Source organism: Paramisgurnus dabryanus, chromosome 11 (genome assembly GCF_030506205.2).
Source record: "Paramisgurnus dabryanus chromosome 11, PD_genome_1.1, whole genome shotgun sequence".
NCBI lineage: Eukaryota > Metazoa > Chordata > Actinopteri > Cypriniformes > Cobitidae > Paramisgurnus > Paramisgurnus dabryanus.
In genome coordinates, this window is record NC_133347.1 from 35,769,758 (window position 1) to 35,888,360 (window position 118,603).

The 118,603-nt window shown below is 39.4% G+C and overlaps 1 protein-coding gene and 1 long non-coding RNA gene across 2 annotated transcripts; both read left to right on the forward strand.

Annotated features, from left to right (window-relative positions):
• The first annotated feature begins 4,185 nt into the window (after window positions 1–4,185).
• Window positions 4,186–102,828, forward strand: LOC135718130 (NACHT, LRR and PYD domains-containing protein 3-like). Its single transcript, XM_073816290.1, has 13 exons — window positions 4,186–4,288; window positions 4,384–4,441; window positions 37,631–37,835; window positions 37,935–39,684; window positions 60,068–60,241; window positions 61,000–61,173; window positions 61,341–61,514; window positions 61,676–61,849; window positions 62,203–62,376; window positions 74,144–74,317; window positions 83,007–83,180; window positions 90,203–90,376; window positions 102,587–102,828. The coding sequence occupies exons 1-13, from the start codon at window positions 4,221–4,223 to the stop codon at window positions 102,603–102,605; spliced, it is 3,492 nt and encodes a 1,163-aa protein (XP_073672391.1). The 5' UTR covers window positions 4,186–4,220; the 3' UTR covers window positions 102,606–102,828.
• Window positions 102,829–111,848: 9,020 nt separating this feature from the next.
• LOC135718137 (uncharacterized) lies at window positions 111,849–113,030 on the forward strand. Its single transcript, XR_010520574.2, has 4 exons — window positions 111,849–111,976; window positions 112,605–112,621; window positions 112,732–112,749; window positions 112,892–113,030. It is a non-coding gene; the product is annotated as an uncharacterized lncRNA (long non-coding RNA).
• The last annotated feature ends 5,573 nt before the right edge of the window (window positions 113,031–118,603 follow it).

The window sequence follows — 118,603 nt, forward strand, 5'->3', positions numbered from 1 at the left end:
AGCTACAACTTTTCATAGATTTTACAAATTGAAACTGTAGATTAATTTAAACAATAAACTCAGTATAAAATATGTAGATATTGTCAGGACTCTGCCTTGAAGTCTTGTTATATTTGTATTTTGTCATGGTGGCAGAGTTCTGGCAGTCCCTGGCCTTGTGTGGAGGTTCATGCCTTGTTTTTGTGTTTGGCATGTGCCTCCGGTGTCTTGTCCTGTGACCCCGCCCCCTCGTTATCCTGCTTATTAGTAATCATTGGTTTTCTCCCATCACCTGTTCCCGCTCGTTATCTTGTTTGCTTTCTTCTATTTAATGTCAGTGTATCTTTAGTTCTGTACCGTGTTACATGTTCCAGTGAAGTCTGGCAATCTAGTAAAGTTAAGTGTTTCATGTCGTGTACCCCCTCGTGGGTCTTTGTTTTGTTAGTGTTCAAAATAAAGTGTTTTCTGTTTTTCCCTGACATCGTTGCGTTTGGGTTCATCTGTCCAGCATACCCTCACAGATATATTATTTTCACAGGTGCACAGTCATGACCTCCACAAATAATCTCAGTGATGTTTCAGCCAAAGGATTGGTCAAGAGGTGAGAGAATTTCAATAAATTTGAATTTGTGTTAAGGTGCCCCTTGAGATGTAACATTTCATTTTCAAGGGGGTTCCCAAAAACATAAACAAATAATACAACACAACCACATTACAAAACAAACACAACATGCTCAACATTTCCCCCACACCCTCAGACCATAGTTGAAATACAAAATCTCAGCATCATAAATCAGTAACATCAACAAAAGACAAAATTTAAAGCAAAACAAAAAGAAACAATAATAGTTATAATAAACCAATCAAAAACATGAACAAGTTATTTTAAGATAAGAAAATAGTAAAATCCTAAAACGATTAAGAGAGGTAGTAGATCTCAAAGAAACAGGAAGATTATTCCAGTCAAAAGGAGCTTTATACTGAAATGACCTGCGTCCGACCTCAGTAAAGATTTTAGGAACAAGAAAGTAAGGATATTGCATGTGTCTAAATGAATAAGAAGACCCATATAGAATCAGGAATTGTTTCAAGGAAGATGGACAAACAGAATAAACACATTTAAAAATGAACAAAAGCCAATGAAATTGTCTTCTTAATTTAGGATGTAACCAATTAAGCAACTCATACATGTAACAGTGATGAGTACGATACGGACACCTTAACACAAATCTACACAAAGAATTATAGACAACATTAAGATTTTAGGTAAATATCATAGGTATTTTGATAAACAATATCAGCATAATCAATAAGGGGTAATATTAACTGAGAAACAATTCTTTTCCTTACTTGAAATGTAAAACAATTGATTGAACGATAAAGTAAACAAAGACAATAATATATTCTACTAATAATATAATCAATATGTGGCTTAAAAGTAAGTTCAGAATCAACCCAAAGGCCAAGGTATTTAAATGAATCAACTTTATCAAGAGTTAAGCCATCTTCAAAAATAATGTTCAAATCCAAAGAAGAAAAATGACAACGACGTGTCCCAAACATCATACAACCGGATTCTTCTTATTAAGTATAAGACCATTATTATGAAACCATTTTTGAACCAAATTTAAATCAGATTGTAAAGAATTCTGAATTTGTGTCATATCCGAATTAGAAGTATAAATTACAGTGTCATCGGCATAAAGATGTACCAAACAATTTGAGCATATCTGAGGTAAATCATTAATAAAAATGGAGAAGAGCAATGGTCCAGGCGAAGAACCTTGTGGAACACCTTTTTCAACAATTACATAATCTGACTGAAAACCTTGAAAGGCAACACATTGATTTCTGTTATGAAGATAAGCACTAAACCAAAGGAGAGCATTTCTAGTTAGACCAATAGAAGACAATTTATCAAGAAGAAGATAATGATTCACCAGATCAAAAGCCTTAGAGAGGTCAATAAAAATGGCACCTGTAGCTTGGCCTTTGTCTAAGGATGAAAATACATCGGCTGAATCCGAAATCGCATACTTACTGTGTAGGTACTGAATTTCACTGGGTACCTACTTAACGTGCGCTAAGGCAGTATGTACGTTCGCGTTAAGTATGGACAGCATTCGCCATGTTGACGTTATCATGTGACATATGACGTAGTAGACTTGTTCGAGTTCATGTGGAACCACAAGAACCGACAGGAGATTGACATCACAATACCGCGAGAGCAACTCAAAATCAGACTTCTCCGTGTGATTTCTGGAATCGCTCTCACGGTACTTTGATGTCATCCAGCTGTTGGTTCTTACAGCGGTGCATAAACTCGAACAAACCTAATAACAGACATGAAAACGTATGCGTGTGTATGAGGGACAGGTGCACTAACACCTGATTGCATCAGTAACTTGATCTGTAACAGTGTTACAGATATATTACACATTATTTTGTAGTGGACTGAGGTTTCAGACATACTATTCGTTCGCCTACTGCTTTTTGCCTACTATATAGTATGGCAGTATGCGGTTTCGGATTCAGCCATCGTTTGTGAATTTTAAAAGAGCAGTTGTGGTAGAAAAATTAGGTCTGAAACCAGACTGTAACGGAGATAAAATATCTGACGAATTAATAAAAAAAAATAATTGATTGAAAATAAGTTTCTCAAAAATGTTTGCAATAGTACAAATCATAGAAATTGGACGATAATTATTCACATCCGATGAGTCTCCAGCCTTGAACAAGGGAGTAACTCTTGCACATTTCCATACATGTGGAACAGAACAAGTAGACAATGATAAATTAAATAAATCTGCAAGAGGATACATTAATACATGAGCTGCCAATTTAATAAATTTGGCTTCCAGACCATCAGGACCAGTGCTAATATTTGTTTTTAAATCACATATAACATGATAAACATCAACAGGCATGATCTTCTTAAAGGAAAAATAATTATTTGAAGCAATAGAATTTAAATACCCAGTAGTATAAAGATCGGGGCACTGAGAACCACAAACAGAAGAGAAATGTTGATTAAAAGCTTGAGATAAGTAATGGATCAGATATAATTTCATTAATAAATGTAATATTTTGAATCAAGTTTTTAGAGGGTTTATTCAAAAGATTATTCAACTTATTCCAAAACTGCTTGGGGTTATGAAAGTCCTGAGAAAAACGATCTTTATAATAATTGGCCTTAGAGTTCCGTGTTTCTACCTTGCATAAATTCCTCAAATATCTATAATTTTCCCAGTCAATAGAATCCCTTGATAACCGGTATTTGGCCCATGCTTTATCCCTTTGCTTAAAAAGTTTAACAAGATTAGAGCTGATCCAAGGTAAATTTCTGCCTTTGACTCTAACAGTTCTCATCGGAGCATGTTTATTAATTATATTTATAACTTCAGAATTAAAAAAACTCAATGCATCCTCAACCAAAGGGATTAACTGAAACCTATCCCAATTTATATCAATTAGATCTTGAATAAAACCCTCTACATTCATTTTTTATCATAAATGTTTCTGAAGAAAATAAGAATAAAAGTAGTTAACATTGAATTAAAAACTTGAACTGTTAATTCTCTGTTTCAGGATAATTCAGCAGTTTGAATCAAAGTCTTCTGATCTTAGGTTTGTTTCCACAAAGACTTTTCCCTCAATAGGGCTTTTCACACCTGAAATAGTTAACGGAATCCTGTGCTATTATTTCCATGTTTCACACTGTTCAAACTTAACCATGGGTTAAGAGATAACCCTGGGTATTCATAATTTGATGTTTCACACTGTGCATTCCTAAACCCTGGGTCAGTCTCCAACCCAGCTCCAACACACCTGTCTGTAATTATCAAGCAACCCTGAACACCTTAGCTACTTCAGCTGTGTTTAATTAGGGTCATAACATTCTAACCCTGCTTCGTTTCACACTGCATGCGTTTGGCACCACAATGCGGGTTAACCCCCCAAAAGCGGTGCTAAACCTGCTTTCAAGCTGGTTGACTAAATTACAAGTGTAAAACGATCCTTAACTTAAGTGCAGTGTGAAAAGCCCTAATGAGTCACTTCAGTGAAAATAAATCTGTAGCAGAACTGAGGTGAACACAGATCCTTATTCATTTAAGCTATTTTATTTTTAATCTCTTATTTCTAAAGAGAGTTAATTACTCTTCTTGTTTTTGAAAGTGTTTATTGCTGCTGTATTTTACAGTTTGATTGATGGAGAATTTGCTGAACCCAGCTGTGTGTCTATGAAGAGTGATCGATCAATGGGAAATCCACTTAAGTTCAGTTTAGGAGATTCTGGTACAGATGTGAGGTGATGACAAATACACAACACATTCATCTATGTGTTTACTGTTGTGTATTACACATGAATGTCTCATAAATACATAACATATTGTTAAATTACAGAAACACAACAGATGAATCAAAGTTCATCAAAGGGAAGAAGATGGATTCTGTTTTTCAGGTAGGATTGTTTGTGTTAGTTTATGTCTTGTAGGAGGTGTAAATGAATTCATATAAATTCTTGCACTAACATAAACATCATAAAACTTTATCAAATCATAACATAATCTCAATTAAAAAAATTCAAAATAATAAGGATATAAAATGATTATGGCTCAGTGGGTTGTATTGTTGCAAGTTCGAGCCTCAGCTGGATGTTATCTTTTTTATGATCTTGTTGCCACATTATGTGTTGCTGTGGTTATGCTTCTGACTAGCTATCTCTGCGTCCGAAGTTAACTTCTGGTCTGTTCTTGTTTATCGGTCTGGCTAGTGACTAAACTGACCTCTAACAAATACCTTTTCTAAAAAAAATTTGGTTTCAGAAAGACAAATAGAGACAAGGAGAATGTATCACAACTGTGCAGACTTGGCAGCCAAGCAAGAATTTAAGGATCTGTTAACATTGTATAGATTAATATGTAATTTACTGGATATTTATTTAGCTTGTTATCAGAAATTATCTACTCTAGAAGTTTGGGCCACAAAAGCAGTTTGTTATGACAATAAAACAGTTGAGTTCCCTTTTAATACGGTTCACTTCGCATTGCGTCAGTTGCTGACACTATGGGGGAAACTCCTGTTTACTCTGTGACTGAAGCCTATTGGTTAATGTCTGTAAGAGTTACAGACCAATGGTGTTTGAACTCGCGAAAGGGCAGGGCTTACGCTCTATATAAGTGGGTAGAATCGCCATCTCGCTTACCTTTATCTCCTTCAGCGCGATCCTCTCGCTGCTCCAAGACAAAGAAGCCTTTCCTGCTCGCTGTCAATATAAGCCCTACAGCAGAACCCAGGCCTAGCATCTTCCCCTGCCGCTTTCCAGCTGAGAACTGAAGATAGCCTTCGCTTGCTGTGGCGCAAGCCCTGTGCAGCGGACACATGCCTGAAGAGGTCTCCCCTGCGGCCGTCCGGTTAGATCAATATTTTTTATATAAAGCTATAAGAGCAAGGCGCTGTTGTAATAGCGTCCGGATAACGGCTCAAGTAAGCAACTTTCCCCCTATGAATTTACCTCCGAGTGTGTCGCCGGTCTGGGACCTCCCACGCCGGAACTACTCCCATGATGCACGGCTGTTCTATCTATGTTATGTGCTCCCCTGCTGTTCCTCTCGCGCTGACGCCGGATTTCCACCGACTGCGGAGCGGCTGCAGATCAGCTCCGCTGCGTAACGGCTCCGCACTCCGCCAATACCCACCAGTTCCGTATTGGTTGCAGAGCGGCTGCGTGCTGAAGTGACGAGGACATATGAGGTCTCGCAAATTCACGTGATGATCGCGCGATACCTAGTTCTCTCTCCGCCAATTATGACTTGAATTATGACGTTTTTACCAACCAGCCCAGATCACAACACGAGATCTCGCGTAGAAAGAGCAGTACATCAAATCCATCCAAAATTCAAAAAATAAGAAAGCTGCTAAAAGCATTTATTTATGCTCTATCTTTAATGTATTTATTATACCATATACTTTACCATTTAACTCCCCCTGTCTCTGTTATTGTCTATTATTTGTTGTTTCTATATTAATGACTTTGTAATGTTTGTATTGCAAAGATTTAATAAAGGAAAAAACACGAGATCTCGCAAATTCAGGTATGATCACGCGATAAAGTCATGGCTCCGCCCTGCGGAGCTGTCCGGCATCCGTCAAAAATAGAAGCTCTGCGTATTTGTGCCGGAGGGCTGCGGATGGCCGGAGCTGTGACGGATTCGGAGCGCAGTCAGTGGAAATACACACTTTGACTTGAATGGAAACCGATTGACTCTGCCGCCGTTCCGCAGCGGTTTCGCAGCCTTTCCGCAGTCGGTGGAAATTGGGGGTGATATGAGCAAACGGCAAGCCGTAACAATAAGATAGATGCATAAGACAAGCACACACGGCTGGTCCTGCACCTGTGTTCTGTCACAACGCAGCCGTTCATGCTTTACACTCATTGAGTCCCTCACTTCTCCCACATTCAGTGGCAAGGTCTCTTTCAGTGGCTCGGTGAGCTAGCACGATCCTATGAATTTCCCTCCAAGTGCGTCGCTGGTTGGAACCCGCTCATACGATGCATGGCTGTTCTATCTGTGTTATGTGCTCCCCTTGCTGTTTCTCTCTCGCTGAGATGAACAAGCAGCGAAGCTGTGAGACTAAGATAGATGCATAAGACAAGCACACACGGGCTGGTCCTGCCCCTGTTTTCTGTTACAACGCAGCTATTCATGCTCTACGCTCGTGGAGTCCCTCGCTCCTTTGTAATGTACTAGCTTTTGTTTCATGTGTAAAATCCCTGTAATTTCAGTGATTTTGGACATTTAAGGGGAATAGTTATAGTTACATATTTACAACCATAGACATCATATACCCACCACCTCAGTTTTAAACGAATGGCTCTTTGGAATGACATTAAATGGGACTTAGGCTGTTATAGTATGTTTAATTGCAGTTTTTTCCACATGTGCAGTTTGTTGTTCATGTTAAGCTGCAAATCATTTCACATTTACTTTTTCAAATGAAATAAAATTCATATAACTATTTCTGAACATAGCATTGCATTAGTTTTTGACTTGAAACAGTTGCATATTAAACTTAAATTTAGCTTATCCTTTAGGGCTGCAACAACGAATCGATTAAATCAATAAAAATCGATTACTAAAAGAGTTGGCAACGAATTTCATAATCTATTTGTTGTGTCGCGTGACGCAGAGACGTTTAATTAAAAAAAGAAAGAAAAACTTCAGTTAAGCACGGAGCGGAGTGAACACACTCGCACTGCGTCCTAAACCGCCTAATTCCATACTATATAGTAGGCAAAGAGTACAAGAAGTAGTGCTTTTCGCCTACTATATATTATAGAAGTATGCGGTTTGGGACGGAGCATCGGTCTCTCTCGTGCACTGTTGCTTGCAGAGTTCAGCCCCTCATATGCAGGGCGGAGAAATAACAGGGCGGTGGAGAAAATATAAAAAACAGCAAAGGTAGAGGAAAACCACGTCAGTGTTTTACTCCTCCCAAACGTAAGCCGGCAAAGAGGTAAACAAACAAAGACGACACGCTTATGCTTTATGGAGTGACGACAGCGAGTAAAAAAAGTTTCTAGAACGTATAAAAAACTCCAATGACAAACTCCAATGATATTAAACAAAGAAATAAAACGTTGTGAGAGAGAGTTGTATGAACGCTTTTCCCCGTCATGGACCTGTACGTTAAATCATCGCGCCGTCACTCTCCTGCTGTTCTGTACTGCGCGCTCCAGCTCATGCAGAGCAAGGAGACGCGTGCCCGGCCCAACATACAGTACAACATACAGTAAGTGCATTTTTTCAAAGCGAAGTAATGAATGGTGTATTTGCATTTTGCGCGGGAGTAGAAGACGCATTTTCACAAGACGCATGGCCAAATGTAAATGGAACAGTTTTAACAAATGAGATAGCTATCCAATCAGAGAAAACACATAAAGTCAAATATAAGGTACAAAGCTGTCACTGGGGCAGTACCCTTTATAAAAGGTCCTAATATGTACCATTTAGGTACAAATATGTATCTTTGAACTGCCAATATGTATTTTTGAAGTACTAATATGCACTATTTGGGTACAAAGGTGTACCTTTTTGGAAGGGTACTGTCCAGTGACAACTTTTGTACTTTTATTTCTGAGAGTGTACTCAAATACAATCTTTTTGATCCCATCAAGAGAGGCTTCTTGAAGGCAAAATGCATCATAAAAAAGTCTATATATTTGGCAGATGTAAAGCATACATGTGTATTTTTTGTGTTAGTCCATTTTAATTTTATTATTATTGAAACAGCTCAGGTATGTTCAAGGAGCAACATGTTTGTGCATTTTCTAAAGATTTTAGTTCTGTTTTGAATAAGGGGTTGGAAATGAATGCTTTTCTTGTTTTTTGTTTTTTATCCAATTCATCGATTAATCGAAGAAATAATTGACAGATTAATCTATTATTAAAATAATCGTTAGTTGCAGCCCTATTATCCTTCCTATTTTGTTGTTTTTTGGGGCGTTAGAGTGGGATTCTGTTAGGTGGTCCTCAGAAAAAAATTGGAAGATAAAGTTGTCCTTGTGCTGAAAAAGTTTGAGAAACACTGCTCTAGTGCCCCTCCCCCTCCTGGAGCAGCGCGATCTCATTCGGCGGCTCGATAGGGCGAGCACGCCATTATGGGAGCACTAAGAACACTTTATTATAGAGCCTTGCCTGGGTCTCTCTCACTCCGGTAGAGCTCATAATGCTTGTTCTGCCCTGACATTTCTCACTAGCTTAGACGAAATCAGAGGCAGAGCGAATTTGTTTGACAATATACTGAGCCCCGAACACCTCCCTTTATTCAGTCCTGTCCTATATCAGTGCGTTGAATATTGGTACATCAATTATATACCCCGGTTTTTCTGCCGTATTAATCAACCGCAGTACTGCAGGCCTCATGCCAGACTCCTTCTCTGCATAGACAAGTTAGAGTCTGACATCAAACCACCAAGACAGACTGCTCTGCTCTGTGAGCCCCTCAGATCACCGCCTGAAATGCCAGCTGTGTGGGTATAAGTGATGCCTCTGGCCTCATTCGCAGCATGGCCGCAGCGGCAGCAGAGAACAGAATGTCTTTCAATTCCTAGAGAGACGGCAGCCTCAGACCTTGTCATAGCTCCAAGCGTTTTGAATTCGCCCCCTCTCCGGACGTCCATTCAAAAGGCTTACAGCCAATCGGTTTATGACGTTTTTTTGGCCAGATGGCTGGTTTCTATCAGTGGATCTGAAAGACGCTCACACCTCCGCTCTGCTCCAACATTCGGAGAAATTAAGGGAAAATATCAACCTCCAAGTGAGTTTGCTACCTGCCACAATGAGTTTCGTTTTATGACGCTCGGGAAGCGAGCTTAACACCAGAGCGCGCTCACAGTCAGACGCGCGGCATCTCGTTTAAGGCAGGCTCACGTACCCCCCTAACGAGTCCTAAGAACTCTGAATCTGGTGGCATTCTGTTCATAAGTCCACTTCTAAGCAAAGGGCTGCATGAAGTGCTATCAATATGAGCTCGCCCGGCATCTGCTGTGAGTTGGACACACCTTGCAACAGCAACCAGCCTTCGGCGCATGGAATGCTCGTTTGTTTCATATCAATCACCTCCTACTGTACATGCAGTCCATTTAATGAGGTGATTTTAGCACTGCAGCATTCTCGACCGTGTTATCCGTGATTAATGAGGTCAGGCAAACTACGTTGGTTTCATTTGTAATCACTGAGACAGGCTGAGATCTCGCCTCCTGTACAAGCTGACGAGTCATCTCCTTTTATGAGCTCATTGCATCGCCTTTAAGCTATGTTTAATCAGAGTGATACGCATCTCGTGCTTAAACCACCACGATGCAAACATAATCTCCCATTACGGCGGGAGTGTGGAGACTGCATCCGAGAGGCACGACCTATGTAACGATGATACGATGACACTTTACAGCAGCTAGGACCCCTTTCATGAGGCATCCTTATGCAAAGTCTGATCTGTCCCTGTCTAGTGTATGGCGAAAAGTCTTGACCCCACAAATTGTGGTGTAGAACACTTTTCTCCTCACTACAGGAGCTTGTTGCATGGCAGCTCTCACCCCCTACACTAATATCTATGTGGCGGCGATAACAGCGAACCACGCTTTTATGGCCGGCCATTCTATTTAAATCACAAACCTGTTATTTCTCAGATGTGGAAGAACGAACCGTTCTGCCGCATATCATGGTTAGATCAGCTGTTCGTGAGCTTCGCAGATCACTCGCTAAGTATGCCGGTAACTAACAGCAGCTATTAAGATGTATTGGGCTATAGGGATTTCCATCTTGAAATTTGCAATGTGGCCGCTGGTCATCACAAGATATTCCTGTCCTGTCAGCTTAAACTCATACACGCGCATCACGGTGCACTCGCTGATTTCACCTGTATGCCGCCTGTATTGTTGTATTACACGTTTTCTATTTACATGTACATACTTCAGGCGCGCTCTGGGAACTCGCCGGCTTGTATACTACGAATGTTGCATCGCTGTGTGTCAATGGCTTCACCCGTATGCGTATCTTTATGGTGCTTTTACTCAGGCTTCAGCAGGAAGCTGTGTATAGACTGGTAAGCAGGCCACGTTCGGCGTCTCTCCAGTAAGGCACTTCAACCATTGTATATGCACGGCGTGATGGGATAAGGTTCCCACATACCGTCAGCAACTGACGCAATGCGAAGTGAACCGTATTGAAAGGGAACGATTAGGTTACTCACGTAACACTGGTTCCCTGAAATAACAGGAACGAGCATTGGGTAGCTGGCCGTGCTATAAACGTCGTCACCCAAGCTTTATTCGGCTCTGCACTTCAAGATGACGTTTCTACTCACTTATATAGAGTGTAAGCCCGACGACGGGTTCAAACAACTTACAGACGTTAAACAATAGGCTTCAGTCACGGAGTAAACTGGAGTTTCCCCCATAGCATCAGGAACTGACGCAATGCTTGTTCCTGTTATTTCAGTGAACCAGGGTTACGTGAGTAACCTAATCGTTTCTTTGGCCTGTGTCAGTTGTTGCTTGCTTTTGTTCATACATTTATGTGTCTCTGTCATGGTAAAGTTCATTGCTGACTTCTGGATTACTTTAATAAATGATTACTGCATTTGAATCTGTTTTCAGTCTGTTTTTCAGTCTGCCTATCTGCCCAACATTACACAAACATAATAAAGATACATTTATTTCATTTATAAAGATTAGTTTGACACACATAATGAAACTGAGGAGCTGATGAACTTTACCATGACAGAGACACATGCATGTACACAACAACAAACAAAAGCAAACCACAACTGACAAGATCAATTCCCTATCCCCTATCTCTGTTTCAGGTAAAAAAAAATCCAGACAAAGATAGCACAAAGACAGTGATCAAGCTAAATAGGATATATATGCTTTTATGAAACAATAATAACAAATAAGAGACTTGAAGCCAGATTTACTTAACAGGACAAATTAGCGCAAGAGCGCAATTCCAAAAAATCCAAATGGGATTGGTAATATCTGTGAGTTATTTACTAAAAAGCGCAAATTAAATAACACAGGCGCAACAGCTGATTTTCATAATGATCAATGCAATCTACTAAGAGCAGCACAAATGAGGTCAGGGTTGCAAATAAGCAGATGAGGTGCGGGTGATCTACTAATGCCTGATGCGCTTGAGTTCAACACCACCGACATCACAGCATCCCCCAAAAAATGAAGTTTAGAATAAGTCTGGTATTGTGTGACTTCTAGTGACTCCTCTTTTATTTACCTCAGCAAATAAAAAATAACATGGCTTGGCAAACTTTTTTTGTTCCTCTGGCATTTCAAATAAACTGACGTTAAAACAATCCTCTGCATTGTATCGCGCATTCTCTGCTCTTTGTGATGCCTCTTTTTTTAATAATAATTGCAGTAATTTCAAGGGCAAAGTAATTTATCTCTTTCACCGCCAGCGTTTTTAAAAAAAGTTGCCAGCCAGCGCCAGCGTTTTTCATGATTTTCACCAAAGTTTAATGCCTTCCAGAAAATTTTCTTCTTTAAATATATAAACATACAATATACCAAATGAAAGAACAGACCCTCTGCTTTCAAACAAAAAAAAACGTTTCATCCTACCTTTAGTGGTTCTTTTGCAATCAGCTTTTGAATATGGGTAGGTTTCTGCAAAAACACCACATTTTGAGCAAAAAGCAGAGATAATTCCATTTTTGTGACAGACTTTTCATAGAGATCCCATTCAGAGCGATCTTTAAAACAGACATGGACATGGAACCGCTTGCCATAGGCCAATATTTCCGGGTTTAAAAAGTTGCGGAAGGGGCCACCTGGTGGATAATAGCGGTATTGCGGAAAGACGGAAAATCTCGTCATTGGCGGGGAAGCGTTTTCTCTTAATTGACGAGATATCTCGTCAATGGCGGGGAAAGAGTTAAGAAGTTAACAATATAATCAAAATAGAAATGAAGGTCAGTGGGACATTTTCAGTTTATTTGGAAACAAACCCTATACAAAAAATTCATGTGGCTCATGTTACCTTATAACTATATGTCCAAAAAGTGTGAATGTTTTTCCACTTCATAGTTTTGAACTGATGAGAGGGATGCAGACCTGTAAGAGAGTTATAAACAGCTGTTAGCATAAATTGTAAACTACTTACTTCAGGAATATATCCTCCTTCAGTGCGTCTTCCATTGTTCTTCTTCTTAGGTAACGTTAAAGATAAACACTTCTTTTCCTCAATGTCCAGACATAAATCTTCCTCACGTGTGTGTATAAAGTTTATCATCCAAACATGCGGTAAAGTCTTTAAATCTAATAAAACTTTACGCTTTGATTGTCAATGTTTGAACTGTTCGTCTGTTCATTACCATGTGAACAGCACCACCTGTGGGCGTGACCGCATTAGAGATAATGAAGTCAGCCTGGAAAAACTGTACTCTCTTTACTTCAATGCAGATTATATAAACAGGCATTATTTGTTTTCGGTTATAATTAGCTTGTTAAAAAGTAGACATTTCAGGCTTTCTTTAGATATATATATATCATGTTTGTATGACGAGTACTCGCGGAGTTTCAATTAATTTTTTTAACGTGTTTTGAGAGACAGCTGGCGGAGACAGAGAGCACCCTGTTTATTTTCTTTATTTGACAAAAACACAAAGATTTGTTGTTATTGTGAATGTACACAAATTAAAGAAGACCCTTCACAGTTTCAAATGATGTCAAACATGTTAACTGTATGATTATTAACTCTTTCCCCGCCATTGACGAGATATCTTGTCAATTAAGAGAAAACGCTTCCCCGCCAATGACGAGATTTTCCGTCTTTCCGCAATACCGCTATTATCCACCAGGTGGCGCCCTTCCGCAACTTTTTAAAACTGGAAGTATTGCCCTATGGCAAACTGCTGCATGTCCGTGTCTGTTTTAAAGATCGCTCTGAATGGGATCTCTATGAAAAGTCCGTCACAAAAATGGAATTATTTTTGCTTTTTGCTCAAAATATGGTGTTTTTGCAAAAACCTACCCATATTCAAAAGCTGATTGCAAAAGAATCACTAAAGGTAGGATGAAACGGTTTTTTTTGTTTGAAAGCAGAGGGTCTGTTCTTTCATTTGGTATATTGTATGTTTATATATTTTAAGAAGAACATTTTCTGGAAGGCATTAAACTTTGGTGAAAATCATGAAAAACACTGGCGCTGGCTGGCAACCTTTTTTTTAAAAAGGCTGGCGGTGAAAGAGTTAATGATGAAGTATGTAGATAGGCAGACTATAACAGAGAATGCCCGATCCCCTTTCGCCTTCTTTTTGGATTTTGGAACAGCCAGCAACAGATGATTTGTAGATCTTAAAGGTATTGTCGGTGTTTAGAACTCTTGGATGTTTGAAATATAGTTTGTGGACATATTATGTAGTGCTTTAAAAACTATTGTTAAAATTTTAAACTCTATTCAAAACTTGACTGGTAGCAAATGGAGCGAAGATAGCATTGGGGTTGATGTGCTCTCTTTTTTTAGTCCCTGTCAGTTGCCTAGTGGCAGCATTTTGCACTAACTGTAGACATTGTAATTGCCGCTAACAGATCCCCACATAAAGCGTATTACAATAGTCCAGTCTAGAGGTGATAAAAGCATGAACCACCACCTCTAGGTCTTTAAAACTCAGAAGAGGTTTTAGTTTTGAAATCATTCTCAGTTGATAAAAACCACTTTGTACCACCATGTTTATTTGTTTCTCAAAGCTAAAGGAGTGATCAAAAATGACATCAATATTTCTTAGTGCCTTCACTCTCATGTCTAAAGGGACTAGGGCCCTTGTTATTTTCTCTTTTGCTTTCTGTGGGCCAAAAATTGAGATTTCAGACTTTTTATCGTTTAACTGCAGAAAATTGTTTGCCAACCAAATTTGAACCTCCTCTAAACATGTCAGGAGGGATTGCAGAGATGTTTTCTCCTCATTTTTTGAGCTTTAATATAATTCGTAGTATCATCAGCATGTGGTTTGAAATATCATGATGTTGACATATGAAGCCCAGAGGGCGCATGTATAAGGCAAACAATGTGGAGCTCAAAATAGAGCCCTGGGGGAGGCCATATTTTAAAGTTGCCACAAGAGAAGAGACGTTTTCAACATTCCCATAAAAAGATCTGTCCTCAAAATATGAATGGACGCTCTGGCTCCCGGTATACATTCGACTATGGTGGCTGGTGCCTCTAATTCCACGTTCCTGAGAATAGAATCACCTATAACCAGGGCACTTGTAACAGATGTCTCAGCTGGTGTGCTGCTAAGGGAGGAATAATCTGTTAGATATAATCACAGGAGCATGTGGTGGGTGCCGAATACGACCATGCCGCCTGACAGTCACCCAGTTAGTCTGCCGCCTTGACTCTGTGTCAGAACAGAGCCATGTGCATTACCCTTAACACAAGGTGCATCTGAAACAGTGTCTGTAACTGTGACATTAACAGTCTTACCCTACAGTCACATTAGCTACAAAAGTGAACGACACCGAGCGACACACACTCGCTTGATGGGCGTTCCTTGGCTAGTTTCCAAAAGCGGTATCAAAAGTCACTTTAGAGGTATTGTTAAGTTACAAGAACGGTGTTTTTGGATTTAAAAGTATTTACTTCTCGATAAAAGTAACAAAATATATGAGATAAAATGCCAAACTTATCAGATATATACATAAATACGCATTTTCCGCCATCTTGAATTATTTTCTCAGACTCGACCACAGACCTACGTCACGCTGCTCCTTCACTCCGATTGGCAGTCGCTTTGTCGCGTCGCTCAGCATTTGCATAAAATAGCCTGCTTGTCTATTTTGGCCCCGCCTTGCTCGCGCAGTGGCGAGCTCGTCGCTTGTCGCTGGCAAACGGCCACTTCCATTGAAAATGAATGGTAGCCTGCCGCTCTGTCTCTGTCGCTTGTAGCTAATGTGACTGGGGGGTTACTGTCCTCAACTACCATTCAGATGCCCGCTTCCAGTTCTGCAACCTTCTTCGTCAGCCTTACTACTAAAGCCCTCTTTGCTGATGGAAGAAGCCAAACTATACATGTGGCATAAAATGCAATTTACATTTACATTTATTCATTTAGCTGACGCCTTTATCCAAAGCGACTTACAATTGCTACTCCTCAGCTTCACACTCTGGTGAGCTTAGGTCTGAAAAACATACATGGGATGAATACGCCATTTGATCGTCAGGAAAAGCAGATTCACACGTAACAGACGGAATGCAAATTCTAATGTTATCCAGCACTGTTTGGTGATGCTAGCAGGCTAAATGCTAAGGCTGGGTGTTACTTGAAATAAATCGTTGCACTTAGTAATACTAAACAATAAAATCAAGGTAGAGTATTCCTGAGATAAGCTAATAAGTTATAATAAATAGATCAAGATAGTAAAAAGAGAGGATTTAGATGAAAAACCCAACAGAGCTCCAAGCTTAGATCATGCAGCAGCGTTCAGCAGATCATGCAACACTGCCCAATGTGAATGTGGCGGAAAAATGAAAAATAAAATTCAGATTGGCACAAAATGTGTTTCCCAATCCTGGTCCTCGGGCACCCCCTCCCAGAAAGTTTTAGATGTCTCCTTATTTAACACACCTGATTTAACTCTTCCAGGACGGCCAAAAACCTGGGAGTGGTCATTGATGATCGGCTTAGCTTCACGGAGCATGTTCCCAGCACCGCTCGCTCTTGTAGATTCTCTACAATATTAGGAAAATTAGATCTTTCCTAAATGAGCACGCTACACAGGTCCTGGTCCAAGCTCTTGTCCTGTCCTGCACGACCAAACCCCTATAGATGATTCAGAAAACAGCAACAAGAGTGGTCTTCAATGAGCCAAAGAGGGCGCACGTCACTGCTCTCTTTGTCAAGTTACACTGGCTTCCTATAGCAGCTCGCATCAAATTTAAGGCTCTGCTCCTGGCTTTTAAAACCACCACTGGGTCAGCACCCCCTTACCTTCGCTTACTTATAGAGCCTTATGTGCCCTCTCGATCACTGCGCTCTGCCACCGAGCGACGACTTGTGGTGCCATCTCAAAAAGGGAAGAAAACACTAGCGCATACCTTCTCAGGGACTGTTCCACAACTGTGGATTGATCTGCCGGTCGTGACACGATCTGCTGACACTGTAGCTGTCTTTAAGACTTGGCTAAAAACCCATCTCTTCCGCCATTACCTCACTTCCTAATTACAGACTACTATCTTTCTTTACTTACCTTTCTCTTGTAGCGAATGGAGGGGTCACGGAATAGTGTTGTTTAAAACAACCAATCATCATTCTGATAATGATAAGTTATTCATTAATAATTACAATTATTTATGTTGATATTTTCCTCCACAACCCTGTTAAGGAAAATTATTGTGTATCACAATTCCAATTCGGGGAATTGTTCATTTAGCTCAAATGCAAATACATGCAATTAATCGTCATTAACTATATATATTTTGTAGGTTTTAGCAGAACGAATCGTAACAATTAATTGATTAATTCGCCAGTGAATATATATCTAAAATTGTACATAAATTCTGGGGAACCTTGAGCGTGAGGTAGCATTGATCGAAAGTTTAAGTGACTTTGAATTTAATCAGAACTCAGAAGGCATCCATGGATAAACAATCACATTTAATTGACTACTCTACTGGGATTATATGCGACATAGACAATGGACAAACAGGAACATTTAACATGAAATAAAGAGAGAGAGAGAGAGAGAGAGAGAGAGAGAGAGTTGCATAAATTACATTCATCTTTCTTAACCGACTTAAACGCAGCTATATTCTAAGATATAGGATACTTGCATGTCTGTGGAAGAACAGACCAGGTTGTCGGTGTGCGAACCCAAGCGTTCAGTCCATTTAAAGAGTTGTTCCGAAAGGTTAAGATGTGAATTGGGGGTTTTCTGATCGTTAAAAATCCATTCTTGGTCAAAAACTCGGCTGAGTTTGGCCTAAAACTCACTTGTAGAAGAGCTCACTTGTAGAAGAGATGATGAAAGGACTCAACTGAACTTAACTGATGAGATAAAGTTTTTGCCAGTATTTATCCTTTGAGGAGGCCAGGCCATCCAAGTTTGAATCGACCAATCAGGGCTGAGCAGGGGAGAGTTGTTTGTCCCCTTAACTGATAATTTTGCATATTTATGCCTCTAGGTTCCCTTTGCAAAATATCAGTCCAGATCATTGAATAAATAGAATAAATTGTTCTATCGTCATACCATATTTATCAATAAAGAGGAAATTGAAAGGTGAACAGTTTGATACCCAATATGAATGGTTTTAAACAAGTATTACGTTGTGATTCATCCCAATGTATTAATAACAAACAAAGAATCTCTATTTGTCAGAGGTAATCTAGACTTAGTCATAGAAACACAAATGTACATGAGAATACAAGTTATTTAAAAAGCAGTTTAGAAAAGAGGGAACCAACATACATCAAACATGCATAAATGTGTTTACAGACAAGATCTCTTAAGAGTTGGTCATATGGTCTCAACGACATTCTTTGCAGAAGGTCTCTGCAGGGCGGTACTTTAGGGCAATTCACACCTCCTTATCAGCTCTCTGTTGAGCTTCAAAAGGTGCCATAAAATGTCCCACTGAGACAGTTGGGGTCTCTTTGATGTAGGAATCCAGAAACTAATCAGGCATGGGGGGCATAACACATATTATCATATTTACTCAGCTTTTCTGCAATCCAAGTATCAGATTTGATCCGGTTCTGGCAATACAGCCAGATGCTACGTATTCCCCCCTTTTGCTAATGAAATTCGGATGTAATATTCGTTGGCAATGGTCAGTTTGATCATGATGATGGGATTGCCGATGTTTCGTTATGTTAGCTTGGTTACCTTGCTTTCCTTCCATCCTGCATGACAGCCAACGGAGAGCAGCTGTACACCTGTTCGCTGTATGTTGCATCACATCAGCTAGGGTGTGTCCTATCTCTGTATGGATGCATAGCACAGTGTCAGCAAGATTCTTACTTGGGACAGCAGGTGCAAAGAGCTTAAAGGGTACCTGAGCAGGTGCCTGTGGGTTGGTGTAACGAAAGACCCCCCTTTCGCGATCTCAGTCAGATGTGGCTCTAGTTTTCGGGTGGCAGGCAAGACATTGTTAGTAATATCTGGGCATAAGTATAATACCAAAGCTTGTCCCTCACGTCATGTTACTCTCGTAGATATGCTGGGCGTACTCTGCCTGTGGTCCTTCAGGACTCACTGGGAGCTGTTGCTGGGTGAAGCAAATGTTGTGGTCCAGCACCTGTTTAATCCATTGAGGTACTGGTGAGTGGTGTGGAGGTGACAAGGTTGGAGTCTCTTGGTTGGTGTGGCAGGTGTCATATCAGTTTCAAATGTCACTTAGTCTTCACAGACATGTTTCTAGCCACATCTAGGCCACATCCGTCCGAGAACAATGATTTTAGACCTGTAGCATTGACACCAATAATAATGAAATGCTTTGAAAAGTATATGGTGTCCTTATTAAAAAGTGAAGTAATGTCAAATTTAGATCCATGGCAGTTTGCGTACAGACAGGGCAGGAGCACGGATGATGCTATAGGAAGTATCACACATTTAGTATCTAAACATTTGGATGATTCAAAGGCATATGCACGCCTACTTTTTATTGATTTTAGCTCAGCTTTTAATACTTTGCAACCGTATTTATTATTGGAGAAATTAAAACAGATGGATGTAAATCCCTTTATTATTAAATGGTATTTTTCTTTTTTAACAAATAGAACTCAACAGGTTAAGGTTAATAAGAAGATCTCTGATTCTCATGATATTAGTACAGGAGCCCCACAAGGGTGTGTGAGTTCCCCATTTCTCTTTACATTGTACACAAACAGTTGTGTGAGGAATAACAGTAACAACTATATTGTGAAATTTAGCGATGATACTGCAATTCTGAGTTTATTATATAAAGATCAAGACATTTCGTCTTACTGCTCTGAGATTAGCCAGTTTATAGAGTGGTGTGATGACAATCATCTGATTGTAAATGTGAAGAAAACTGAGGAGATGATATTTGACCCAAAGTCAATCGGAAACCATAGCCCTATACGTATTCATGAAGTTCCTGTTGCACAAGTGTCCTCATATAAATATCTTGGCATTTATATTGATTGTTCTCTTACATGGCAGATCCATATAGACACCCTGTGCAGTCGGTTACAACAAAGAATGTACTTTTTGAGAAGGCTTAGACTTTATGGTGTCAGCAGTAAGATCATGATGCTGTTTTATCAGGCTGTATTGGAGAATGTGATCAGTTATGGAATACATATTTGGTATGGGAATTTAACGGTACATCTGAAATCTAGGCTTGGGCGTCTTGTTCATACGACTATGAAGATCATGGGCAGAACAGAACCTGCTTATCTCCAGACTCTTTATGAAAAATCTATGTTGAGAGAAGCAAATAAGATTCTGTACGATACAACGCATATCTTGCACTCTGAGTTTGTGATGCTGCCATCAGGGAGAAGATTGAGAATGCCCAGCTGTAGATTAAATCGGTATAAGAATTCATTTATCCCTTCAGCTGTTAAGTTATTAAATAATATAAAGTAGGAATCATGATTTGCACTCGGTTTTTTTTAATTTATTTATTTATTTATTTATTTTTTGTACATGTGTATTTTTCTTTATGGTTGTTATGTAATGTGTTTGTTTGTGTTATGTTTGGTAGTGCAGTGGTTGCATTTGTGTGCCCAAGATAAATTTCCCATTGGGACAATAAAGTATACCTTACCTTACCTTACCTTAGCTGACCACTGTTTGGTTGGTTTGTTTCACTTGGCCGGATAAGATTGGTTGGAGCATGGAGTCAAATTTGTGAGCCTGGGTTTCCAAATCTTCTGCCCAACCTCCGCCATGAATTGGGTGCACCTGTTGCGTGCACCTGTTCTGTGCACTTGTTTACTGCTGGCGGTCTGGACCTGGAGAACAGTGGGTAGTATGTGGTGATGCTGTGTCTGTGTTGTTGAGTGCTAGATGGAACTCTACCCGCTTGGTGAATTTTCAAATGAGAATAAAAGTCTTTACTGCTCCTTGTTGACCTTCGCACAGGTCATACACAGTCTATCTTGAGGTCCGACCATGAGAGAGTGGTTGCTCTGCATTGTGATGGAGCTGTGTGGTTTGGAATTTGGAGATGTACCAAACCAATTCTGATGCATTCTGTCACTGTTGCTGCTTGCCGGCTGGGACGCCACTTGTACTGTGTCTTGTTAGTGGCTCTGCTGCCATGTCGACTGGCGCATGGCGCGCTGTGGGCTTACATCTCCTGACCCCCCCTTGTTGGCAATGGGGAGCCACAAGCTGTGGCGCTGTGGGCTCATCAGGGACAATGTAGAGAGTGTTATGTTTCAGGTGCAACATGTATGTGACATCACTAAGTTGTTGTGGGCTCAGTGTGGAAGCAAGGTCGGACGTCATGACAGGGCAGGTGGTGGGGTTTAGAGGAGGTTTTCAGCATTGCTTGGTGTGTGGTGTAGGAGACCTAATGAGCGATGTGTGTGGAGACAGTGTGAGAGTTCGTGATGCAGGTGTTGCGGTGGTGAAAGTTTTTAGCTGTTGTTAGCTAAGCAATGCTGGGGTTGGGTGGGTGGTTTCGCTGATGACCACTGGATAGAACAGGTGTTGATGCTCGGCTGGCTCATTGTTCATAGTCCTAGACTCCTTCTGTTTCTAGCAAGGGCACTGGCGTCATGATTTCATGTGTGTGCGGGTGAAAAGTTCTTTGGTGTAATTCTTGTGAGCCGATTCAATTTGAAGAATGAAAAGAAGATCTGTCTTGTGCTGTGATGTCTTTGGGGCCCGGCAGTGAGTTTTGCAGTGGGCCAGGTTTGCTTAGCCACGTGTCATCCGCTCTGGGCGCACAGTGTCTCAGCGTTGCATCCTTGGAGAGCCGTCGAACACATGGCTTTGTGTGGGTTGGCTTGCTGTGTGGATGTTGGCTGTTGGGAAACATCACAGGTTTCTGACATGTTTCTGTGATCTCATTCCGTGCTCCATTGTGAGTGGAGACTTGCTGGATGGCTCGTGTAGTGTAGAGCGGGGCTCTCTTTTCACCCAAATGTCTCAGTTCTGGTGGGGGCAGTGTTTAGCTAGTTTGAGCACCCCCCTTTGTTCTGCACTGGCTGTGGTGGCTGATTGGTGTGGCCTGAATGCAATTGGATTGAGGTAATGTGGTGTTATGTGGTGTTTGTGAACATAAGTTACATTACCTCTGCATCATTGTCTTTGTAATGAGCAAGGCACTAGTGGTTGTTATCCGGTGCAGAGTGTGGTCCATCTTTTAAGAGTGATCATCCACTGTCATGCTCTTTAAAAAGGCCATTGTTCAAAGTCTTTGGCAAGTGTTCATGCCTTTGCGCAAGATGAATCTTGCATGTGGTGACAGTCCAGTGAGGGGGCGTGGCCTTCAGTGGTGAGGCTAAGCATCACACATTTCCATGAAGGTGTGTGGTTGAGTCTGTCTGGGCCGTAGGCCTCTGGTGTGACCTGGTTTGACAAGGATTCTTGACAGGACCCCTGTGGTGTGGTCTGTGATAACCAGGAAGTAGCAGGTTCAACAACAAATCATCTTGCTTCATGTTCAGAGCACAAAAATGTCCTTTACAGTTACCACGGTTGACAGGCAATAGTCCAACAGCACTTGACAGCAAAGGAAGAAAATGTCTGGTGTGTTGCTCGTGAGAGTGTGTGAGCAGTGTGAGCTGGGCTTTAGCCATGGTCTTGGCAGTGCATTTCAAACAACTGGTTGACTGGAAATTAAAAGCTCTCATGCTTAGGCCCGAATTCTTGAATGTTTAAAGTTATAGGGCTCAGAATGTGTCAGCAGGTTCCTGCTGATGGGTGAGAGTGTGTTGTGCACAGGATGTGCAATATTCATGGAGCTGTTAGTCAATTTGTTCCAGTCTTACCTCAGTTTGGCCTGTTCTGGTGGCTCAGTGAAATGCAGTCTGGATGCCATGGTCGCTTGATGTCGAGCTGAGTGCCTCACATGTAGCTTCACTGTTCTGCTTTCAGGATAGGTTTCCTTCAGAGTGTTGAAGTAGATTTCTCCGATTACTTTTTGGGCTTGTTGCTTTGGCCGATGTTTGGCTGTTTCTGGCTGACGATGACACTCTTTGACTCTCTTCTGAAGGGCTTGGCGCTGTGGTGCGGTGTACACCCTCCAGAGTCAATTCTGGGTGATGGTCAGAAACAAAAGCATTAACATTCTTTTTTGGAAGCAGCCCTTCCTGTCAGTATGCTCTGCTTCTGTCTGGTTGTTATTGTGCAGACAGGCAGAGTACTGACTCTTGTAGTGACTCATGTTGAAATGCAGCAGATCTTAGAAGGAAGAAAGTTCTGAAGTGTTTCTGCGTTCTCACTCTTAGTTCGCACGGTGATGCAGGTCTGCTCATCAGAGTTGTAAGTGTGGATTCACTACAGTGGTTCAGTCTGTAGGAACGCCAAAATGACTGAGAAATGTTAACAGCAAGATATTATAAAACTGTATTACTGGTCAATTATTACTCTTCTGCAACTTATACCAATGACGAAATAAGTGCAGTTATAATACCAAAATATGTGGGAGACCATTGCTAGAATATAAATATATTGAATTGCAATATGTAGCTTTTTAGTATTAACACTACATCAAAACTAACTAACAGATTTGTAAATGAAAAGGAAACAGTTTCGACTTAAAGGAGCATTTCACCCGTAGTAACATTAATCTTTATTGAAAGTGTGTTATATTTGTAGGTGAAATGTAACATACATTTAGAATTTGGTGTCTATTTGACAGAGAAAAAGGGTGTTTGTAGTCTCACTCCCTCAACAAAGATATTGGACTTCCTTCTTTCAATGATGCAAAATGATGATTTTTACATCATTGAAAGAAGGAAGTGCAACACTGAAATCTGTATTTCTCCTGTCTCAGCGGCAACTGAGGAAATGATGCATGGCCATTAAAAAACATGACTGGGGTTCTAACTATACAAAGTTTAATGCAAATGGGTGAAGTGTTCCTTTAAAGTTACAATTGAAATGGTTACACTATAAATGCATGAAATGTTACTTAATACAAACAATTAACTGTTTCCAGTGTATGTGAGATATTATCTAATTAGATAGAGAACAGAGAAAGAAAGAAAGTTTAGAAGAAAGAGAATCACCATTGAGAACTGGAATCTTGGCCTAATGGCCTGAACCCAAGAACTCAGGTGAAGAAGAAAAGCAAAGGGGAGAAGGCAAAAGCCTAGAGCTCACGAAAACCAAGACCTTTATTCTCTATCCCCACTGTACTGGATAAACAGCTGTTACAATAGTCTTTGATCACTATCAGTAAGCACAGGAATGCAGATGGTACAGGATGGAAAAGGGGGTTGTGAAAAAGTAATAAATTGTTATATTTTTAATCTTTCATTTGCTTAAACAATGATGGAAACTGAGCTAGTGTCTGATTGTTTATCATTAATAATAAAATTCAACCTATAAGAGAGAGATGAGATGATGAAGCCTTTATTGTCATTGTACTTTACAATACAACAAAATTACATCCATCAACCTGCAGGGGTGCAAACTTGTCACCTTTCAGCGAAATTCGCCATTTTTGATCCACAATAGGTCATTCTTGTGATTCGTCTAGATCCGATGAGTTACAGGGTAGCAGTAAATGAAATTATGAAAATCATGTCCAGCTATTGTAGTAACAATGTCAAATTACTAGCCAGTTTGGCGGGTTATGTTTTACAATTTACAGTCACCTCATTTGCTGCCGAAGTTTAAGCAGTCTGCAGATTGAGGGCACAGACTTAACTCGTAATATTTTCTCATTCGAGGTTACGTGCCCACATTACGTTGCTGTACGCGTGGTCATGAAAGCATAACATTTGTACACGCACCGCAGTGTGATGACTGGATTTGGAAATCAGGAAGCAAATGCAGTACTGAATGAAACACAGTTTATTTAAGACAGATGACACAGATGATATGGATGATATGATAGACAGACAAAGGCTGCGGTGACAAATCCTGGTGCTCGTGGGTGAAGTCAGGTGAACGGATGAAACCGGATACACAAACAGGCAGACCTTCACGCGAAGACGAGACCACAGGAACACACGAACACGATAACACAGGCAAGACATGTAGCGTAATCATCTGGCAGTGAGAAGAGAGAATGGGTGAGTATATATGCCGTCTCAATAACTACCACCAGCTGGAGCAAAGCAATCACGCGCACCTGCACTCACTCAGATCATTAGTGATCAGACACACACACGCATACTCCAGTCATACGACAACACAACACAGAAAGTCACGATGGACTTATCCTACCGTGACACGCAGTTTTAAATTAAGTGATTTTAAGCCGTTGAAAAACACAAACAACAGTGCTATATGCGCTATATACCTGTTTCTGTTTGAGAGCATTGTGCAAGCAGCGCATCCGCTTCTCATTGTGCTTGTAAGTATTTTTGCCGCTGCATTAAACTCTATGATTAGCCTTAAATACACACATGCGTAAGAATTCCCGGCTTTTGCAAGTGTCCTCATAAACACGACAATTTAGGGCTTAAGAGAAAGTAAACAGCAAAAAGAGAAAACGCCTGTGTAACAGTTTTTAGATTTGGACTTCGGTCTTAAAGGGGAAGTCGTGTTAATCAAACTCGTGTTAATCAAACAGCATTGAGAGAAAATATCTTTCTGCTCTTAACTAAATCACTTTTCTATTTTAAATAAGGTTTGTACGTCAAATTGTACACGAGTTTGATTCGAGTTGCTCGTTCAGGGTTCATATTCTGTATTAGAGCTATGACTGTGAACAGAAAATCAGAAAAAAAACTTACTATTTTAAACTTTAACTATTTGTTTATGTGTACTACTAAATAATAATAAAAATACAAATTTCTGTAACACTTTACAAAAAGGTTGTATTAGTTCACATTAGTAAATGCATTATGAACAAAAAATGAACATTATATTGTATATAAGCATTTATTAATTCTTGTTTATGTCATTACAGTAATTGATGTTAGTAATTGATGTTGCATTAACTAATGCTAACAATTTCAAATTTTATTTAAATTAAAATACTATATATATTTTGCACCCCTGAACCTGTCCATACATACAATACATAAAAAACAAGGTGGTAGACAGAACAGGTTGACAGGGCATTGAGAAGAAGTAAAGCATTACATGAGGGAGGATAGGTTAAAAAAACAAACCCCCAGACTATGCTTCAAAGGGAGTACAGTTTGGGAACAGGAAAAAAACACCTCAGCAACAAAAGCACATAGTACACCTTACAACATGAACAACATACAACTTGCACACATTAAGGGGGACTGGGGGTTGGAGATAGCCCAGCACAGGCAAGCAGCCATCCAGTCATGCAGCCATATTCGGCGTTAGTCACAGACCCGCCTGTCAGGCTGGGGGGTACAAAGCAGCGAAGGCGAGGGATGTGGGTACTGGGTGGTGATTGCATATATATATATGTGTGTGTGTGTGTAAGAGTTTGTGTGTGGGTAGGCCTGGAGAGAGTCGCTTCGCCTGACATCCAAATCTCGGTGCCTCAGTCTGCATGATGTCAAAGCGTTAAACATGGAGACAACCTTGCGTCTCGCTGCAGTGCTCTTCCGGGGGAGTTGTTGTTCCAACAGCGGCCTTGGCCGAGGCCAGTGCTGGATAAGGGGGGCCGAAAGCAGATAAGATTGGAATTATTTGGTCTTTGGGTGAGTAGCCGCATTCCTTTACACGACTACTCTCTTAGTCCATTCTAAGCTTCTCCCACGCTTCCATCTTGTAGCCAGCTGCGAACGTTCCGGCAGGGCAGACAGGTTCCCCCGAACCCAAGCTTCTCGTCGAGAAGATGGTGTCAATTGCGTTGAGAGACCAGTTGATCAAATCTATGATTTTTTTAGTTTCAAGAGCAGTGCGGAGAGAGTCTCTCAAAGTTAGATGCTGTTTTACAACGTTAAGTCTATTTTAGATTAATTTAATTTTAAACTCTGTGTATGTTTTGATAATCATTCTTAATCTGACCTAATAATAATAAAATTCATTTAAAAAAATGTTTTTGCTCAAAATTTAGTACTTTTAAAGAAACCTAGCCATATTTGAGATGTGATAAAAAGAGAACAAATGAAGATAAGATTAGTCGTCCCCCCCCCGCTTTTTTTGCTTGTTTGTTTAAAAGCAGAGAGTCTGTTCCTTCATGTGATATATCTGTATTTTTATATATTTATACATTTTCCTGAAAGGGACTTTGTGAAACTTTTGTGAAAATCCCCACAAATGCTGGCAGGCAACTTTAAAAAAAGGCTGGTGGGAAATGAGTTATATAATATTGACATATATTTGTGTCCGTCATTATGACTATAGACACGTGTGAATAAAATAGGATCTTGATTTCTGTTGTTTGTTCATTCAGACACTGTAAAAGCGGTAACTATAAACTGCTTTGTGAGCAGAACATTTACCGATGTAAGCTGTAAATAAATGTGATTGTCAATCTTAAACATTAACAATTGCATACACCTTACTAAATAGTAGATTTAGGGGCGTTTTCTTGGACAGGACTTTTCCCTAGTCCCATACTAAAATGCATGTATGACCTGTTTTAATTTAAAAACATCTTGCACTCACATATCCTAACATATATAAGTGCCATTGTTTTGTGTCAAAATGCACATCAGTAATGTTTTTTCAAAGGTATGTTTGTAAGTACTACTTACATGTCCTAAAATACTTAATGCTTTGTCCTCGTTTAGAACGTCCTGAAAAAAACGTCACAAAAGTTTCACAAAATGCCTTTCAGGAAAATTTTCTTCAAAAAATATATAAACATACAAATATATAAAATGAAAGAAAAGAACCTCTGCATTCAAACAAACAAAATGGGAAAAAACTTTCATCCTATTTATATTTTTTCTCTGCTTATACTCTCTTAAATATGGGTATTTTTCTTAAAAAAAAAAAAAAAGCTTAAATCATTTCATTTTTTGTGAAGGAATTTTGTTAAGAGATTAGATTCAGAATGATTATCAAAACAAACACATTTATATTTACATTTTGTGATTTAGCAGACACTTTTGTCCGAAGCAACTTACAAGTGAGATAAACAATAGAAGCAATTATAGCAACACAAGAACAGCAATACATAAGTGCACTGGAAATAGTCTCATCAAGTCCAACACAAAATACATAGCCAAGGTTTTGTTAGTGGTTTTTTTTAGGGTTGTTTTTTTATTTTTTTTAGGATAAGTAGAGATGAACAGAAATATAAATAGAGAAAGAGATAAAGAGAAAGGTAACTAAAGTAAGATAGTAAGTCCGTTATTAGGAAGTGAGGTAATGGCGGAAGAGATGGGTTTTTAGCCGAGTCTTAAAGACAGCTATACTGTCAGCAGATCGTGTCACGACCGGCAGATCATTGTGAAACAGCTCCTGAGAAAGTATGCGCTAGTGTTTTTGTCCCTTTTTGAGATGGCACCAGAGTGAGATGTCCCTCAGGCATGCCGAAATGCGGGCAGAAACCGTGGGATCATCAGGGTGGAACGACAAGTGGAGTTGAGTGTCGTCTGCATAGCAGTGGTAGGAAAAGCCATGTTTTCGAATGACAGAGCCCAGGGATGTCATGTATATAGAAAAGAGCAGCGGTCCAAGCACAGAGCCTTGAGGCACCCCGATTTCAAGACGTTGGGGTTCGGTGACGTAACCTTTCCATGATACCCGAAATGACCTATCTGAGAGGTATGACTTGACCCATAGAAGTGCTGTGTCAGAGACACCCATAGACATGAGGGTAGACAGGAGCATGCGGTGATTGACCATGTCAAAAGCTGCAGATAGATCCAGTAAGATCAGCACAGATGATTTGGAGGCTGCCCTTGTCTGCCTTAGGGATTCAATGACTGAGAGCAGCGCAAAAAGAGGAGAGCTGGTTGAACACAACGCGTTCAAGAGTCTTGGCAATGAAGGGAAGAAGAGAAACAGGTCTGTAGTTCTCTAGCATAGCAGGATTGAGTGTGGGTTTCTTCAGCAGCTGGGTTATCCGAGCCTCTTTAACCCTGTAAGACCCAAATATAGAAAAAAATGAGCAAAATTTTTTTTGACCTCCCAGATATTGTTTTAGGAGGCCTCTGATGTAGAAATGAAAGAGTTTTCTGATTTTTTACGTTTTAGTAAGTTTTTAGGAAAATGTTGTAAATTTGCAACATTGGGCATTGCTGGGAGCAGAACTTCTGTGTTTGTACTCACTTTGTCTGAACAGATATACAGAACATTTAAGCATTCATTTGCAGGGTTGATTGCTTACTTAGCCCCATAACAGTATATATCATGAGTAATGACCACACAACAATCATAGTTTTATGAATAAGCATTTATTAATAAAAAATATTGGAAAAAAAATATTTACAAAACTTTTCGTAAAAAAAAAACCTGTGGTTTGAAGGCAGTCTGTGTTCACTTACAGTGATAGTCCCTAAAACAGTTATTTTCATCTGTTAAGCACAGGCGAACATTGCACTTGATACACAGTGTGTTTGTGTATCCATTATTGCAGTGTCTGCAACATCCTCTCTTTGACTTTTCTGGGAAATGTGCAATCATGTCTTTGCGTACATCCAGTGGGGGGTGGTCCGATGACCTCTTGGCTGGGGGACTCACATCTGTTGAGGATGGTCTCTTCTGAGGAACCAAAGGGCTCCCTGATGTCACCGTCTTTGTGAATGTGTTTGTCTTACTTGAAGATGGTCGCCCTCTCTTGGGTGTTGTGTTGTGTGTGTTCACCAGAATGAGAGAGGATGCAAGTTGTGCCTGAAACTGTCTCCTGTTCAGTATCTCTTTCTTGGTCCTCTTCAGAGCTTTACAGTCCCGCTTGTAGAGGAGCCAGGCGTTAATCACAGCAAGGATGATGGTGTGCCAGAAGATGTACAAGTACCAGCGACGGGATTTCATGGGGAACTTGTACTTGGCAGCAAATGAGTCCAACAATATGCCGCGCATATATTGCTTGATGTTACTGAATCTCCCCTTGAAAGGAATCATCATTTCATCCACAGAGTTGTGCTCTTCGGGTACCACCTGCAGGCATCTCTCCCTGAATGAATTCAGCCATGGTCTGAGTTTCCAGAGTTTGTCCTTCTTTTCCATCTCTGACACAGTCAAGTTGTTTACAAAGTGTAATGAAGTCAACAGAGATTGGAATCTGTTGCGGGACATCACATCAGAAACAGGAGTGTACCGTGTGTCTGTCTCCCAATACATGCGGACTCCAGGCATTTGCATTAGGCCCATCTTCAGGTACATGCCAAGCATCTTCTCAATTTCCTTACTATTGGTGTTGACAGATGTTCCACTTTTTTGCAAGCTGTACTCATTTATGTTTCTTGTCAAAGCCTCAATCATGTCTTCTGTCACAAACTTTTGGAAATATGCCAGTGGGGTAAGGAGGGAGGTGGCATCATTGGTAATTTCTGAACCAGAGAAATCGGTATTGGGACTGATAAAATCCTTTTTCAGCCAGCGAAATCTGTCCCGGGGCACAGTGTGTTTAATTGGTTGGGGCTTGATTTCCACATCATCATTGGCTGGGCAGTCAATGGGTTGGTGGTTTTCTTTGTCCATTTCACCTGCATCTTCATTCTCTGAGTCACTTCAATCCGTGTCGATTTCAAAATCGCTCTCTCCATTTTGGACAAAAGCAATCACATCCTGCACACTGAATAAAATACCTTTCTGCGCTGGTGGCATTCTGAAATGGAAAAAGTAAAAAAAAATTAAGTTAAATATGTGAATAATACATATGGGTCTTACATTGTAGTAGATAAACTGCAAGAATAGACAGGGTGGTAGACCATGTGGGTAGAAATCTAAGTATTGCCATTAGCATGCCCATAAGTATTAAAATTTCAATGAAGTGATAATCAACATTTAACTACATTCAAACAATACTGTCTATTGCAGCCTATTATGCTCTCTACTTATCATACTAAAGGAACACATGCATCCCCCCAGAGCACTTACAGGTTCACATTCAAGACCATTCGCACCTGTCCCTGGACAATGCAACAGGCATCCCAAAAATTCCAGAACATTCAGAATCTGTTTTTCTATCTCCTAATGTTACTAACAGCTGCTTGGGCAACATTGAGAAAAAATGGCTCAGGATCATTTAGAAGTTAAAAAACAAAAAATCTACAAAGATACAGGGAGTTTCAAATACTGCTATAGATGCTGAAGTTTCAAATATCCCATAACAATTTTTCATGTGTTTAATAATGGTCTAAGCTAAACTAAGTAAAACAATTAACAGAAAAACACATTTAGAGCTTAGTTACAATTAATCATGTAACACTACATTTCTACTACATTTATTTTTCAATTTGTGATCATTTGAAAAGTGCAGTGTCCTTATGTAATGTGTAAGGTGCACAGGGTATTTTGACTACCACTCTGACCCAATGTTGTAGAATTACAACATAGACATAACAAGCTCTAAATCAAATTTGATGAAAGTTTTCCAAAATAACTAAATATGTACATGTTCTAGACATTGTAATAAACACCCCAAAAAATATTTAAGCAATGTTACTTACTTTAATCCTGACAAATCCAGTCATGCAAAGAAAGGAGATGAGCTGAGTGGGAAGTTTGCAGGTAGAGTGAGTTCATAGCCAGATGACCTGACCTATAAACACTTCTTCTATCCAATAGGATTGTGAGGACAAACAATAGGACCCATTAACTATGTAAATGTGGTTTTGAGAGGAAAAAAAACATTTGCAGGCTTTTTTTTTTAATTGTTAAAAGTGATGTTGTAAATTTGCAACCGTGGGTCTTACAGGGTTAAATGCTACGGGGAAGGTGCCACTGGAGAGGGGTGAATTGATCATGTGAGTGAGAGCAGGGATAATGCTGCAAACACAGAGTTTAAAATTAGTAAAATAATTGTTTTGCTTCAGTTTTTTATAAACTGGGTAAGTGCTTCATCGCAGTATTACAGATTAACATAAAACCTCATCGGAAACACATTTTTTATTCAAATATTTTCTCTTAATTGACGAGATAACTCATCAATGGCGGGGAAACCGTTAATTGGGTAACATCGATCATTTCCACTTTCATACTGGGCCGCGTTCTCTCTTTTTGTCTTTCTTTCTATCTCTACCAGCGCATCACATTGCTCTCATTAGAGTTTGAGCATACAGTATTTCTAAAACCTAATCAGTCAAACAATTTCAGAGGTATGATTTTATAAAACATTGCAAATGTACCTTGCTAATCATGTAAATACGTGAAGACTTCCACTCTGTGACATCGCAAATGACTGACATCGCAAACTACAAAATTATCTAGCGATCTTGGCACCATGATCAAAATCAACTCTTTTACTGCATTATTAAAATCATATGGTAAACAGGAGTCTCCGTGCCTCTGCACCAGCATGTCTCCTCCTCCTCTCCTCCTTTACTGCAAATTTTTATTTCAGTTCTGTTGCTTGAACTTGGAGCTCGAGTCCGACCTAAGGTCTGAGCTGCCTTCAAGAACAGCAAGCCAAGTTCGTTTATCGTTAATTATTAAGACTAAATGGGCAGGCAAACTCATGAAACAATGAAAGTAAAACAATCTGCCAAAATATAGTTTTACACGTCTATAGAAAATATACTATAAATAATGCAGTTATTAATTTTCCGGTAGCACTTTATTTTACAGTACCTGAACTTAACTTGTACATATATAGTAAATAAGATGTACTTACCGACAAATGTGTGGTACTTACTTTTAGGTATCTACATGGTAATTAATTGGTATCTTTACTGTAGTTACCAGTGGTACATACTTGGTAGTTATTATGTAACTCTAGATAAGTACTGGGTGATAACAGATATGTACTTATAGTGTAGGTATCCTGTAACTAACGAGAAACACATACAGATGTATTGTGTTGCTGTGTCCCGCTCTGCTCACTCACTCACACACAGAACAGCTCTCTGTCTCTCCCTCAGTCACTCGGGTTTGCGGGTCTTTTTCGTTAACTTTTAGGGTTTCTTCAGCTTTTTACTTCGGGTTGTAACGTTAATAATATGTACTTACTAACCAGTAGAGTTCTGGTAAACGTGGGTTCGTTCAAACGTGGTGCTTGCTTGGTAGAATGCAACTTGCATTGCGTCTCTGCCTGTCTGAGATTTTTTTTCTTTTTTAAACCTTCAGCTGTATCTAACCAGTAACCAGACACTGTGTGTCTGACACGTTTTTGCTGTATTTTATAAAAAAATAAGGTAGATCTGAAGCTCAATCCTTATGCTGTCCTGTAAATATTTTTCTAATCAGCAATGATTATAACAATTTCTGATCAACCCATATCAATTGCATGCTTAAAATAACATACCAGTTAAAGCCCCGCCCATTTCAAGACAAACCCCCACCTACTTACGGGTTAGGCCCCACCCACTCTGAGTACAGATACAAATAATTAATATGGTTAACAGATAATGCTGTACTCGCTCATCCCTATTGAGGAGAGGCATCAATGAGTAGGTTGTGTAGAAAGAGGCCTGCTGTCCTAGACTTTGAGAACCCCTTGGCTAATGTAATGCCAAAATGTGCTTGCACAGGGCTCCCAACCCTCGTTCGAAACAGAAACAGTATTTTAAGGTTTCCGGTTTTCGGTTCAACCATAAAGTTGACGTTCCTGAACTGGTTAGAACAAAAAAAAAAAACGGTTAATAATGTTCCATGTCAGCTGTGGGACTAAATAAGTAGGCTGATCATTAGGACATTCAATTTAAATTATAAGTCTACATAATTTTCCTTAAGTCTTTATCCTGTCATCAGCAGTGTTGGGGAAAGTTACTTTTAAAAGTAATGCATTACAATATTAAGTTACTTCCAAAAAAAGTAACTAATTGCGTTACTTCGTTACTTTTCATGGAAACTAATGCTTACTTTACTTTTTAGTTAATTTTGCATTACTTTTTCTTGACTGAGGCTTGATCTCTTTCAGGCCTTGCAGGGGTTTTTTATGACTGAAAAGTTCTGCATTCAGAAAATGCATATTTCTTTACAAAAATGTGGAGGTCTGGCCTGCCATCTCAGTTTCTGACTCAAACTGTTCCCACACAGGCGTGTACGCATAGAGTGCATAATGTGACTACGTTTAGTTTAATTCAGTACATAATTTTTTAATCAAATTAATTAAACTTAAAAAGTAACTTGCATTACTTTTTTTGAAAAAGTAACTCAAATATTAATGTGTACATTTAAAAAGTAATGCGTTACTTTACTCGTTACTTCAGAAAAGTAATATTATTATGTAATGCACGTTACTTGTAATGCGTTACCCCAACTCTGGTCATCAGACATGAAAAAAAGGCTACATTATGGCTGTGTCATGGTGAAATCCGTGTCATGTTTTGTGTCTGTCCTGATTACGTCACCTGGACAATTCATTGATTCCTCATCACACCTGCACATCATTAGTCTGTCTGTATTTATACCCCTGTTCGTGTTGTACTCACTTGCCGGATGATTGTCGCTGATGTCATGTTTGTTTCCAGTGTTCCTGTCGTTGTTCTTACCTGCCCGTGTTGTTCCTCGTGTTTGATTTCATTTTATTTATATTAAATGTTACCCTTTCGTGTGAACCCTGCGTTTGTGTCCATACTCGTGTTCCCGAACGTGATAGAATCATCCGGCCAGTGAAGGACACAGCGGGTTCGAGGATGGGATCGATTCCGGTGATTCCCCTGCTGGTAGAGTCGTCTGGGTCGGTTCCTGAGAGGTCCACCACTATGCTCGTTTTGGGGCTCGAGAACGGACGCCACGCTCGATTTTTCCCCGGGGTGGTCGCCACCGTGGAGGAGCCCCTTTCCTCGGGATGGTGGGAATCGATCACCAGGACGACCAGATCCCTGTCGGTTCCCAGGAGGGTGGAGTCTTCGGAGTCGGTCCCTGAGATGGCCACTCCGGTTCTCCCCGCCGTGCCCGGCTTCCTGCCCTGCCGGTTTCGCCCCGGTTTCCGCCGGCTCCGTTGTGGTCTCCAAACTCTCCATCCCTCCCCTAGATCCACCCTACCAGACTTCCTGTTTGTTTTGTTTTTGAGTGTCTGGTAGCCACTCGTTAAGGGGAGGGTAATCCGTGTCATGTTTTGTGTCTGTCCTGATTACGTCACCTGGACAATTCATTGATTCCTCATCACACCTGCACATCATTAATCTGTCTGTATTTATACCCCTGTTCGTGTTGTACTCACTTGCCGGATGATTGTTGCTGATGTCATGTTTGTTTCCAGTGTTCCTGTCGTTGTTCTTACCTGCCCGTGTTGTTCCTCGTGTTTGATTTCATGTTATTTATATTAAATGTTACCCTTTCGTGTGAACCCTGCGTTTGTGTCCTTACTCGTGTTCCCGAACGTGGCAGGCTGTTTCTCAATTCTAAGAACGCAAAGAACGGACCTGCGTTCTTGTGGAGACTGGTCTTGCAAGGCGACCTTGGAAGAATGAACTCAGAAGATCACGAGAACACAAACGCACTTGTGAGAATTGAGATATGTGCGATCTTCCTGCTGGTCACGTGACCTCCCCAGATTTCAACGCGCAAGTCTGCACTCAATGTATCCTCGATATAAAGAACTCATCCGGGTATTTTCACTCGTCCTCTGTACTTGCGTTCTTGAGAATTGGAATTGAACTTCGACTGTTAATGATGACGTAGAGCGAGGACACAAGGACGCAAGATCGCTGAAGAACGCATATTGAGAAACAGCCTATGTAAGCAGCATAACTATAATTCTGACATGCCTACATTTCACACACACACACACACACACACACACAGACGGAGGTCAAATTCCCAATTTCGCTTTGGAAAGAAGATGCAGCATAAACAGTCACTCCACATAAAGTGAAAATTATGTTGTTTTTCAGTGCTTTATTCGGCAGATGTATTTTAATGGACTACAGTATGAGACACAGCAGCTCATCTCTCTCTCTAATTTATACATGAAGAGTTCTGATCTTTGAAGGGCATAGGGATAATCACGTTTGATTGGAGTTGGACCAGACACATTCAACCACATATGCGTCTGTGCGTACAGAAAATTTCTCACTTTAGTGCCTTTTTGTGGTTAAATTGTTTAAAATCACTTAAGTGTGAACATTTGCAAGCCTTTGAAACACGTGCAAATCATCAACTTTCACCCTATTTAAATTTGTGTATTAATCCGCCAATCGCATGCGAGCCGAACTGTGGGTTGAGATCTGTCTGGAATGGATCCGTTACACTACTAATTAGTATTAAAACAAACATCTTGAGATACTTGATAGCCTACAAATATTTACCTCTTATGATTGAGCATTAGAGACTTGGGCTTGAGTAGGCTACTTCAGTGTTTCCCACAGGATGTTAAAAGAATGTGGTGGTGATGACGTCACACGCCGATTAGCATATATGTGGCGTCAGTGCGTCGTGTTTTACTGGTTGATCTTTCAAATTGCATTGCATTTTAACACAACTGAATGCTATTTTTACATATTATTTATTCTGTTGTCTATAAAATAGTGACTTAACACAATCCAGTAACGACCCACAACCCAGTAAATACTTGTTTAATCCAATCAGCTCTTTCTTTAACTGCTGCTAAAAATGCGCCCTCATCTGACAAAATCATCATACATTTACATTGAAGCTTTACTGATTTTGCTCTTCTTTTATTGGTGATGTTGCGTTATGAGTGCTTTTTTATTTTAAATACCAGTGGTAGTTTTATTGTATGCAAATTCAGAAATATGAGAGAATACACGGTTGCTGTTACTACAGAACACGTGCACGAGCATACCGCATCATAGGTAGGGAGAGAGCTCGGACACAGACTCACACCAGAACGAGTATGTGTGGAAATGCTAACCTTTTTCAAGTCACTCATGGTGAACTCGATCAGCCGTCTTCTCTGTCAGTAACATCCGTGACTGTTGACATTTACGCGAAAAAGAATGTACACGGAGGAATGCGGATTTAAAATACTTTTCACTGTTATGTGAGAGAGGTGCGATGCATGCAACATGAGAGAGAGAGGAGGGGCGCACGCTGTTGAGGCGCTGCACACAACGAGAGAGAAACACTGTACTTGCCGGCGGCTAGCTTCTCATTTCTTCGATGAGTCAGCTACGATTGGGAGTGAACTTCACTGAGTCATGTTACACAGAAATCTTGTCAAAGAATGGAAAAAATAACGTTATTAACTGGTTACTATTATTTTCAATAAATGTTTCTGTTCCAGAACATATATTTTTTGAAAGTTTCTGGTTTCATTTCTGTTCCTTGCAAAACATCAAAAGTTTCTGGTTTTCGTTTTCGTTCCGTGAACCGGTTCAAAGCCTTGCAAGCCTCACATCCATTTTCTCACACAGGGCCGTGCCCACCATTTAAATTCTAGTGGTGTTTAATAAAAGTCATGAAATAACTGCCTAATATGCCTAACTGTAAATACTGTACAATACCGATCTCTATCTGGTCTGCCTCAATCAGCAGTCTAAAAGAGCTTGTCAATGTCAAAGTGATGCGATGGCCAATCAAAGTAAGAAAGAGCAACACACAATGTAAGTAACTAAACCAGTGCTTGCAGTACTGGAAATTTTATATTTGACGCTTTCAAGCTTTCACTTTCTCTTGCATACAACCACTTATGTTGCTGCTACTTTGGCGCATAGTCAAAGGGTGTTTAACTTTATGTGGGGCTCCACAGACCGATCAGAGTATGATATCAGAGTACTGTGAGAGCAAGTCAAAATGTTACAAAATCTAATTTGGTTTGGTGTATTTTGAGTTTTATAGTCCCAATTTAGCACCATTAATCAGAAATCATCACTTTATGCTTCTCCTCCCATTCAGAAATGTAATATGTCATTATATGTAAATTACATATATAATGTCAGTGCCCATGTATTTCTGCTGCCTATATGAGAATATATGCAAAATATATTGTGTGTGTGTGTGTGTGTGTGTGTGTGTGTGTGTGTGCACTTTCAAAATTTTTCTGAATGTGAATAAGTGAATAAAACTGTGTTTGAACATTGATTTCAGGAGCTTGAACACAAAATCATCTCTCTGATGAAGAAAGAGCTCAAGATCTTCAAGAAACTACTGAGCTCAGATTACCCAGCATGCTCTGAGAGAGAGGAGGAGGTGGATGAAGATCAGATCAGAGTCAGAGAGGAGCTTCTGAAAATCACACTGCACGTCCTGAAGAAGATGAACCAGACAAACCTCGCTGATAAACTACAGACCAGTAAGAAAGTCATGACCTCATTCCTGTACATTACCTTAATTTACTTTTATTTGACATATTTCATGCATTCACACCCATTTCTCTTCATGTACACATCAGAACTTGCACCTTTGTGTGTGAAAAAACACAAATCCAGACTAAAGGAGAAATTTCAGAGAATAAATGAAGGAATATCAATTCAAGGAAACTCAAGACTTGTGAATGAGATCTACACAGAGCTGTACATCACAGAGGGAGGGAGTGAAGAACTCAATAATGAACATGAGGTGAGACAGATTGAGACAATATCCAGAAGATCAGAGACACAAGAAACACCAATCAAATGTAATGACATCTTTAAAGCTTTACCTGGACAAGACAAACACATCAGAACTGTGCTGACTAAAGGAGTTGCTGGAATTGGAAAAACCGTCTCTGTACTAAAGTTCATTCTGGACTGGAGTGAAGGAAAAGCAAATCAGGATCTTCACTTCATATTTCCACTTCCATTCAGAGAACTGAATCTTATGAAGAACACAAATATCAGTCTGATGGATCTTCTTCATCAGTTCTTCATAGATACAAAAGAACTGAGATCAAGAGACTTTGATGTCTATAAAGTTGTGTTTATCTTTGATGGTCTGGATGAGTGTCAACTTCCTCTAGATTTCTCAAACAATCAGAGTCTGTTTGATGTAAGAGAAGACGCTTCACTGGATGTGCTGTTGACAAACCTCATCAAGGGGAATCTGCTTCCTTCTGCTCTAATCTGGATAACATCACGACCAGTGGCAGCCAATCAGATTCCTCCTGACTGTGTCCACCAGATCACAGATGTACGAGGATTCAATGATCCTCAGAAGGACGAGTATTTCATTAAGAGAATAAATGATGAGAGTTTGTCCAACAGAATCATCAGACACATCAAATCATCCAGGAGTTTGTACATCATGTGTCATATCCCAGTCTTCTGTTGGATTACAGCCACTGTTCTAGAGAGAATGTTGAGTGAATCAGAGAGTCAAGCAGAGATCCCCAAGACTCTCACTCAAATGTTCACACACTTCCTGATCTTTCAGACCAAACTGAAGAGTCAGAAGTATGATGGGAAATGTGAGGTAGATCTTCAACAGGTTAGAAAGAGTCTTCTGTCATTGGGAAAACTGGCTTTTCAACAGCTGGAGAAAGGGAATCTGATCTTCTATGAGGAGGATCTGAGAGATTGTGACATTGATGTCAGAGACGCTTCAGTGTACTCAGGAGTTTGTACTCAGATCTTCAGAGAGGAGTTTGGACTGAACCTGGTGAAGGTCTACAGCTTTGTGCATCTGAGCATTCAGGAGTTTCTCGCTGCTTTATTTTTCTTTCTTTCATTTTCTCAACAAACATCAGGATCGACTATGAGTGATTTACTGAAGAGTGAAGTGGACAAAGCCTTACAGAGTGAGAACGGACACCTGGACCTTTACCTCCGATTCCTTCTGGGTCTCTCACTGGGGTCCAATCAGATGATCTTAGGAGAACTACTGACACAGACAGGAAGAAGATCTGACAGCAGACAGGAAATAGTTGAGTACATTAAGATGAGGATCAGAGAGAATCAATCTCCAGAGAAATCCATCAATCTGTTTTACTGTCTGAATGAACTGAATGATCAATCTCTAGTGAACGAGATACAAACATATTTAAACAGAAAAGATTACAGTCGTCTCTCTGGAGTAAGTCTCTCTCCATCTCAGTGGTCGGCTGTGGTGTTTGTGTTACTGAACTCAGATCAGAAGCTGGATGAGTTTTTACTGGAGAAATATGATCGATCAGATGAATGTCTTCAGAGGCTGCTGCCAGTGATCAAAGCATCCAGAAAAGCTGAGTGAGTAATTTAATCTTTAACCCTCTGGGGTCCGACCATTTTGGGACACTGTCAGAGGTTCTGACATGCTCTTACATTTGGTCTTTTTTTCAGTTGCTTTAAAACATATTAATGGCAAGTGTCTCATAACACTGCGTGTTCAGCACAAACTGGGCTAAAATATTATATGAGCTACATGTATATGTTTGTATTTTTGAGAGAAAAACAGAATATAGTAGACTAGAGTTTTTTTTTAAATGATGTGAAAATCATTTTGCCTACTCATTCACATAAACCAATATATTGATTTAGAAATTGTAAGACAGTTTTTGTTTAGAGGGGCCGTATGCGAGAAGGATTGATTGACAGCTAGCAAACAAAGGCTTGCATAGTGAGCTGCATAATGAGCCTAGGCAGGAATCTGAGAGGGAACTACAGTAAAGAATGTGAGGACAAATGTATACATGTTTGTTGGAGGTTTATTAAGTTAAGTTAACAATATAATCAAAATAGAAATGAAGGTCAGTAGGACATTTTCAGTTTATTTGGAAACAAACCCTACTCAAAAACTTAACTTGTATAAACTAAGAAACTGATACACAATAGAGCTGTAAACTTCATGTGGCTCATGTTACCATATAACTTTATGTACAAAAAGTGTGAATATGTTTTTCCACTTCATAGTTTTGTACTGATGAGAGGGATGCAGACCTGTAAGAGAGTTATAAACAGCTGTTAGCATAAATTGTCCACAGAAATACCCATACATACATAACTGACGGGTAAATTTCACTGGTAGCACTACATTCAGATAAATTATCATGTACATTTGGACTAAATTCAGAACATCTGCAGTGATTAGTTATATAAAAAGCTGTTTTCAGATGACTGTTTTTTAAGATGCCCATCGATCGCCTAGCTTCTGTTTATAACGCATTTCTGTCAGCGTGTATGAACTTTAAAAACACATCGCATATGGCGTCCATGTGTGCGAGCTCGTGTCTCTGCCTAAACAACGCGTCGCTCATAAAAACAGTGTCGCGTGTAAAGCGCAATGGATGGAATTGTAAACAATATATGAAATCATATTACAGCACACACTTAAAAAGATCTTGCAGTGCAGCCTTGCTCAAAGTTGCCATGAAGAAAACGAAAGTGAATAACTGTGTCTAACACAGCTTGTAGATCCGCCATTATGTGACAATCACGCGTCCTCGTTTGTAAACAATGCGAAAGTTTTTCAATCAGAAGCGTGCAGTCTGCTGAGGTCGCTTGTGTAGGCTGAACTGCACAAGCCATAATAGCAAATATAAATGAAGATAAATGACTTACAGTTTTTTTCAAGAATATATCGTCCTCCATTGCGTCTTCCATTGCTCTTCTTCTTAGGTAACGTTGAAGATAAACACTTCTCTTTCTCAATGTCCAGACATAAATGAAGATCTTCCTTACGTGTGTGTAAAATGTATCATCCAAACATGCTGTAAAGTCTTTAAATCTGCGAAAACTTCACGCTTTACTTGTTATGGTTTGAACAGCTCGTGTCTTCATTGCCATGTCAACAGCGGTACCGCCTGTGGGGGTGACCGCATTAAAGATAATGAAGTCAGCCAGGTAAACAGTACTCTCTTTACTTCAGTGCAGATTATATAAACAGGCAATATTTGTTTTTGATTATAATTAGCTTGTTTAAAAGTAGACATTTCAGACACTTTTTTGGATATATGTATCATGTTTGTGTGACGAGTATTCACGGAGTTTCAACTGATTTTTGTAACGTGTTTTAAGAGACAGCTGGCGGAGACAGAAATGTCAGAATGCACACCCTTGTTTATTTTCTTTATTTAACAAAAACACAAAGATCTCTTGTTATTGTGAATGTTAAACACGGAAGAGAATGATTATTAATGATGGAGTATTTTAAGTTGATTCTGCTATGATAAGGAGATAACACGTCAAAACGCGGCGCCGCGTTTTTGGACCCCTGGGGGTTAAGCGTCTCTGATTTGGGCGGGTTTCTCCCATCCCCATACACAACAACTTCTCTGTCTTTTACTGCTCTTACAAGAACGTCGGTCTCCTCAGCTGTGAACCGCTCCTGGCATGCGCCTGGTAAATCCGTCATGTTGGATGACGTTCTGATTGGTTTATTTGACGTTACGCCCAAACCACACCTATGAATAATGAACCTACTTTAGACCAACCCCTTATTGATTTGCGCCTGGCGCAAGAGTTATTTCTCCTGCCGGGAAAATAGCAACAGCACCCAAGATCTGCCCACAAAGTCACTTGCGCTCTGCGCTTGCATTTCAGATCGTTAAAATAGGGCCCATTGGCTTTTAAAGTAGGGAGTCGACTCTGAATCGCTGAAACAAGTCGTTATCTGGATTGGATCTCCTGCCTGACTTTTTCCACGTCACACAAAGTTTCCACGTTACACGATATACTAATCTCCGCCTACAGCCTTGCCTGCAGGAGAAACAAAAACTATGAACTGCCCACAGCTAGTTAGTCTGTAAACATGTTATCACGCTGTGTTTTCAGTTTGTGTTGTTTTCACTACCAAAGGACTTTTTCAAGGAGGGATATACTAAACGTGTCTGGCTGTGAAGAATCAGTGGTTAAAATAAATTTTTAACGGAGGGATTTAGACGTTTGGCAATGAAAGATGGTTCAGTACCCACTTTATTTGGAACAACATGCATCTCCTAACCACAACCTGTAAGTATGATTATAGCTACTTACTTGCTTAAAGGAGTGTAAAATGTCTATCTTCGTTTTTATTGCTTGGATTAATGATGAATGATGTCGTTGTTTAAACTCTATATACTGTCAGAGTCACGATAGCAAGCGGTTAACGTAACGCATGCTCACTTAGGGTTTTGCTATGACCCGGTTAGTTTACATAAATGCTTAAATAAGTGTAAAATGTTAGTTTCTATCATCTTTTATACTGCTTGGATTAATGATGAATGATGTCGTTGTTTAAACTCTATATACTGTCAGAGTCACGATAGCAAGTGGCTTATGCTGAACTTACGGGTTTGCTATGACCCGGTTAGTTTACATAAATGCTGAAATGGGTGTAAAAAATTTTTAGTTTCTATCATTGTTTTTATTGCTTGGATTAATGATGAATGATGTGTATTGATGTTGATAATGTCTTCTCAGTAAATCATGTTAGCACAAGGTCAATACATGTTGCACTATTGTTGGTCTGTGCCACTGATCTGTGGTCTGTGCAGAGACTCTGTCAGTTGACCAATCAGAGCAGAGTAGGCTACTGAAAGGTGGGGTTTAGGCAGACTGAGTCGTTGAACGGCTTCACACGACTCGTTTGGGGATCTCTGAGAAATGGGGTAATTTAACATTTATATTTTGAGAAAATTACAGTGTTTTTTGACCTTGCATGCATTTAAACCTGTTGTCCAGGACTTATAAACAGTGATAGGAAGAAAAATCATCATCTTATGTACTATTCGCACGGGATACGTATTAGTTGGGGACCTAGTGTGATTTAGTAATTACCTACCTACATTTCAGTTTCGTGTGGCCAGTTCGCACGGGATAAGCAAAGCCTGTGATTTCACTTAGATTTACTGACTTATCTCCCAGATATAATGTTGAGGCTTTGCATAACACTATCACGCAACAACACGACACGCTGTAAGAGGTACCTTTACCAAATCGTTTCGTTATATCATTGAATGTGTGAAAAAAAGTGAAACTGAGATGACTGAATTAGCGCCCTCTGCCTCTAGATGCTGTTTTAAAGATTAAAATTACTTTAATCTATCTGATCAACACAAATACAAGGTGCCAAAATATAACTGACTGCTTACCAGCATTAAAACCGCTTTTAATAAAAACAAGATTTTTCTTTGTGTATCAACAACGTCCGCTTTGTGGACGAGGTATCTGCAGCAAATGTAACGCCGATGGCTTTATTATTAACTGACTGAACACTTGAGGCATTCTCTAGGCATTTAGATATGCAAGAACTGCTTTCCGTTCGCTCCGCGTGAGCTAAATGTTTTTGTTCTGTTCTTTTTTACTCGCATATATTTCTACATATTTTCGACCAAGGAACACACAGAATATAATATAAGTTATTATGGATAGCAGTAGGGGTGACCCCGAATAGTCTAAGATTCGATGCATCGATAGGAGAAGCCTGATTCGACTACCAATCTCACAGTCAAATCGTCGGAGATGTGTTATGAAATGAGGATCATTCAATCTTGGCCTTATATGGGTGCACACATAATCTGATTTTACATACAACAGCTTTCTCCCAATATATTCATATGCAGCATATTATGATAATGCTATGCAAATAAAATGTGAAGTAGCAGCTTTCAATAAATATTTTTAAAATGCGTTAATAAATCCAACAACCCGAGTGACCGGGCTACACATCCATAAGAGTTTTCTATGTTAATAAACCATTGCCCCTTTGTTTCTACATTTAAAAGACAAAGCTGGCAATTCTGGTTATACTTTCGTTCTTTTAATAATTTCTTTATTTTATTTTATTTATAAATCACTCGGGGTTATCTGATTTAACTAGTTGGCTTGTGTTTTGTTTCCGTGTGTTTCAGGCATTTTGCACATAATTTGTTCTGCACCTTTTTACTTCTGACCTTATTTTATTTAAAATAAATGTATTTATTATAAACGTAAATTCTGATCTAATTTAAGTATGTAAATTTTAGATTGCTTTTCTTTGCATTCATATTGCGCTGTTTGCATTCTGGCCATGATGCTGGCACATGCAATTTAGCCAAACGCGCTAGCTGCTCTGCATCTCATATTTAGGAGTTCATCAAACTAAACATAAAAAACTGATGTTTTTCGACAGGTATAAGTTTTTAAAATGTATTTAAAACAGGGTGGTTTTCTTGTCAAAAGTTAAACTACAAAATAGGTAAGCTGTTTCTTTCAATTTTGACACGGAAAATATCTGCACAGAACCTAATTTATGCCTGACACGACTGTCTTTCTTGTGATTTAATATTATGATCTAATATGGCTGCCACAGATGATACAGCAGCACGGCATGTTATCAAACAAAGGATTAAACCTGAGATTTACACCACTATTGATGGCAAAACTATAGTGGAAGATGAACTGTTAAGCTTCCTTTTTGTCAAACTGAAGACTGTGCCTCAGGATGATATTATCTTGATGGCTGTAAATCACTTTGGATCTGAGTGGATCGAAAACTCCAAGAAGGTCTTGTTTGAACTGTGTCCTGGCACGGGGCAGCGTTGTGTAGCTCACAAAGGGCAACTAAAAGATGTCAACAATGTTAAATGTTGTCTAAAACTACTAAATGAGGTTGGTGAGAATGTTCCTCGCTTTGTATCATATCACTTGGATGATTTACCATCAGTGACTTTTAATAGCCTTGATGTCTCTTGCCTGGTTAGTAAGATTGATTGCCTAAGTATGGAGTTGGCCTCCATGAAGAATGCTGTGAGTAAGCAGTCGACTGAATGTGAGTATCTTCGTGGAATAACTACAAACATTAACCAACGACTGAGTGTGATTGAACAACCCATTACAAGCAGGGGAATTACAGCCACAACTATGGTCAATGAAGAGGTCCAGCTCCAAAGACTAAGTCACAGGGAGCCTGTATCCAGATCTTTGGCGTTGCCGGTCACTGAGGAGTTAGTTGGCGAGGGAATTGAGGTGGCGTTGTCCCCTGCATGGAGCCGTGTATTAAAGCATGGCAAGCGCAAGCAACGCTCTGGAAAACAATCTACTGCTGCAGTACAGAACAAGAACAATAATCCTCCCAGAGAGAAGAAGACCTATGGAATAGTTGGAACTGGTGCAGTGGGGAACATACATGCAGTGACAACTAAGCTGGTGAGTGTGTTTGTGACAAAGCTTGCTCCTGACCTAGACTCAGAGACTTTGGCTAGTTATCTAAAAGAACAACTTTCCAGAGATGTGATGTGTCAGAAGATTGGTACTGAGTATACGCGCTATAGCTCTTTCAAAGTTACAGCTGAATGCAAGGAAGTAGCAGAGATGTATGCACCGCAGCTGTGGCCAGAAGAGACCTATGTAAGGCGTTTCTATTCTATGAGAATCGCAAGCCTAGAGTTAAAGCACCTCTTGACACAGGGATGAGTGCGCCCGAGCCAAGGGCTTCCCATGCATGTTAAATGATGATAAACTGTTATGATAGTCGTGTATTATAACTCCCGTGGTCTACAACTCGGACAGGGTGCTGGAGCGAGAGCCCAACGCGTTGTTATTGATGAGCTCTTTGAGAATGCTGATGTGGTGTGTTTGCAAGAGACTTTTTTAGCTATTCAAGATTTGGAAAAACTTAACACTGTGCATAATGATTTTCATGGGGCAGGGGAATCCACGACAGACCTAAACATTACAATTCTGCGTGGCAGGATCCCAGGAGGTGTGGCCATATTCTGGCACAAGAAACTTGACCACTTGGTCACGGTGATTAGGTTAGATGTGGACTGGTGCATGGGAATTAAGGTGGTGCATAATAAGAATGTTTTTATAATTTTAAATGTATACACTCCATATGAATGTCACAAAAATGAAAATGAGTACTTGAATAAGCTTGCCTTTATAGGGTCCTACTTAAGGGAAAGTGAATATACATCCATATTTGTTATGGAGGATTTAAATGCTGATATATCAGATATTAATTCACTTTTTGGTCAACATTTGACACAATTCTGCAACGATAACAAAGTTATTCTATCCACTAAGGAATTACTGCCAGCTGATAGCTATACACATGTGAGTGAAGCTTGGCATACAACATCCTGGCTGGACCATTGTATATCTACAGCTGATGCACATGATTGCATAGAGGAGGTTGTGATTCTATATGGTTTGGCTACAGCAGACCATATTCCTGTCTCTATGTTCATAAATGTTAAGGGTCTACCTGAGCTTGTCTGTAGTGACAGACATAAACCAGGTGATACGTTGGACTGGACAAGGCTTACAGAAGATGACCTGCAATATTACAAGTTAATGATTGATTTGCACTTGAGAAATATTGAGGTACCTGTTGATGCAATTATGTGTGTGGATAGCAACTGTATGAATGTAAGTCATAATAATGACCTATGTGCAATGTATGATAGAATTGTAAAAGGTTTAGTTGATGGAAGTGAACCACTCAGAAGTAAAGTGGTGAAACAACATATTGTAAGACCAGGTTGGAATGACTATGTCTATGATGTTCATATGGAAGCAAGAGATGCATTTAGAAGTTGGGTCTTAGCAGGCAAACCTAGGCATGGCCCAGTCTGTGAGCTCAAGGTAAGGTATAATGCTAGGTTCAAATATGCTGTGCGTTTTATAAAAAGAAACGAGCAGACTATGAGGGCAAACTCTATGGCGAGAACTTTGCAAACTAATAATGAATGCATACTCCCTGGATCAATGTTATCTGTCTTGTTAGTACCTGAAGTTAAAAACAAGACAGGTAAATTAAATAGTATAGATAACTATAGACCTATTGCAATTGCAAGTATACTCTCCAAGGTACTAGAAGGGATTATTATAGATAGGCTTGCAGAACACTTAGTGTCGACAGATTATCAGTTTGGTTTTAAGAACAAGCATGGAACTGATCTGTGTATTTATGCACTTAAAGAAATTGTCCATAGGTACAGATCACACAATAGCACAGTCTTCATGTGTTTCCTGGATGCCTCAAAGACTTTTGACCGTATCAATAATGGGAAACTGTTTGGTAAACTATATGATCCCCTCTTACTTAATCAGGATTCTGCAGTTCTGGTACTCTCACCAAACTATGCAAGTTAGGTGGGGGATGAGTTTGTCAACACCCTTTTATGTCTCTAATGGAGTGCGGCAGGGAGGAATTCTGTCCCCGCTGCTGTTTAATCTGTATATGGATAACCTATCAAGGGAGTTGAAGTGCTGTAGAACTGGCTGCTTGGTGGGGGATAGTCTCATCAATCATATGCTTTATGCTGATGATTTGGTGGTACTGTCTCCTTCCAGTGCTGGTCTGCAGCAACTTCTTAGAATATGTTCTCAATATGGACTAATGTTTGATATAAAATTTAACTCTTTAAAGAGTGTGGTACTAATCGCCAGAACCAAAATGAAGTGTGCCTATCCCTCCTTTTCATTGGCAGGTAAACCTTTAAAGGTTGTAAACAAAGTTAAATATCTGGGACATGTGATAAGAGATGACCTCTGTGATGATGATGATTTGCAGCGTCAGTGTGGAAAACTGTATGGGCAGGCAAACATGCTGGCACGCAAATTTCACATGTGCACTCCTGATGTTAAAATCTCACTCTTTAAAACTTATTGCACTCCATTGTACACTTCCCACCTGTGGTGTAATTTTAGTAAGTCAAAAATGAAAAAACTCCCAAGTGGCTTATAATGATGCACTGAGAATTGTGCTTAAATTTCCAAGGTGGAGTAGTGCCAGTGCAATGTTTGTGTCTAATAATGTGCCCACTTTTAACGCTGTCTTAAGAAATTTTATGTATGGATTAATGTGCAGACTAACAGGATCTAAGAATATGATCATTGTGTCCTTAGTTGATGTTTCTAAGAGAGACACAAGGTATACATCATGCTTTTGGAAACATTGGACTCATAGCCTGTATATGTTTTAATGATGCTTTATTTGCATCATTCTTTATGTTTTGTATGTTTTATTTTTGTATAGTGTTGTCTCTATGGACCTTTGTGTCTTGAATAAAGTTGATATATATGGTCGGTGTTCACTTTCAAATGATAGAAAAGAGATTCCTGAAATAAATAATATAAGAATCATCAGTTGTTTCTGTACCTAAAGTGAATAGAGATGATCAAAGTCAAAGCAAGCAGGTATTTCTGTGCTAAATAACGCGTAGTGTCTATAAAGCAATTAATTTCAGTGTTTTTCTTGTTATAAATTAACATTTTATGAATTGTATATGAAGCTTAGTTTGTATCATTTACAGTAACAATCACACAAAGGTCATTTGTCGGTTTTTTTTGGTGATGACTGCTTTGACGCGCTAAATCATAAAATTAAATAAAAACACTGAATTGTAGCCGGGGTTTCCAAGGCAGGATCACATTTGTAATATTTTTTAGGTTTAATTATCAATTTTTTGTTATATCTTTGTGTTATGTTCTCGTGGCTTTAAAATGTTCTGAGGAATGATTAAACAAATGTTTATGTTGCCTTCCATTTTACCTTAAAAAAAATTATATAAATGCACCGTCAGTTTTGTCTTCGTTCATCACTTAAAGGACAGTTTTGGTTACTTTATCAGAAAGTTGTTTCTGTGTGCTGCTTGTTCTGGATTTAAATAATAATTTTATTTTAATAAATGATGTTTTATTAACAAAGTTCGAGAGGAGCACGTTCAAATAATCTGCCAAACTATCTCGTAATTACGACCAGCTGTCAACAATCAGCATGAGTGGAAGCCTATATAAACATGCAGGCAACTCTCCCACGTCCTTCGACAGTTCTTAGCATGGCCGGAAGGCCTGGCAGCGGCGGAATCCACGGCAAGAAAAAAGGGGAATTACCTCTCAATTTCCACTGAACCCCTCACCACAGCTTTCCCTTACTCTGCATGAGCATGCCTCCATCAGTGGCACAGACTCAGCCAGCGCAGGCTTCTCTATCTCTATCTAATTCTCTCCTCTGTCCCTGGCCCGACTGTAGCGCGAGGCTGCCTCCGCTACCGTCACAGGCCCGGACGCCTTATTTTTTCCTCACCTCCCTTCTTCCACCCTTTACCCACAAGCGTGAGGCTGCCTCCGCTACCTGCAAAGGTCCGAATGTCTTGGGGCTTTTTTCTTGGGGCACTAGGCTCGCTTGCTGCGGTCCGATCCTGACTGCGATCGTATCTGAATACCGGCGCCCCCCGCAGCATCGGTCTGGTTTTACCGTCACTCGAGTAAATCAAACCCCGGTTCACTCGAGCAGTCTCGCGTCATCACCATTGCGCTCGTATAGTAAGTTTTTGTTCTCTGGGGAGCGACGGCTGGGCATCTGTTATTGAATGCAGAGTTTCTCAGTTGGCATGGTGATCATGCTTTGTGAAACGTATGATCAATGTCATCGACTAAGGCTCATGCGTAGCTTGCTTTGCTTCCCGGACAGGTTGCGTGCCCGGTTCCGAGATATTTGTGTTCGCGCAGACTGTGCCACAGTTCTATTGCAATCTAGCTCAGGCCACCTCCTTCAGGCAGTCTCTGGTTCGGTCAAGTGGGGGTAGCCCGGTGCACTCCCGGCTTCCCATGATAGCTTTTATAGACAGATTTAATGACCAACATGTGCATAATTAAAGGGGAGTTAGTTTTAATGATCTTTTTGCCCTAAATAAGCCACCAAGTAAAGTTATTTGCGTTTTTCGTTTAAGTTAAATACATCTTTTCTTAAACATATTTTTTAGAAAATATTTGCAATGATTTTGTATGACGTGTAAAGGTTTGGACTAAAATCTCGTCGCTTTTACACCGTTTTCACCAGCAGGTGGCGCCATATTCAGGTGTTTCGAGTGGTCGAAACGGTGAATCTTTTTGTCAAAACAATTAATTTACTGTACCTGATTTGAAGCTTCGAAAAGCATCTGTATTTATTGCCCAGTCTCAAGCAGAGTTTAAACCCAGTGACGCTGAAAGACAAAACACCTTTCGTGACAAATAATGATGCCTGCTTAAAAGAATAAGATCAAGAGAACGATTTGTTTAAAGCGAACAGGTCGAACCAGTACTCCAAATTGGACTGAATCATTTTTAAAACAATGGCGTCTCCAAACAGCATGATCTAACGTTACTCGATTTCAGGTATTCTTTACAGTCACTCTGACTCAAAATAAGATAATATTCCACTGCATAATCTATTTACCATACAGATCTTTTATTACAGCTACCAGTTACTTCTACATTACACTGAACTGAGACCGTGTTGTTAATGAGTATGCACGTTCCTGACAGCACGCATACTAATACAACGTTTCCCAAGCCACCGGTACACTGAATCCAGAAGAGTTTCCTTCGGACGCATCCGACAATGAGCCAAAATAAGCATGGGCACTCCGAATAGTACACGTTCAACATTAGTAAGCTGCCGTGCTGTTTATGCTTGAATTGAAGAGATTACCCATGGGCAAAAATGTAAGTCAACATTTAACTTAAAATGTATAGACAATCGTATTGCTATAGCCAGTTATATTCAACAGCGTTTATTAAAACATGTAACGTTAACAAGTATAAAACAGGAGGATTAATTTAAAACAGTGATTACTCACTCGCATGTACCTGAAGTTTTTGATGCAGACAGACAAATGTTTTGGTTTGCACAATTTACTAACGAATGTGTAAGCTTTACTGTGTTTCTTTAAAATACATAAACTTGGACAAATATGGCCCTGGGCAATTAATCTTTACATCTTTAGATTCTGCCGTCATGCCTCACTTTTACCATGGACAAAATAATATGACTGTAGACTTCATTTCTGTACATAATTATCAGATGATCTCCGCAAAGACGCGTGACGTAACAATTGAGCAGTAATGAACAACCTAAATTTGTGATCTACGAAAAGACACTGCGGCACTCATTGCAAAAAGTTATTGTGGAACCACAACACAAATGTTGCATTTGATCACTGCTACTTGGCAGAAGTTTTTTGCTACTGCTCAAGCTAAACTGTTTTAAAAGTAACTAAACTACCGTTCAACTACAGAAAACATGTAGTTAAGTTAGTGGCATCGCTACTTGTAGTTACCTACTCCCCAAGACTGGCTAAGCGCTATAGTATATGCACACGCATTTACTGTCAACTCATGTATACAGATTGTATTTTAAATTGCAGTGACATGGTTTCTGTTAAACACCATCAAAGAAATTCTTTTCACTATCATGGCATTGATCAAGTTATAACTGATCAAAAAACGCCAGTTACAACGCTCAACCGGCGAAGTGGACATCACTTCTGCATTTAAAGTTATACCCATTCACCCGGATTCATGGCACTTAATCGACATACGTTGGCACTGTTAATGTATTTTAGTAGCAAAGCAGCGAAAGATTTCTAATATGCTACCAGAAGCAATTTTCTGGATTCGCTTTAACAACTATGCAATTCCTTACATCATTCACCTGCAATATGACTTCTTAATATGACCTTCTCACAGTTCAAAGGTTTTTCACTGAGCTCGATATTCCAATCCCTCAAGATAAAACCATGGGTCAAGCCATGTCCATCGAATTTCTGGGCATCATTTTAAACAGTAAAAATTCCAAGCCTCACTACCCAAAGATAAAATTGACGGGATAATTCTGGTCGCATCCACACTTATAAACAGTCCAAACTGTTCTAAATGCGAGCCGCTATCGCTACTCGGCCACATTATGCGTTGCGCATAATCCCGCAGGCCACCCTTTCATCCCGCATGGCCTCTATCCTATGTTATCGTTTACATGCTTGAAGATCAAATCTCCCTAAACACCTAAGGCCACAACGAGCTCCGATATGGATAACCTTCCTTAAACAATGGAATGGTCTGTCTATTTTTACACCATTCTGGTTTCTCTCCATGTGTATATCCTATCGTATACCGACAATGCTCCCTCAATAAGTTTCGGGACGGTTCTATCAAGGTCGCTGTTTCGTGTCTACATGGCCCCCAGCTTCTAAATTTACCGCAGCCACTAAAATCCTCAACAACATTCAGGCAATCCATTTTACTCCAATCCGGCATCCCAGTGGACCCTCTTATTTCAAACCATTCCTTACGCATAGACGCAGCTGTACAAAAAAGGTCTTCCACAAAAACAAATTCAAACCCTGGGCCGCTGGTCATCAAACTTTCAAATCTACAAGCAGATCCAGCTAGGCATGGGCCGGTATGAGATTTCGAGAGTATGATAACCTCAAGCAAAAATACCACGATTTCACAGTGTTGCGGTATTGCCATTGCAACACTAAAATGTGTTATTTTCAAATGTCTGTGTATACAAACAACTTTTCAACCGGACAATACATTTTATTTTAAGAAACACATGTATGCCAGATTAAAATAAAGCATTTAAATTATAATATTCTTTAATATATATTAAATGCTTAGATCCAGCCGCTTCCACATCACGTGTAACAAGCCTTAACCAATTAATCGTTAATTCTCACCACTCTTGCTGATTTGCACGTCGCCGGATACTCCCATTCGTGTTTGCGTGGGTTCCCCATTCATAGGAGGCAAGGGGCTTTTCCCGTGTCCCAGCCCCTTTGAAGCATTGGTCGAACCCACCCGACCGAATGCAGTGGGCACCCTCAGTTCGACTGCAGGCGTGGCCTACCCGTCCGATGCCGTGAGCAATTTCTTCCAAAGCTCCCGTTGGATGCTGCGAGGGCCCTCCCGGTCGAACGGCTAAACTCGATCCTCAATCACGCTAGCGCTGTGCACAACCGCTTACTGTCCAACTGCTGGCAGGGCTTACCCATCCGATGCCGTGAGCATTAAGCTCCGTGGATGCTGCGAGAGCCCTCCCGGTCGAATGGCTAAACTCGACCCCGAATCACGCTCGCGCTGTGCGTCCCGTGTTCTGGGTTGGGGCCTAATACAGACCCCGGAGCCCTTTCTTTGTTGAGGAGTGCTCCGGGCTCGGGCCAAATGCCAAGCTCAGAGCCCTCTCCTTGGACAGCACGCCAAATACGCATATCATTAATTCTATCTGACTTATTTGTAAGTGTGAACTCTTGAAACAAAGCGTTATGTATACCACGCTAGCGAGCCACGCAAAATCACCTCAAATGAAATTCCTTTACCATGACAGCCCCACCTAAGCTTAGCAATCACAAATATTGACAGTTCTGCATATTTTTAATATTAATCATCAAGATGGACGAAAGAGACTGATTAGAAGTTTAAAATCAGAAATATACTAATAAAGCCCTCAAGTTTCACCATGAAAGCCAAAAAAATCGGAGGGATGTGTCTCTGTATGTGCGCTTCACAGCTGCAGTGCGAGAGGCGCAGAAACTGAGAAAATAAAACATAAAAAAGGGACACAGGTAACAAATGCTGGCCTAATTACAGAGATGCCAATTCGCACGGGACTAATATTATCAAAGGACTTCTGTGTTCGGCGAAATATAGTAGGTCATTTGTGGAGGAATTTTTACTTTACAAATTACAGACATGGACGATTCGCACAAGATTAAGATCACAGACAACCTCCGTAATTATTTTCAAATCACTAGAGGTCACCAGGTAATACTTATCTCGTGCGAATAGGGCTTTACTGGCTTATAGTCTTACTTGTTTGTTGAATAACTAGATATGGTGGTCAGTGGTAAATATGTGCTTAGTAATATGTTGTTATGAGTGAGCATGTGAACGCAATCAATACTCATCAGCAAATGTGCCTGACCTCGTGCTGTGCTGCTCCGCTACAGTAAGTTGCTACTCAAAATATTTTTTAAACGTTGGCAGGTCTGCAAGAGGTCAAAAAGAATTTCAAAATGCTATGCATGCTGTGCCGTGTGCACCAAAATGAAACTGACATCTCTGCGTACAGAAATTCAAGCTCCAACTTGAAACAACACGTAGCGGTAAGTTAAACACTATTAATGGATAGTTTGGTAACTATGGGCACTTTAAGCTTAACTAAACCCCTGGTCAGAGCCTGACTCCACCCACTGGCAATATTTGAAAAATGCAAGAAAAGTGGGCAGATCCCAAGGAGATAGAGGGGACGAACTAAGTGTGTGGTGAGATCGTAATAAGGGCGTGGTGATCTTGAACCTGCTTACGTCACGAGTCATTTTTTGGACCCACCATCCAATAGGAAAATTCAACTGCAGTAGCCACCTTTCAACCTGAAGAGGGCAGCACTCAGACGTTTTTACACCATATATTGTAGTATTGAAACACTTTACATCCAAAAGTCAAAAAACGTACTAAAATCAACGAACAGCACTAATAAAGCATCATTCTTACAGATCATTAACTAAAAAAAGTTGGTTTAGGGTTTAGTTACTCTTCTATTATAATACTATTTCACACACTGTCCGAGTGTTTTTGTCATATGCGCTCTTGTGCAAGCAAATCCTGTAAATCTTACAAACAACACACGTTCTCATCTGCACATTTCCATATCCTATCCTCACAAAAACAAAATGAAAAGTATAATGTGACGTCTTGCATACACAAATCCGGACACCTCACTAAAGTGTAGAAAGTACAAACACAATACATACATATAAAAACGGGATTGTATTTTATTTAAAACGTATTTTTTAAAGAAACATATTATTATTCATTATCAGTTAATTCCCCTCACCTGTGTTGCCCTTGTTATCTTGTTTAGTTTTTCCCTATTTAATCTCCTCTTGTCTCTTGGCTTGTGCTTGGTCATTGTGAACTGATGTGTAGTGTTGTACATTGTTCGTGTGCCATTTCAGTTTAGTGTTATATCTAAGTCTTGTCATATTAGTGTTAAGTCAGTGTTTTTGTAAAAAACGTTTTCAATGTTGTTTTGCCCCCACGTGGGCTTTTGTTTTCTGTGTTCTTTGTATGATAAAGTGTTCTATGTTCACTTCCCCGACATTGTCTGCGCTTGAATTCTCTTTTCCTCTGTGTTCCTGACACATGTATTATATATTATAATAAGTGTAGAGTTAATTTGCAAAAACAGATAAGTTCCATATGAAATTCTAAAATTAGAATTTTTATCAAGCTCCTGTTTATGATTAAGTAATGGCAATGAAAATAACCTATTCATATTAAAACATGATACTAGACCTGTTTGAGTCGTGACTCACTCGGATCTTTCACCCGGATTTTTAAATTACCTCATGAGTCGCGAGTCATTGAAGAATCATTAACCCGGATCAGTTGAGTCCTACTACAAATCGATGTAAAACCATAAACAGCAGCACCACACACATAAACCTCTTTCAACATTATTGATGAGACTTCGCTCACTCTACAGATCCACTCAAAACCGGCTGATCTGCGCAAGAACTGACCCGAGATTCTCACTTAGAGCCGGAAACATTGCAAACTCGAGAGAACTGTTGATCCGTGCGAGCCGCAAACTGACCTGAGATTCTCACTCAGAGCTGAAAACAATGCGGACTCAAGAGACATGCGAATCGGCTCTGACTCGAGAATCTCTCAACTCGTAACTGGCTGATCTGCGCGAACTGTCTCTCGAGTCAGAGACGGAAACACTGGAGATTTGCAGATCTTCCAAAAACATTGCAGACTCAAGACTCACCGGCTCTGGGGGCTACATAATCAGGACAGTTTTTTTCTATATTTCCTCTATATTATTATGCTATTATTATTAGGCCTATTTTTTAAATGGTCGACCATACACACCAAACCTAAAACCTATAAGCATGTTGGGTCTGTGCTGAGTTTCTTTGGCAATTTAGCAATACTGACTCAAGTGACTCACACAGCCTGGATCACTTTAGTGAGTGACTCACAATAACCCGGATCCTTAAAAGGAATCAAGTTTGCCAGGCCTGATAACAAACAGACACACACACACACACATTCATTTTTGTTTACTGTTAGCTTGTTTTTTAGGCAGATGCTGCCAAGGTTGTGTTGTGAACGTGAAAATAAAGACACAGTTAACTGTCAGAAAATCATCTGTGTGATTCACAGCTGAAGTTTTAAACACTTTTTATGATAAATAGTGATGTTACATTCATGGACGAATCGTTCTTGTTCATACAATCCATTTACTCATATTTCTCGTTCACTGAAATCTCCCTCCCCTCTTGAGGAGCATGGACAAATGAGGCGCAGCCTTCCTTCTGCCTTTTAAAGAGTGAAAAGAGTACGAGCCAATGCCGATCGAGTATGAGCTGTGGCCGAGCATATGATTGGCTCAACGCGCTGAACAAATACGCCCTTACTGAGCGTGTCGCTGTTTTGAGTCTGAACGAGAGAGATTGCGTTCTTAAACAAACGGAATGACTGGTACAACCTAATGAATGAGAGGTAGTCACTTACAGAAAGTGGGTGCAATGCAAACAATCTTATGAAAATTAATCATGTAGTTTTATTTTAGGAAAGTTGTAGTAACCATGTTTAGGTGGACTATTTATATTACAAATGATTTAACTATCAAGGTAATTACTAGAGTTGTTCCGATTCCGATACCAGTATCGGAAATGCCTCCGATACTGACGAAAAGGCTGGCATCGGAATCGGCGAGTCCAGGCACCGATCCGATACCATACTGGTTAGCTCCGTGTGTTAAAGTACTGCCAAACTGCCGAAATGATGCGTTAACGTTAGATCTATGGTTGGAGTCAGGTGGTCAGTTCTTCTTGGCCCCTCTAAAACAACAGCAGCGCAACTGTTTTAAAAGCGGCGATGTACGCAGTCTCTCCCGCTCACCACTAGGGGTACACAACACCAGCTTATTAGCAACACGTGCGTCACACAAAGTCCCATATAACTCATATAAAATATACAATCCATCAAGATTTAAACATAACGCATACAGATTATATTCCTTTAACAATTTCATGAACTGTTTTTAACAAATAACACATACCAATATTAGTGGGGAGAGATGCAAGAGAGCATCAACAGGTCTGACCTCAGCAGGATCTCACAGCGCACTGAGGCCAAACAGCTCTCTCACACAACAGCGCCACCATGTGCGTCACCAGTAAGTGCCCCAATGACAACAAACACTTCAACTCTAGTTCACATACAGTTTTTTGCAAATATAAACATATAAGCATACAAAATACAAAGATAAATAAATTAAAATATAAAGGAACTGCATATGGGAAATCAATATAAAGTTTTGAGAAGTTCATAACAAAAAATGTGAATGGTGAAATAGAAAAATATATTTTTTTTAAAGAAATTAGAGAACTGTTTTGTAGCCAGTTACACAGGAACGTGGTGCAAGTAGCACTAGCACACAAGTTCAAAATCAAATGCAGACATATTAGACAGAGCAAACGGTCCCATGCTCAGACATCCCCTTCCAGTACTGGGAAGTCAGCCAAATTCGTTTTCCCACCCTAGCTGCCACTGCTGCAAAGTTTCTTTGTGCTCCTTGTACCAGTGTTGAAAGTGAGAGACTGTTCAGTGTAGCATCCAACATTATTGATGCAAGAAGGAACAGGCTAGGAGGAGAGAGGGCAGAAATGCTCATCTTCTTTTAGAAAAATCTGCCTTGAATTTATGAGCAATACTAAATTGCTTAAATGCTACAGCAATTTGTAGCCTACTTGGTGTAAAGTATTTTTGTTTAATATGTAGCTGCTACTCTTTTAATTTGTATTTTTGTTTATGTTTACTTTATGTTGGTGTTGCACTATTGTTAAATCTTGCACTATTTGAAGATTTGAATGCCTTTTTATAAAATAAAGGCTGCACTTTACGTTTTTTAAAGGAATCACTGAAGTTGCTGTTGGACTACTGTTTTATACTGTTCTATTAAAACATTTAAATGCCTTTTTTATTTTACAATATTGTGGCTGCACTTTGAAAAAAAGATTCCTATATTTATTTAAAGGGACACAAGGCAGCATTTTTATGTTAATAAGTCATCTTCGTAAGTCAGTATATGGTTAAATGACTCATTACATGACGAATGAAGACTCTCTCGCCCGCCCCTACCGTCTGTAGGAAGAATACCCCACTTGTAAGTTCACTGTATCCGACCCGGTGTCCTTCAGTCTGTAAAGTCTCAGATATAGAAAGCATTTACTCCCAGACACTAGGGGGAGCTAGTAGAGAAATTATACTCAGACTTGCCTTGTGTGCCTTTAAGTTGCTGTTGCACTACTGTTTTATACTGTTTTATTTAAATATTTATAAGCCTTTTTTATTTTACAATATTGTGGCTGCACTCTTAAAAAAAAAGATTCCTATATTTATTTAAGTTGCATTTCAATGCCTTTATTTTACAATATTGTAGCTGCACTTTAATAATATTTTTTTTCCTTCTTTTTAAGTTGCTGTTGCACTACTGTTATACTGTTCTATTTAAAAATAAATTTTAAAATAAACGGCTTCCATTTCCTGTATTCATTCATGTTTAACAAAGGGTTTAACCTGAGCCAGACCTTACCACAATGATAATATCAAAGTTATGCAGGCATAGTATAATCTTTTCTTTAGTATAAGCTTTATTAAAGCCTAATGAGTTTTTGTAAAATGGCTATTTCATTGTCTTATAACACATAAGATGCACATCTTCACCACCTACAAGAGTATTTATGTAAAATAAAGAAATGGTCACTGAACGAATCAGTGAACGAATCTGAACGAATCAGTCACTTAGTTAAACGAAAATATCCATCACTAATTATAAAACACAATTACACTGAACAATTGTGAGAGACAGAGTTTAGGGTCAATTTAATATTGTTAAAAATATGATATATAGGGCCAGATTTACTAACAGCTTGAGCCAGCCAAACCATAATTTTGGTGTTAAATAACGATGTCAGGATTTACTAAAGACGTGCAGTGGATAATTAGTAGGGCTGTAACTTGTGCATGTACTACGGCTCTGTGATCCGTAGAAAGTCCTTATCAATCTAAAATCACTATTAGTTTGAGTCGTTTATAATGTGAATTTAAAAAGCAACACTCATCAAGCACAATCATTCAAAATATTCTTTATTATCATGAAAATACCTGAAACAATCTGAAGAACAGCGATATAAAATCCCTTTAGACATTTCCTGGAATAGCGTTTGTACTGATACTTCTTCTGTGGCACAAATGGCGTTTCTACATGAGAGCGCCCTCTGGCTTTTGGATTTGGCTGCATTTTACCGTAATTTATTCAAATTCATTCATTGAGAAAACGCGCATTTGCACGTTTAATCATTAACTTATCAGCTGCTCTGCATTTTGTGACACTGAACTAATTTGCACTGCTCTAGTAGATTTCGTCAGTGGTTGTGGAAATCTGCTGTTGTGCCTGTGTTATTTAATTTGCTCTTTTTTAGTAAATAACGCGCATATATTACCACTCCCATCTGCAATTTTGGGAATTGTGCTTGTATGCTAATTTGCCCGTTTAATAAATCTGGCCGATAGTCTAAACAATTTAGATGAAAATTTTATTTTGGCTTGAAAATTAAAACTTCAGAAGGTTGAAAATATTTGAATATGCAAGAAATCTTTACAGACTTTGTGTTATTTGTGATCTAAAAATAAAGACTAAAGTTTCCAGTGTCAACTTAGTAGTTTTGTGTTCATTTGACTGAACTGATCTGATGTTTGTCATCTTCATTCACACACAACTGATTCTCATTCTATATTCATTTACACTTGTTTTCTTTGAATCTGACTGTGAGTGATAGTAAAAGTTGTAGTTTTAACACACTGTTATCTTGTTATTCTCTCTCAGTCTGAAGAAGTGTAATCTGACAGAGAAAAGTTGTTCATCATTGAGTTCAGTTCTCAGCTCAAACTCCTCAAGTCTGACAGAACTGAACCTGAGTCGCAATGAACTGCAGGATTCAGGAGTGAAGCTTCTCTCTGATGGACTGAAGAATACAAACTGTAAACTCAAGATATTACAGTAAGTGAAGTGATGGGGATCTGTAATGTGTTCAACAGATCTGGATCTTCTTCAATGTTGTGCAGTTACTGAAAATAAATGAAATAAACTGTCAGCCAATGACAATCAAACACTCAACATCACATTAGTGTCAATAGATGAAGTTTGTCTGTTGTGATGTTTGATTTGCTGATGTATGAGTGTAAAAGTCAACTTGTGTTAACAGGGGTGTCAGGCCCATTCAAACTGAGGGGGCATGTGACCCTTTGGTTTTTTTGAGCCAAATGGATTTTGCATGCAACCTCACAATAAAAGAAGCATCCATTAATCTGTTATTTGTCTTTAAATCTGTTGAATATGCACAGTATTATCAATTCTGTGCTGCATCCTTGTCACTTTCCGGAGATTTTTGCCGTTTTGATTGATTGTGTATTTGATATGAAAGTTTGTCAACAATTTTATTTTGGAGGTTTCTGCATGAAAGCAGGGGTGTTCAGATTGTTAATGTAAGTGCCATGGAAAGACTGAAAGCTCTATAATATTTCGTTTAATGTTTGTGTATGCACAAATATCTGTGATCTGTGCACACTGTGCCCCCTTAAAAATTGGTGCATGACGCCCATGTGTGTTAATTTGACTGAATTGATGTTTGTCATCTTCATTCACACACAACTTATTCTCATTCTACATTCATTTACACTTGTTTTCTTTATATGTGACTGTGAGTGATAGTAAAAGTTGTAGTTTAACACACTGTTATCTTGTTATTTCTCTCTCAGTCTGAGTCTCTGTATTCTGACAGAGAAAAGTTGTTCATCATTGAGTTCAGTTCTCATCTCAAACCCCTCAAGTCTGACAGAACTGAACCTGAGTGAAAATAAACTACAGGATTCAGGAGTGAAGCTTCTCTCTGATGCATTGAAGAATACAAACTGTAAACTCAAGATATTACAGTAAGTGAAGTGATATTGATCTGTAAAGTCAACTTGTGTTCATCTGACTGAACTGATGTTTCTCATTCTCATTTTACATTCATTTACACTTGTTTTCTTTATATATGACTGTGAGTGATAGTAAAAGTTGTAGTTTCCACACTGTTATCTTGTTATTTCTCTCTCAGTCTGAGTTGGTGTAAACTGACAGAAAAAAGTTGTTCATCTTTGAGTTCAGTTCTCAGCTCAAACTCCTCAAGTCTGAGAGAACTAAACCTGAGTTACAATATACTGCAGGATTCAGGAGTGAAGCTTCTCTCTGACGGACTGAAGAATACAAACTGTAAACTCAAGATATTAAAGTAAGTGAAGTGATATGAATCTGTAATGTGTTTCTCATCTTCATTCACACACAACTGATTCTCATTCTACATTCATTTACACTTGTTTTCTTTATATCTGACTGTGAGTGATAGTAAAAGTTGTAGTTTAACACACTGTTATCTTGTTATTTCTCTCTCAGTCTAATGAACTGTAATCTGACAGAGAAAAGTTGTTCATCATTGAGTTCAGTTCTCATCTCAAACTCCTCAAGTCTGACAGAACTGAACCTGAGTGAAAATAAATTGCAGGATTCAGGAGTGAAGCTTCTCTCTGATTCACTGAATAATACAAACTGTAAACTGAAGATATTACAGTAAGTGAAGTGAAGGGGATCTGTAATGTGTTCAACAAATCTAAATCTACTTTAATGTTGTGGAGTTACTGAAAATAAATGTAAAAACTGTCAGCCAATGAAAATCAAACATTAAACATGACATTAGTGTCAATAGGTAAAGTTTATGTGTTGTGATGTTTGATCTGCTGATGTATGAGTCTAAAAGTCATCTTGTGTTCTTCTGACTGAACTGATCTGATGTTTCTCATCTTCATTCATAAACAACTGATTCTCATTCTACATTCATTTACACTTGGTTTTTTTATATTTGACTGGGAGTGATATGAAAAGTTGTAGTTAAACATAGTGTTATCTTGTTATTTCTCTCTCAGACTGATGAGCTGTAATCTGACAGAGAAAAGTTGTTCATCATTGAGTTCAGTTCTCATCTTAAACTCCTCAAGTCTGACAGAACTGAACCTGAGTGAAAATGAACTGCAGGATTCAGGAGTGAAGCTTCTCTCTGATGGACTGAAGAATACAAACTGTAAACTCAAGATATTACAGTAAGTGAAGTGATAGGGATCTGTAATGTGTTCAACAGATCTGAATCTACTTCAATGGTGTGCGCAGTTACTGAAAATAAATGAAATAAGCTGTCAGCCAATGAAAATCAAACAATCAACATCACATTAGTGTCAATAGATGAAGTTTGTGTGTTGTGATGTTTGATCTGCTGATGTATGAGTGTAAAAGTTAACTTGTGTTCATCTGACTGAACTGATGTTTGTCATCTTCATTCACACACAACTGATTCTCATTCTACATTCATTTACACTTGTTTTCTTTATATCTGACTGTGAGTGATACTAACAGGCCCAGTCCTCAGGAAAATCGACTCACTCACAAACATATTATACAACCTTGCCAAAGAACAATTCGGGGAAGTCAAGGAGAAGAGCACCTCCAGCCACCTCAGCAACCAAATAGGAGGGAAAGGGAGATGCATCACCTGAGGAAGGAAATAAAAGCTCTCAACTGTTTAAAACCAGCTCACCCACTGAAAAGAAAGATATAAAAGATCTAACAAGAAAGCTACGGCAACAGCTATGCAGGCTTCAAAGAGCAGAATACCTTCTGCAGCAAAGAAAGAAGACCTTGTAAAAGACCTGTACGGCTTCAAAAGTACCCTTTTTGGTCAGACCAAGAACAACAGATTAACCAGTTTGAGGGAAGAAGTAGAGGAGTTCCTTCAAGAAGCTCAAAACAACCCCAGTAGGGGTCAAGATCTGGGAGTCAACCAAAACATTTGCAGACCTGACATTCCATCAATCATGCTGAATGTAAAGGAACCGACTTGGCAGGAAATTCAAGACATCATCCAAAAAGCCAAAGCAATAGGTACCCCATTCCCAAGTGGTATACCATATAAGGTATACAAGAAAAGCCCAAAACTCCTGCGAAGATTGTGGAAGATTTTGAGGAAGATCTGGGCCAAGGGATCAATTCCAACAAGCTGGATGCGGGCAGAGGGATGTTTTATCCCAAAAGAAGAGTTTTTCTCCACAATCACCCAGTTCAGGACGATTTTCCTCCTGAGTTTGGAATGCAAACTTTTCTTCTCAGTACTTGCAAGAAGGCTGCAGAATAATTACATCAATACTTCCATTCAGAAAGGTGGCATCCCAGGCTTTTCAGGCTGTCTGGAATATACATCAATGATTAGCCAGTTGATCAAATAAGCTAAACAGAAGAAAGGTGATTTAACAGTGGTATGGTAAGATCTAGCCAACGCTTATGGATCAATCCTATAGATGGATTTCAGTCACGTGACCTTTTACATCATGCCGCCATCTTTAGGACCTACCGAGTACCAGTAGGCTATTGACAAGCATTGGCTACCTTGCTACGATTTACGGATTTCTTATCTTTTACTGTCTATGATTCTTACGGATACAGTAAAGGGCTACGAAAGACAACATGTCGCATCTCGACTGTCATGAAAATAAACGCTACTTTAAAAAAATATATCTTGGTTAGGGTGTGATGCCTTCTCGATCCCTGATGCGTTCTTCCAGCCGCTGTCCGCTGCTACCGAACTACCACTATTTTACAACATAAGAAGGCGCGACACAACATGAAACTTTGCTCGAAGTATCACCTGGATCTCTACACATGAACGCGAGCATTGAGAACATTGTTTGTGTACACAGAGTTTACTAAAAATAAAGGTTTTGTACAACTGACTTTGGCTGTTATGGTGTCCGCTCGTCATCTCTGCCAGACGTAAATAATCGATTTCCGAAGGGGAATGAATGAATATCATATGAGGCTCCTTTTTCAACCTGAAGGTCAATATTGTTTTTCACTTGCGACAAAACAACGACTTATCCGTGCATTTTTATGGAACTATGCTTTAGGAGATATCAATCTTTACAATCCTCCCTCCTTACGTCGCAATTGGAGATCGATACATCTTGACTGGGAAGAAGGCGGCGAGCGGACGCCAAATCATCCAAAGTCAGTTGTTCAAAACCTTCTTTTTAGTTAACTCTCTGTTCACAAACAATGTTCTCAATGCTCGAGTTCACGTGTAGAGACATAGGCGATACTTCGAGCAAAATATCATGTTGTGTTGAGCCTTCTTAGTGTTGTTAAAATAGCGATTTTAATGCTCACAGCATATTGAAGGCATAGCTTCTAGTTCTTTTGCGACCACTTCAAGTCCTTAAAATGGCGGAAGACAAAGGAGTGACGTCAGCTGATATCCATGTATATATCTTATACAGCTCAGACTCACCCATTACTTCATCCCAACTGCTATTCAAGAAATGATCAGCAGTTATCAAGGAGGGATTAAACTGAGATTTACATCAGACCAATGGACAACCAAATGGCAGGATCTCCAAAAGGGAATTTCAATGGTTTGTACCATCTCCCCTATTCTTTTTATTATGGGCATGATACTTTTAATAACAGCAGCGGAAGGTGTAACCTGTGGCCCCATCCTGGATTCAGGCATCATGCAGCCAGTGATGCAGGGTTTTATGGACGACCAAACAATAACAACTGTGAAGCATGTCCAAGCGAGATGGGTATTGGAAACCTTGGATAACATTGCCACTTGGAAAAATTGTCCTTTAAAGCCAGGAAGTCAAGAAGGTTGGTGATAAGGAAGGGTAGAGTCACAAGTAAGTTTTGCCTATAAATCCAGGGATAAATTGTTCCATTTAATCGAGGACAGCCCTATAAAGGGTTTGGGCAAGTGGTTTGATGCATCTTTGAAAGATGCCACTAGTGTTGCAGATGGAAACCAAAGTTGATGTTGGAAGAAGGCTGCAGTTCCCAGAAGTGGTCCACACAGCTCTTCACCCGAATATTGTTCTGTGGTCAGACAAAGATCGCAAAATCATCCTAGTTGAGCTGACCATGCCATGGGAGGAGGGCTGTGAGGAGGCACATGAGAGAAAAGCCCTGAAATATCAGCCGTTAATTCAAGAGTGAAAAAACAAGGGGTGGCAGGCATGGCTGTTCCCTGTGGAAATAGGGTGTAGAGATGTGGCCTTTAAAAACGCGCGTTTTCTCCCGCGGCATTCGCCAATTCGCCTCGCTGAGTCTCGCAGAATTCTGCAAGTGCTTTCTGGGGGGCTACTTTCCCTTTTCCCTTAAAGTGTTTCGCTTCACAGAATATCCATATTTTGTGGTTACCATGGTTTTACTACAGTAACCATGATTTTTTGGTTTTAATTGTAGTAAAACCATGCTTAATTTTCGTAAGGGTAATTAAGTGTGAGCCTAATACAAGTGACTCTATTTACAATGAATATCTTAATTATTTGTGTTGTCGGATTTTGATAACGTTTCATTGTTTGTTCATAATATTTACAATTACGTTTTTCTAAAAGTATCAATATTTTAAAGAGATTAATGTGGTATAAAAAAGACATGTTATGAAGTAAAAAAAATTTTGTAAAAATATGTTAGTATTCTTATATATTATGAAACACAATATAATACATTTATATTGCTCTAAAATGCTTTACATATGGAAAGAGGAATTCTTCTTAACCACCACCAATAAAGTTTAAAAATTATTCTTTAGAAAAAATATATATATATATATATATACACACACACACATACTGTACAGTGGACATATGATATCTTTATTTAGTTTTACATATTTATATTACCTTTAATTATACCTTTCTTATGCATATGATACATTTATATTGCGTTAAAATGCTTTACATATGGAGAGAGGAATTATTTTCAACCACCACCAATAAAGTTTAAACATATTTAAAAAATAACTGCTTTTAAACCCGTGGAGCACACAAGAAAACATATGCTTACATTCAGTCGGCATATGATATATTTTTTATTTAGTTTTACAGTTTTAAAAGTGGCAAAACAGTTTTTAAAATCTAACACTTACACTCGCTCTGTAGTTTGCAGCTCGCGCTCCGGCTTCTGTAAACAATGGCCGTTTCTCAAAACCAAGTGCGCCAAGTTCGGACTTGCGTTCTTGGTAGTTCGGACATGCAAGTAACTTAACTTTACCATCAGTTAAAAGTATAACAAATAACAAACTTCATAATAAAGATAAATAAAATTGATGAGACAAAAAAATGCCAGTTAGATATATCCAAATGGAATATTTTATGTTTGACCATCAGACAACGAAGGGCAGAGCTACGGAGCCCGCCTGATCATCCCTTCCCTTACGAACATGAACCATGGTTTTATTGTGGTAAAAGTGTATTAACCATGTTTTTTTGGTGTATTGATTACTATAAGCAAAACCATGGTTTTATTACACTAACCATGGTTTAACTATGGGTTTTGAAAACCATGGTTGTCAAAACGCTGGTTATTTTTTGGTTACCATGGTTTTACTACAGTAATCATGTTTTTTTTGTTTTAACTGTAGTAAAACCATAGTTAATTTTGTAAGGGTTGGAAAAAAGAAAACAAGAACAGCAAGGCTTAATGCGGAGCTGCAAGAAACGAAAAGTGGATGACATCAGAGTACCGCAAGAGCGATGTAAAACCAACCTCCTCTGCTTTATTTCTCGTGGTACTCTGATGTCATCTGCTTGTCGGCTCTTGCGGCACTGGGTAAAGTTGACCACACCTAAAAAAACTTACTGCTAAACTCGACAGAAATGCTCTGTGTATGCCTGCACCTCCTTTATTAATTGTATGGCAGGAAATGTTCTATTTTACTTTTCAGCGTGAGAAATAGCCTACAAGGTAACAGCGTGTGTCTCACAGCGAATGCGTGGGACTTTAGAGCCAGGTTATATCAACATATGTCAAATTAAGTTACCCGATATCCACTTAATTTATAAGTTATAAACATTAATTTGAAATAACTTACAGCGTTTGTAATAATAATAATAATAATAATAATAATAAATTTTATTTATAACACACTTTATATGTTAAGTCAAACATCTCAAAGTGCTACAAAGTCAAACAGATCAGAGAAAATTTAAAAACTAATACACATAAAGACATAAAACCTAATCGTGATTCAGGGTTACTCAAATGCCTTTTTAAAAAGATAGGTTTTTAGTCCATTTTTAAAAGAATTTAAAGTCTGTGGTATCCTCAGGTGAACTGGTAAGGCATTCCATAATCTGGGAGCAGCTGAGCAAAAAGCCCGATCTCCCATAGTACGGAGCATTATCCTAGGTAGTTTTAAGATCCCCCTCGTAGCAGAGCGGAGAGAACGAGTAGAGGATTGTGGGGTAAGAAGTTCCTTAAGATAGGAAGGTGCATCTCCATGAATACACTTGTAGGTAAGCATAGAGACCTTATACTCAATCCTGAATGTAACCGGTAGCCAATGGAGTGTTTTAAGGATGGGGGTAATATGGTCATACTTTCGCACCCTCATCAAAATTCTAGCAGCACTGTTTTGGATGTACTGTAATTTCTGACAACTTTTGGCAGGGATCCCAATGAGCAATGTATTGCAGTAGTCCAGTCTGGAGGAAACAAAGGCATGGACCAGCCTTTCAGCATCTGTGAGAGTGAGCATGGGACGAAGCTTGGCAATATTTCTTAGATGGAAATAAGAAGTTTTACACAGGTTGTTGACATGAGCCTCAAAAGTCAAATTGGAATCCATAATAACACCTAAGTTGAAAACCGATGTTGAGAGTAGAATATCCTGGTTTAAGAAAGTAATGCTGGTAAGAAGAGATGTCTTCACCTGATGGGGGGTGCCGTTAAGAATTCCTTCAGTCTTTGAGCTGTTTAATGTGGAAGATGACATAGCAGCATATGTATTTGAGTTTGTCTTCAACTTTGTAGAGTTGCGTGTCATCAGCATAGCAATGAAATGAAATTTCATGTCGGCTGATGATACGACCAAGGGGAAGCATATACAGAATAAACAAGATGGGTCCAAGCATCGAGCCTTGAGGAACACAGCAGGTGACTTCATATGTACGGGATTTAGCCTTTCCTAGAGCAACATGCTCAGTTCTGTCGGTGAGATAGGATGCAAACCAATCAAAAACCACATCAGAGAGACCACATGTAGTTCGTAAATGGTGCAGAAGTATCGTATGGTCAACAGTATCAAATGCTGCTGTCAGATCCAGAAGGATTAGAAGAGATGGAGAGCCATCATCCCTGTCATTAGCAGGTAATTTGTGACCCTAACCAATGCTGTTTCCGTGCTTTTGCAAGAGCGAAAACCAGATTGGAATTTCTCAAATAAATTGTTATGTTTTAAATGAGCCTGTAGTTGTGCAGCCGCAGCTTTTTCCAGTACTTTGGAAAGAAAAGGCAGATTGGAAATAGGTCTGTAGTTCATAAGAACCTCTGGATCTGGTGATGGTTTCTTAAGTAGCGGTCTAATGACAGCTGTTTTTAAAGCGATCGGAACATGGCTTGCCTGAAAGGAAAGGTTTATAGCCTTAGTAATCAATGGTCTGATGGCCCGGAGGTTTGATTTTATTAGCACTGTGGGAAAAGGGTCCAATTCACAGGTGGAGGATTTCATCTTCCTGATAGTTTCCTCAACCTCTTGCTGTGAGACATCAGAAAAATAGCTGAAAAATTGTGTACTTGCATGCTTCCTCCGAGAGCAGAGACTACATTACCCACACACCCTTGAGTTTTACAAGTTAAAAGCGCATGCGTCGCTTTTGCTGCTGTCAATGGGCTTGTTCGACTTCATGCGGGGCCGCAAGAATCGACAGCCAGATGACGTCAAAGTATTGCGAGACAATATATGATTTCTTGAATCATTCTCGCGGTACTTTGAAGTCATCCGGCTGTCGGTTCTTGCAGCGCCGCATGAAGGTGAACAAGCCTAGTGTTAACAACGTGGTCTGGAGAGGTGTGTGAAATGCGCAAACATAGCTGCTCGGTTAAAATGAAAATACAATGAACACTTAATATTCCATCCTGGTTTTAGACTATGAGTAGTAAAAGAACAAGTTCAGAATCAGAGGACTCGCTGGCTGACATCCCACCAAGCCAGTATGATATCGCTGCAGGTCAGACCCAAGCTGTTTCCAATACCCTTTTGTAGGTACGTGATAATCTCCGCTGTTGCGACTGTCAGTTTGGTTCCCCTCGACGCAACTTTGGATTTCCTCAGACGATGTGCAGAGTAAATACATTATTGAAATTGCAATATACATTTAGTTTAATTGCTGAACTACAAGTAAACGAAATTTCAATGAATATGAATGATGCGCACAGGAGTTTTACCACCTGCAAAATGGAAAACAATGGGACAAAATAAAGTGATGACTTTTGAGTTTTAAATGGCCAGTATTTTGTTATTCTTGAACCCATAAACATGGTCTTGATGTCATTTCCAAGCTCTTTCTATCTTAACAACTAGTTTTAGCATTTAACCATGTTGACAATTTTATTTATACCTTTTGCACATTTTATTTATGTTCAGTAGCTATTTGTAGCTCAAGCAAATCCACAAACTTATAAATGATTTATTCTTTCGTTTGTTGACTGCTTTATATAAAACCCCTTTAATATAGGGGTCGAGTCAAAAATAATAATAGAGTACCGGCACCTCTTTTGGGCCACCTAAAGACTGGCTACCGCAGTCTCACTAGCTGTAAACACTGGTTTTGTTTCAGATGGGTTTAAAGCGCTTCCCAGATTAAAAACATTTTATTTGTAATTTATTCTATAGATTAAACTCAGTGCCTTTATATTTTGGGCGCACCTGTTTCCCCTAACATGATTTACTAATAATTGTATATTTTAATTGAACTGTCTTGGATTAAGCATACATATTTTTTCACGTTAGTTCTCGAATATCCCAGGGGCTAGATGTCTTGCCAACAGTTTGACAATTTGTTAAATGTTCACAAAATTCATATGAAGGGTGATTAACAGTTGACTTCTGAAATTAAATAAAAATAACAAGATAAGAGGTTATCTAATAAGAGGTTATATTTGCCCGACATCAACAATATCTTATTGTTAAATAAATTACATCATTATGGAGAAATGAGTGCTTGCAGAATATGTAACTGTACTTTTTTTTGACATGCTTATCAGCACATTACTTTTTTGTTTCTTCAACTTTAAAAATGAATATTCTCCTTTAGAGATGGGCAATTTTCTGCAATAGCACATTACATTCAAATTTTTGAGCTCATAAAAAAGATTTTTCGCCTAATTAAATTACTTTTTTGTGTTTTTATGCACGTTTAGTTTTGGTGCAATTTCACCAAAAGCTTATAATTAGGAAATACACACAACAAAATTAACTTAACTTATATTTTCTCTATGTTAAAAATGTTGTAACAAATATGTATTCTTATATAATAAGAATAACAATGATACATTTATATTGTGCTCAAAATTTTTTAGATATGGAAAGAGGAATTCTTCTCAACTACCACCAATTAAGTTTTAAAATTCTTCTTTAGAAAAACGGCGTTTAAACCAACTGGGAACTGAACAAGAAAAAGTATGCTTATAGTCTGTGTATGATATCTTCTGTATTTAGTTTTACATATTTTTATTTATATGCATTTAATAATTGGCTGCCGTAAGATCATAATGTAAAAAATGATTCAGTGGCTTTGTAAATATCTCTAAAATAAATGATTAAAGTAACTTAATAAAATCTCTTAATGTCAGTTATGTGATTTTCTTTTTTTAGTTTGACAAACCAAAATAAATTACTAAAAATAGAACAGATTTTTTTTGTAAAATATACATATTTTAATTGATGTATACACCTTAATAATATAAGTATTACATTTACAGATTATTTTAATCAATATATTTGTAAGGTCAGAGTTATATATTTAAGTTTTTAAAACTGTAGTAATTGCATATTTCAAATTAATATTATTATAACATCAACTCACAAAATGTCTAAGTTTTAGTCCTAACTTGAAGTATGATTTACTTATATTTTTACATTAATATTATTTGAGTAAATGTAGACACAAAATAATAAGTAGAAGAAATGTTAATTTTAAAAAATCCCATAACCAACGGTTTTTAATCAGCAACAAAGAAACTGCTTCTTTTGCCGATTACAAACACCTCAGAAACTCCTTGAATTTATGAATATTTACGTTCACAATATGATTTTATTGCCCTCCTGCAAAAGTATAACATATATTAACATATTATATGTTAAAGCTATTAAAACGTTCAGATGCAAAAATTAACTTAATGTAAAATTAGATAAACTAGTTAATGATATTGCGTAAATGCGCTCGGTCTCTTAAAAGGTCTTTGCAAATTATTTTGTTATAAGACTCCGTTATCATACCTCACGTCTCTTCTACTGTAAGTACACAAAAAAAATAAGACAAATGATCCGCGTTTAAGTCGGATTTTTATTAATAATGTTACTGTTTATGTAACTGGCTAAAGAACACTTAATGTTTGCCAAAAACCGTGCATTTGTATGACATCAAAGTCTATCGCCTAAACACTGATAATCTGTGTCATGTTACTTCAATATCATAAAGTATACACTCAGCATGAAGTCGAGCAATCAAATTGTCATCAGTATGGCTTACATGAAACACGACTGCCATCTACAGGTTTTTATATTTCCTGGGTCCCCCCCCCGAACCCCCCTTCTGCGGGATCTCGCAGAATTCTGGAAGTGCTCGCAGCATTCTGCTCTCTGAGACATGCATTTTTAAAGGCCACATCTGTATAGAGGTTTTCCTGCCAAATCAGCATTGTGGTTGCTGTCAGCTTTAGGCATGGATCAGAGGAGTAAGACGCATGCGACTCATAAGTACTATTCGGACGGGATTAGTTTTACATAGGGAGGTGGGGTAAAGCAATTTTTATCAGAGCTTCTCAGTGATTTTAGTCCTCTCCGAATGCTCCATGTCAGTAATCATTACGGACAAAGTCAGTAAAAATTACGGCGACTCTTACCTTCTGTAAAAAGGTTAGGGAAATTACCTCAGGTAATACTAATCCAGTGCAAATAGACCAGCTGTAAATATACACGTAAATTGCGTCATTTCCTTTTAATCTGCGGGTTTCTTTTACATATAAAAGCACTTAAAGAAGCATTTACTTGCATTCTAGGCAGAAAACCAAGTCAGTGGCAAGTCAGTTCCTGAAAAAGACGACACAAACTTTAAAAAAAAGTTTAATTTACTTCTCAGAAGCACGGGACTGTTTCTGAAACTAACTCCCCAAAATTAAATTAAACACAGTGTTTCGCGTTTTCCTCGTCTGTGCCATGTTGTTTGCAAATCTGATATCAGGAAGCAAGGTAATGTGCACGTGATGACGAGAGGTGATGCGCTGCGCATTCGAGTTACACCCCCCACTTCTGAATGTTTTACTGAGATTTCTAACACATGGGCAGTGATTTGGCCACCACTGCCGACCCACCAACTGGAGAACATTGTGGTTAGGGGCAAAACGTTCAAGGAAGGTTGGGTACCACCTGATGGCAGCTGCTACTGGCAGAAGGCTACAGTTACCTAAATAAGCAACCGACGAAAGCACCTAACATGTGTGTTTAAAATGTTAAAATGAAGTTTAAAGAGCCACACAGATCCAAAATCAAAACTTACCTTTATTGCAGTGTGTCATGTAGCTGTCCATCAATGTAAACAACGTGTAAAGTAGTTAAACCAAAAAGTGCACGATTAATAAAGTTATTGGCTTCTAAAGTAGGGAGTCGACTCTGAATCGCTGAAACGAGTCGTTATAGGTAGTGAGTCTTCTTCCTGATATTATCCACGTCACACGAACTTATCCACGTCACATGAGATACTAATCTCCGCCTACAGCCTTGCCCGGGAGAAACGAAAACTATGACCCGCCCACGGCTAGTTTGTGTGTGAGTGTAAACATCAGCTCACGCTGTGTTTTCAGCTTGTGTTGTTTTCACTACCAAAGGAGACTTTTTCAAGGAGGAATATACTAAACGTGTCTGGCTGTGAAGAATCAGTGGTTTAAATTAATTTTTATCGGAGGGATTTAGACGTTTGGCAATGAAAGATGGTTCAGTACCCACTTTATTTGGAACAACATGCGTCTCCTAACCACAAACTGTAAGTATGATTATAGCTACATTCTTGCTTAAAAGAGTGTTAAATGTCTATATTCGTTTTTATTGCTTGGATTAATGATGAATGATATCGTTGTTTAAACTCTAACTTATATACTGTCAGAGTCACGATAGCAAGCGGTTTTGCTATGACCCGGTTAGTTTACATAAATGCTTAAATGAGTGTAAAATTGTTAGTTTCAATCGTCGTTTGTATTGTTTGGATTAATGATGAATGATGTTGTGTGTTTAAACTTTTAATTTACTGTCAGAGAGTCACGTTAGCAAACGGCTAACGCATGCTCATTTACGGTTTTGTTATGACCCGGTTAGTTTACATAAATGCTTGAATGAGTGTAAAATGTTAGTTTCAATCGTCGTTGTTATTGCTTGGATTAATAATGAATGATGTGTATTGATGTTGATAATGTCTTCTCAGTAAATCATGTTAGCACGAGGTCAATACATGTTGCACTGTTGTTGGTCTGTGAGACTGATCTGTGATCTGTGCAAAGACACTCTGTCAGTTGACCAATCAGAGCAGAGTAGGCTACTGAAAGGTGGGGTTTAGGCAGACTGAGTCGTTGAATGGCTTCACACGAATCGTTTGGGGATCTCTGAGAAATGGGGTAATTTTAAATTTATATTTTGAGAAAATTACAGTGTTTTTTGACCTTGCATGCATTTAAACCTGTTGTCCGGGACTTATAAATAGTGATAGGATGCTTAAAATTGTCATCTTACTGGCTCTTTAATACACTGTTATCTTGTTATTTCTCCCTCAGTCTGTGGCGCTGTAATCTGACAGAGAAAAGTTGTTCATCATTGAGTTCAGTTCTCATCTCAAACTTCTCAAGTCTGACAGAACTGAACCTGAGTGGAAATGACTTGCAGGATTCAGGAGTGAAGCTTCTCTCTGATGGACTGAAGAATACAAACTGTAAACTCAAGATATTACAGTAAGTGAAGTGATATGATTCTGTAATGTGTTCAACAGATCTGAATCTTCTTCAACGTTGGGCAGTTACTGAAAATAAATGGAATTAACTGTCAGCCAATGAAAATCAAACAATCAACATCACATTATTGTCAATAGATGAAGTTTGTGTGTTGAGATGTTTGATCTGCTGATGTATGAGTGTAAAAGTCATCTTGTGTTCATCTGACTGAACTGATCTGGGCCCGATTCCCCGATAACGTTCACTCTTAGCGTGGTAAGAAGACTCAAAAAGATATATCTTAGCAAAGTTGTTTATGTTCCTAAGTGTGTTCCCTGAAGTGTCTCTTAGGAAGCTTCTTAAGACGCTGCCTCTAAGTTCGACGTAATAAAGGCGCTGTCTCAAGTGAAGGTGCTGAATTATTTGGGGTCGATTGCTCAGGGATCGATTTTCCACTTCACGCAAAGGTGCATTACAGCGTTAAGAAAGAGAACATGTTATATACACATGGAACATTACTCAAATTATTCCAGTTCCAGTAGAGAGAGAGAGAGAGAGAGAGAAAGAGAGAGAGAGAAGTTTAAGTTCACCTTTATTTTAACAATTTAAAAAGACTTAAAAGCAGACATTTACAATTTACACTTTTTTTTACATCATCCTTTTAAAACATCAAAATCAAACCATCTTCATATAATGTACACAATAGTTCATTTATCCCCCATATTTCCAAAAACATTGGCAAACCTTCTACTGATTTATAATATGACTTTTAAACGTGAAGCTACAAGTCCCAAAAACATAGGCAACACATTCATTGCTCCCTGCCCTAACATTCTATTTTTTCTGGTTTTCCAGATATCCAGTTTTGCAGTGCCAGATAAAAAATTAATTAAAACCAACACATTTTTTTTCTGTACTGATTATTTCGGTCCAAAAATAAACTGATGAAGGGAGAACTCTTCTCCCAAAGACAAATACCAATTACTTAATAAGTTAATAAGATCAACCAGACATGAACATTGTGTAAAAAGATGAAAAACTGACTCAATCTCGGGACAAAAAGGGCAACCCACCCCAACACTAGGATTGAGGTGCACCACATGTCTGTTTGTAGCTATAGCTCCATGTACAATCCTCCACTGGAGGTCACCCGTCCGTTTATCAATCGGACGTTTGTACAGAGCACGTCCGCAGCCTTTAGGGGAAGAATTCAGTCCAAAAACTGTCCATCTTGTTGAAGGAACCCCATTCAACAATTGTAGATTAGAGACCTTAACACATGTCAAGTAAAGAGACTTCTTTCCAGCCGTCTCAAAGTCCTCCAAAACCGGGGTACAGAAAGACAATAAGCAGCTTTCATCTTCCTCCCAATCTTCTACGGCTGGGCTTATAATAATTGAGGGGAAAAAAATAATCATGTCCGTCTTTCCACTGATTTAAAACAGCCGGGATTTCCAAAAAAAGCACAATAATCTGCTCTCAACCCCTTGGAAATATCTGCAACACTGTGTTGTAAGAACTGGATAGACCTCACCCCGCTTCTTTGACATAAGTCTTCCACATCACTTGTCAGTATATGTCCAAGCTTACTGCACCCAGCTGCCAACAGGCGTGCGCGCACATATTCTGAAGACAAAAATCCAGAAGATAAAAAGGGGTTACAGAACAACGGTTCCTCCAATAACCAGGCGCCAGCGGATGTATCTACTGGTCTTGATATGGAGAAAACTTTCCATGCCTCCAAAACAGACCTGTAAAACGGGGTAAGATCCACCATTTGATTCTCATGTATTTTCATCAAAAACAAATGTTTATCAAAACCCATTCCACTAGCTTTTCTTAAGAGAGTTTTTGCTGTGTCCATCCATGCAGAATTATTTCCATATAAAAGTCTTTGAGCTGTTTGTAGTCGAAAGGTCATGATTCTCGACTTGATTTCCACTAAGCCCTGTCCCCCTTCTTGCACTGGCAGGTGTAAAGCAGCTGATCGTATCCAGTGTTGTCCCGACCAAAAGAAAGAATCCAATTTCCTTTGAATAGTCTGTATCAGTCCAGCAGGTGGCTGCAACACCCCTAATTTATGCCAAAGCGAAGAAGCCACCAAGTTATTCGCAACCAAAACCCTTCCCCTGTAGGACAACTGAGGTAGCAACCAATTCCATTTAGACAATCGGGTGCACACCCTCTCCTCTATACCCTCCCAGTTTAGCTTTTTGAATTCATTAGAACCAAAATAAATACCTAAGATCTTTAAACCATCTTTCTTCCATTTGAGGCCGCCTGGCAAAAGTGGAAGATTATCAGAGGGTGTTGGACCTGCCCAGTAAGCCTCACTTTTGCCCCAATTAACCTTAGCCGATGAGGCTTTTTCATACACATTTAGTAGATTGGACAAAGCCAATGCATCCTGTTCATGTTGAACAAACACACTCACATCATCAGCATAAGCACTAACAGTGATTTCTGAACTTTGGAAATGCCCAGGAATAGAATCTCCAGATAAAACCTTGCGTATATTAAAAAGAAGGGGCTAAATTGCTATGCTATACAACTGTCCTGATAGAGGGCATCCCTGTCTTATGCCCCTTGAAACTGGAATTGGACAACTCAGACCACCTCCTACCTTAACAATGCAAGTAGCATCTGTGTATAGCAGTTTAACCCATTTTAAAAAGCTTTCACCAAACCCAAACATTTGAAGAATATTGAAAAGATAATTATGATCAACTCGATCAAATGCTTTTTCCTGATCTAAAGATATTAGACCAGTATTCACATTATAATCTTTACAAATATCCAAAATGTCCCGAATTAAAAACAAGTTATCCATTATTGTCCTCTCTGGAATACAATACAACTGATCTTTATGCACAATTATATCAATGTATTCTTTAAGCCGATTGGCAAGACACTAAGACAAAATTTTATATTCTGTTGTTAGCAGAGCGACCGGTCTCCAATTGCTTAAAACAGATAAATCACCCTACTTTGGTAACAAAGATAAGACAGCACATCTACAAGAAACAGGTAATAAGACATTCACAAAAAACCTCATATAAGTCTTTTCCAATACAGTTCCAAAAACGCTTATAAAATTCAGATGGCAAGCCATCAATGCCAGGAGATCGTCCAGTTCCAAGCTAACCGACTGCAGCAGTAAGCATTAAAAGACAGTTCCATGTCCAATGCAGCCTTAGATTCAGTGTCTATTTGAGGCAGATCTTGAAATAATTGTTCAGCACATTCAGTATCACATTGATCAGCAGTATAGAGAGAAGAATAAAAAGTCACTGCGTGTTGCCTCATCTCTGTGATATTACTTGTCACCCTCCCATCAGGAAGACGGAGACATACCATTTGCTTTTCCTGAGCTATTTTACGCTCCAAGTTAAAAAAATAAGCAGTTGGGGCACCCATTTCAGTGACAGAGATAAAACGAGATCTTACTAGAGCCCCTTTCATTCAAAAACAAACTTAATTATTTTCTCTTTTGCTCCAAATTATATTGCAAATTAGGATCATACTTTTTGCCAATCCCATCTCTATGAGAGAGATGTCCTTCTCAATGGACAAAATGTTTTCTCTTAACTTAGTGGTAGAATTAGTAGTATGTTGTTGACAAATTAGCTTAATATTTGTTTTCCCTATTTCCCACCACTGTTTTAGACTTTCAAAAGTACCTTTACACAACTTCCATTGTTGCCAAAACAGTTCAAAATGTTTACAAAAATGTACATCTTGAAGCAATTTAGTGTTAAAATGCCAGTAAGAAGATTTCTTAGCACTTTTGAACATGCTTATAACAAGAGAAACCAAATGATGATCCGTAAAACCAACAGGAGATATAAAACAGTCAATAATCCGACTGCTAAAATGATTGGATGCATAAATTCTATACAACCTTGCAGCACTGACTCTGTTATTCAACACTTTAACCCAAGTATATTGTCTTACTTGTGGATGTTTGACTCTCCACATATCCAACAAATCTATCTCTTTAATAATTCTTGATAACTGAGTTGAGGAAATTAAATGAGGTTCTTCAGTAGTACGATCAATAGTAAACTTTTCAGTACAGTTCCAGTCACCTCCCATAATTATATTGCTATCATCAGGACACTGTTTTAAAAGAGTACTCAAAGTTCTGAAGAAAACAACTCGATCATGTCCCACATTAGGTGCATAAACATTTAAAAAGTAGAAAATAATTCCCTCAATTTCAGCCTTAACTAAAACAAGTCTGCCATTCACAGGTTCTTCTATTTTTAAAACATTTACTTTTATATCTGGAGAGAATAGAACAGCCACCCCTGCACTTATATTTGTTTTATGACTAAGCACATATTGTCCTTTCCACCACCTTCCCCAATCTATTTAATTGGCTGAATCACTATGGGTTTCTTGTAAAAAAGTAATATGTAAATTCTTCTGCTGTATTACTTCAAAAACCAAAGCACGTTTTTGTGCATCTCTCCCACCATTAATGTTAAGAGAACCAACCCTTAATGTTTCCATCAAAAAACAAAAAGGAAGAACAGACAGACAGACTGAGACAACACAAATGAGAAAAACACCGTGATACATGGTAGGTCAGTTATAAAGGAGATTTTGACATTCTCTTTTTTCCAGCTTTTCTACACTTTCGAATTGCGGTTAGATGTTTTTTAAGACGAAGCCGCTTCTTCTCACTTAAAAGATCAACTCCCACAGACTTCTGAAGAAATGTCACTGACTTCACAAATTTCTCAACGTCTGGAAAAAATTCCTTTACATCAATTTGTTTTCTGAAAGTATCATCCAAAAACTGATTAATTTCATCTAATGTATACAAAGACGGATCATTTTTTCCTTGAGAATTTTCCTCAAAGTCTACCTGAGAACAGGAATCATTTTCCTGTAAAGAGGCAGTGTCATCTGAAAACGCATTCTTCCAATCAGCCTCTTCCACCACTATACTGCACACAAGCTGATCAGCACTAGTACTTGACATCACATTCATTTCACAATTATTAACTTGTTTAAACACTGGAACATCATTACTTATATCAGCATTGTTATCAATCTCAGTATTTGAACTCGTTGCGGTTACTAATGCATCTAGAGTATTAGCTGGTTCATTTAAGGACACATTACTCTCTGTGTGTCTTACCTCAGAGGGCCCAGCACTCTCATCTGCCCTCGCGTGTATAGAAACAGAAGGAGCCTCAACCTCTATCGCCGCATCAGTATTTTCGTTAGCTTGCTCTTTATGTGGGCAAGCGAGCTGTTTGTGACCCACATCAGCGCACTCAAAACACCTCAAGTTTCCGGTAGTTGCGTAAACCATATATGAACCTCCCTCATGTTTCACGCGAAACGATACATTTAGTGTACGATCTGGCGAATCTAAAAACATAAAAACATGTCTCCTAAAGGACATGACATGTTTTAGCACCGGGTGTTTACACCCCAGAGAGATCGCTCTGAACGGACTTGCGATCTTTCCAAAGCGCCTTAACTCGCGCTCTAACAACTCGTCAGGGATAAACGGCGGTACATTTGAAATCACAATTTTACTAGACATGTTATGAAGCGGCATGACTTGCACCAACTCGCCTTTAATTACAATGCCAGTCTCAATCAGTTTATTGACGAAATGCTGTTGTTTCAAAAAGACGACCACAGCTTTATTCATTCGAGAAGCAGATCAAAATCTTTCATGACCTACCTCTTCTGCTACAGCAACCAAAACATCCTCCACCATAACTCCGTCGTCCGGCATACATCTGAAACCATTCCGTAAAGAGAGTAACGCGTCTCCACATGAGACGCCATTCTCCTAAACAACCACACTCGCAAAATATAAACTAAATCCTAACCATGCAAAGATAGTTTATGAAAAAGAAAGGTGAACATTCACAGCTTCACTCTCACCCAACACCACTCTCACGCACAAACTCCCAGCATGCACCACGAGAGAGAGAGTGAGAGAGAGAGAGAAAATATGGTCTGAGAAGATCCAGCAGCTCCATAATGAGTTGTCTTGGAAGGCGAATTTTTTTAATTTAGCCACGTCAGGCAAAATGATAAAGGGTTTTAGTGATGCCGAATAAAAAAAATTGGCATGGACTAAACGGTTACGGGGCCGGTGTTGAAAGTCTGTTCCCCCTATGTTTCCCTTTAGTGTAATATTTTTATAGCGTTTTTATTACATTATATGTTTATTCTTTATAAACATTGAAAGTTTTAATGGCTACTGAGATGTATGTGTGCATTTATGTAATGTATCTTTATTGTTTTTTATGGTAAGTCCATTATTTTTACAGTATGAATCATATTATTTGTATAATATTATATATATTTATTATGTATGCAAACATAACTTTTTAAAACAAACAGTATAATAATAATAATATGATAAAAGACATACCCTAATATAAAACTTTCAAATGTATGAAATATTTAATAAATTCTATTATACAATACATGATATTGTTGCTTTTTAGTATAACCAATTCAAATCTTTAATAGGGGTGTCCTCGACTAAGGATTTACATATTCGAATCAGAATTTTCGAATCTTTCCATAGTCGACCAATAGTCGAATCATCTATGTTTCTGTGCATGGGTTGGGAGGGGGCCAGACCAGGTACAAATTGGTAACTTTTATTTTCTTTCACAAGCAGCACACATAAACAACTCTCTGATAAAGTGACCAAAACTGTCTTTCAAGTAATAAACGGAGACAAAACTGACGATGCATTTATATATATATTTTTTAAGGTAAAATGTAAGGCAACATTTGTTTAATTATTCCTCATAACATTTTAAAGCCACGATCTACAGAACATCACACAAAAATACATTTTGATAACTAAACCTAAAAAAATAACAAAGGTGATCCTGCCTTGGAAACTCCGGCTACAATTAAGTGTTTTTATTTAATTTGGAGATAGCGCGTCAAAGCAGTCATGACCAAAAAAAACCCGACAAATGAGAAATGACAAATAATTTGAGATTGTGACTGTAAATGATAAAAACTAATCTTTATATACAATTCATTAAACTTTAATTTATAACAAGAAAAACACTAAAATTAATGATTTTATAGACACTACGCGTTATTATTTAGCACAGAAATACCTGCTTGCTTGCTTTGACTTTGATCATCTCTGTATTCACTTTAGATACAGCAAGACCGGATGATATTATTTATTTCAGGAATCTCTTTGCTATCATTTGAAAGTGAACACCGACTGACCATAATATTAAATCACAAGAAAGACATTCGTGTCAGGCAGAAATAGGTTCGGTGCAGATACTAGTTTCCGTTTCATCACCGAAATAAAAAAACGGCTTACCTGTTTTGTAGTTTAACTTTAAGATTAAACTTATACTCGTCGAAAAACATCCGTTTTTTAATGTTTAGTTTGATGAACTCCTAAATATGAGACGCAGAGCACCTTACCCGTTCGGCTAAATTACATGCGCAAGCATGGCCAGCACGCAATAGCGAAACATCGATACAACGAAAAGCTATCCAAAATTTACATACTTAAATTAGATCGGAATTTACGTTTATAATAAATAATTTTTTTTTATAAAATAAGGTCAGAAGTAACAAAGTGCAGAACAAATATGCAAAATGCCTCAAGTGCACGGAAACAAAACACAAGCCAAATAGTTAAATCAGATAACCCAAAGTGATTTATAAATAAAATAAAATATAGAAATTATTAAAAGAACGAAAGTCATAGTTTAATTTGCCAGCTTTGTCTTTTAAATGTCGAAACAAAGAGGCAATGGTTTATTAACATAGAAACCTCTTATGGACGTGTAGCCCGGTCACAGGGGTTGTTGGATTTATTAACGCATTTTAAAAATATTTATTGAAAGCTGCTACTCATATATTATTTGCAGCATTATCATAATATGCAGTATATTAATATATTGTGAGAAAGCTGTTATATGTGAAATCAGATAATGTGTGCACCCATACGGCCAAAATTGAATGATCCTCATTTCATAACACATCTGCGATGATTCGACTATGAGATTGGTAGTCGAATCAGGCTTCTCCTATCGATGCATCGAATCTTCGACTATTCGGGGTCACCCCTAATCTTTAATATTTCTAAATAAATTATAAATGTAACGTGATGAAAACACTATAAACATAGAGGGAACAGACTTCGATGGGGAACAAACTTCCACACCGGCGCCGTCTTTGATTTGATTAGTTCTGATACCAAATAAAGTAAACTGCATAAATAGTCCTGTATCCATTGCAAACATATTTTATTATAGGTCTTAAAATTTCCATAACATAAAATCATTGTCAACATGCCATAGTTTGACTTGTACTGCGCTGCGCTGATTTCTAAAGACTGCTGCACAATGGCGGCGATAGCGTTTTGCGCTTAAACAACGCTAAGAAAGAGCTTACGAATGGTCAAGACCAACCTTACGAAAGTGTGACTTACAGAAGATATACTTAGCGTACGAACGTTTTGGGAATCGTGCCATAGAGTTAAGAGAGAGGTTAAGGAATAGGTTAAGAACTACTTAGCAATAAGAACATTTTGGGGAACAGGGCCCTGATGTTTGTCATCTTTATTCACACACAACTGATTCTCATTTTCATAATTTACACTTGTTTTCTTTATATCTGACTGTGAGTGTCACTAAAAGTTGTAGTTTAACACACTGTTATCTTGTTATTTCTCTCTCAGTCTGTGGCGCTGTAATCTGACAGAGAAAAGTTGTTCATCATTGAGTTCAGTTCTCATCTCAAAATCCTCAAGTCTGACAGAATTGAACCTGAGTCACAATGAACTGCAGGATTCAGGAGTGAAGCTTCTCTCTGATGGACTGAAGAATACAAACTGTAAACTCAAGATATTAAAGTAAGAAAATCCATAAACCAATAAGATTAAATAACGAGAAACAATAAATGAGAAAACATCTCTGAAGTCTTCATCTATTTCTCAATGAGAGACAAAACATAAAATTTTCGTTTGATAATAATCCAATGTACTTGTGTCACAAAACTGTTAGAAATCCAACACCACCCAAACCAAATATTTATTATTAAAAAGATAAAAAAGGATTCTCCTTGAGAATCCACTGAACTTCTGCTTTTAATCTATCTCTCTCTCTCTCTGTCTCTCTCTCTCTCTCTCTCTCTCTCTCTCTCTCTCTCTCTCTCTCTGAGCAGAGTGCATGCTGGGAGTGAGTGGAGTGTGGTGTGAGACTCGTGTTGAGTGTTTTTCCTTTATTATTGGTTTATTAGTTTATTTTGAATACTTATTGGTGACTTTAATTTATTTAAATTTTTTTGTTCAATGGGGGGTGATTTGATTTACTTTGTTAATTGGGGGTGAGTTTTCTGTGTGAGCGTGGGGCATGGCGGCGGCTTCAGGAGCACCTGCTTTGAACTCACTTACGCGGTGCCACGGAGTGAAAGTGGCATCTAAGGTGAATGTTGAGAGCTGTTGTTTGGCTGTTGGAGAAATAGTCGGCCATAAGAATATTCTGTCCGCTTCTAGAATGAACAGTGCCATCGTGATTTTTCTGAACACGATTGAAAAAGCAAACTAGTGAAACCATATACACAGCTACTTTTTTTTTACAAAAACTGTGTTAAAGTTTTTAACAAAAGGGTTTTAAACAACAGCGTTGACACACCGTGGCGTAGAGTCCTGGGTGTGAATGAAAATATAGAACCTGAGTGGGGATCTTTGTAAGCCACCGTTATCTAAAAGTGCTGGAGACTTTCAATGGAGATTGCTCCACTGTGCCATTGCTTTCAATGCTTTTATTTCTGTTTTTAACCCGGAAGTCACTGAGAAATGTCCTTTTTGTTCAAAGTGAGAAACAGTATTTCATGCTTTTATGGAATGTGACAGACTGAAACCTCTTTTCTTAATTCTGGAAATAGTTTTTTCTTCCTTTAGAGAAGTGTTTTCTATGTTAATTTTCATTTTTGGTATTAAGTTTTCACGAAGCAGAAGATATACTTGTCAGCTCCTAAATTTTGTAATGGGTAAGCCAAAGCTGGCCATTTATATTAGTAGAAAAAACTGAATTGAAAAATTGACAAGTGATGATGTGGCGTTAACGTTTTTTAATTTAGTAAACACAAGAGTTTAGACACTCAGCGCCGAGATCTCTTTCAGCGGCGAGATCTCTTTCAGCGGCTCGGTGAACTGGCATATATCTATGAATTTCCCTTCACCGGGTGAAAACCGTTCATACGATGCATGGCTGTTCGATCTGTGTTACGTGCTTCCCCCTGCTGTTCCTTTCTCGTTGAGATGAACAAGCGTCAAAGCCGTGGGACTAAGATAGATGCATAAGACAAGCAAACACAGGTGGGTCTGGCCCCTGTTTTCTGTTACAACGCAGCTATCCATGCTATACGCTCACGGAGTCCCTCGCTCCTCCCTCCTTAGCGGCGAGGTCTCTTTCAGCAGCTTATTAGAGTTAGCACGCTGTCTTACGGGCTCCTTGCCTCTTGTGCAGCCATTTAGTGTTCAGCGATCACAGAGCGTCACGCCCCTCCCCTCCTGGAGCGGCGCAATCTCATTCGTCATCTCGATAGGGCGAGCACGCCGTTATTGGGGCACTAAGAACACTTATTATAGAGCCTAACCGGCCTGGGTCTGTCTCACTCTGGTAGAGCTCGCAATGCTTGTTTTTGGCCTGACATTTCTCTCTAGCTTAGACGGAATCAGAGGCAGAGCAAATTTGTTTGACAATATGCTGAGCCCCGAACACCTCCCTTTATTCAGTCCCATCCTATATCAGTGCCCTGAATATTGGTACATCTATTATATACCCCGGTTTTACTGTCCTTTTAATTAACGGCAATACCGCGGGCCTCACGACAGACTTCTCCTCTGCATAGACGGGTTAAAGTCTGACATCAAACCACTAAGACAAAGTGCTCTGCTCTGTGAGCCCCCCTGGTCACCGCCTGAACGGCCAGCTGTGCGGCCAGCTCTGGCCTCATTCACAGCATGGCCGCAGAAAACAGACTGTCTGTGAGAAAAAGGGTTAAGTCGCGCCTCGGCTGGACTGCCCTGAAATATTTTTGTGTGCTCTGTTTATACAGGAACATACACATGTAATACTGTCAGTTATGCAACCTCACTGTAGTGGCGAACAGTATTGAATTTCTCTCAAAAAGCAATTGCCGTGCTTACTATACCTTAGTGTGAATTGAAACCCCACGGCTGTGCGTTGTCTCTAAACACTTTTTTGCCTTACCGGCAAGCGGTCAATATACACACACAGGGCCCGCCGTCCATAATTGTATCGATGCTCGCCGTCAAACCCAAGTTACGCGATCCATTCCCGAGACACCTTGACTTTTTCGGCCAGATGGCTGATTTATATGACTGGATCCGAAAGACGCTCACACCTCCGCTCGGCTCCAACATTTGGAGAAATTAAGGGAAATATCAACCTCCAAGTGAGTGTGCTACCCACCACAATGAGTTTCGTTTTATGACACTCAGGAAGCGAGCTTAACACCAGAGCACGCTCACAGTCAGACGCGCGGAATCTCGTTTAAGGCGGGCTCATGTACCCCCCTAAAGAGTCCCAAGAACGCTGAATATAGTGGCATTCTGTTCATAAGACCACTTCAGTGCCTACTAAGCAAAGGTCCCGCTCAGAGCTGACGGACGGGGCGCTTATGCTTAAAGTTACACACAGCTGCATGAAGTGCTATCGATACGAGCTCGCCCAGCATCTGGTGTGGGTTGGACACGCCTTGGGACGACAACCAGCCTTTGGCGCGTGGAACACTCATTTGTTTCATATCAATCACCTGGTACTGTATATGCAGTCCATTTAAGGAGGTGATTTTAGCACTACAGCACTCATTTTCAAACATTCATCTGTATTGAAAGTGTGTCATATTTGTAGTCGAAATGTAACATACATTTAGAATTTGGTGCCTATTTGACAGAGAAAAGGGGTGTTTGTAGTCTCACCCAGTGTTGGGGGTAACGCATTACAAGTAACTTGAGTTACGTAATAATATTACTTTTCTGAAGTAACGAGTAAAGTAACGCATTACTTTTTAAATGTACACATTAATATTTGAGTTACTTTTTCAAAAAAGTAACTCAAGTTACTTTTTTATATTAATTAATTTGATTAAAAAATATGTACTGAATTAAACTAAACGTATTCACTCTCTGTGCCTGTGTGGAAACAGTTTGAGTCAGAAACTGAGATGGCAGGCCAGAGCTAAACATTTTTGTGATGAAATATGCAATTTCTGAAGGCAGAACTTTTCAGTCATAAAAACACCTGCAAGGCCTGAAAGAGATCAAGCTTTAGCCAAGAAAAAGTAACGCAAAAGTAACTAAAAGTAACGTAAGCATTACTTTCCATGAAAAGTAACTAAGTAATGCAATTAGTTACTTTTTTTGGGAGTAACTTAATTTTGTAATGCATTACTTTTAAAAGTAACTTTCCCCAACACTGGTCTCACCCCCTCAACAAAGATATTGGACTTCCTTCTTTTAATGATGCAAAATTATGATTTTTACTTCATTAAAGAAAATGAACGTACAACACTGAAATCTGTATTTCTCCTGTCTCAGTGGCAACTGAGGAACTAATGCACAACCATTCAAAAACATGACTGGGGTTCTAACTCTACAAAGCTTAATGCAAATGGATGAAGTGTCCCTTTAAGCTATGTTCAACCAGAGTGATATGCATCTCGTGCTTAAACCACCATGGTGCAGACATAATCTACCGTTACGACGGGCGTGTGGAGACTGCATCCGAGAGACACGACCTACGTGCCTTTATGACACAATGACACTTTACAGCAGCTATTTAAATCACAAACACGATTTTTACACGAACCGTTCTGACATACATTAGACAAATCAACTGTTCGTCTGCTTCACAGATCACTCGCTAGCGCACCCATCAACACAGGCTATCTATGGATCGTTGAAGTTATCACCTCCCTTAACAAATGATGCTCACTCGTGGTTAAACCTACTCCATGTGTGGATTAGCTTTACCCTAGGCATAGTCTTAGAGGTCTATCAACTTTTGACATTTGTGACACGGACGGCTGGTCCTCGCAGTCCACATTGTCAAATTTACAGCTTCGACATCCCTGCCTTGCACGCTACTGGGGTTTGCTGCATTTAAAGGTGCGCCCGAGACCTCACCTGTTTGCACACTATGTGGTTTAATTATATGCGTCCACTGTGCACTTAGAGAAGATCACCTATGCACGCTATAAGATTTCGGTATACACTAAAGGTGCGCTTTGAGAGGCTCAAGTGTATGCCAGCTGTGTTATCCATTTGTGACACACTATTGTTTTGCAACACACTATTGTTGTTCATCTGTGTACATTCACAGTGCGTTGGGTACCCACCGTTACGTTCATCAATCATATCTGTACACATTAGACCTGTTTGAGTCGTGACTCACTCGGATCTTTCACCCGGATCTTTAAATTAACTCATGAGTCCTGAGTCTCTAGTATCAGTTGAGTCCTACTACAATTCAATGTAAAACCATAAACAGCGCCACCACACACACAAACCTCTTTCAACATTATTAATGAGACTTCGCTCGCTCTACAGATCCACTCGTAACCGGCTGATCTGCGCGAGACCGGCTGAACCAAGATTCTCACTCAGAGCCGGAAACAGTGCAAACTCGAGAGACCTGCTGATCCGTGCAAGGCGCAAACTGACCTGAGATTCTCACTCGCAGCCGGAAACAATGCGGACTCGAGAGACATGTGAATCTGCTCTGACTCGAGAATCTCTCAACTCAGATCCGTCTCATCCGCGCGAACTGTCTCTCGAACCAGAGCCAGAAACACTGCAGATTCGCAGATCTGAGAATCTCGAGTCGAGTTACAAGTGGGTCTGTACTGAGTTTCCTTGGCGATTTATCAATACTGACTCAAGTGACTCACACAACCCGGATCACTTTAGTGAGTGACTCACAATAACCCGGATCCTTAAAAGGAATCGAGTTTCCCAGGCCTAGTACACATTCACAGCGCATTCTGTGCACTGAATTATCTATATGCATTCACGGTGCACTTGAGGCTTCACCTGTGTGCGCACAATTTTATTATCAGGACACATGACGGCGTCATGTCAGATTATACAGCTTAGATGTCCCTGCCCTACTAGTGATGTCCAGTTCGTGAACGAATCGTTCTTTTGAACTGGTTCTTTTCAGTGAACGACTTGAATCAGTACACTTAATCGGACTGAATCGTTTAAAAAGTTTGTATCTCGAGACCGCAATGATCCACAAGTTACTCACTTTCAGATGTGCTCGACAGTCATTCAGATTCTAATTAAGAGAGAGTAATCCGTATCTTAACTCGTAGAAGCTCTCCACAACAGTATCACTGACTCAACCGAGACATTGTGAATTTTGTTGATACTGAGCATGTGCAACAAACATACTGGTATTCCAGAGTCACAGATAAAATGAATTCCTGAATCAAGAACGGTTTCTATCGGACGCGTCCGACTTGATGAGCCCTTAATACTGCGCATGTGTTACTGAAAAGCACGATACAGCGACTCTCGAGTCAGGAACAGGTTGCTGCATTTATGGAGTCACCAGTTCACTGATTTGAGAACAGTTTCTATCGGACGCGTCCGAAGAACTAAACAACTGTGGATACTGAGCAGCATGCGTGAGCCAAACAGTACGGACATGAATGAGTTGCTGTGCTAATACTGTAGCCTACATGAACTAAGATGATTGACAGACATAAAGTAAGTTTATTTAATTTTACCATAAAACTTACGGGAAATATGCATTGTACAGCTAATTATATTAAACACAGTTTTGACTAAAATGTATTTGTTAGGTTTGTGTGTGTGTGTATGTGCAGATTATATTTTAAGTTGTTATGAGCTTGATCATGATTTCTGTTAAAAGTTTTTGAATGTGCTTTAGTTGGACAACTAAATAATAATAAATCAACCATACACGACTTTACTTGAATTTTTTTATGTATTTTACCCTCCTGGATGATAGAATTAGATGCGAATGACGTCATTACGTAAAGTACGTTAAAGAACTGGTGAATCGGATTTTTGAACCAGTTCTTTGAAACGAACTGTCCGAAAGAACTGATTCACAAAAAAGAGTCGGACTTCCCATCACTATGCCCTACAAGCACAGGTTCTCTCGGCTTAATCATACATGCCCATGCGTTTTATGTGTACATAGCGGTGCGCTCAGCGAGCTCACCAACGTGACTCCGTACTTACTTAATTCTCGCACACCCATGGCGCACTCTGTGATCTCGCCGTCTTGTGTTATGTTATGTGCTTCCCGGTGCATTTAAAACCCCACCGTATGCGCGTTAACATCAACATATGGTGCTTACACTTTTCTTTTAAAGCTGTGAATATGCTGGATATAGGGCCACATGCAGTGTCTCTCCGGTAAGGCACGTAGTCCGTTGTTGTATGCACGGCGTGATGGGATCACGTTTCCCCATAGCGTCAGCAACTGACGCAATGCGAAGTGAACCGTATTGAAAGGGAACGATAAGGTTACTCACATAACCCTGGTTCCCTGAAATAACGGAAACGAGCATTGCGTAGCTGGCCGTGCTACAAACGCTTACGCAGCGAGCCTCATTTGGCTACACGCTTCAGTTGAATGCAAGTGAGTTCATGACGCTCTTTCCCGGACTATATAGGGCGTAGTCCCGCCCCTTTCGCGCGCTCGAACACCATAGGTCTGTAATTTTTACAGACGTTAACCAATAGGCTTCAATCGCGGAGTAAACAGGAGTTTCCCCCCATAGCGTTAGCAACTTACGCAATGCTGGTTCCCGTTATTTTAGGGAACCAGGGTTACGTGAGTAACCTTGTCGTTTTTCTTCTCTCTTCAGTCTGGAGTACTGCAGTATTGGAGATGAAGGTTTTGTTGCATTGGCTTCAGCTCTGAAATCAAACCCATCACACATGACTGAACTCAATCTAACCTATAATAATCCAGGAGATTCAGGAGTGAAGCTGATCTCTGATCTACTGAAGGATCCACACTGTAAACTACACAAACTACAGTGAGTTATTCATTTACTCTTTGATTTATAGTTTTGTTATTAAATTCATTAATCATTATGAACTACAAGTGGCTGTCATGTAATTGTTTTACTCTCACACTTCTGCTATAGTGTTGTTTTACTCTGGTATTTAATGTAAATGTGGTACGATAGCACTACTTTTATTCAGGGGCGGAGCCAGACATTGTAGACATTGGGGGCTTAGCCCAAATCTAGGGTTCCAAAGCATGGTACCCTGTTGATATTGATACTCTATTTACACTAGCTTTATTAACTATTTTCTAATCTAAGTGTTCTCTGTATTATCATTTTGAAACTGTAACATGACAAATTTTGACAATGACACTTTAACTTCTCTTATCCGAAAATAAGCTAAATATGTTTGCTGTAATCCAGTAACTATGAAGCTACATAAGAAAGAATAAAATTTTTGTGACTTCTCTAGCAGAACAATTTCTTACCTGCTTATGGAAGCTCTCTCTCTGTAATCTCTCTCCCTCTTTGCACTGAAAATAGGCATGTTGTAATGTAAGAGATTGAGGTGCAATGAGCAAGGTTTTTTCGAAGTTTTAATTCACTGTGGTTAAATGTACTTTAAATATCGAGGGCTTGGAACCAGAGGGCCGTAAATGACATTTGACACACTTTACAAGAGAGCCATAACAAAATTTTGACCATACTTCAATCAACTGTATTTATTAACCTTCAACCACAACATTGCATACAGTACCCTAACCCTAACATACTTAAATGAGTAAGGTCTTAAGTGAACATATTATGGCATATTAACACAATGAACATATTATAAAACCTTGCAAAATCTTGTAAATATGGCAAAAACATCAAATACGCCTTTTTAGCACCAAACATTTCCAATTCTTCTAAGAAAAATAGGGCATGTCTGCTGATCAATGCAGAAATAATTGGTCAAAACACTGGTTAAAAACACTCTAACTTCATAACTTTTCATTTTGTTTAAAATAATGTATACAAAGTCAAACAATTTCATCAATTCAAACTGTTTAATTTCTAACCATTTAATTTCAATTTTCATTTATGAGTTCACATTCATTTCAAACAGTTTAACATTTAATTTCAAACAGTTCAATTTCTCTTGTTTATTACACATTTTACTTTTTAGTTTACTCACTGCCCACTGTCAGAGTGTTATAGAACTTTGCATAACAGTGATGAATACTCCCATTGATGCACAGGGTGAGTAGGGTTTTTTCAAGGCACTGATCCCTGGAGGACTTTCATACAATGAGCTGGGGTATGTGGTTCTGGTGCCTCTGTTGTGCCACCGTCACAGGGCAGACCGTGCAAATTTATCGGACACATCAAGGGCCTTAAAAAAAAGTCAGTTTCATGTTTGCAGCATGTGTGTCAGCCATTTTGGCTACAGATGTGGCCTTTAAAACCGCGCGTTTTCTCCCGCGGCATTCTCCAATTCGTCTCGCAGCATTCTGCAAGTGCTTTCGGGGGGCTACTTTCTCTTTTCCCTTAATGTGTTTCGCTTCACAGAATATCCACCAGGTGGCGCATAAAATCATTGTCTTTGTTTCCAGAAGTTAATAAGGGCATTGCTGAATATTTAAATTGCTACTGTATTAAAACAGCAAAGTGATATGTCAACCCCTTCTTGCCAGCATAACAGCGCATACAACTATTAAGATGACTGTACATGCAATGAGAATTTATAGTAAGTGCAACAGAGAATTTAGTGTGAGCCTTAATGCGACTCTATTTACAATGAATATCTTATGTAATGACACGAAATGCGCGGAAGCAAATGCAGGTGAATAAGACAATGTTTATTGAATGTAAACAAAGAGAGAGTATTCAAAGTCAAAAGCGGAAGTGGCACAGTCTGGTGTTGTGGGCAATGGTGGCGTTGACTACGGTGGTAGTTGGTAGTGACTGTTTTGAGTGCGGTGTTGGTGGAGTGGTGAGCAGTGGTGAAATCCAGGCTGAACATGGGAACATCCACAAGACGACGACGACAATACACATCCAACTGAAACACGTAATCCAACAGACACGGGACAACCAAACAACACGGGAGCCAACACAAAGTGAGGATCTGGCAGGGAACAGAAAGTCATGTGAGTATTTATGGAGTTGATGTAATGATGAACAGCTGGAGCGAGACAATCAACACAGGTGAGCGGGATCGCTCTAATGAGCACATGGCTGGGGTGAGTAAACAAAAGCACATACACACACATGACACGGTGGAAACAGTGGATTTCCTACCGTGACAGTACCCCCTCCCCTAGGATGTCACTTGACGTTCCCAGCCTGCTTTACCTGTAGATTGTAATCATCTATAAGGCGGTGATCCAGTATGTCCCGAGCAGGAACCCACCTTCTCTCCTCCGGACCGTAACCTTCCCAATCCACCAAATACTGAAATCCGCGTCCCCTCCGTCTGGAGTCCAGAATACGGTTAACCGAATATGTGGTTTTCCCATTAACGATACGAGGCGGGGGGGAACCGGGGCAGGCAGATTAAGATGTGAGAAAATCACGTGTTTAATTTTGGATACATGGAACATGGGATGAACCCTCCTGTACGCCGGAGGAAGGCTCAGACGCACTGTTACCAGATTAATGATCTTGGTAACAGAAAACGGGCCAATAAATTTGGGAGCAAGCTTGTTCGAAACGGAACGCATCGGAATATTCTGGGTTGAAAGCCACACTCTTTGACCGACGACGTAACAGGGAGGCTTCGACCGGTGGCGATCGGCCTTGGCCTTGGTGCGCGACCTTGCCTGGAGCAAAGCTCTACGAGCTCTGGTCCAGGTACGGTGACACCTCTGGACTAGTGCGTGTGCGGAGGGGACCGACACGTCGGATTCCGTACTGACAAAATTAGGTGGTTGGTACCCTAAGCTACACTTAAAAGGAGACATGCCCGTGGATGACACTGCCAGAGAATTGTGTGCGTACTCCACAATTGAGAGTTGCTGACACCAGGACGAAGGATTCTTGGAAGCCAAACTTCGCAACACCTTTTTTGACATCCTGATTGGCTCGCTCGGTTTGACCATTGCTCTGGGGAACCCTGACGAAAGACTAACAGTCGCTCCTAGCAATTTACAAAACTCTCGCCAAAATTTGGACACAAATTGGGGACCCCTGTCAGAGACCACGTCTGTCGGGAGGCCATGTTTTCGGAAGACGTGATCAATGACAGCTACCGCTGTTTCCTTGGCTGATGGTAATTTGGGCAAGGGAATGAAATGAGTCGCCTTCGAGAACCGGTCCACTATGGTTAAAATCACTGTATTACCCTTAGAGAGGGTGGGAGGGCGGTAATAAAATCTAGCGATATGTGGGACCAGGGTCTCGAAGGGACAGACAACGGTAAGAGTAACCCATCCGGAGGTCGATTGGAAGTCTTACCAGTGGCACAAACCGAGCAAGCCAAGACGAAGTCGTGAATGTCGCGAGCCATACCAGGCCACCAAAATCGTTGCTTGACTAGGGACCTAGTTCTACTAACCCCTGGGTGACAAGCAACACTGGAAGAATGGCCCCACTGGAGGACGTCAGACCTTAACCTCTCCGGCACAAACAATCGGTTCGGTGGGCAACGACCCAGGGGCGATACCCCTTCTAAGGCTGTCAAAACCTTCGATTCGACCTCACATCTGAGCACGGAGATAATGATGGTCTCCGGTAAAATGGGCTCGGGAGTAGCAGTACGATCGGAACGCTCAAAAAGACGGGATAAAGCATCGGGTTTGATGTTTTTGGAACCCGGCCGGTATGAAAGTGTAAAATCGAAACGTCCGAAAAACAGTGCCCACCGAGCCTGCCTGGAGTTAAGTCTTTTGGCGGTTCTAATGTATTCGAGATTCTTATGGTCCGTCCAAACAATGAAGATACCCGACCCTTCAAGCCAGTGACGCCATTCCTCCAATGCTAGCTTGACTGCCAACAACTCTCGATTGCCAATGTCATAATTAACTTCCGCAGGAGATAAACGGTGAGAATAATACGCGCAAGGATGAACCTTTCCGTCTGAGGATGCACGCTGGGAAAGCACTGCTCCTACCCCCACCTCTGACGCGTTGACCTCCACTATGAATTGACGCAAGCGATCAGGGGTTACAAGAATGGGAGCTGAAACGAAGCAGCTTTTCAGTTTGGCAAACGCAGCCTCGGCTGCGTCTGACCACCTGAACGTCAAGCTAGGGGAGGTCAAAGCGGTCAGAGGCGCGGCTAGTTGGCTAAAATTGCGAATAAAACGCAGGTAAAAATTGGCGAACCCCAGAAATCTCTGCAGGGCCTTGCGAGACTCTGGAGATGGCCAATCTACCACAGCCTTAACCTTTTCAGGATCCATGCGAACACCCTCAGTCGAAATGATGTGTCCTAGGAAAGAAACAGACTGTGCATGAAAAACGCATTTTTCCGCCTTGACAAAAAGCCCATTCTCTAGCAACCGCAGAAGCACTCGTCGTACATGTTGCAAATGTTCCTGGAGAGACGAGGCAAAGATCAGTATGTCATCCAGGTAAACATATATAAACTGATCGATCATGTCTCGCAACACGTCATTAACGAGTGCTTGGAAGACCGCTGACGAGTTCATGAGCCCGAAAGGCATCACGCAGTACTCAAAATGGCCACGAGGGGTGTTAAAATCAGTCTTCCATTCATCCCCCTTCCTAATACGGACCAAATGATATGCATTACGTAAGTCCAATTTAGTGAAGACGGACGCTCCCTGCAACCTCTCGAAGGCAGAAGACATTAACGGTAAAGGATAGGTATTCTTTACCGTAATGTTATTCAATCCTCGGTAATCAATACAAGATCCCAAGGATCCATCCTTCTTACCCACGAAAAAGAACCCGGCCCCCGCTGGAGAAGAGTAAGGACGAATTAACCCCGTTGCCAGAGAATCAGAAATATGTTTCTCCATGGCCTCCATCTCTGGAACTGACAGAGAGTATAACTTGGCCTTAGGTGGAAACGTACCTGGCAATAAATCTATAGCACAGTCATAGGGACGATGCGGAGGAAGAGAATCAGCCCGAGACTTACTGAACACCTCCTTCAGGTCGTGGTACTCTGCGGGCACGTTAGACAAATCCACTGCTTCCCCCTGAAACACAGACTCAGAAACAGTTAAACAGGCAGAGACAAGACAGGACTTATGACACTCCTCGCTCCAGCTGGTAACAGAACCCAGTTTCCAGTCAATATTGGGGTTATGGGAATGGAGCCAAGGATGTCCGAGAACAATGGGGGAGAGAGAAGTGTCAGTGATAAAAAAGGAAATCTTCTCCGTGTGGTTGCCAGAGGTGATGAGTGTGACTGGAGCGGTGGTGTGCTTGATGGTGGGAAGCTGATGACCATTGAGGGCGAAGGGCGCAATCTGGTGAGTGAGTGGTATGAATGGTAGCTGAAGCTTACGTGCGAGGGTGCTGTCGATGAAATTGCCCTCCGCCCCGGAGTCCAGAAGTGCGTGACCGGTGTGTGACTTGGTGGACCACCGTAGTCTCACCGGAAGGAGAGTAGATGTAGTCGAGGTCTTCTTGGCAGAGATCCCGCCCGATAGTAGCCTCCGTCTTACTACCGGGCTTGGTCTTTTACCGGGCACCTCTGGCATTGATGACCCGGCTCACCACAGTACATACATAATCCCAGGGATCTCCGCCGAATCCTCTCCTCCCGGGGTAAGCAAGCTCGACCCACCTGCATGGGCTCCGGATCTGAGAGAACGCCGGCGGAGGTTTAACTGGAAAGACTGGTAGGCTCGGTGCACTGCTGGGGTCTGGTGGACGACTTCCTTCTAGCAGCCATGGCTAAGCGTGCATCTACCCGGATCGCCAAATCTACCAGCCCGTTGAGAGAAGTCGGTAACTCCGCCTTAACGATCTCTCGCTGGATCCGATCCGCCAACCCATGCAGGAAATGATCCCACTGCGCCTCCTCGTTCCACTTGCACTCCGCCGCCAGGGTCCGGAACTCGATGGCATAGTCCGATACCTACCGCTCCCCCTGCCGGAACTCAGTGAGGAGACGGGCGGCCTCTTTCCCGGCGACGGAGCGATCGAAAACCCTCTTCATCTCCTCTGATAGACGGGTGAACGAGGAGCAGCAGATGTCTTTGTTCTCCCACACCGCCGTCCCCCAGAGGGCAGCCTTGCCTGTGAGCAGCGAGAGCGTGAAGGCAACCTTCGTTTCCTCCAGGAAGAATGACCGGGGCTGTTGGGCGAAATGTAGAGAGCAGTGAGACAGGAATGTGCGACAGTAGTTGGGCTCACCGGAATATTTCTCAGGAATCGGCAGTCTGGGTTCTGGAGTGAAACTACCCCCTGGAGGTGAAGATGGTGCGGGCGGCGTGGGCAGCGCAGTGGGTAGCGTGGTGTGTGGATATCTGCGGGAGAGCTCGGACACTCCGCATATCCTCGATAGCCTTGTCCTGGTGATCCGTCCGAGCCAAAGATCGCTGAACGAACCCCTCCAACGCAGATATGGGTTGTTCTCCTGCTGCTTCCATGTTGGCCAGATCCTTCTGTAATGACACGAAATGCGCGGAAGCAAATGCAGGTGAATAAGACAATGTTTATTGAATGTAAACAAAGAGAGAGTATTCAAAGTCAAATGCGGAAGTGGCACAGTCCGGTGTTGTGGGCAATGGTGGCGTAGACTACGGTGGTAGTTGGTGGTGACGGTATTGAGTGCGGCGTTGGTGGAGTGGTGAGCAGTGGTGAAATCCAGGCTGAACACGGGAACATCCACAAGACGACGACAACAATACACATCCAACTGAAACACGTAATCCAACAGACACGGAACAACCAAACAACACGGGAGCCAACACAAAGTGAGGATCTGGCAGGGAACAGAAAGTCATGTGAGTATTTATGGAGGTGATGTAATGATGAACAGCTGGAGCAAGACAATCAACACACAGGTGAGCGGGATCGCTCTAATGAGCACATGGCTGGGGTGAGTAAACAAACGCACATACTCACACATGACACGGTGGAAACAGTGTCATGTGTGTGACAAATTATTTGTGTTGTCGAATTTTGACACCGTTTCATTGTTTGTTCATAATATTTATAATTGTCAGTTTTTCTAAAAGTATCAATGTTTTAAAGAGATTAAAGTGGTATAAAAAAGACATGTTTTAAAGTTAAAAATGTTGTAAAAATATAGTAGTATTCTTATATTTTAAGAATAACAATATGATACATTTATACTGCGCTAAAATGCTTTACATATGGAAAGAGGAATTCTTCTCAACCACCACCAATAAAGTTTAAAAATTATTCTTTAGAAAAAAGGCGTTTAAACCCATGCGGGGTGTACAGTTGGCATATGATATCTTTTTTATTTCGTTTTTACATATTTATATTTATAAAATCTTTAATAATAGGCTACCTTTCTTGCGCATATGCAGTCAGTGTTTCTACGTAAATCATAATTGTAAAAAATATTATTGTAAAATAGAATATCACTAAAATAATTTATTAAAGTAACTTAATAAAAAGTCTTAATGTCACTTATGTGTTTTTTTAGTTGGTCAAACCAAAATAATTGACTAGAAATAGAACAGATATTTGTAGGTTATTATTAAGACGTAGGCTACTCTAATAAAATAGCGAACAGAGAAATGTGCCTTTTGCGGACGAAAAACACCTCCGAAATGTTGAGTTTATGAATATTTACACTTACAATATGTACTTTGTGAAATGTGTGTGTAAAATAATCAATTTTATAACACGTGGCTGTAGAGACAAACACGCCGCATCGCCTTCCAGATATCTTACACGTTCGCATGCAACACTTTTCAAAACTTATTTATATTAAATCTAAGTAATAATTATAAATTATGACATGAGAAAATTAGAAGTGTGCAAAAGAGCACAGTTCAGATTTTTTTAATTAAAGCAGTTTTATACACCTTTCTGCCTTGTTTAAATTAACAAGCATTTTATTTGCCACTGTCAACACGTTTTGTGATTGATTTAATGATTTATTACAGAAACTTCTATGAGGCAAAACTATTGTACTAAGCATCTTTAGATATATATATATATATATATATATATATATATATATATATATATATTCTAATATATTAAGAATAACAATATGATAAATTTATATTGCGCTAAAATGTGTTACATATAAAAGAGGAATTAATCTCAACCCCCACCCAGGGCCGGCCCTGGCCAATTTGCTGCCCTAAGCAAGATTTCACCTGGTGCCCCTAATCACAGACAATTGTGTTCCGAACCTTTTTTTTCATACACTTACACAGAAACAAACTGCACAGCTTTGTGTTGTTTTTCTTTATTTTGAAAATATTTTGGAAACACACACACACACACACACACACACACACACACACACACACACATACACACACACACACACACACACACACACACACACAAACAATACCCTGTCAGGCATTTGATCTTGACATTGTTCAAATCTTGTCTTTTTACATGTTTTAACACTGTACAATTAACTTAAAATATTTAATTTTGTATAAGAAAACAGCTCTTATTTATGAATTATTAGTAGCATATTGTGGTGTCTCGGGAGATTGTGCTTATTGTTAAATAGCTGTGTGGCTACACTGCACTGAAGCGGCAGTTTAAAATATAAACCCAGAATTCAGCGAACGTCAAGAACAAGAAAACGAAAACAACAATCAGACCGAGCCGTGGGATTTATATAATTTCAATGTTTCTGTCCAGAAAAAACAACTTGTTCACTTTGTCTGATATTAATAAGCTGCACATTGGAGGGCTGGTTGCTCGCCGCGGTGCTGAAGACCCGCTCTGACGGAGTACTGGTGGCACTTATGATATTTACGTCATTAGTTGGGTTATTAAAATAACGAAATTATAGCTTTTAAATAGAAGAGAAAAAATTTTTTTTGTAAAGAGATATTTTAAAAAAAAGTTTAAAAGTGCACAACTCTTCTCAAGGGGAAGAAAGCTATACTTTTCCCCTTACGTGCATCGTTCGGAAAGCGCATATGAGTTAGTTGGGTAAGTAAAATAAGGAAATTATAGATTTAAGTACAAAATACTAGCCTATTTATATAAAGAGAAATATTGAACTAAAAAGTCTATAACTCTTCTTAAGTGGAAATAATAAAGTAAAATAACGAATAATAATTATATAATAATGAATAATAGTTTTCAATAGGTTGCACGTAATAAATATCTGTGCATAAGTGCCACCAGTACTCCGTCAGCACCGCGGCCAGCAGCCAGCACTCCAATGCGCAGCTTATTAATACCAAACAAAGTGGACAAGTTGGTATTTCTGCCCAGAAACATTGAAATTTTAACATGGTCTGTGTAACATTATGTAAATTCTGCGTCTCGGTCTGATTGTTGTTTTCGTTTTCTTGTTTTTGACGTTCGCTGAATTCAGGGTATATATTTTTAACTGCTGCCCAGTGCAGTACAGAGCTATTTGAGCACGATCTCCCGAGATACTATGCTACTAATAATTCATTAATACGTGCTGTTTAATTAAATATGTATAGTTAAATGTGTATATACATATATTAATAAAAATAATCATTTGGGCGCACGGACGCCCCAAGGCGTCGGCGGCGCCCTTAGCATTTGCCTATTTCGCCTATGCCCAGGGCTGGCCCTGCCACCACCAATAAAGTTTTAACATTATTCTTTAGAAAAACGCCTCCGAGTTTATGAATATTTACACTTACAATATATACTTTGTGAAATGTGTGTTTAAAATAATAAATTTCATAACTGTAAAGACAAACACGCCGCATTGCATGATTTTATAAATACCGAGGTCCATATAAGTATTTTTTCAGGGCATGCACCCCAGGAAAAAAAAGCTTCTTATTTCCCTGCTCTACATATATGAATTTTAATACATCAGAAAACCAAAGAATCAAATACCTATAGATTTCAAACCATGTCAGTAGGCAGAAGACTTGTGTTGGTCATTAGGAATACATTGTAATAATTACCTATTTTACCATCCTGGGCACACTGCTGCACACTTTCTCTTCTTTTGTTATTTATTTAACTTATGACTTCAACAGGTACTGTTTATTAGGCTTTAAGACTGAATGCAATAAAATGTTCAAGCCAAAATATGAACATTTAAACTCCGTGCACGCGCGCTACGGGTGGATGAAGCGTTGTACCGCGCACGTGAAGGCATGTGAAGTCTTAGGTAGTGTGATGTCACAGGCCAACGGGTTTGCGCTGCGCCCCATTAAGTAAGATAAAGTGAAAATTATTCCTAGATGACCAATAAAATCATACCAGGCAGACAGCAATGGAGGAAGGATACCTCAGGTAGTGGAAGTACAAGAAAGATGTAAGCATAGGTTAAATTGGGCCGGAGCGCACCGGAGCGCAGCTCCGCCTCCTCGGGTCCACAACACACCTTGCCGGAGCTCCGGTCCGTCTCCTTCAGCAACAGGGTTTGGCTGAAGGTCTTGCTCTGCTTCGCGCCAGTGTACGCGCTGCGCTGGTGCGTGTGAAATGACGCCATTCGGCGGAATAAAATAATTAAATCAAGACGAGCTGAATATCATACACTGTTAAAACTGGACAAAACTGCAGTTAGTTTTGTAGGTGTTCAGCTTGGTAGTTATACTCGGTTTAACAAAAAATGGGAATAATAATACAACAGAATATTTGGAATTGGGGCAAGCAGAACGTGAATTCACAAATCACAAAAAAATTAAAATTAGATAAATTAGTTAATGCTCAAAAAATGAAATTAAAAATAAAATATTTAATTGCTTTCTTCAAATTAATATTATTTGTATTTAACATCAACTTAAAAAAATGTACGTTTTACGCCTAACTTGAACTATGATTTACTTACTATTTTTACATTGATATTATTTGAGTAAATTTAGGCAAAAAAAATAAATAATAAGTAGAACAAATGTTAATTTAAAAAAATCCCATATAGCCAACGAGTTTTAATCAGCCACAGAGAAACTGCGCCTTTTGCCGATGACAAACACCTCAGAAACTCCTCGAATTGAATATTTACACTCACAATATGATTTTATTTACTTACTACAAAAATAAAACACATTATACAAATTTATTCAACACCATTGCACACTTTATATCGAGTTTCATACCATGTAAAGGAAAACATGATAATATAAAAAGTACAGTAATGCAGAAAAGCGCATTACAACCATGTTCAAGCTATTAAAAACGTTCAGATGCAAAAATGAACTAAATGTACAATTAGATAAACTAGTTAATTATATTGCGCAAATGCTCTCGGTCTCTTCAAAGGTCTTCGCGAATTATTTTGTTATAAGACTCAGTTATCACATCATGTCTCTTCTACTGTAAGTACACAAAAAAATAAGACGAATGATCCGCGTTTAAGTCAGATTTTTATGAAGAATATTTGACTGTTTATGTAACTGGCAAAAGAAAACTTCGCCAACCAAATGTTTGTCAAAAAGCTTGCATATGACATCAAAGTACTGCCAAAGCACAGAGAATCCCTGTCATTTTACTTCAATATCATATAGTATGCTTAAAGCATAAAGTCGAGCTCACATACTTTATTACTTTATAGCTCACAAACAATGATCAAACTTTTGTGATATGTCTTTGTTGTTTTGTTGCTTTATTTAATACAGGTTGATTTCTGATGCGTCTTTTTGGCACAACTAGATAGAGGTCATCAAGACATTTAATTTCATTTTCGCCCAAAATGCCACTTACACCCCTCTGGTTCCCAGCCCTTGATATAACGTTACCAACGACCATGCAGATAATATATCAGTTGATGCTATTTAACAGTTTTTACATCACATAACTATTAATATACACTTTTACAGTAATAACAAAGGCACTGTAATAATAAACACTTTGAAATGCGTATACTGTGGGGAGATTCAGCAATATTAATTTGCCTTCAACTTCAGTCTCTCATTCAATTTCTCCGGAGTGGGGGACCAGAGAGTTTAAAGCTAAATGCCGTCACCTGGCGTACTGGATGAACTCATTTCACAGATCTGAAGGATTCAGGGCTTTTGACAAAACATCCGGGGCGTTAATAAATGTATAATTAATAAATGTATAATGATGAAAGTCACGTAAGATGATAAATATAAGTATGATGACATGATGTTTGTTGATAATGACTGTGCTGAGTGTTTATTAATGTCTGATCAATGTTTTACAGTATTGAGCCTCGACTCTAACACTCATCTACAAGAGCTACAGATGACAAATCAACAGACTTCAGTCATAAAGTAGAAGATCTTCTTACTGCCTCCTACTGGACAAACAGCAGTAGTGAGACATAAGAGCTCAACATGAGAGACGTCTGTTAAACGCACAAACATCACATTCATAATCCAGCAGAAGAGACAAATCAAGTTCAATGATGTTTGTGTTTGTGTTGTGACAGTCAGATGATGTTAGTGGATGTTTCTCTCTCTCAGTTATATAACACTTCATTCATCTGGGGCCGGATTCACAAAACATTCTTAAGAAGAAAAATCTTCTTAACTGACATTTTTATCTTAAATTCAAGCTTAAGAAAAAAATTAAGAATATTTTGTATTCTCAAAAAAGCTTCTTAAGAAAGTTCTTATTTTTTTCCTTAAGTATGTTCTTAAGAAAAAATTTAGGAAGAATTCCAATTCTCGAAAAATAAACTGTCTTAAATAACATCTTAAAGTTAGGACAACCTTACAGTAGTCCTAAATCTCAAAATGTAAGATGTTTTATAAGTTAAATGTGATTGTTTTAAATGTGACATGTTGTAGGCTATTTTGTAGTCTGAAATGGCAATTTAATCAATTTACTTCACAAAGATTAGTTTAAAGAGGAATTTCACACTCATATAATGAAGTTTAATGGCTTACTCAGTAATATGTCATGAAAAACAAATAAGTATTAGTGATAATATTAGCAAACATTTAACTTCCTCAGTAATAGTCTACATTCATTGTGAAATTACTTAACAGCTAAAAGCCGCTCTAAGCGGGAGGCGAACCGGTAATCGCTTTGTCATGTGAGTCGAGGGGATCTGAAACCGCGGGCACGCTGCACCCTCCGCGTCCGTCTCTTGACGCGCGAGCGCGGGAGACGAAGCCGTGAGCACGGAGAGTGAAGCACGCACGCCCAGTGCGCTCGACCCGAACGACGGACCGATTGCGACGTTAGGAAATGATATTTACTCACCGCACCGCCTTAATACTAGCTGGCCTCTGTTACAACAGCGAATAACATTCTCTATAGTCTTAATGTATCACTCGTTTGTATCGCGTTAATGATCGAAAGGTAACGTTAGTCAAAAGATTAATAAGTTTATTACATCATTAGCAGGGTATCATAATTCATTCCAAAGCTTGTCATTTTATTCTTAAGACACAAATTTAAGATATTCTTAAGAAAAAATTTGAGAACTTCTTAAGAAATGTTTGAGAATTGCACTTAGGAACATTCTTACGAACTTCTTATAATTTATCTTAAGAACTTTCTTATTTTTTGTCTTAAGAATGTTTTCGTGAATCCGGCCCCTGGACTTTATTACAGCACTGATGAGAAACTTACCAATGAGATATAAGCTTTAGGTCATTTTTTGTGGGCCAACCCACTGTGGTCTAGCCCATATCTGAGCCCGCATGATTTTGCCATTAATTAAAATCAGTATTATTGGTTGTTGCTATCTTAGAGGATAATTTCCTTTTTATGTTTATAGAATCAAGAACATGATTATACATTGTGATAAATGCCATTTCAGTGACTCATGTAGCCTCTAACCTACCTGAATATATTCAGATTGGGCTAAATAAAATAAATAATAAAGTTAATATGATTAGCCAGTTAACAAATTCAACTGTCCCGTGTTCTGGGATTACACCAACGACTGGAAATCTGGATGTTTTTTTTAAACCTGTTTCAGTAGATCAAATTTGTAAAGCATTGAAAGCCATTAAGAAAAAAGGATTTGTGGGCCCAGATAACTTAGACCAGTGGTTCTCAAACTTTTTACAACAAGTACCACCCCAGAAAATATTTGGCTCTCAAAGTATCGCCATAATGACCAATGGTAAAATCCAGAAGTGTAAAAGGCCTAACTATTCAGAGCTATTTGAAACAAAGTAAGATTGTATGTGCTTGTGTGTTCGTCTTGATGCGCAGCGTGTACTGTTGATGACAAAGTACTGCGAGAGCAGAGTAGCCTGACCCCTCGTTCAGACAGCCAGCGACGTTATCGCTGTGTGTCACTTGTCTCTTTCAATGAGGCGTTTCTAAATCTGCTTGTCATAAACAAATGAGTACCATCCACGCCAGTAACTGACGAGAGAAGGGTGACGTGAACTCCACTGCTTTGTTCTCATTGGTAGTTGCTCCCGAAAGTCGCTCGACATTTGCATAAAGTTAAACTTTTCTTAACTTTCTCGCGTCGTTGGACACGGCCATACGGTCGCCAACGGTCACTGTCGCTCGTGTCGCCGGAAGTCGCCAGGTTTCCATTGAAATGAATGAGATCGCGTCGCTCTGCTACTGCTTGTCGTTGGCTGTCTGAATGGGGCGTAACGCAGGGTGCGATTTGCCGGGGGGGGGTGCTTGGGATTTCCCCCTTTCTGGTCAATGTATCCCTGCCTCTGCTTAATTATTTTTGTCCCTGGTGGGGATAAATTTATCCCCCCCTCAAAGTGATCAGTGCTACTAGACTAGTGGCGAGATGGATCACAAAACTTAAAACGGATCCGTGGTTTGATTAAAGTCAATTTTATTTAAAAATGCGCTACTTTGGCTGGCTCTGATACAGCTGCCGCGCATCCTCTCTGTATTCACCACTCTGCAGACTTGCTCAATGTCCCGCTTACGGCGCTATCTGATTGGTTACACACCCGGTTTCACCTCACGAGTAATAACCTATCAACACTTGCGAGACGGTTTTGGAGCTGTGTATCGAAACGAAGGAAGGCAGCATATTCAGCAGCATATTATTCAGCATATTAGTAAAGCGGGAATAAACATCACAATCTGATTATCTGTTTATGATGACAAGCAGAGTTAGTGTCCCAGTCACACCACGGAGAATGGCCGAAGTTACACATATAAAAACTCCAATGAGGCGTTTAGCGAGGCGAGGGCGCGTCCAGTTCGTGACTAACACATAATGCATGTGTCTTTTCTATCATTTCACTGTAGCCAGCATTCCGGTGTAAAGTTAACTTTAAAAACAGCAGTAAAACTACTGTACTTTCTACTGTAATGGTTTAACTTTGCAATCAATCCATTTTTCATTATGTTTAAGTTGACACTACGTTGTGCCATATAGTTTTGCCATTCAAGATTTAATTCTTGTGTGTTTTTTCATTGTGCATAATCACAGTTTATATGTGTGGGGAAAGATAAGCTATTAGAGCAGGGGTTCCCAAACTTTTTTCCTGCGCACCCCCTTCTATGTCCCAACCGGGTTGGCGCACCCCCAATCCCCACTTCAAAACCATGCATGGAAAACACATTGCTCGCGTATCCTCTGCATTATCCTGCGCCCATCTCGTCACATTTCATTATTTCTATTTTTGCCATAAAAAAGTCTCTCTCTCTTGGTCCCTCTCCTCCTTCGTGACTAACAACTTTATCATAAGACGTCCCACACTTGAGAGTTTCCCTGATTTCAGCAAGTTAAGCATATTTATAATATATATGGAATGAATGAAACGAGTTGGCACGCATATAGCGTCTGCAGTGCATAACAGAAGAACAGTGCGTAGAAAAAGACAGCAGCTGTCTTCTATATTTCTATCAAAAACTATTTAATGATAGTTTTTATTTAAAATAAAAGCGATTACAAACGAAATGTTTACTGTTAATTTTTTTTTTATTTATTGTATGGAATAATCCCACTTAAAGAAACAGACCGCCATTACATTTTTCCTCTCGCGCACCCCCTGGTGGCAGTGCGCGCACCACACTTTGGGAATCCCTGTATTAGAGTAAAAATATTGCGTTAGGCTGCTTCATGAGTTAATAAGAATTTTTTTTTACAATTTTTTTACAATTCCTGCAAATCCAGTGATTAAGTTCATGTTCTAATGATTTATTTTTATGAATTAAAATGTTTTGAAAATGTGCTGTGGTGCTGTGAGACGCATTCATTTTTTTTTCGCTTTCACGCAGGATATCTTATGAAAGACGATGTCCTGTAGCGCAGGCACGGCCCCACTTTTCAACAGGCCCACCTAAAACTTTTTTCCAAAAAACCCCCCAACTTTTACTATATTCTAATTTTGTAAAGAATTATAAAAAATCGTCGAAAAGCTCATAATTTGTGCTAAAATAGTCTATATGTTTACTTTTAAAACCATTTTAAAAAGCTGGTAATATTTTTATGTTTTTGCGCAATTTCAGCAGACAGTGAGGTTCGGGTTTGTTTCTGATCAGAGCTCGTGAGCGGAGAGCGCATTTCTGAATATTAGAAATATATTAATTAGAAATATATTTTATTAATACTGTATTATAATGGATTTTTGTTAGGTCGGACAATGATTACCAAATTTCTCTCTCATATTGCTCCTCATAACCACTGAAAACAATCCAAAAAATTTAACCAAAAGTCAAATTATTAAGGACGGAAGTTAAAACTAGTGGTGGGTACAAAATGACTCTTGAAATATGGTGGGTATGCGTACCGTCTCCGAAATCGACACCCATGAAAACATCCCCCCTCTGTTATTTCACAAATCGCACACTGGCCTAACGTTACTCCATATTCTTTCGAAAGACTCTCGCAGACCATCTTTACAAGGTCCTCACAGCACTAAAAACAAACCTTGTGCCCACGGATCAAAGCCGAGCGGCCGGCGCAATGCTGGTGGTCTGACTGACTGATTTTAACCCATTAAAGGTCCCATTCTTTCTGTGTTTTTGAAGCTTTGAATGTGTTTACAGTGTGCAATATAAAAGGTGTTCATGTTTCATGTGTTAAAAAACACTGAATTTTTCTGTCCTAAAAGCGGGCTGATGTCTTCCTTGTTCTATGAAGACCCTCCTTCAGAAATACATAATGAGTTCTGATTGTGTAGTTTGTTTAGTGTGCTGTGATTGGATAGCAGCTTAGCTTGCCGTAAGCTTAGCTGGCGACTGACGTATTCCTGTGGGTGGAGTTTACTCAGAAAACTGTTCTAGTGACGTCATTAAAGCAGGAAGTAGAGGGCTGTAGTCGAAACCGGCGGTTCGCTGTAGGCTTTGAAAAAATACTTCTGTTAAAGAAAATATATAGCCTGACAGTGAACTTTGAGCTTTATCCTTTTACAGGTATTATTTATGCTATTATAGCAACATTACACACTAACTAGGGTTTAAAAAATAGAATCAGAAAGAAAGTGACCTTTAATGATTAAATAATTAATTTCACGCTGACAGCCCTAGTTTTAACATTAAATAAAGTTTTTAACGTAGGTTTGATATCCTTTTGAGGACAGCAAACCAAGTTCGTTTACCATTTAATGTTAAGACTTATGCTGCACTCCAGGCAGGTTTTGGGGCCCCGTTAACTCTTTCACCGCCAGCATTTTTTAAAAAAGTTGCCAGCCAGCGACTTTTCATAGAGATCCCATTCAGAGCGATCTTTAAAACAGACACGGACATGCAGCCGCTTGCCATAGGGCAATACTTCCGGGTTTAAAAAATTGCGAAAGTGCGCCACCTGGTGGATAATAGCAGTATTGCGGAAAGACAGAAAATCTCGTCATTGGCGGGAAGCGTTTTCTCTTAATTGACAAGATATCTCGTCAATGGCGGAGAAAGAGTTAATCACAACTTCAAAACCACGACTCGGAACTGGGAGTGTATCAATCTATTACGAGTTCACAGTTGGGAAGTCACGTGTTTGACTGCCGCATTTCACAGGTAGAAGGTTCGAAAAACACAGGTAACAGGTTGCCTGGAACGCGGCATTAAGAGGCTGGCGAACACGTGCATTTAAAATAGCTGTGGGAATCGAACCACCAACCTCTGGGTTACACACAAATCGGACAACTGCGGATTTAATGCCCGTCATTGACAAGCACACATATCCCGAGCTTGAGTGTGTTTGTGAGAAGCAAAGTTGCCGTCTCACTCTCAGCCTCCTTCTTATTACGAGGTGTTAAACTGTAAAACATGCGCTACACATGGCATTTAAAAAACCGGATGGTTTATTTATAGTTTGAATACGGATATTTCACGTCATGTCCGAATGCATATTCGAATATCGAATAAAAAGTGACAGCCCTAATGCCTTAATGTTGTTATTGACATTTTACATGGCATTTTATATGGTGTGTATGACGTTACACACTATGTATATGGCTGTATAAAATGCTGTCTAGAAAGTAGGGCTGGACCAGAATATTCGAATATTTGTTCTGTGGGTTGACATTTGATTTTCAGTTTTGAGATTCGAATACTTGTATATAAATATTTTACAGCGTTAATGCAGAGTTTTTGCCAAGAAGGAAGTGCGCTTCACGGTCCCGCTCAATAGGTGGCGCAGAGAGGCCAACAGCCACCAAACGCCACCAGTGGAAGAGATCGCCTCGAACGTAAAGCGCTCTTCCTGCTTTGCCATTCAAGCAAATAGTGTTGTAAATAACGTTCAGTTTCTTTCAAAAACTGATTGATTTGCTTCACAAGACGTCAATATGTCTCACGGAGTTATGGGGGATTACTTTTGTATTGGATATATATGCTTTAGCTCTTAAAGTGTGCGGATCGGTTGACTTGCATAACGGAGCACTGGGGTTTCTGCAAAATATCCTCTTTATTGTTCTACTAATGAAAAACATATTGGATGGTGTAAGTGTTATAAATAAACTTGATTTTGAAAGTATGCTACTGTTTTATTACGATTTGTTGAACTTCGTTCATTTATTTTCGTTGTTTTATTTAAATAGCCTACCCTTTACGATGTCAGTAATTACTGTGCTGCTAATTTCTGATACGGGAATGTTTGTTTGTTAGAAAAATGTTAGGCTAAGTTACCTTATTAAAAGTAATGCTCTTGTGTTTTGTTTCACTAATGCTGTTCTCGCAGGACGCTTCCGGCTTGCGCTGTTCTGTAGTATTTTTAAAGTTTATTAATTCTAAACATGTCACATGTCCATATTGCTCAAAAAAAAGGCACTACACTGCCTTGGGTCCGCTGCAACCGCCACATAATAAAACTGTAGACAGCCAGACACACACGCATACACACACACACACACACACACAGATTCCTGCCTTTATTAAAGAGGAAAATATGTTCAGCCCCTCCTTCCGAAGCTTTGAATATTCGATTTGATTTCTACTAGAACTTCGAAGCTCAAAAAATGGTATTCGGAACAGCCCTAGTAGAAAGTGTCATATATTTGATCCTATGATTATTCCTATATTTCTTAGAACTTATAGGTAAGAGGGGTGACATTCGCTCTTGAGCCGACATTTTCCAGACATGTGTGCTGTCCTCCTATAACAGAATGAGTGTGACGTTCCCCTAAAATTGTAACCATTGTGTAAGCGCACAGTGAGTGTGGTATGACCTTACATCATGAGCTATTGTCAAGATGTGAGGTCATGCCACACTCACTGTGCGCTCATACTATGGTCACGATGTGAGGTCATGATACACTCACTGTGGGCTCATATCATGTGAGGTCATGGCACGCTCATTGTGCATGACTGTGCACTCATACTATGGTCACTATTTGAGATCATGGCACACTCATTGTGTACTCATACCATGAACTAAACATTCTGAATTCACAATGAGCTCACATATAGTTCACACTGTGATTATCACAATATGAGAACGGTGTGCCATCACTGTGATCTTCCAGTATCCACATTTTCCTAGTGAGATATAGGAAGTAAAATGCTCTATTTGTGTTGTATTGCCTCCTTCTAACATTCTCAACATTTTGAAATCACTATGAGCTCACATATAGCTCACACTGTGAATTATCACGGTATGAGAATGGTGTGACGTCACTGTGATCTTGTGTGATCTCACGTGTTGACTGGGTACTCATATATTTAATCTAAGCCTTGTATTGAATTCTTTACCTAAAATTTGGAAAGCTGCTAAGGTTCTCCCATTATTTAAAGGTGGTGATCCCTCAGACATGAACAACTATCATCCCATATCCAAATTTTTAATTTTGACTAAGATTCTTGAATCTCTGGTAAATCACAGTTAAAACTGTATTCATTTCATAATAATATTTTAAACTCTTTTCAATGTGGTTTTAGAACTGGTCATAGTATCATTACTTCTATAATGGTAGTCTTAAGTTAAATTATTGGTGCCCTGGATAAAAAACAGCACTGTGCAGCCTAATTTGTGGATCTGTCTAAGGCGTTTTATTCAGTGAATCATTACCCAGACAGCACACGTACGTCTGCCCGACGTCGGCTCAAGAGCGTACGTTTGCCTCCTTATCTGAAACATCTAATAAGTATCGGCCAGGCATCGGTCAAATCTTCAGTCAAGTCAACGGTATTTCCCGCTCATCAAGCTTGTCTGTTACGTCGGCTTTGGGTCGGATAACTATACCGGAGGCCGATGCCGCGCTTCTCTCTGTTGGTGCGTGCCCAGCTACTCCTCCCTTTGCAACCCACCAGAGCAAAGGCGACATCATGGGTGTATCAAGTATGTACAAGAACTAAGTAAATGATAATAAGTGAAGAAAAATGGAATCTGTTAAGTAAATGTTTTAATATAATATACAAGTAAAAATAAATAAAATAGCAGCGCTTTCTTTGCTTTTAATGACACACAGCTGCTAAGTTCCATTATTTTGAAGCAGGAGGGGGCAGTAATGTACACAAGCTGGTTGCCAGCCGCCGTTAATACTCAAGTAAGTTAGAGAAAAGACAACTCGGGAAAGTGAGGGATTATTGGCTTGTTTTACAACAATGTTTATCATTGTTTTGTGTTCCCCTCCTTCGTAAAAAACCAAACAATTCCACGTCAACTCGAACACGCAAAACCCCGGTATGAAGCATTGTCATGAGCATGCCAAACCAACAGAGGGCGATGTATTCCTTAACCCAGAGCAGCCACTCCAGTCTCGTCTTGCCATGAACAAGGAAAAAATGCGGGAGCTGACTACGCAGACGTACGTGGTTCAGGTAAGTTTACAACAAAAATCTTATATTAAAAGTCTTAAAAGTTAGTATAAGGCACTCCGTCTACTACAGCATAGCAAATAAAGTCATAGTAACGTTTGTAGTACTAGCAGCGCTATTCAGATTTGAGGCATTTTTGTTAAAATGTTTGTGTATTATTTAATAGAGATTATAATTTCCATTATTTTTTTGTTGTTCTAAAATGTTTCTGTAAAACAATACGTGTCAGCTTGTTGTTATGTATAGTCTGACCGACTAGAGGTAATGTTAACTTTGAGGACAGAAAGGTCATTTCTCGTCTAGTTTTTTATGCTATGACAAAAACATGGTACTTGAAATCAATCTAAATACCTTTCACTTGTTCAGTATTGTGTTTTTGTTGCTATATAAACGATGAACTTAATATAGGCAGATGGCCATTGCTTTTCTGAACAGCAGTTGGAAGTATTCTGAGGTAATTAAAATTTTAGGAAAAATATGAGGATGATTATCGATGATTATATAATTGAGTTCAATAACATAGTAATTTTGATTGTTTCATTTCATTATGAGTGTTTGTTTGATGTTTAAATGATCAACATAATATTATGGTTAATTGTTCTGTCCCGTTTGTTAGAAAAGCTTTTGCAAATATCTTGTCTGAGGTAAATTGTCATTTTAAACACATTTAGTGAGTGTGAATAATATGATTTTTGTCTCTATATATACTTATGATGCCCCTCTGGCAGTTTTAGTTACTGTATAAAGTGTATTATTATAATCTGTATGGTAGTTTGAGTGCTTACAATGGCAGCAAATTAAAAACAAAACAAACAAGAGATGTTTACATTGTGACATTATGTAAGTTAGTTCAGATTTGACATCCATTTTGTTATGCACAGTGCAATCTGATTTACGTTATTGTATGTCAGATGTATGAAATGTACAATGATTTAATGACCAGGTGTTTTATATCATAGTCATTTGCCATACTGTGGATTTTAAACACATCAAGGGCTGGAAATGACTGAATACATTTTTTGCATTTTTCCTTAGTTAATATTTCCCTCATATATGTTTTCTCTCTTCTTGTGTGTTAACAGGTCATTGGCACTGCTGTGTAAGTATTTCACTGACAGACATCTCAAGACATTTTAGTGGGTGTAACTGGACATCATTTATGTTAATCTGTAATATTCAATTGTTATGTTTTATGTCTTTGTGAAACAGATCACAACATCATTTGCTGTAAGTTGTTTTTAACCAGCTGTTACAGACATTTTTATTATTTGACTTTAACCCTAAGTGTTTTTGATCTTAACCATACTGTCATATTAGTTTTATCGGAGAAAGGACATAGAGGTACTAAGCCATCTGTTCCTCTGTGCAGGGCATGTACATCTAGGATGCGATCTATCCAGATGAGATTCTCTCCAATGCCAGCAAACCGACAGTGGAAGACACGAGCCAGCACTTCTCCCCTCACATTGCCTCAGGCTTATGAGGTCCCCACTTATAACTGATTCTCCCCCCTTCATGAGACCGGATTCTATGTTGGTAGGTTTTTTTGTAGCATCTGTAGTTTGCTTATCCGTGATTTCTCTCTCGAGAAACCACACGTGTATTGTTTTGTTTATGATAAGATCATAAAGGAGTGCGTTACACCAGTGCTTCCCAATCCTGGTCCTCGAGCACCCCCTCCCAAAAAGTTTTAGATGTATCCTTATTTAACTCATCAGCTTGTTAGGGAGACATGTTTACCATTTTGGAAGGAGGCTGATAACTTGAATCAGGTGTTTTAAATAAGTTTTTGGGAGGGGGTGCTCGAGGACCAGGATTGGGAAGCACTGCGTTACACGCTGTTTTGTTATGCTGGTGAATGTTCATAGCTGATAGTGACGAGCCCCCTGATTTCTTCTTCAGTCCAGTTTGCAGATATTTCTCATTGTGAATGTTAATCTGCATTTAAATCTGCCTTGTCAAAGGGGAAAAGACGATATTTTTTTGTTGTGATGACACAATATTTATGTTGACTAATTATCGACGTTAAAATTGACACCGCCGATTCTATCGACCAAACGCAACAGCTCTAAGTCTAGCATACACATAATTGCATTCACTAACCTTTGACTCAGGTTATATATAACTTAATAATCACAACTATCCACTAACTAAAAAGCTATAAACAGCAGTCATGCTAATTTTCTCAATTTGCTTTTCTATTTCTACTAGCAATTATGTGAGCTGCAGTCTGGATCCTGCCTCTGTTAGATGACCTAACACAAATGGAAATAAGACATCGACCCTTGCAAGGACTTCAGATGATGCCAGCACTAGACTACATACAGTGGTAATCATGTGCGTTTCATGTTTAACTTTATGCCTTTTGGAGATCATTTCATGTTCCCCTCGCTTAACATTATCAGAATTTTTTACCAGGGGTGCCCAAACTTGTGCATGTCACTGTACTGATATATACTATACAAATAATGTAAGTTGAATTTACTTATTTGAAACGCATTATAGCACTATACTGCAATGTTGTTTTTAACATTTGTGCGTAATATGTTATTTTTTGTCTTTTTAATTCATTAGATTTTCAGTAGTCCGTGTCAAATTTTATTTCAAGGTAAGATAGCTTTACATGTCTTTCAGGGCGTTTTCACATTAGCACTTTTGGTGCGCACCCGGGTTCGATTGACATCAGAGTTCGGTACATTTGGATGATGTGAACGCTGTCTTCCGAACTCGGGTGCGCACCCGCGAAACGTACTCGAGTCCACTTAAAAAGGGTGGTCTGGGGTTCGTTTCATGTGAACTCCAGATCAGTTCGCTGCTAATGTGAGCGCAATCGTACCAAATCGCGGAAGTGAACCGCTGTTAAATACGTATTATATGGAATGTCCCACCAAAACAGACATGCAGACGTGTGTGTTTGTGTGCGTGCACTTACCTTGACAACAAAATGCATAGAATGCTTGCTTGAGTTTTGTTCTTATTTTTTTTAAACCTTTGGTTTTGTTTTCAATTTTTGCGGAGGCATTCAGAAATCATCTCTCTGCTTGCAGTTAGTCAATCACACTTGTCGTCTTCTCATTTACAGTGGTTGCCAAGCAACATGAGAACGTGCCAGCTGTGTAAGGGATCTCAGGTTTCGGAAGGGGAACAAAGCTGCAATCGTTCCCGGGTTTCGGACACAATATGTCTGAGAGCGTTGCTAGAGTACGAATATATTGTATTGCAATATGGAGCATTTAAGTGTTAACACTAAATCAAAACTAAACAACAGATTTGTAAATGAAAAGGTTTAATTACAGTACTGACTTAAAGTTACAGTTGAAATGGTTACACTATAAATGCATGAAATGGTAAATAATTCAAACAATTGACTGTTTCCAATGTATGTGAGATATTACCTGATAAGATAGAGAACAGAGAAAGAAAGTTTAGAAGAAAGAGATTCACACCTGGGAACTGAAATCTAGGCCTAATGGCCCGAACCCCAGAACTTAGGTGAAGAAAGAAAGGAAATGGGAAAAGGCCAATGCAAGGGCAAAAGCTAAAATGCAAAAAGCCCAGAGCTCATAAAAACCTTGACCTATATCCTCTATCCCTTGACCATGTGACTAAACCTAACTTGATACATTCAAATTGACCAATCAGAAGATCACCTTTAACCCCCAATGTACTTGACCAAACCCAACATAATACATTCAAACTGACCAATCAGAAGACCACCTTAAACCCCCACTGTATTGGATAAACAGTTGTGACAATAGTCTTTGATCACTATCAGCATAGGGGGGGTTGTGACAAGTTGTGACCAAGTAATAAATTCCTATATTTTTAATCTTACAAAGCGTACCGCGGTTCGGATGCAAAAATAATATGTGAACACAGTCCATGGGGGGCATGGGGGGGAGCAATCGAACTCTGGTTCGGACCAGGCAATGGCATCAAATGTGAAACCGTCCTCATTGTGCTTTAGTGATCACACAGGCCCTGTTTATGTTCTTAACCGGCATGAGTTTATTTATTGTGATATACACAAAACAAGATATTTTGATAAATGATGTTAAGTACACAGCTGCTCATTAACTTCAATAAAATGTATTTATCCTATTATGGAAGTCAATGGGTACCATCAACTGTATGATTGAAATCATTTATCAGATTAAAGAATTTTTGGCAAGTTTATAACAACATGAAGGTGAGTAAATTATACAATTATAATTTTTACGTAAACTTTTAGCTTTGAAGGACTATTTACTCAACCCCATGTCATCCAAGATGTTTGTCTTTCTTTCTTTAGCCAAACACAATTAAGGTTATATTAAATACTGTCCTGGCCACTGGCGGCTCGTGACTGCTCTTCTGAGGGGTGGGAATTCAAAATAAGTGTTCAGAGTGTCATGTGTGTTGCTCGTGTTTTCAAAAATATGTGTTTGTTGCGTCATGTAAACCATGTGCATCACTTGTTTTGTCAAAAGAAGTGCCTGCTGCAAACGCGTCAAATCCGTTTATAATAAAAGAGATGCTCACGTTCACAAAATACACGCAACACATTCACTTAACATTAAACTCTGATTACGCATGAGATAATGCAGGTATCTTTTATCATAAACCTTTCAGACATGTGTGCAGCAGGCACTTATTTTGACAAGACACGTGATTCACATGGGTTTATGCGATACGCCTAACACATATTTTAAAATGACGAACATACATGTTGGGATGAGCTTCGCATTGCATTGTGCGCCCTCGAAAAACAAGTCATTGTCCGCCACTGGTCCTGGTTCTTCAATGCTTAATAATGGCATTGACTGGGCATCAATGTTTTGAAGTTCCAAAAGTGCATCCATCCATCATTAAAGTGATCCATATATAACCCAGTGGGTCTTCTGATGCAAAATGATAGGCTTGTGAGAAAAACGTTATAGTTTAAGCTTTAAGCGAGTTACGATGCATATGTAATGTAACAGACTACAACAACTCAATCGCATTGTTTCACATGTGTCTCTACTGTGTTTCATCACAATTCATATTACGACTAGTCATGAGATGCATAACAACAAGGAATTTACATATCACCCGCAGCACATCAAGCCTCAAGTATAAACGTGCTGCCATATTTAAATTGTCTTTTTAACTTTGTAAATGTCTTGTCTCTATCATAAAAAGCTATAAATATGAATAGTTTTTCTCACAAACTTATTGTTTCGCTTCGGAGGACATTTATTAATCCACTGTGTTACATATGGATTACTTTAACCCTCTGGGGTCTAAGGGGTTTTTAGGGCCCTGGGGAAGTTTTGACATGCACTGACATTTGTGCTTTTTTCAGTTGCTTGAAAACATATTAATGGCAAAAGTCTCATAACACTGTGTTCATCACAAACTGGGCTACAATATCATATAATCAACATGTATGTACATGTTTGTATTTTTGAGAGAAAAATGTTTATGCGTGGTTTTTGAAAAAGCAAAATTTTTAAGTCACTGATATAACACCACAAAACTCATTCTAAACATGTTTTCCCAAGACTTTCCAAACAGGATCTAGTAGTCTAGAGTTTATTCTTCAAAATGATGTGAAAATCATATGGCCTACTCAATCACATAAAGCAATGCATTGATTTACAATTTCTAAGACACTTTTGCTTGGGAAAGGCTGTATGCGTGGAGGCGGGAAAGCTCCTGAATAATCAGTAATTGACAGCTGAGAGACAAAAGAGTTGAATAATGAGCCACTAATGAGCCTTGTGGGGATGTTCAACAGGAATGTAACCCTCAGTAAAACCATGATAAGGTTTACTTTTCAATACAATGTAAACACACACACACACACACACACACACACATTATATATATATATATATATATATATATATATATATATATATATATATATATATATATATATATATATATATATTTCTATTGAAATATTTTCTATTGAAATATTTTCTATTAATATCACAAGTATAAGTTACCTTTTAAAAACCATAGTAGCCTAATCATGGTAAAGGTACTGTTTGGCCATCATAAAGTGAACACAGGGTTAGTGTTTGGTTGGCCAGCCAGAGGTTTACTTTTGTGCAGTAAAAAGCTCAAAAGAACAACTGCCTATCGTTGTCTGGACTCCTATTTGTGTTTTTGTAATCATTATAGTAGAAACACAACCAGGGACACGCGTGATAAACGTATCAATGTTTGTTTACAGCCGCCGCCATTACCTCACGTGTTGATCATGAAAGCAGTGAATGTGTGCACATGCGAGTGATCCTGTGTTTAATAAACTTGCTGTGCGGAGATATGCGCTTAGACGCAACTAAATAAGGATTGTACTGTTTGCAATCGCGTATTTTATAAGAATACCAAAAAGCGCGTCGAGTTTCCTGACTCACGTGTTTGTGTATGTGCGTTCCCGTCGCCTCAGCTGTTTGACGGAAAACAAAGAAAACACTCGCGTCTGGAGATACTGACACACATCCGCAAGTAAATAAGGATTTATATGTCGGACATCGATCCCGTCACACTGACGAAGCACACACACTCGCGTCTGTCTGGAGATTTAGGCGCGAGTAAACAAGTATGTGATGTGTGCAATCGCATCTTTTATAATGATACCACAAAGCGCTTCAAATATGAGGCATTGTGTGTTTGTGTGTCAGGGCCGGCGCCACGAGGGGGCGTGAGGGGGCGTCGCCCCCTCACTGGCACTATCCCGCCCCCTCAGATCACCATTAATGTTGAATGGGATTTTAATGATAAAATGCGCTATTTAAAAATCACGTTTGCCTTGTGTATTTCCTAAAGTGAATTTTAAAGTCTAATTATTTAACAAAACAAAAAAACAAGTGTGCATGTATTCTACCGTGACACACGCCCACTCATGTGTAGCCTATAGGCTTGTTCGAATTCATCAGGCGAAGACGTCAAAATGCCGCGAGAGCGAGACGAAACGACACTTAGTATGATTTCTCGAATCGTTCTCGCGGTACTTTGACGTCATGTGGTTGTTGGTTCTTGCAGCCGCGCCTGAAGTTGAACAAGTTTGTGTTGACGGCTTGAGGTACGCCGACAATGAGCCCGCGTTCTG

What these genes read in the sequence shown, in the direction of transcription:
- LOC135718130 (XM_073816290.1), top strand. Translation starts at nt 4,221, where the DNA reads ATGAAGAGTGATCGATCAATGGGAAATCCACTTAAGTTCAGTTTAGGA. An exon ending in GATTCTGGTACAGATGTGAG is followed by an intron (nt 4,289 to 4,383) that starts GTGATGACAAAT and finishes GTTAAATTACAG; the next exon opens with AAACACAACAGATGAATCAA. An exon ending in TGTAAACTCAAGATATTACA is followed by an intron (nt 74,318 to 83,006) that starts GTAAGTGAAGTG and finishes TTTCTCTCTCAG; the next exon opens with TCTGTGGCGCTGTAATCTGA.